Source organism: Vipera berus (assembly GCF_964194415.1).
Source record: "Vipera berus genome assembly, chromosome: Z".
In the NCBI taxonomy this organism is placed as follows: domain Eukaryota; kingdom Metazoa; phylum Chordata; class Lepidosauria; order Squamata; family Viperidae; genus Vipera; species Vipera berus.
Genome location: NC_138205.1, coordinates 46584076 through 46710991, shown reverse-complemented (window position 1 = coordinate 46710991; position 126916 = coordinate 46584076). Strand labels below are relative to the sequence as shown.

At 40.8% G+C, this 126916-nt stretch overlaps 2 protein-coding genes across 2 annotated transcripts; both read right to left on the bottom strand.

Annotated features, from left to right (window-relative positions):
* Positions 1-6622: 6622 nt before the first annotated feature.
* KIF18B (kinesin family member 18B) lies at positions 6623-36571 on the bottom strand (the record flags this gene model as incomplete). Its single annotated transcript, XM_081346199.1, has 13 exons — positions 6623-6725; positions 8072-8261; positions 8698-8906; positions 13051-13160; positions 15454-15565; positions 16652-16758; positions 20595-20669; positions 28902-29078; positions 29978-30175; positions 30925-31035; positions 31777-31881; positions 34548-34705; positions 36259-36571. The coding sequence occupies 13 exons, from the start codon at positions 36569-36571 to the stop codon at positions 6623-6625; spliced, it is 1968 nt and encodes a 655-aa protein (XP_081202325.1).
* A 22628-nt stretch (positions 36572-59199) lies between these two features.
* On the bottom strand, positions 59200-123507 carry C1QL1 (complement C1q like 1; the record flags this gene model as incomplete). The annotated part of the gene is made up of 2 exons (XM_081343357.1): positions 122797-123507; positions 59200-59379 (listed from the first exon to the last, which is right to left on the bottom strand). The coding sequence occupies exons 1-2, from the start codon at positions 123400-123402 to the stop codon at positions 59200-59202; spliced, it is 786 nt and encodes a 261-aa protein (XP_081199483.1). The 5' UTR covers positions 123403-123507.
* Positions 123508-126916: the final 3409 nt, after the last annotated feature.

The window sequence follows — 126916 nt, the reverse complement described above, 5'->3', positions numbered from 1 at the left end:
ATGCCAAGTGGGCATGGCCCGCTAGAGGAAAATTCCACTTAGGGTTAGGTCACCATGAACTCATACACCAAAATGGACATCGCCATTTTTTTTTTTTTACACACAGTGGTGGAGGCCTAAGGCGAAAAGGTTTTATAAAACCCAGCTGAAGGCCTAGGATTGGGGCAACAACGTGCGTGCCAACAGAAAAGGCACTGTGTGCCACCTGCGGCACGCGTGCCATAGGTTTCCCACCACGGCCCTCGGATATTCATATAGACACAGTCAAATTTTACATTCTCCATAATGAAAGCAGAGCATTTTATTGTCAGCAAATTTATAATCCACTATGAGTTTTTTAAAATAGCAAAAAAATAATTTACATTTTGTACATTAAATACACCTTTAATAATCTTCTAGCAGGTTGAATTTTCTTGGTATTGAAATATGAAATTTTGCTACATTAATTATTTTCCAATTTTGACAATAAATAGCAATTGCCCATGTCCTTGTTTTTTGGATGGCAAGCTAAATATGGCAATGTCTTACATTTTGTGTGTGTGTGTGTGTGTGTGTGTAGGTAAGATTACTTAGCCATTCACCTCTTCATTTCCTTTTTCTCAAGGAAATACTATAGTTGCTACACCCCCATGGTCTAAGCATGATGGGGAGGAATGGGGCAAACAGGTCTGTTTCATGAGAAAGGGATTAAATTGCCTTGCAGATTTATCTTTTCTTGTAAGATGTAGAAAGTAACTGGATCAGCCGCAATCATAGCTGCCTTTGTTTCTGAGCTCAGAAATTTGCCACATGGTGCTTGATACAAATTGCTGATCATTGCTTGTACCCTATCCCTTATATATAGTCTCATCATAAAGGACTCTGCTTTATTCAACTATACATTGCTGACTATTGTATCTTTTTTTAAACTGTTGCTTTTGAAAATAGTAATATCCAGATATACTTTTTGTTATTGATATTCTAATCGCCAACAAGGCAGTAAACTGATAGATCAATTCGATTTAAAGCAATTGTTCTATCTACCCAATTACCCAAATGTACCCAATTTGAAAGATGCCTTCCACTAAAAATTAGTTATGGGCTACTTAGCTTTTTTGTAAATCTTTTGTATAAGATTAATGAGGCAAGTTTTACTTTTTTCCACAAATAGATTGGACTATTTTTTTCCAGTTGCAATACTCCCCAAGAAAAAAATACTCAGAAAGATGTCAGATGTTTGAAAAGCAGACAATTTAGAAGCTCCTTCCTGTTCTTCAGGTTTCAATTGCACATATTTTACTGCTAAATGGAATGCAAAACACGTTGGTTGCTTTGAATCTCATTTCAATTTGCAGATAATATCCAAAAACTCATCATTCTGAATAAAAATTTATCAGAAGATAAAACATGGTATCTTACTAGCATCAATATGTACTCTTTTCAACTTTCTGTTTGAGTTAATTACTTCCAAGTTCCCATAGTTTCCACTACAAGATATGTTACCTGAAACATGTTGGGCCCCCAATCTTCTGTTGTATTACAATATGTGCAATGAGACCTACTTTGGATTCAGAATAGATTTCTCTGGCTTGTAAAATCTTGCTTCTGTCATGAGTACCTGAAAACACCTTGTTCTAAAAGCTTGCTGACAAAAGGCATGAACACTAGCCAAAGTCTTTTCAATACTTCTGGACTTGACTAAGCTTCAAGTGTCAAGTTTAATTTGAGAGCACATTCAAATGCTTGCAAAATACCGGGAAGATTCTGTGAGTGGATGGGTAATATTGACCCATGTTGATTAGTATGTCTGAACTGTATTTTTTCTGTTCTATTCCTTCATCTCAGAGAACTAGTCCATAAAAACAAAAAAAGTTGCTGTCCATAAACAAAATATAGTTGAAAATTTTAATATAGGTTGGTGCAGTATTAATACTTACAAGATGTAGAGAATCAGAAGCACAAGTAGGATAAGTTGATATTTGAACACTTTTTATTTTCTGACAGATTAAAGCCGTTATCAAAACTTTGTTCTTTGCAATCAAGAGGAATGTTATTTTTTTCAAGCTAGTAATTTGCATTTCAGCTATCTGCTCTTCAGTGTTTACATCAAAGCTGATAAACTCAATAAAGCTTTGTTTAATGTTAAATGTACCAGAATTCTTGTTGTGAACTACAAATTGGAATATCAATATATGTTGTTCTTGATGGAGAATATCAGGAGTTATACCACAGATAGAATAATAAATGGCCTTCTCTCTCTGCTAGGATGGTTTTCTATAGCATATTTAGTGCATAGTACAATAAACTCATTCTGACTCTTCATGGAATAATGAACTTATCCTTGCCTTGGTTTTCCCTGTTTGAGTTTGGCCAATTGGTCACAAGCAATATTGTCACAGTAAGCTATTAAGAGCTTCAAACAAAATAAAACAGTTATCAAGTTGGCCAACTCATACTACACGTCATGCTAAATCTCCTGGAGCAAGATGTAAAATATTTATTTATTTATTTATTTTATTTTATTCCATTTATATCCCGCCCTTCTCCGAAGACTCAGGGCGGCTTACAAGCTTAGCAGTAGCCTTCATTCTATGTATATGCCTGCTTATTAGGGCTTTCACACACACACCCCAAGCGGCATTATTACAAAGTCAGCTTAATTGCCCCCAACAATCTGGGTCCTCATTTTACCTACCTCGGAAGGATGGAAGGCTGAGTCAACCTTGAGCCTGGTGGGATGCGAACCTGCACTAATTGCAGGCAGCTGGTGTTACTTAAGGAGGCATTAGCCCACTGCTCCACCAAGCCGGAGTGTTCTTTGCTCGCCCCTTCTTCTCACTTTTTTTCCAATATTTCTCACCATTTTGTGGCTTCTGTCAATATGTTTTTGATCCATACTGTTTCCCTAATAATGAACAGTGCAGTTCCTACTATAATCTATGCTGTTTTAATTTTGTTACATAAAGTTTACCAAGTTTTGTTTCCCTTCATTAAATAACCAACATGACTAGCCTTGACTGATACAAACTCTTGGTAAAAATCCTGCACTGAAATTCAAGAAATGTTATGAACTGTTTTTGGTAAATCTTCTGACAGATTGATAATAGTAATATTATCTGTCTATAATCATGTTTAAAAAACATTTAATTGAGCCACATGCAGTACCTACTGTAGTACTCTTTCAAATTATCTTAATCGATTTTCTTTGCTGTAGAGATAATCTTTCCATCTGCCTTCCTTCATCTGCCTTTGCTTCCTATTGCCTGGGACAGTTAGCAAAAAAGTATGATCTGATTATAAAATGGGAACATTTATTATTGCCCTTTAACTTCTTTCATTTTATCTCTTACAACCTTAGCTGCTTGATTTGTATTTAATTAAAAGTGAGAATGAGAAAAATTCTGTGAGGCGTGCTGTCACTATCCCAGAGCACTATCCCTTGCAATATTACCTTTGTAAAATATTTCATGTTCTTTTCTTTTCTCCATGCACGCAAGGGGCTTAGGGAAGCATAGTGTTGTTCTCAATTAGCCCAAATCCTAACTCTAAAATAACAGCACTGACACATCCATGTAAAAAAGGGGCCTGACTGGCCAGCTAATTCATGATTCACAGCATCACTTGTGCTTTTTATTGACTCTAGCAAATTTTATGCTGAAAGCTTCGTGGATAGGAAATATTCATATTTATTTTAAAGCGTAACTGTACATTATCTGTTTTCTCTCCTGAATATAGGGGTTGTCGTGTAATAGCATCCAAGTGCTATTAAAGAGTATCTTTTTTACTACCTGCCCTTCCATACTTGGATTCTGGTGCAAAATGAAGACAAATAGCAAAGTTAATAGAGTGGGTTTTTAAAATATTTTTTTTATTTTGTATGGCATACAATGTTAGGGATATCCACACTACAATGTTACAGACTGTCTTGGCAGCTTAGTTTGTTCAGTTCACACTTTTACGCGCTTATCCTCAGTGTGCCAAGGGAGAGGTACTATCTTTTATTATTATTATTAATAAAAACTAGCCAAAGAAGCTGACTAAATAAAAATTCATTCACTTTGGTACAAAATCACTAATTTTGGTCCGGAATGAGGTAGTTTTGAAAACGTTTTACCCAACAGATACATGCTGAGCACCATATTATAATTACAATATTATAATTACAATGGAAGCTTTTGTATAGTATTGAACCAAACTTTACAGTTTCGGTTGCTGTTGTTTCCTAATAATTTATGGTTACTGAGCTGTCATCTGTTAATTCAATGCACCCTGCTATTAAAAAGGTAGATATGGATATATAGATATAGTTATATAAGAATAGAGGAAGCTGAAGACATAGGTTGTCAGAACGTTAAAATGTTCAAGCAGAAGCTATAAAGAAGTTTCATGGAATGAGCCTACAATAGAATGCTGATTCCTAGGAATGAACAGATCTCTAGCGCCATTTCCATGCAGGGATGCCAGATGGACGTCCTGGGCAGAGGGGGAAAAAATATTAAGATGTAAGTTCATGGGTAAAACTGTAAATGATAATAACCAGGGATTATTCTGTTCCAGCAATAACAACCCCTACTATTTTAAAGCACTTACTCCTTTAACAAATAAGAAAAGAACTCCAGATAAAACTAGAATGAGAAGGGGCCAACTAACAAGTACCCAAAACAGCATACACATAAACATTCAATTCATAGAACAGTATTGGCGCTATTATTGAAATTCCTGTATGTGCTTAAAAACTGACATAAGTGCCAAGTACTAGACTAAAAATGTCTACAGCCTGAAGAGGATTGAAGCTAAAAGAAGAAAAAAAATATGCTTGGCTTGAGAAACTATGAGAAATTGCAGAAACAGTATGTTACACCCATGCTGTGGGTTTTATGATAATCTTAGTTTGCAGTTTCCATGCTTTTGCAAATATGAATGTACATATTTTGCAAATATAAATATGAATGAACAGAAAACATAAATCAGCGCTAGTGCTTCCACAACACTCGTTTGAGAATGGAACAGTGGCCCTTTAAAATAAGAAACTTTTTCATTAATTATATTTCCTCTTATTTTCCACTACCAACTGAAACTCCATCCCAAAACAACTGAAATTACAATATGGGAGAATTTGCCCATTGACTTTCTAAAGCAAACTTACCTGGTGCATTCACAATCTGTGAAGACTTTACAGAACAACCCTGGAGCCTACCAATGCGGCTGCTTGTCAAGTGAGAAGTAGAACTGGAAAGAGAGAGAATACAGTTTTATTGTAACCATATTTGGAAGCCAGGGATCATGGGAGTTGAGGTTCAACATAACTGAGAGCACCATATTCAGAAAACTATTCTACAACTTCCCTAGCTGTTTGACAAAGTTCCCAATCAAACAACCAAATAATTTGCCTATTCTTAAACATTCAGAATATATGTAATCAATTTTTGTACAGCTTCCCATACCAAAAATCTATTAGCATGGAATATACATTCCATCTAGGTAAAGGTTCCCCCACACATGCATGTTAGTCGCTTCCAACTCTAGGGGCCAGTGCTCATCTCCGTTTCAAAGCCGAAGAGCCAGCGCTTGTCCGAGGACGTCTCTGTGGTCATGTAGCCGGCATGACTAGACGCCAAAGGCACACGGAACGCTGTTACCTTCCCACTGTAGTGGTTCCTATTTTTCTACTTGCATTTTTATGTCCTTTCGAACTGCTAGGTTGGCAGAAGCTGGGACGAGTAACAGGCACTCACTCTGTTACACGGCACTCGGGATACAGGTAGTACTCAACTTATGACCACAACTGAGCCCAAAATTTCCACTGCTAAGCAAGACAGTGGTTAGGTTTTGCCCTATTTTATGACCTTTCTTGCCACAGCTGTTAAGTGAATCACTGCAATTGTTAGGCTAGTGACATGATTATTAAGTGAATCTGGCTTCCTCATTGATTTTCCTTGTCAGGTCAAAAAAGGGATCTTGTGACAATGCAACCATCATAAATATGAGCCAATTGCCAAGTGTCGGAATTTTGATCATGTGACCACGTGGATGCTGCAACTCATAAGTATGAAAAATGGTCATAAGTCCCTTTTTTCAGTACCATTGCAATTTCAAACAGTCACTAAATGTACGGTTGTAAATTGAGGACTACCTGTAAACAGATTTTATGTTGTGCCCCCAGAGACAAGGTTTTATATGGGTTTTTTAACCATAACAAGAATACAAAGAACAAAGTGGTAGACTGAAATGAAGAATATCACTTCAGACTGGTGCAAGAAGTGATGTCATTTCTGGTACCCATGAAAAACTGATCTTACAAAAAAACAGCTGCTATCTTCCCAATAACAAACAAGGAATCACCTGCCACCAAGTCTGTAATCATTCTGCTCTTCGTAAACATTAACCTAGAGAGCAAGTTTGTTGTAATAGTTAAAGCATCTAAAACTAATTCTGCCTTAGGCACATAATCAACTGAGTGACCTTGGACTAGTCTGTTTCTCTGTAAGATGTGGGAAGCTGTCAATGGCAAACCACTTCTGAAAAATCTGAAAACTGCAGGCACTAGTCAGCACTGACTCAAAGGCACCCACGCCCTGCCACCAAAAGTTACTTAGGCATAATTTCTACATTAACCAAACTTATCTCAAAGCTGAGAATGACTTTACATTGTGTTGTGTCTCCTCTTCTGTAAGGATGCCTTGGAAGCCAAAGATGTTGCTCTTGGGATAGAGGAACCTTTCATAGTAAACACAGGCATGGGGGCCCTGAAATAGATCCACGAGACGAGGTAAATCATGCAGGTGGATTTGGTCGCTCTCTATTAAAGAAATCCGTTTTCTAGACAGCATAGCATAACAATAAGATTAAATCAGAAATAACCTGTGTTGAAACCAAGAGGAACCCATGTGGCTCATGTAGAAGTTAAAGCACCTCACAAACTTACTGATCTCTATATCAAATTATACTCCTTAAACCCTAAGAAACTATTGAATGTTGTTGGGACCAAGTTTGCTGAAAGTGTCAGTGTTATCCATAACCTTTTATCTTTCAACAGCTTTAGGTGAGGTAAGATCACCATCTACAAAGGGAAGGTGCAACTACTGTGTTTCCCCAAAAGTAAGGCCTACCCTGAAAATAAGCCCTAGTTTGATTTTTTGGGGTGGGCTTAATATAAGCCCTTCCCCCCAAATAAGCCCTAGTTTGGGGGCGAGGCACAAACCTAAAAATCAAGCTGAAGTGAGGGGTGGAACTGTCCTATGCACCCACTTACCTGGCAGCCAGGCCTCTCCTCACCGGCCCACTTCTTCTGTGGTGTCTTCTGCAGCCAGGCCTGCAAGACCTCTGGAGCCGAGAACCAAGCTGTGGACTGGGCTACTTGGCTGGGTCTTCTGGAAAGGCCTGACTGCAAAATGCTGGCCGGAATGCAACTGCAGAATGCAGCTGCTCCTTTGGCCACAGAAGTGGACTGGCTGGGCGGGGCTGTTGGTGCCAGAGGGGAGTATAAAAGACCCCCCCCCCAAAATAAAACCTGGTGTTTCTTTTGGAGACAAAAAAAAGACTGGTCTTATTTTTGGGGAAACACGGTATGTTAGTTTGGGGTGGGTCTAGAACAGTAGACCCTTTGGGTTCTAGCCATACTAATTGCCTATTAATTCCTAAACCAGTTTATCACTGCAAAACAAAATGAAGAGAAACCCACAAATCTTGCCTCTTCTTTATCTGGACACCAGAGAAGGAAAATATTATTTGTAGATTTCATATAATGTACTGTAGAGATCCCTTTACTCAGATTGTTTCAACAGAGCCTAAGAAGACAGTGTGGATTAGGAAATGACTAATATACTAGCCTGCCATCTGGATATTTCTCAGAATATCGCACATGTCATCTGAGCTTTTGGTCAATGTACCACCACAAATTTAGCAGATGGTGCTGAAAAACAATTATAACTTCTTGGTGGAGTGCTCTGAACTCCACAAAAGCCATTTGTTTGAGACCACAATTGGACAATAGACTGCCCACCCTATTAGAAGCCATTGGAATCCAAGGACTACTGGGTTGAATCTCTGCAAATAAGATAATTGAAAACAATTGCCTTTCTGAAGGTCCTACCTGGGTATAAAAGGGGCACCCTGATAGTTGGAGACATGCTGGATACTTTCCCAAGCAGGGCATTCCACAGTATTGACCTTCAAGGCTGGGGGGCAGGATTCCTCAAAGAGGTCAAAAGTTATGTTCAGGTTTTGTGGAGGAGAGCAATTCTGAATGATTGGGGAAGCTAGGGGCATGCGACTCTTAGTAACTGTTGATGGGCAATATAATGGAGTATGATGATCAACTGGTCTGAGAGATTTTGCTTTCACTCCAAGAGGGGTGCTGGTAGAGTCTACTGGGGCAAAATCAGACCATTCCTTCAGAGAATCCACTTTCTGGGATGAGAGGCAAGCCTTCCGACAGCGCTTTGCACACTCCCTTTGGTCAGATGAAATGCTTCTTTTAGATGCCTTCCTCTTCTTTGTTGAGTGGTGGGGGGTCTTAAAGACAACATGTGGAAACAGCTCAGCTTCTGGTTCAGTAGGTTGTATTCCAGGATTGACTTTAAGACTGGCATGCTTGGTTGCAGTAAGAGAGGCAGGGAGGACAGCTATGATAAAGAAACAAACAGTAACAAACATTGTTGGCATTCACTACACCTGAATTGGTCCACATTTCAACATTTACCCTTCTCTGAACTTTACCCAAAGAATCATTGCGATTTATAAATTGTTCCACATCTGGTTCTTCATCGTGTCCATCCAAAACTGAAATGTTCAGGGCTCCTTGGGACTCTTGATGAAGTATGGAAGTCAGCTCTTCAAATTGTGCTATCATTTCAGGAGTAAGTAGGTTGGTGACTTTCAACCAACTGTACTGTCTTTTGGCTACCAGCAGAGCAGCTTTTACAAGCCTGAAATAAAACAGATCTATGAGATTTGCAACAGGAGAGCTAATTAAAATTTTACAATTTTATTTATTTATTTTGTAAAAGTTTTATTGGTATTTTACAATATCAGCCTTAGTGCCTGGTGTACAGCGTGTTGTCTTGGTTCATAATTTTTTTAGAAAAGAATATACAATTAATAATAGTTAATAATCAAAAATAATTTTTGTATTTCCATAATTAGTATATCAATTTATATTTCATTGATCTTCTCTTCATCTAGTATTCTCCTTTTACAACATTCAACAAATATAATTTCTAATATTTGATATTTTCCATATTTAATGATTAAATAAAAATATTTTCTTCTATAATTATACCTAGTAGCGTCCATATGTAGCATTTTTTTTCTTATCAGCTTATGTTTTCGTAAGTCATCTTATTGATTCACCATGTATCTTATTTTCATAAATCTTAAGATCAATTTCTCCATAATATTCAAACAATTCTTGTCAATCATATTTTTCCCAGTATTTAACATCTAAATATCCAGATTTTCCATTTAAATATATCATCCCAGTATTTTCATCTTTCATATATTATAGAAATACTATACTATTTATCTATCATAACATCTATTCATAGCATCTTTCTAGTCAATATTTCACTTCTATTTGTAAAAATTAGTTAAATCACTATATATCCTTTTTTTCAGTTCTTATTAAGCCTAATTTCCCCTCAATATTTCAATCATTTCTTAATCCTAAGTCTTTTCAAACTTAATTTTTCTTTAAAATTCAAACTTTTCCTTCACTTACAACATCCTAATATTTTTACATTTTGCATCTTATCAAAAAATACTATATTCTTATATCCCTTATCCCACTTATTCTAAAATCCCTTTATGGCCAGTTATTTGTTTAGTCATATTCAAACAAGTGTTTACTCATATAATATTCCATCTGGTAGGGCGAATCCATTCTCTTCAGCCCGTCTCTAATCTTCTTCCTTTGCCAATTTTTTTTCCAAATTAATATTTTCAACTTGTCAAACAGTTCTTGTAATTTTGTAGTTATTGTTAGGAGTAGAGGATACATAGTAGATAGGTTGTATGCTTTTTATCTCCAAACAATGATTCTCCTTAGTAGCGTCCATTTTGCTAAGTCTTCTTTCTTCTCAGGTTTATTTTGATGTTCTAATACAGTGGTGGCAAACCTTTTTGAGACCAAGTGCCCAAACTGCAATCTGAAACCCACTTATGCATCGCTGGGTGCTGGGGGCGTGGCCACCGAGTGGGCGATGCTCCAACGACCAGATACGAGCATCGGAGGCCTGCAAAATCACCTGGGGGGGCAGCGAAATCACTCTGCAGCCCTAGATCTGGGCATCAGAAGAATTTTGCAGGCCTCCGGTGTTTGGATCGGGCCTCTGGAGCATCGTAAAATGGTCGGCCGGGTGGGGGTGCGAAATCATTCCAGAGGCTTACCTGGACTCATGCTGCAGCTGCCTCCACCATCCAGTCCGGATCTGCCCAGCTGTTGCAGCTGCTCTGACTCTCAGTGCAGAGAGAAAGAGAGCAAGAGCGCAGGAACATGTGGAGAGGGGGCGGAGCAGCCTGGCCCCGCCTCCCTCCTGGTTGATGGCACGCGTGCCCACAGATGGCTCCTCGTGCCGCCTGTGTCACGTGTGCCATAGGTTCGCCACGCCTGTTCTAATACATAAGGTATCTTTCCCATATTTATTGTTGTATCCAAGTCTTGTAAGTTTTTGTTCTGTACCAGCCTGCTACTGGCCCTGCAGAAAAGGCAACCCCTTTATAAACGGCAAGAGGCTGGAATTACGTCTGCCAAATTTATTACTACAAAAAACAAACAAGACACGAACGAAGATACAGGAGCTTTGAAACACTATCTGAGCGGTTGCTTTCAGCAAACCAGCCCTCCCCACACATTCCCTTTATAAAGAGTTCAGGGCGTGGCCTCTCTCTGCCTCCTTCCAAGAAGCCCCACAGCCTTCCTCTGTTTACTCCTACTTGACTGCCTCCTGCGTCGGGCGTCCTTGAACAGGGCCAGCTGTGGGTCATCTTCATCCACACTGTCAGGCTCACACAGCTGGGTCTCCATGGTGACCAAGTGGGAGGGGCCTGCCTGAGGGCTATCATCAACAAGATCTTCAACCCCCTCAGCAAGGTCTTCAACACCCCCCTCCTCCTCTGAGTCGTCCGACCCAACAGCCGAACCCACAGGCTGACCCTGAATCACAACAGTTTTTTTCTTGTTTGTATTAAGGTATAATTCCCTTCATTTGTAACTTCACCAGTTGAACCATTTTTTTCTAGTTCACATTCTGTTGTCTGGATTGTTTGTCCATTATTTACCATCATTCTTTGGATGTTTTTTAATTGTAGATTTAAGTTAGAAGTATATTCACTTATAGTATCAAAGTTATGTTTAATCTCCTTGTGGTTTAAGTCTATTGTAGTTTGTCTCGGTGATAGCATTGCATAAATTTTGTCTTAGAAAGTATTTGTCTTGTCTTGAAGTGTTTCTAAAGGTCTTTGATCTTTCAGGCTAAATCTTTTAGGAATAAACATTAAGTGTGGTTTTCTATAATTTTTGATCAGTATGTCACATCCATGTTGTCTCCCCCTTTCGAGTAGTCCATCATAAATGCCATAGTCTCTGTAATTAGCCTTGTCAAGCTAACCAAAACTCAAAATCCATACAGTCCAATTTGTATAATTCTTGTTTTTATATATAATTTTTGTAATCCACTGTAATTTTCAGTTGTCAAAATTTTTAAATAGTTCATAAATTTAAACCACAAAGTATTTCTTTTCCTTCAAATACTTTCAAATCTTATAGCCAGTCCAGTATGCAATCTCTTCTCTATTCCTTAGCAACTATTTTGTTAAAAGTCATTACTGTTTATGGGAACAGATTTTTTCCTTTGTTTCTGAGCATTGTCTTTAATGTGCTATATTCTCATTGTCCACTAAAAAAAGGTAAAGGTAAAGGTTCCCCCGCACATGTGTGCTAGTCGTTTCCAACTCTAGGGGCCAGTGCTCATCTCCGTTTCAAAGCTGAAAAGCCAGCGCTTGTCTGAGGACGTCTCCATGGTCATGTGGCCGGTGTGACTAGACGCCAAAGGCGCACGGAACTCTGTTACCTTCCCACCGTAGTGGTCCTATTTTTCTACTTGCATTTTTACGTGCTTTCGAACTGCTAGGTTGGCAGAAGCTGGGACAAGTAACAGGCTCTCACTGTTACGCGGAACTCGGGATTTGACCCGCCAAACTGCCGATCTTCTGATCGACAAGCTCAGCGTCCTAACCCACTGAACCACCACGTCCCTTCATTGTCCACTAGATGTCAGCAAATATTTGTTTTCCAGCTCTTTCAGACAAAAAGTTATTTTTTTTTTTTATGTAATTCAATCAAAATCCTTTAGAATATAATCTTAGCAGTTTGTTTTAGTTTCTACGTTTGATCAGATTGTAGTATTTTTAATTTAATTTCAATAAGGTCCTTTCCTCCTTAAAGGTTAATTCGCCGCTTCCATCTATGGGGAAATGGGAATGTAGTCCCCTCCCCTCACTTTCGGAGGTTGTTTGCTTTAGGGATCTTTCCCAGGGAATGGTTGTAAAATGTGGGAGAGAAGATCAAATACTCTCACCAGTTCCAAGCATGCTGTTCACTGTTGTTCTTGGTAGTGCTCTTGGACTTTGGCTGCAGTAGCTTGTGGCTAGCCTTTCTCCTGTTGGTTTTGGAGGGCTTTCCCCAGATCAAATGAAGCGATTGGCATCACTTTGTGATCAATGGGACGCTTCCCCTTCCGTGTCACCTCTCTGGGGCAACTTTAGACCCATCTAGGGTCCCCCTTGGCATGGCAAAATTAGCCGTAGGGAGTGGAGGTCCGCTCTCCTGTGGCCATGCACTATGAGCACAAACCAGAAGTCCATAAAAGTTTAAATAAATGTATGCAGTGGAATGGACTGGGCTGTTCTCTTGTTTCCTTTCAATCCCTGGAAAAAGGTAGGGTATGGGAAATTAAAAAAACAAACATCTGCAATGTTTCTTTGTGTCCAATATATCTGTTATATATGTACAAAAGTGGCAGGTTAAAAAAATGTTGCTCATCCTTCATTTTGAACTGAAATATACCAACTCACCTCTTCAACTGTTCCTTGTCCATGCCCTGCAACTGAGTTTCCACTTTTTCCTGATGTTTAATTGGATTTGAAAACTTTGGGCAGCAGCACTCAAATTTTCTTCCTGAATCCTGAATTTATCCAAGAAAAAAATGGTACAAGATTGCAGGATCTATACTATAATTATAAATTACAAAACTATAATTGTTATTTTCAAGTTCTCAGACATCAGTTGGCTGAGCTGGTATCATGTCAGAGTATCCATTAAATTCTGAAGAGAAAGAAAAGCTCACTAGATGCCGATCAGACATCCACAAACCAATTTGCCATTTTAAAAGTGAATGTTCATAGCTCTCTGGCAAAAAAAGTAAGAAAAAAGGGAAAAATAATCAAGTAGCATACTTTAGAAAAAATTGCAAATCATATAAAAAATGCTGCAAACCTTTTTTAAATCTTCTTCAAAGCACATCTCACATTAAGAATCACAATCTTCTTTTACGATCTCTAATGGGCACAGAGAATTTTTAAAAAGAAGGCTGATTTCATTTGCACTCATGAAGAAGGCAAGAAATCTTTGCCAATTTTATCTTTCCTTCATGTTAACATGCCTTTGATACCAAAGAGGTTTGCCTGATGGAAGCATACATAGAAATGGACTTGGAATATTTGTGGATCAATGGTGCTGGCATTATAATATCAGTTTTATGAAGAAAATAAGTCAGCTTGGCTGGGAACAGGTACATCTTTATGACAGAGAAGAAAAGAACTAGTGTTGGCAAGGAAATGCCTGTTTTGCTGCCACTGTGGTTATATCATGGGAGATGTTAAAAGTAGGAGTCAGAAAGCCAAGAAAAAAACTTAATTCAAATAATGGACCACAAAATGGGCCGAATGTTCTTTAATAGAATACCACTGCTTTATTAATATCATGTGCTATATACAAATAAATCATAATGGTCTAACATACAAGGTTGACTCAGCCTTCCATCCTTCCGAGGTAGGTAAAATGAGGACCCAGATTGTTGGGGGCAATAAGCTGACTTTGTAACAATGCCGCTGGGGGGGGGGCGAAAGCCCTAATAAACAGACATATACACAGAATGAAGGTTATTGCTAAGCACATTGATTTGTGCTTTAAATTGTAAGCCGCCCTGAGTCTTCGGAGAAGGGCGGGATATAAATGGGATTAAAATAAATAAAATAAATAAATAATAGCTAGGTTCATTCAACAGCTAAGATGGTGGTTGGGTTTTTCCATGACACTAAATACAAAACCAAAGGGTTATTTAGTCTAGTGTATCTTGAAGGGAAGTAGAGGTTTTTTGTTGTTCTTGAGAATACATTATTTTGTATATGACAGCAAAACAAGATCAAAATTAGAAGTGGAAACAGCCAGCCTTTTCTTTCTTTTGGCCTTACCTCTCTCACACACAATGTAAGAAACTGGGGAAAAAAATAAGCCGGGGAACATAAGCTGAAGGAGACCAAACTGACGAATCCTACTTCTTTCCACTAAACAAAATGGTCACATTCTACCTAGAGGTGTATTATTTGTAATTGTAATGTAGTAATTTTATTTCATCCCTTGAATACTCTGTATTACAATCTATATTCAGAGGCAGGTTTGTGAATCAAGGACTTTAGCGACTGCATTCAACTGAAACAACTGATAGCCCAATTTAACCAGAAAAAAAATTCACTATGATGCTATATTATATATCCAATTAATGCCTTCTCATCGACACTCCGTTTCTTCTTTTTTGAGAAATGCAGAAAATTAATCAAACTCAGCATTTCATATTTTCCTTCCATGTGAATTAACTTGAGTTCTCACCTCTTCAGGGTGAGGAAGGAAGGAGCAATTACTGCCGGGTGTTAGTTTAGAAATGTTCATAGGATTCATTTACACACTAGGCACACAGAATCCTGCTTGAATGAAAGAACAAATTAATGCTAAGTAATTCTTGCAAAGGGACGCGGTGGCTCAGTGGGTTAGGACGCTGAGCTTGTCAATCAGAAGGTCGGCAGTTTGGCGGGTCGAATCCCGAGTGCCGCGTAACAGAGTGAGCGCCTGTTACTCGTCCCAGCTTCTGCCAACCTAGCAGTTCGAAAGCACGTAAAAATGCAAGTAGAAAAATAGGGACCACTACGGTGGGAAGGTAACAGCGTTCCGTGCGCCTTTGGCGTCTAGTCATGCCGGCCACATGACCACGGAGACGTCCTCGGACAAGCGCTGGCTCTTCGGCTATGAAACGGAGATGAGCACCGGCCCCTAGAGTTGGAAACGACTAGCACGCATGTGCGGGGGAACCTTTACCTTTACCTTTACCTTTTTAATTCTTGCAAAAACCTTGAGAGAAATTATCTACAGTATGTGCTGGACAACTTTGACTTATACTCCTTTCATAATTCTTGTGCTCTTACCTCCTTCGTGTGGCTTTTTCTTGAACAACTTTGTTTCGAAAGTTGGGAGGGTCTCATTTCTGTGGAATCATACTTTTGCAACACTCCATTATCCAAAGCAATCTCTTCTGACCTACGTCCAAAGCAAGGATGAAAATTTATTTAACAACAACTTGAACAAATCAAAAACATTCCAGTCCAATTTGTCCATTCCCTTCTTCAAGGCACAAATTTGTTCAGTTTGAAGGTTAGCTAATGAAATTCAGGCCCAAATATATTAACAAAGTGTGAGATATCACATATATTTTAATTGGTGGGGGGAGGTAATCCCTCAATCTATTAAATAAGGTTCCTATTCAGTACTATCCTGTTATAATAGTCTATTGCTTAATATTTCTACAGCAATACCGTTTTCAAAGCACTTCCAATCTTCACAAAGCACTGAAAACATCTGTGTAGATCGTCAAAATTATCAACCCCTTATTGCAAAAGGGGGAGAATATAAGAGGCAGTGGCCTGCCAAAAGCATCTTGAACATAAAATGCTAGAAAAAAAATTGCATAGTAGAAAAAGAAATTCCTTCAAAGTTTCAATTTCTTAAGATATACTACTACTTCACTATCTCCTTCTATCCCCACCTTGGACAATATTAAGTAGTTATTTATACTTCTCTCTTTATGCCAAAGAATCAAGAACTACTGAATGTATGAACAATATCACTCTCAAAATAGATTTCACAATACTTAGAACCATAGAGAATATATATTTTTTAAAATAGCTTTCATTGCTATAAGTGAAATATAAGAATTTGTCCCTGAATAGGAATAAAATATTTTTTTCTTTCGTGAAGTAAAAAGAAGAGATAAAGAGTTTGGCATGTGAGTTTGGCACCCAGAAGATAAAAATAAAAGGTATTCACTCATGCAGAAGAGATCATATTTATTGACACATTGCCCATTTGCTACCTTTTCTCCCCTTAGAGCAGAGATCCCCAACCCCTGGGCTGCGGTCCACTACCAGACCTTGAGCCTTTCAGAACCAGGCTGCAGAAGTGGCAGGCAAGCACGTGTGCATGCGCACATCCCTACTTGCACAAGCAGCGGGTAAGCCTGTGCACAGGCGCAATTGCCCACTGCTCACATAAAACCATCCCCTTTTCCCCTGCCAGTCTGTAAAGCCATAAAGGTTGGGTAACTCTGCCTTAGAGGTAATGGACTACCTGAAAACCTCCATCTGCTCAGAAGTAGAAGGAGCCAAAGCAGGGAAGAACTTAAGCTGTGGCATTTTTTCTTCATAAGCTCGGAGCCTCCCTCTTAAGTCTGCCACCTGAAAGGGACAAAATGGTATGCTTATTTTGGGTAAATATAAAGTTACCTACCCCTTCATGGATTACTGCCTTGTCGTGGCGAAGGGGCTTGCATAATTCAATGAAGCTATGAGCTATGCCGTGCAGGGCCACCCAAGACGGACAGGTCATAGCAGAGAGTTCTGACAAAAAGTGATCCACTGGAGAAGGAAATGGCAACTCACTCCAGTATCTTGCCATGAAAACCCCATGGACAGTACCAAAAGACAAAATGATATGACGCTGGTAGATGAGCCCCTCAGGTCAGAAGGTGTCCAATATGCTACTGGGGAAGAGCAGAGGGCTAGTACTAGTAGCACCAGAAAGAATGAAGCGACTGGGCCAAAGCCGAAAGGACGCTCAGCTGTGGATGTATCTGGTGGTGAAAGGAAAGTCCGATGCTGTAAAGATTTTTTTCTCCATAGGAACCTGGAATGTAAGATCCATGAATCAAGGCAAGCTGGACATGGTCAAACAAGAAATGACAAGACTGAACATCGACATCTTAGGAATCAGCGAACTAAAATGGACAGGAATAGGTGAATTTAATTCAGATGACCATCAGGTATACTACTGCGGGCAAGAATCCCTCAGAAGAAATGGAGTAGCCTTCATAGTCAATAAAAGAGTAGGAAAAGCAATACTGGGATACAATCCTCAAAATGACAGAATGATCTCAATTCGAATCCAAGGCAAACCATTCAATATCACAGTAGTCCAAGTCTATGCCCCAACCACCAGTGCTGAAGAGGATGAAATTGACCGGTTCTATGAAGCCCTACAGCACCTTATAGAACTAACACCAAAAAATGATGTCATCATGGGGGATTGGAATGCTAAAGTAGGAAGCCAAAAGATAACCGGAATAACAGGCAAGCTTGGCCTTGGAGTACAAAATGAAGCAGGGCACAGGCTGATAGAATTTTGTCAAGAGAATACGATGGTCATAGCAAACACTCTTTTCCAACAACCCAAGAGACGGCTTTACACATGGACATCACCAGACGGTCAACACAGAAATCAGATTGACTATGTGCTCTGCAGCCAAAGATGGAGAAGCTCTATACAGTCAGTAAACACAAGACCAGGAGCTGACTGTGGCTCAGACCATGAGCTTCTCGTTGTAAAGTTTAGGCTTAAACTGAAGAAAGTAGGGAAAAGCACTAGGCCACTCAGGTATGAATTAAATCATATCCCTGTTGAATATACAGTAGAGGTGACAAATAGATTTAAGGAATTAGATCTGATAGACAGAGTGACTGAAGAACTATGGATGGAGGTCCACAACATTGTACAAGAGGTAGCAACTAAAACCATCCCAAAGAAAAAGAAATGCAAGAATGAAAAATGGCTGTCTGAGGAAGCTTTGCAAATAGCTGAGGAAAGGAGGGAAGCGAAAGGCAAGGGAGAAAAAGAAAGATCCGCCCAATTGAATGCAGAATTCCAGAGAATAGCTAGAAGAGATAAGAATGCCTACTTAAATGAACAGTGCAATGAAATATAAGAAAACAATAGAATAGCGAGGACTAGAGATCTCTTCAAGAAAATTGGAGAGATGAAGGGAATGCTTCATGCAAAAATGGGCATGCTAGTGGACCAAAATGGCAGGGACCTAACAGAGGCAGAAGAGATTAAGAAGAGATGGCAAAATTACACAGAAGAACTATACAAGAATGAGCTTAATGTCCCTGATAACCACGATGAGGTGATCACTGACCTCAAGCTAGACATCCTAGAATGTGAAGTGAAATGGGCTTTAGGAAAGCTGAGCAACAACAAAGCTAGTGGAGGTGACAGTATTCCAGCTGAGCTATTCAAAATCTTCAAAGACGATGCAGTAAAAGTGCTACACTCAATTTGCCAGAAAATTTGGAAAACTCAACAATGGCCACAGGATTGGAAAAGATCAGTTTACAATCCAATTCCAAAGAAAGGCAGTGCCAAAGAATGTTCAAACTATCGCACCATTGCACTCATTTCACATGCTAGTAAAGTTATGCTTAAAATCCTACAAGCTAGACACCAGCAGTATGTGGATCGAGAACTACCAGAAGTACAGGCAGGATTTCGAAGAGGCAGAGGAACTAGAGATCAAATTGCCAAAATATGCTGGATCATGGAGAAAGCTAGGGAGTTCCCGAAAAACATCTACTTCTGCTTCATTGACTGTGCTAAAGCCTTTGATTGTGTGGATCACAACAAACTGTGGCATGTTCTTAAAGAGATGGGGGTACCAGACCATCTTGTCTCTTGAGAAACCTATATGCGAGTCAAGAAGCAACAGTGAGAACTGGACACGGAACCACTGACTGGTTCAAAATTGGGAAAGGAGTCTGGCAAGGCTGTATACTGTCATCCTGCCTATTTAACATATGCAGAGCACATCATGAGAAAGGCAGGGCTAGATGAATCAAAAATTGGAATTAAGAATACCGGGAGAAATATCAACAACCTAAGATATGCAGATGATACCACTCTAATGGCAGAAAGTGAAGAAGAACTAAAGAGCCTCTTGTTGCTGGTGAAGAAGGAGAGTGCAAAAGTTGGGTTGAAACTTAACATTAAGAAAACCAAGATCATGGCATCCGGCCCTCTCAATTCCTGGCAAATAGATGGGGAAGAAATGGAGGTAGTGACAGATTTTATTTTCCTGGGCTCCAAGATCACTGCAGATGGGAACTGTAGCCAAGAAATTAAAAGATGCTTGCTCCTAGGGAGGAAAGCCATGGCAAATCTAGACAGCACACTAAAAAGCAGAGACATCACCCTGTCAACAAAAGTGCATATAGTCCAGGCTATGGTCTTCCCAGTTGCAATGTATGGCAGTGAAAGTTGGACCATAAGAAAGGCTGAGCGCCAAAGAATTGAGGCCTTTGAACTATGGTGCTGGAGAAGACTCCTGCGAGTCCCTTGGACTGCAAGGTGATCAAACCAGTCAGTCCTAGAGGAGATCAACCCTGACTCCTCTTTAGAAGGCCGGATCCTGAAGTTGAAACTCAAATACTTTGGCCACCTAATGAGAAGGAAGGACTCACTGGAGAAGAGCCTAATGCTGGGAAAGACTGAGGGCAATAGAAGAAGGGGACAGAGAATGAGGTGGCTGAATGGAGTCACTGAAGCAGTAGGCGTGAGCCTAGATGGACTCCAGAAGATGGTAGAGGACAGGAAGAACTGGAGGAACGTTGTCCATGGGGTCGCGATGGGTCGGACACAACTTCACAGCTAACAACAACAAAGTTACCTAAGACAAATTAGAGTATCCACATTACAAACATGTTGCCCTGACTGAAATAACCCTCTGTAATAAAGATTAGTGAATAAAATTTGTTCCCATTCCCCCTTAGGCAAGAATCATCAAATACTCTACCAAACCAGACAGCCTTGTACTGATATTTACTACAGCACACTTAGAATACTACATTAACAGAAAGATTGCATCTTTACCTTGCATTGCCAACATGCCTCACAATGAGCAGAATCCTCTACCCTGAAAAGCTTCTTCAAAAGTATAGGGCTTACTTATTATAGTGTGCGCTATGCTGCTATTCTCCAAAGGATTTGCAGATAAAGAATCTTTTTCAGTCTTGTCTAGAGATGCTAAGTATGGATTACCAAGTGACATTTTCCTAAACAGTCAACATACTCAGAATTTCTGATAGATATATCAACAAGTAAGATTGCCTTAATTGTGCATTGGGTCAGACAAATCAAACAAAATACTGTATCTTATTCTATTGTATGGAATTCTTGCCTTTCGTTGACTTCTCACCCCAATAAAAATATTTTGGGCTTGAGACATAATGTCAGAACCCCTTACCTCTATCTTTAGTTGCTCACAAATAGCTGCATATTTGCTGCTAGAGTGGTTTAGTCTCACCACATTAGGTTTTATCTGTATACCAGGGCAAAGAATAGAAAGCAAAACATGTTTATCATAAGGACTGCAAGAATGCTTAGACACAGTGATTAATACTGAATCACAAACTGGAACCCCCAGCCTACATTTTCAATAAAGTAGAAAATGTTGTAGAATAGCAGAGATCCATAAATATATCAGCAAGCCAAAATATGCCAGGCTTAAGTCCCCCCATTGCCTATGTTGCCAGAGTTGATCTAATGACTTTCAGCATTTTGGAAAAAGAAACAGCATCTATTAAATAAATTTGGATAGAATTTGTCAAAAATACATCCAAGAAAATGGAAGATTGCCAAAAGCCAGTGGAATAGAACTTGTCTCATTTTTGGTACAAAAAGAGTGTCAAATATTTACACAATTATTAGTTCAAATACAAAATTAGAGATTCTAAAATCTGAAACAATATAAATTTCTGACAATTTCTCACAATATATATATATATATATTGTAAACATGATGTACAATACTGAAAAGACTGTTGTAACAGGTGGCCCCTTGACTTCATCCAGTAATTTTCCTTGGGAGAAGATAAGATGTGACTTAGAACCATCAAATACTGTACAATTACAGAAAATTATAGGGGAAAAACTAGGCTCCAAATGCCATTAGTTTCATATCTATAAACACAGATTTCTAGCCTGAATGGAATACAAATAACTATAACACCAACAGAAAAAAAATACAATAGTGTTTATATGGTGAGAATAGAAAAGGTTAAAAGAAAAGAAAAAAAGGGAAAAAGTAGTTAAAAGATCCATGTAATATCCATATAATTAATTCAGTATTTAAGGTTAAAATCTCTAGACCATACCTGAAACATATTATTTCATCTTCTTAGGTTTGGAACATAAAGATTTTTCAAAAATGAGTAACAAAGATAATATCCAGAATCCATTCCTTGATGTCAGAGGGATGTTACAGGTAACTTATCAGAAAAAAAAATCTTAAAATATTTAAAATAGCCATTAGGAATCAACTGATTTAAGGAATGTGTTGTTGTTTGGCCCAGGCATTCCAACAAAACATCTTCCATGCTATTTTCAGATTTCATTCTTCCAAATGTTTTTTTCCCCCCATATGATTTTGGATCAAAACTTCCTTACTTATTAAGAACTAAATAGGTTGAGCAGTATTCAGGGTGGGAAAGGAAATCTGTTTAACATAGTTGGACCCTAAAATTTGCCAAGATTTCAGAGAAATTACAAACATGGTCTCTCAATAAGCCCTAAAATGATAATACCCAGAAAAGTTCTCACCCAGAATATAGATATCAACTGCCCAATGGTACAATTGGAAATTTTATAGGTTAAAAGTTAAACAGCAAGTTCAATTTGCCCAGTATATTTGAATGATTTTCATCTACCATATTTTTTTCATTCTTTTGTCTTATCTATGTAAAATACCTGATAGGAATGAACACTAGAATTCCTCTTAAAAATATACATTAATCCTAATTTTAATTTAATTTAATTTAAAATTACATTGCATTAAATTACATTAATTTTACTCTAACAACTTACTGGAAATTTTGCCATCAGGCTACATTTAATGAAATTGCCTCTATATACCGTATATACTTGAGTATAAGCCGAATTTTTCAGCCCACTTTTTTGGGCTGAAAACTCCACTTCGGCTTATACTCCAGTCAACAAAAAAAAGAACTGTCCCTTCGTTCGGAACAGGCTGCTGAGAGAAGGGAGGGCTGGGCTCCGCACGGGCCGCGGGTCCGGCGTTCGCCCGCCGAACAGCTGATTGGCACGGGCGTGGCCGGGCTGTCTCCGGAGCCGGGCGCCTTCCACCGGCGTTCGGCGTTTGCCCGCCGAACAGCTGATTGGCGCGGGCGTGGCCGGGCTGTCTCCGGAGCCGGGCGCCTTCCACAGGCGTTCGGCGTTTGCCCGCCGAACAGCTGATGGGCGCGGGCGTGGCCGAGCTGTCTCCGGAGCCGGGCGGGTTCCACTGGCGTTCAGCGTTCGCCCGCCAAACAGCTGATGGGCGCAGGCGTGGCCGGGCTGTCTCCGGAGCCGGGCGGGTTCCACCGGCTGGGCTTCCCACGGCTGCCTTAGCAGTTGGCGCGGCCGCCGGCATTTGCCCGCCAAACAGCTGATGGGCGCGGGCGTGGCCGGGCTGTCCCCAGAGCCGGGCGCCTTCCACCGGCGTTCGCCCGCCGAACAGCTGATGGGCGCGGGCGTGGCCGGGCTGTCTCCGGAGCTGGGGGGGTTCCACCGGCTGGGCTTCCCACGGCTGCCTCAGCAGTTGGCGCGGCCGCCGGCGTTTGCCCGCCAAACAGCTGATGGGCGCGGGCGTGGCCGGGCTGTCTCCGGAGCCGGGCGGGTTCCACCGGCGTTGTTCGCCCGCCGAACAGCTGACGGGCGCGGGCGTGGCCGGGCTGTCCCCAGAGCCGGGCGGGATCCACCGGCGTTGGGCGTTCGCCCGCCGAACAGCTGATGGGCGCGGGCGTGGCCGGGCTGTCTCCGGAGCCGGGCGGGTTCCACCGGCGTTGTTCGCCCGCCGAACAGCTGACGGGCGTGGGCGTGGCCGGGCTGTCCCCACCGGCGTTGGGCGTTCGCCCGCTGAACAGCTGATGGGCGCGGGCGTGGCCGGGCTGTCTCCGGAGCCGGGCGGGTTCCACCGGCTGGGCTTCCCACGGCTGCCTCAGCAGTTGGCGCGGCCGCCGGCGTTTGCCCGCCAAACAGCTGATGGGCGCGGGCGTGGCCGGGCTGTCCCCAGAGGTAAACTTCGTGACCCACCCAGCCCATGCATAAAACAGAAATGAAAAGTCTTAAAAAAGTTTTGCGCGGTTAAATAAACAGCATTTGCATATTGTTTCTCCACGGAGCACCGACAAAATTCGCTCGAATTAAGGAACGTGGGGAGCTAAAGAATCGGGCTATAGGGAATGTCTGGCATGACGGGCAACCCTGGGAAACACGAGGACTGTAGTGCAGTGGCGTAGCATGGGGGGTGCAGGGGGGGCCGGCCGCACCGGCCGCAACATCTGGGGGGGCGCGACCGGCGGGCTAGGGCAAGGCTGCTCGCGAGCGAGGGGTATCTGTGCCTGCGCCGACACAGAAACGCTTCTCTCTCCGGGTGGGGGAAGGCTCAGCGGCTCCCTGGGTCTATATACGCCTCTGTATGCGCACGCCGCCTCGCGCTCCCGCAAACGAGAAAGAAAGAACGGCAGCGTCTGCGAGCCTCGCCAGCGGCGGCGTTCCTCGGTGTGGGCGTGCCTGCGTCTTTGGGTGTGAGGCTTTCGGAGAGGCTGCCTTTGGCTCCTGGTACTTGCAGCCGGTGTAAAAGAAATGAATTCTCGCCCGCTTTCACAGACTTGTTCTTTTACACCGGCTGCAAGTACCAGGAGCCAAAGGCAGCCTCTCCGAAAGCCTCACACCCAAAGACGCAGGCACGCCCACACCGAGGAACGCCGCCGCTGGCGAGGCTCGCAGACGCTGCCGTTCTTTCTTTCTCGTTTGCGGGAGCGCGAGGCGGCGTGCGCATACAGAGGCGTATATAGACCCAGGGAGCCGCTGAGCCTTCCCCCACCCGGAGAGAGAAGCGTTTCTGTGTCGGCGCAGGCACAGATACCCCTCGCTCGCGAGCAGCCTTGCCCTAGCCCGCCGGTCGCGCCCCCCCAGATGTTGCGGCCGGTGCGGCCGGCCCCCCCTGCACCCCCCACGCTACGCCACTGCACTACAGTCCTCGTGTTTCCCAGGGTTGCCCGTCATGCCAGACATTCCCTATAGCCCGATTCTTTAGCTCCCCACGTTCCTTAATTCGAGCGAATTTTGTCGGTGCTCCGTGGAGAAACAATATGCAAATGCTGTTTATTTAACCGCGCAAAACTTTTTAAAGACTTTTCATTTCTGTTTTATGCATGGGCTGGGTGGGTCACGAAGTTTACCTCTGGGGACAGCCCGGCCACGCCCGCGCCCATCAGCTGTTCGGCGGGCGAACGCCGGTGGATCCCGCCCGGCTCTGGGGACAGCCCGGCCACGCCCGCGCCCATCAGCTGTTCGGCGGCGAACGCCGGACCCGCGGCCGCACTTACAGCTGATCGGCGGCCGGAGGAGATTGCGAGCGGCTGCGGAGGTTCCGCGCCGGCACAAACAGCTAAGGGGCAGCCGGGGACGTCTACCGGTGGTCACGCAGCGCGATCAACTGAGCGGCAGCTAGAAACAGCCGCCGACGGTCGCACGGGCCTCACGGGACTTTTCGGGTCCGATGGCGGCTTGGAGAGTGTGGGTGGCTGCTTCGCAGACCTGGAAGCAGCCACCCACACTCTCCAAGCCGCCATCGGACCCGAAAAGTCCCGTGAGACCGTTGGCGGCTGTTTCTAGCTGCCGCTCAGTTGATCACGCTGTGTGACCACCGGTAGATGTCCCCGGCTGCCCCTTAGCTGTTTGTGCCGGCGCGGAACCTCCGCAGCCGCTCGCAGTCTCCTTCAGCCGCCGGTCAGCTGTCTGTGCTGACGTGGACCCTCTGTGCCCGTCCACAATCTCCTCCGGCCGCCGATCAGCTGTTGATGCGGCCGCGGAACCTCTGCAGCCGCTCGCAGTCTCCTTCAGCCACCGATTAGCTGTTTGTGCCGGCGCGGAACCTCCGCAGCCGCTCGCAATCTCCTCCGGCCGCCGATCAGCTGTAAGTGCGGCAGCGGGTCTGGCGTTCGCCCGCCGAACAGTTGGGGGGTGCGGGTGCCAATGGGCCTTCGGTGCTGCGCGGGCATTGTTGGAAGTGCTCCCCTGGTCCCCGTAGGGCTTGACACCCCCATTTCGGCTGCTTCGCAAACTGCTTCCTCCACCCCACCCCACCTCACCCCTCCCCGCAAAAGATGCCGGGGTCGACAGCGTTTTTTCTACCCGGAACAAGCAAACACGCAGGCAACCCTGCACTATTCAGCTCAGTGAAGTCACGCTTGAAACGGCTTGAAACGCCCGATCAGCTGATTTTCGGGGCGGAAAGCGTGCGGTGTTGTGTTTTTTTTCCTCCCCCCGAAAGTGAACGGCAGCTTTACGTACTAGTGTATTTGTACTGCCGCGAGTGACAACTGACAAAGCTTGCCGGTGTGATCTTGATTTTGGAACTGATGAAGTCTGTTAACTAATTGATTGGCACTCCGGTTGCTCATCACCGTGAAACTAGACCTTGTTTTGGGGTTTTTTTTTGTACTTTGGGCTGATCAAATGGAATAAATGGAATAAATAAAAACACTGGCATGTCAAGACACCAGCACAAAGACCAAGGTACAAGCAGCTCTCCTTCAGTCATTATTGAAACATTTGATCAGCCCAACTTCTTCTTCTTCTTATTATTATTATTAAATCTGTTTTTTAACCAAGCGTGACTTCACTGAGCTGAATAGTGCAGGGTTGCCTGCGTGTTTGCTTGTTCCGGGTAGAAAAAACGCTGTCGACCCCGGCATCTTTTGCGGGGAGGGGTGAGGTGGGGTGGGGTGGAGGAAGCAGTTTGCGAAGCAGCCGAAATGGGGGTATATAGAGGATGGGAGGTTCCCACCGAGAGAGCCAGCAGAGTTGTTGTCGAAGCGCGTCACACGCCTTTCCAACCACCAGAGAAGGGAGGAATAAGAAAGAAACACACACACACACACACACACCAGGAAATCGAGGAAGCTTGCGTAAGATCTGAAGGAGACACGATCGTGGGAAAGGCACCGAGCGTGCCGTGGAAAAAAAAGAAAGGGTGGACTTGGGCTCGGCTGGTTTCGCAACGGGAAATGGGAAATCCCCGCAAAAGATGCCGGGGTCGACAGCGTTTTTTCTACCCGGAACAAGCAAATGCTGCCCCAAAACTGGGGCATTTCAAGCCATGGCTCCTCCGGCAACAGTCGCTTAAGCTGCAGTTCATCCGGTTCCCCCAGCCTTTCCAAATATTCCAGGCTGGAGCATTCACTCCCTCCGCAGTTCCTCCAGCCATTACGAGCCGTTTCTGGTTAAGTTCAAACAAATACAAGCAGATTCAAGCCGTGGCTCTTTCCGCCCCGAAAATCAGCTGATCGGGCGTTTCAAGCCGCGGCATTTCAAAACGGCCACAATCTCCCGGCAAGACCTCCTCTGCAGTTCCTCCAGCCATTACAAAGCAACTCTGGTCAAATTCAGGCCGTTTCGGTCTAATTCAGGCAGATGCAAACAGATTCAAGCCGCGGCTCTTCCACCCGAAAATCAGCTGATCGGGCGTTTCAAGACGTGGCGTTTCAAAACGGCTACAATCTCCCGGCCAGACCTCCAGCTGCCTCACCTGACAATCGGGGAGGGGAGGGGAGGGGGGGAGGAAGGAGGAAGAAACCAGCGCACCCTTCGCCCTTTTATTGTTGCAATCGAAGAGGCAGGAGAATGCGGGGTGGGGAGGGGAGAAAGAGAGAGAGAGAGAGTAGAAATCCCTATTTTCGGAGCCGAGAAGAGAAGCGCGGCTACAGCAGTCGCTAGAGTTCCCCCCAAGGGGGCGGAGAAAGAAGAACTCTCGGAGCGTTTCTTTCGTAAATACACGCGCAGGCACACACTCGCCCAGCCGCGCGCTTCGCCCAGCTTCTCGCGGGGAGTTTGCAAGCCCTTCGTTTCTCTTCAGGGCCGTCAGAAGGTCGAGCAAGTCTCTGCCCTGCCCTGCCCTGCCGTGGGGGTGGGGAGCCAAGCGCGCTTGACGTTCCTGGAAATGAGAAGGGCCTGCGGAGACTGACACCAACCCGAGTGCCCAAGCGGGTCTTCTCAGCGTCAGGCAAAGTAGCTCACATGCAAAACAAGCCCGGCAGAGGAGCCGGAGCAGCTCCGCTGCTGGGGGCGTGTCTGGGCCGGGCCTTGCAGGATCTGGGCCGGGCGCCTCTGCTCGCCGCTCCGGCTCCTCTGCCGGGCTTGTTTCGCGTGCGAGCTACTTTGCCGCCCGCTGCTGAGGGAAGATCTCTGGAGAGGAGCATAAGGTGAGCTGCTGCATTTCCCAGCCTCGGCTTATACTCAAGTCACCAACTTTTCCCATTTTTGGGGGGGTAAAATTAGGGGTCTCGGCTTATATTCGAGTCGGCTTATATTCAAGTATATACGGGTACTTATTAATGTATTCTGATAAATTTCTAGTAAAATATAAATTCAAGTATTTTATGCCACCTGCATAGATTCTAAATTCTAAGCTCTTATAGTAGAGGTCTCTAGCCCTCATGCTTTAGAAAAAAGCTTTAAAATGTATAGGAAATCCCCAGTGGAATTTCTGATTTCTCAAACAGAATAACAGGAAGTCCTTGACTTATAGCCACAACTGAGCCCAAAATTTCTATTGTTAAGTGAGACATTTATGTGAGTTTTGCCCCATTTTACAACCTTTCTTGTCAGTTGTTGAATAAATCACTGCAGTTGATAATTTAGTAACCTGGTTGTTAAGTGAATTTGGCTTCCCCATTGACTTTGCTTGTAAAAAGGTTGCAAAAGGTAATCACATGATTTTGGGATACAACAATGGTCATAAGTATGAACCGGTTGCCAAGAATTTGAATTTTGATCACATGATCATGAGGATGCTACTAAGGTTGTAACTGAAAAATAGTCAAGTCACTTTTTTCAGTGCTGTTGTAACTTTGAATGGTCACTAAATGAACTGTCATAAGTCGAGGACTCCCAGTGCGGGGGGCTACAGAGAGGAAATGCTTTAGACACATTCCTAAGGATTTTTTTAACCTAGAATTGTAGAATTATGGGAAATATTAACTAATATTTCCTGAGGTCAATAAGTTGAAGATTTACATTATTCTGAGGTTTTCAAGAACTCAAAGTAGATATACCTTTAGGGCACAGGTCTGCAACCAGCGGCTCCGGAGCCGCATGCGGCTCTTTCAGCCATCTCCTGCGGCTCCCAGTCCTCTGCCATGTGCAGTCCCCCCCCAAAAAAAAGTGGGACTAAAAAATTTCAACCAATCAGTTCAAATATGCAGGGTAGGTGCATATCTCGCCTTGGCTCCACTCTTCAGTCAAACCCTGTTCTGTGCATGTGCGCATGTACACGCATGCACACACATTTTTTGCGGCTCCCAGTTTTTCCTTTTGTGAGGGAACTGGTTCCGAGTGGCTCTTTCACTGTTTCAGGTTGCTGACCACTGCTTTAGGGCATAATAACATGCCTACGAGATTTATCCAGAGGCAAAAGTAAAAAAATAATAATTTTCAAGCAAATTATTAATTACAATTATTAATTACAAATGCAATTTTTGGTACCTACTAAAAGTTTGATTTCTTTAGCCCGGTTTGCATACTTGAGTGTGTTGTATGTGTCCTCATAGGAAAGTATGGAAGGGCTAATAGCTGCAATCATGACTGTCCAACAGTTTCCACCAATAGAATCTTTTAGGAGGTGCGTTAGCTTGCTGTCCCGGTATGGAATGTGGGCTTTTTTACTCTACGGTTCAACAAAATTAATGGAGAATTTAGATTCTATAAGGAAACAACTCTTTCATATAATTCTTCTGCCATTACAACTACTATTCCTATTGTGTCTAAGGCCAATGAATATAATGAATTGTATATCTGAAATATGCACAGTGCTGTTTATTTTAGAACCCTATTTATTTATTGGATTTAATCCTGCCTTTATTATTGGTGGCAAACAAACAATACTTCTTTTTTGTATTTTCCTCACAACAATCCTGAGTTTTGGGCTGAGAAAGAGTAATAGGCCAGGAGTCAGCCACCCAGCTTTCATGTTTAAGCCACAATTAGAAGTCTGGTTTTTAGGGGAGCATCTTAACCACTACATCAAACTGGCTCTTCCATGCCATTATAGGATTACAGTATCATCTGTCATTCTGGAAAAGAAAAATCCTTCCCAGAGTTGAAGCTTAAGATTCTTGCCCTATCTTTATTGATTTATAGGACAAGAAACTATCAAGGATTACAGATGTTAGTTTATAGTAACATTATTTCATAAAGGTGGATCATATGCATTCCTTAAAGAATATAGCTGTTGCACATTTATAATGTAATAATAGAAACATTGGAAGGATATCTATATGGAGGAAATATGGCAAATAGAGATGCTTTTTCAATGTATCTCGCTGTCAGATGTGATTCCAGGGCATGGTTAAGTTAAAATGCCTGTAATGTGATCAGAGCTCCACTATTTCATTATCCCATTCTTTTCCATCTTATAGCTGGCTTTAAGGCCATAAAGGTTTGATCTGATTTGACAGAGAATAATTAGGTGTAAATTTAGAATTAAAAATACAGAGCAAAGGAATCCCTATACTCTAAATGTAGTCAGACAAAACAGCAGTAGTTGAGGAGTAAGAGATAAATCACCTTGACATCTGCCAGGCCATTAATAACATTGATGAGAGCCAGTAGGGATCGGTTGATGTTGGCACCCTCACGGAGTCGTTCTCCTTTGGTATTGGCAGCAGAGGCACGTTCAGAGCCAGCCAAATCAACCAGGTTCATCTTTGCCACTAGCTGATCCTGATCCATGCCTGCCAGAAGATTTTGCTGCTTCACACAGATCTGCAAAAAATTGCAGTTTGGTAGAGATACCAGATGCTAGGTTGTCTAAAGAGCAGACAAGTCTCAAGAAAATTGGACTGAATCATTAATCAAAGATGCTATAATATCTTTCCTCATTTTTGTTCTGATTTGTCCTTCCTCTTTCCTTCTATGAATGTGAGAGTGATCTGGCAGTGACATCTGTCACCCCATAGGCTGGCTAGGCAGAATTTTTGTTCTGATTTGTCTTTCCTCTTTCCTTCACTCTTATATACTTTGTACTATTTATTTCTGCAAAACTTGAAAAATTATTCTCTATGTAACGGATATGTTCATTGCTAGCAATAAAGATATTGCCTGACTGTGGATTTTGTGGTTTGTTTCATTTTCAAGCACAACCAATCAATATAATTACCTTTGTCATTAGCTGAAAGGAAAATAGATATTCACTTTCCTACCTTTGGCTAAGCAGACACTGAGTCCCATAAAATAAATAAAGGGTATACATAAAAAAAAATCTCCTCCCTTTCAATAGAAAAAGAAGGGAGTAGAACTACACGTTTAAGAAATTATCTCATCCAGCACTCTACTTCCAATAATATCTAGTTTGAAGCGTCCAAGAATTCACATGCTCGGAGATCTTATCTAATGATGTTCTTGAAGGAGAAAATGTGATTGATGGATTAATGATACTAATGAAGATTTTTTCCCTAATTACAATGTCTCATACAAAGCTATTAAGCATTTCTGATGCACCCTACTGTATTTACCTGAAAGACTGCATGAGATCGTGAAGAAGTGGCATTCATGTCTGTGGGGTGCTGCGTACGGTTCAGATTTCCTTGCTTTAGCATCTCTAGAACCTGCATATCAGATTTTGGCTAAAGGGATGAAGGGGAAGAAAGATTTGTAAGACACTCTTTGCAGCTACAACCTCTACAAAAAGGCTTCCTAAATATTTACCTCCACAAAAGGATAGTAGCCCATAGACTTCCTTACATGACCAATACGTGACAAGTGTTCAGAATAGTTCTGATTCCATTTTGCTGTATGTAATAAGCAAGCTGTATATTGCTGCAACTTGTCATTTGGAAAGATAAAGTCTAAGGAGCATCAAAATCTTATTCAAAGGAAGACCTAATAGCTTAGCCAATGATAACTGGAAAAAACATCTGCAGCAACTGGACTATTGGCTTTATTATCTAGCACCAAATTCCACATGCAAGAGGCACAGTAAAAAAATTATAGCAACACTTTCTGGCTGACTCTCTCTGGTCAGCCATGTGGACATTAACATTAGGTACACCCTGACTCCTTATTTTTTTCTCTGTCCATCCTTATTCACAAACTTCTTCAAACTTTTGCTTATTTCCCTCCTCGTTTCAGCTTTGCATATCTACTTCTTTACTTCCATCTGATTTTGTCTGGGCCTTTTTTCATGACCTTCCTTAACCACAATGTGGAATAAAGCTTTCTGAGGAAGCATCAAATCACTGTGGTCTGTATAGCAATTTATATAGGGCTGAAGCTACATCAGCATTATATGAATAATTGAAGATAACTATTCACTCATGAAATGCATGTTATCCTTGAAGTTCATAAAGTGTAAATATCACACTTACCTTGTGAACTGAAAGACCTTGCACTAAGATACCTTTCTCTGGATCTTCCCGGATAGCTAGTGGACCCTTTGGTTCCAAAAGGTCATAAATCTGCTCATTATATACCTAGAAGCAAAAGTCATGAATCAATCTGTTTTTTAAGACAAAAACTGATTGCTTTGGATGTCTCAAAGTTCAGATTTTCATCAGAAGCCAAGGGCACAATCTTTTCTAAATCCAAAGAACCAGAAACTTGTCAATTACCGTATTTTTCGGACCATAAGACGCACCTGACCATAAGACACACCCAGTTTTTAGAGCAGGAAAACAAGAAAAAAAATATTCTGAACCAAATAGTACCGGTATACTAAAACAGGGCTTTTCAACCTTTTCATCCATTATACCACTTTTAGGACAAGGCAATGTCCGAGTACCACCAGTCACCCAGCAAGATGTCAAAAACTTGACCCCCCAAAAAATAAAAAAAAATGATAAAGTACAGGTAGTCCTCGACTTACAATTCACTTAATGACTGTTCAAAGTTATGACGGCACTGAAAAAAGTGACTTATGACCATTTTTCACACTTATGATCGTTGCAGCATCCCCAGGGTCATGTGATTTACATTCAGATGCTTGGCAATCGATTCATATTTATGATGGTCACATTGTTCCAGGGTCATGTGATCGCCTTTTGCAACCTTCTGACAAGCAGTTAGTGGGGAAACCAGATTCACATAACAATCATGTTACTAATTTAATTTCTCTCTCTCCTTCTCTTTCTCTCCCTCTCTCCCCCTCCCTCTTTCTTTCTCTCTCCCTCTTTCTCTCCCTATTTTTCTCTTTCCCTCTTTCTCTCTCTCCCTCTATTTCCCTCCCTTTCTCCTTCTCTCTCCCTCTTTCTCTCCCTCTCTATTTTTCTCTTTCCCTCTATTTCTTCCTCTCTCTCTCTCCCCCTCTATTTCCCTCCCTCTTTTTCTCCTTCTCTCTCTCTCTCTCCCTCTATTTCTCTCCCTCCCTATTTTTCTCCTTCTCTCTCTCTCTCTCTCTCCCTCCCTCCCTATTTTTTTCTCCTTCTCTCTCCCTCTCCCTCCCTCTCCCATTGTCCCTTCCTTCTTTCCTTCCCTCCCTCTTTGTCCTTCCCTCTCTGCGTTAGAGCAGTACCCCCGGAGGTGGCCCTGCGGCCCGGCTTTCTCTTGCAGAAAGCAAGCTGAAACAGAGCGAGGGAGATTGCAGGAGCGCGAGATCGGTGTTTCTCAACACATGCCGATTCGTGTTCCTGGCAATCTCCCTTGCTTTCCACTTGTGGAGGTTGGGGCTGGCCATACGGATCACCTTCGGACCATAAGATGCACCCACGTCCCCCCCCCACTTTTTTTGGGGGGGGTAAAGTGCGTCTTATGGTCCGAAAAATACAGTACTCTGCTTCTTAAACCCATGAAAAATAAAATAGGTAATTAGTGTTTGGGGAAACTACATAGTTGAGCACTGAGGAAAATGCAGCATCTTTAGGTGCAGGCAGGCAGCTAAAAATCTAAAGCTGATTATTTATTGAGGAAAAAGTATAACATCCCCAAATAACTATATTCTAACAAATTTCTTTTTATATATTGACACTGCAAACCCAGAACTGAGTATTTTCAATGGGCATCCTATATAATGGAATTATATTAACGTGGCAGCCAAATTTATTTTTAGTTTTTCAACCTTTTCCTTAAATAGGCGATGAACCATAATAGGGTTTAACTGAAAATGACTGCTTCCAATTTTAGCATGTGTATAAAATGCAGTCTTTCAATTCGATTTACTCATGGATTTGCTTAGGATTGTAGCTATAACTGTGCAGAGAGGTGCAAAACTGTGTGTGTGTGTGTGTGTGTGTGTGTGTGTGTGTGTGTGTGTGTGTAAAAACTGATGTACTTAGAAAAAAATCAATTCACAAACCTCTTCTTAAAAAAAGGGCTACCCTTTGTATTGGTAGAAGGATTTCTATGATGGCTCCTAGTTTCCATCAATTACTCCTATGTATTGTGGCTTTTTGTACTGTATGCCTTATTATTCAAAATGGTCCCTCAGCTCTGACTTTTGTTGGGCAAGGTGGAGTAAATCATTCTGCATAAACAGAAGATCTTTTTACATTATCCAGCGATAGATTTATACCATAAAAAGTATGTGGTTTATCTTCATAAAAATGGTTTGTAGGTATATAAAAAATTAAATAAAAGTTTTTATCATCCCAAATATATACAGTTAAATAATTTTAAATGAATGATTCTGGTAACTCTCCTAAAGACATGTTAAAATGTGGCAGAAATGGCAAGTGAAGTATTTTCACGGTCCTGACATCATGCACATTATTATATTGCATGAACTCAGAAGGAAAAAAATGATTCTGCAAATTGGCAGCATCTTCAGGAAATATATAAAGGCCAGCATGCTATTGTAATACTCTACCCTCCAGTTTTTGTATAAAAATAAAATTGTGCATTCTTGACATTTCCAATACTGTCACTATTTCCATCAGCATCTCAGATACAACACTGTATCTGATAGTGCAGTATTTATCTACCCATTTCCTCATCTACCATTTCCTTAATAAAAGCAACACCTTTAAATAAAACCTGCGTTGAATCAATAGTTATGTGCACATATATGCCACTGGAGTATATGTAGACTTGCTAAACTAGAATACCACTTTATAGAAGGAATGAACACTGCCATTTTACTAAGACAGAAAATGTAACAAAATGGAATGACATTTCTCTGGAAGAAATTCCTGGAGATGAACAATACCTCTTGATAGGACATGAACACTTCACAGAGTTTCTCTTTCTTTTTAACCTCTATTTTCTTATACAGCTCCTTCATGGTGAGGTACATGATACCAGGTTCCTTCTCTGATCCCAGCATGGTATATGTTTTACCAGCTCCTGTTGCACCATATGCAAATACTGGAAAAGAAGGAAGACAATTATTCAGAGACATTTCCCAGATATAAATATTATCCTAAGATGTCTCAGAATCAAGAGAGGCTAAAACCACTCAGGTTTTGAGACCAAAATACCTGAAAGAGGATACATACATCCTTCTTTCTTCCCTTCAATCTACTTTCAGCAAACTTTATTTTTCACCCAGCTGTAGGCTTCTTCTACAGACTGAAATTCCAAAAATCTGGATTTCAGATTCTGGTTGTGATTATGTGCCATCAAGTAGTTTTCAACCCCTAGCATCACTGAAGTTTTGACAATATTGCTAAACAAACTTTCAAGAGCAGAAGTACTCAACTTTAAAAATCCGAAACAAGATACATGAGTTATGGCACCTAAAATTAATTATTCTTACATAAATGTGCAGTGGATTATAACTGTTTTTTTTAAAAAAAATTCAACAATTGTGTCTTATTCCTAAAGAAACATTTGCTGTGTTATGTAGCAAATGTACACATTCTCGGCATCTACTTGGAGATGGAAGAAATAAAGCATGTTTATGCCTATGACCTCTTGACTAGCACCTTTTCCAGGGAAGTATAAGGAGCCCTCCTGAGTAAACCCAAAGATCCAGAAGGAAAAACCCAGGAGTCATTTATAATCTAGTGTAAGGACTGTAACAGCCACTATGTAGAACCAATAGGCAGAAGATTAGCAGAGCACATCTATGAACACCAACTAGCAGATGTCATTATGAAAACTCCTTAATATCACAACACATGAACAGACTCAACCATAGTCTCATCTGAGAAATTGAGTATCCTAGATCAAGCCAAGTTTAAAAATGCCAAATAATTCCTCAAGACTTGGCACCTGGACAAATCAATCACCCACACAGGCACATAGAGATAATAAACAACTCAAAAGTGACAATCAAAACCCCCAAAATAAAAAGCCCCAAATACCTCCTCACCAGCAATCAATACCCATATGAGCAGAGATTAACACCCAAATTAATACCAAACAATCAAGTAAATAACCTAATCAAGGAACTATTAACACAAAAAAGCTAACAATAATAGCCTAATCAAGGAATCACCAAGAACACTCCCTCTAACACTGACAGGGCAAACCACTAAAATAAGAGCAAACCCACTACCTTCTAGCATTGATGTTATCTAGTTATCTGCAAGAAAACCATTAAGCTCAGAGAACACAAGGACCCAAAGTTCAACAGAGCTACAAATATCCTCTTCTAAAGTGCAAGGAGTTAATTACAAATATTACAAAAATTACCTTTGCCTGATTTTTTCAATATTAAATTGAAACCAACTGACACTGCATTTTTACTAGATTTATATATTGCCTATGTTAGATTAAAATCCCCATCATTTACAGACAGCAAGGCCAAAGAACCAGACTGACACAATCTGATATGATTAATGGAAGCTTAAAATTTAGTTCAATGACTGTTAGTGGAAAGTTATTCTTTTCCTTATATTTTTTAATGTTAGGCAACATGCTGTTTTTTGCAATGCTGCTGTCATACTGTCAGATCAGGAAAATAGATTCCTTACCAGAGCAATTGTGGCCACTCAGCACACCATTCAGGATCTCTTTAGTTGTATTCTCAAAGACTTCTGCTTGGGTAGCCATTTCTCCAAAAACCCGGTCAAAAATAAACTTCATATTCTTCCCTTTCTTCTGGGGGACAGACTCATGAATTTGGAAGCCCAGCAGGCTTGATTGTTCAGGGTCAAACAACAGCATGTTGTCACTGAGCACCTGCACTGTTCTTTGGCGGTTTCCTTCTTGCTCCCGTGGAATCTGTGGCCGCACTCGGACCACAACTGTCACATTGCCTTCTTCAGCTGGTGGTATGAGCACCATTATTAGAGAATGCTGTGTCAAGGACAAGATGGGAACATGTTGAAACATGCAGTATCAGATTCATATCTTTCTTAAACCTGAGAAACTGAAGAGCTCTTGAAAGGTCTCTCCAGCTGGGCACAGAATATATCTGAATATTGAAATCCTAGTACAGTTCAGCACAAATCAATAGATAGATAGATAGATGCTTGCCTGCCATCTATTTATTCAGGAATGAATACAATTCAAATACAGAAAGAATAAATAATATCCAGCCATGTAGCTTTTCTCAGAATTTTTTTCCAAAGTCTCAACAATCTTCTTGAAGTCCAATGCCCAAGAGAAAGGACAATAAATTTGCTTGCTTTAATGCTGCTAAGGGAACAAATTTACAACTCAGCTCAGCCAGAAGGAATTAAGGGCAAAAGACATTCACTGATTGATTGTACTGGCTAATCAATGCATTCATTTGTTGCAAGATTATAAATGTGGGTTTTAATAAGAGCTGTCTTTTCTGAAAAGAGCAATCACTTCTGATGACTTTGTAGTAAGGAGTTTCTTCGCATTCATCTTAAAGATTCAGGCCATTTACATCAAGCTATTTCCTAGTGGTCCTAATTCCCATCACCTTACCAATTTTAACTTAAGGGACAGACTGAAATTAGAACAAAAACAAAAGCTTAGTAAAATAGCGTTATGCAATGCAAAATTATAATTGCAACACTTTTTAAAAAAGCTATGTAAGAAAAAAAATGTAGAGATGCCATATTTCTTTTCCATCCTAATGTGTTACACTCTTTGCTATTGTGAGAAATAGCAGCCTCAGCATCAAGAAAGTGATACAAATACAAAAAAAAGTATGTTGCTGCCCCAAAATAATTTCCTAACTTGCTTTGTAACATTTTTTTAAAGAGACCCAGAAAAAAGCAAAATGAAAAATGAGTTTACAGTAATCATATTCTATCTCTCTTTATAACACTTTTTAGTAAGAGTGGAGAGTTAGGAATGTAAAGAAACCGCCTGTCCCAACATTTTGCCCTTCAGATTGTTGGCCTAATTGCATTACGACAGAACTGAAGGGCAGCCAGGCATGGAAGTCTATCTTAGTAGGCACCAACACCCTTTTTCAAATTAACTTTGAACTTGTGGGCAACCCGACCAAGAATAAATAGCATTTGATTATATGCGATCAAAGTCGTTTTCGACCTACTAGCGATCCCAGGGACAGGTCGTCTATGGCAATCCGTAACCTTTAAGGTCTAGTAAAAAGCATACATACACTCCCTTTATTTCATAGGTAGATCTGACAGATTTTGAACACTTGAAACATGATAGTAATTAATTATAATATTAATATTAAATATTAAGCACGCCTACTCCCAAGTTATTTCTTCAAGTTTGTTCCGAACCGCCACCCGCTTTCCCCAAACGACAACAGCTAGTTTCGGTACCGAGTCGGGCCCTCAACAAGAACTAAGTACTTGTAAGCGTAAGGCAGTCCGTGAACTGTTTCGGCGGCCGACGAGATCTGGAAATGGCAACCGAAATCTAGACGGTCACTAAACTTCACCGGATCTTGCCATCTTCGACCTCACGGCTGTTGGATAGTGAAGGATCCAGAAAGGATTAACCACAAGGTATAACGATCTCTGAGAACAGCGTGTCCCACTATGTAACTAGTCCACTTATAAAGGGGAGCAGACCCACAGGACGCTCAATCGCCCCCTTGCCGAACAAATCAGCCACCCCACTTTCAGGGAAATCCGCTTGGTCCTCTCTCCCCGCCCCCAACCGCTTACTGACACACACTTCGACTTTCTCCCACCTCCAGTTCAAATCGCCTGTCACCGCCTACTTATTCCCTTCCGATTGGTCGGCTCGGCTTTCAAGTTTCTTCTAATTGGTCACTCATCTTCATCTGAATTGCGCTGTGCATTCTGGGTAGGAATGGAGACAAAGCTAGTCTGTTGTGAAAATTAGCCATTTCTCTGCAGCACAAATGTATAAAAAGTAGGGCTGTAAATGTTGAACTTCCGAGTTGATTCTCTTAACTAAGAGGAGCTGAGATTCTGTCTCTTCCTCAAAGGCACAGAATTGAGAATAGACGAAATTAACGCTTTCTATACTTTTGCCTTCGTTTGCTTTCTGTACCATTTCTTTTTACAGTTAGAACCGTTTTCGCAGTTGCTGTACGTACGTTGGAGATCCTAAGATGCGTTACAAGAATAATTATTTCTATCGTATGCTCCTACGCCATGAACCTTGCAACCATACGTGCCAGATTCTAAGACCGAAATATTAAGTTTTAATATCGCTTTATTCTATTCCTTGCAGTCTGTAATTTAGCAATTTACCTGTCACTTAGCAATATTCAAGTACTCAGCATTTGTAAAAGTATAATGAAAAGTTTTTTCCTTGAGCACTTTTGTATTATCAACCACTTTGCTAATAAAGGAGAATATTTGTAGCTCAGGGTCCTTGGTGCTCTTTGAGTTTGGTTGTTTTCTTGTAGATGTTTCATTACACAAACTAGGCAAAATCATTGGTGCTATCAGTACTAATTTTGCATCTTTTTTCCTCAGAGAGATGGGATTTAAGTAGAAATGATATTGATACTAAAAGTTGCATCTCACATAGAGTGTGTACCTTTTGAGGATAAAGAGAAATGGATTTTGGCTGAAAGAGAAATTTCAGAACTGGGTCCAAGCATTCTCCCTACCTTCAGAACTAGACATTAAATTATGAATTAATATTTAAATAAACTTCTGCATTAATTGAGTAGCATAGAAATCAGTTAAGAATGAGTTTCTCCAAGATCAGCAAAAGGATAATGTTAAGCAATTCAGACATTACTAGATAAAATTATGTTTCTACAGTGTGTACCACAGTTCAATTGGATAGATCAGTTATGAGCTTATTACAAATTCGTACAGCAAATTAATTATCCTATGATACAGAAAGCATAGAAAGATACAGGAAGTTATTGCTGATTCAGATCTTCCTTGGATTATAAGGTTGCTGTAAAAATTGTGAAGAATAAGGATTCTGAAGATAGAATTCATTACATACATGCTATAATAATATAATTATTACTGATTTACATAAACATAAGAAGCTCAAGATAATGTATCTCCAGAGTTCTCCAGAGCAGAAACAACTAAGGCAATCAAAGGAATAACATATAGTCACTGCAAGGCTGCTGAAAGCTGCTTAACAGAAATGCCTCCATCTAAGAGCTGTAAATAATAAGCTCAATGGCACTTATGCCCTTTGAACGCAACAAAGAACAAGGAGTTATCAATGTCTGATGTTTTTCTGCTATTCCATTCAGAAATAAAGAGTTCCCATTAGTAGAAAAATTCCTGTGCAAAGATGAGTTTGGTCAGGTGTCCTCCTTTTGCTCTTCCACAGACTAGCCTCTAGTCATCCATTCTCTGTGTCCAGAGAATTGTTTGGTTAAAAAAACCCAGCCTATCAAATCTTGTTAAATATCAACAATCTTGCAAAACAGAAAGAAATCAGACACTTTTTGTGACCTGGATTATAAATTCCATTACTGCTCATAAATGACAAAGATTGAGTAATAGAGAAATGAATGAGAAAATTAAGAGAAAGCCAGGGAGAGATTTCATTCAAATATAGCACAGTGACAGAGAAAAGGAAAAGCAGAAGCAACAGCAAGTTTTGCAGGCCAAATCAAAGGCTATATTTTTCTCCATCAATATCTCTTAGTAGTTATTCCTAGCCCACATCTCCCACAGAACCATGTGTGGTGTCAAAACATCTTGTTCTCTGCTTCCCTCAGATTGAAGGAATGGAAGAGGAAGTGACTGACCTCTGTCAACTATTCTGTGAAAGTGCTATACCTTTTTTGCATCAGAAAGTTTGGTGTTTGAACCATGCAGAATAAATTCATCATGAAGAATGAAGATTTATGCTCTGCAATTACACCAAAGCCAATTGTTATCCCTGCTTTTGGACTGGCCCTACAACTTCAAGCATCTGTTAAAACCAAGCTCCTACATAACACCATATATTATACTCAGGAACTCTGGTAGCTTTCTGACAATTGTAGGTAAAAATATCAGTGACATGACAAAGATTTGAGAACTATGTTTTTCTACTGATGTTTTTTTACAATAGAAAAGGGATTTCTAAAATGAAGATTAGGAAAAAGATTATAAAACCTAATTCATGTCGGCAGTGTAATATTTTTCCTGTTTCTCTTACATATTTGATACAGAATTGTCAAGCAAATTTTGGGCTTCTGTCTATAATTGAAGCAGTTCAGCTAATGTCAGCGAAGTATCTCATACATTTTTCTATCAATTTCTGTGATATAAAGCAGTTCAGCCAGACATAGTTAGCTTAATTGGCTTCACGAACACAAACAGATTCCTTACTTTAATGTGTCCACACTAATAGATATCAGGACTGAGAATATATATTCATTTAATTGACTTATATAGCCACCCATGGTAACCCTGACCATTTCTGAGAACAACAATAAAAATATAAAGAACATGGCAGGATACTTTTGTAGCTGTAGATATTTCCTTATTTTGTAGTTCTAGTTAAGTGTGCAATGGCTTGAAAAAAGGTACTAAATATTCAAGTGTGGTGTCCTAAATTGCTTCCTCCATAGAATGTTATATTGTGAAAATGAAAAAAACAGAGTAATCATCTATACCTATATGTTTTCCCTTATTGGGCCAGAGATGCTCTGAATAGAAGCAGTTGAGATCAGGAGAATGATGTGGAGAAGATTAAAAATATATTTCCTCATTGCTGTAACTGCCATCTGAACTGAGGTTGTCTCATAGCTGCATTTACCATTAGGAAGAACAGGGAAAGAAAATTCAGTGTCCCTTTTTCAGGATCGTATTGCATCACACATTCTTTTCTCCTTGAGTCAAACTAAACCTGTGATAGGAGAAGGATGAGGAACCTCTGGCCTTCTAAATTTTAGAATTCCATTCTACTGACCAAACTAGCTTGTGCATACCGAGTAATGAAAACTCCTCAGATTAGCAACTTTGAACAATTGCCTTGAAGACCACAAAGATCATTGCTTTGATGAGCACCATTTCACCAAACTTAAGCTTCCTCAAGTCTACATTTCATTCTCCCCACCTCAATGAAGAAAACGAGAAAGTGCAAGTGTCACTTGATCTGGACTAATTGGAGACCTAACAGAAGCTGACTAAGATCTAGTCTACAGCAGAACAAGGGTCTGAATTGTGACAGAACAGGGATGGATACTCCCATGCTGCTTCCAAAACTGACTTAACAAATTCCAACTGAATTGCAGTGATTTCACAATAGAGTTAGGTTGGTGCTTAGTCAGGACTGATTATTTGTTTGTTTGTTTGTTACATTTCTTAACTGTCTTATCTAACTTGGAAATTAATTATGGCCAATATAGGGTCTAACTGGTCATTTGCTAAGCACATTGGTTTGTGCTTAAATTGTAAGCCGCCCTGAGTCTTCGGAGAAGGGCGGGATATAAATGGGATTAAAATAAAAATAAAAATAAATAAATTTCCCTGTAGCTAGACTATTTCCTCCATGTGGGGATGTCATACTTTACTGGCGGGTCCTTGTGTAGGCAGGTAATATACTTGTCACTGCCTGCTTTCTCTCTTAGGGATTGTTCCCTCCTCAGTAGTTCCATTTGATTTTCCATATATTTGCACATATGGATTCCTTCACCACCCGTCCTTCCCACATTCTTTTTCTGTGACTCTAGCACATACTTTTTCCTCTTTCTCTTATGGTATCATTATTGCTTCAGTGATCAAAGCAAAAGGAACAGATTGTTCCATTCTGGATCAATAGATACTGTGGCAATGATGGTTCAGCTTTGAGAAGCAAAAAACTAGCATTTGTTGAAATTTTGTAGCTATGTTCCAAACTGCCTATATTGCCACTTAAGGATCTTTTTTTCCTTTTTCTTTCTTATAAGCCTTGAAGTAGTACAGTGGCACAGAATAGGACAGAAAGGGAAATATGTTTCACCTAGCCTGGGCAGAAAGAGAGATATCAGAGTAGAATAGATACCGGTATGTACTGGCAGAATAAGTGGGAAAATAATAGTGGCCACAAGACTATCAAACTCCAAAGTCTTTATGGACCATCACTGGATGAACTGGAAGGTGAAAACTGGAAAGCTGCTGACTGCTAAGAAAATAACATTTTTGTAGACCACTTTGAAATCACTGTAGGTTATAATGAACAGACACTGGGGCAGGATCCCAGTTGTTGTAGCCAGTCAGAATTGGAATATTACTATATTTGAATGAAATGTAATGGATCAAGCTTATGGAAGGACTTAAAATGGCTCAGGATGAAAAAAAACAAGCTTCTAAACACAGGCATGACTGCATTTGCTGTGAGCTTAGAATAAGTTGAGGACCATATTGACTGTTCCTGCATTTAAGATAGGGTGGTGAGGTGGTGGTGGTCTGTGCTGTTGATAAACAAACAATGTGAATCTGAGCTAAGAATGCTGCTAAAGCCATGAGATCCCCCCCTTTTTTTTGCTTTGTCCATACTTCTGTACTGTTGCAAAACGTAAAAAGCCAGTGGCCCTTTCAGGAGCCACAAAGGCATGGGTGTGTCATTTTCTGAGTATGAGCTATCATTTTAATGGCAGGACTACTCACTCAAGCTGGAAAATAAGGGGGTGCTGAAGGGTTGACTTGGGGTGATTCAGTCTTCTTCAGGGTTTAGCTGTGCTTTTGACATTGCGGATGTGACAGTGCCTGTTACAAAACAGTTGCAGGAGACTTATTAAAAGGCTTGTTAAAAAGTATTTTCCTTCTTTCCCTGAAGGTTTTTCTTATTTCATAGCTGAATTTCAATTGCTAAACTTCGGTGGCAGGGTTTCCTACTTCTTAAAAGCAGGAAAATGAAAACATTTGTACAAGCCAGAAATATCATACCAACACATTCAAAAAGAAAAAAAAAGTATTTCCCAAGCCAGGAAAAGGAAAGGAAAGGAGAATCCCAATCATACATAACATTCCATGTCTCCCAAAATATATTAAATCTGTGCTCTGTCACTAAAAGTTTGCCCAATATTCTGAATAGAGATTGGATTAGATTAGATCTCTCTCTCTCTCTCTCTCTCTCTCTCTCTCTGTGTGTGTGTGTGTGTGTGTGTGCGTGTGCGTGAGACAGAGACACAGAGAGAGAGAGAGAGACAGAGAGACTTTTCTGGGTGGGTTGTCAGTGTATCTCACTGTGCCAAGGCTGTCTTCCATTTGAAATGTATAAAGCCCAAGAACTAAAAGCCAGGAAAGCATAAACTTTGAAGTGATGCATCAAATATTAGAATCTGGAGAGAACATATAGCTCAATTGTGGCATATTGTACTGGTATAATTGTTCTGCTGCTCATGTGACTTAGCCATTGGATTGATTTTGAAGGACAGGTATGCTGTCACAAAGTCAGATGAATTGTCCTGACTGCTAGCCAGGTCAGTTTTGGGAAGAAGGAAACCTGACTAGTATGGTTTTATATATAGCTGTTGAAAGTATCTGCTGCAAATAATGTCACTATATATAGTAAAATGTATATATAGTAAATCTTGACTATCTTGATTTTCTGTGTCAATTGCCACCGTCGTAAATCAATATACAGGCATTCCTTGACTTACAACAGTTTAGGAAGTGACCATTCGAAGTTACAATGGCACTGACTTATGGCCATTTTTCACACTTATGACTGTTGCAACATCCCCATGGTCATGTGATTTATATTTGGATGCTTGACAACTGACTAACATTTATGATGATTGCAGTATCCTTTTGGAACCTTCTGACAAACAAAATCAGTGGGGAATCCAGATTCACTTAAAAACCGTATTACTAATTTAACAACTGCAGTGATTCACTTAACAAATGAGGCAGGAAAAGTCATAAACTGGGGCAAAACTCACTTAACATATTTCACTTAGAAACATAAAGTTTGGTTGTAAGTTGAGGACTATCTGTACCTCTAATTTTTTTAAAAAAAGAATCTTCTTCACGGTGCAATAATGTGATTGAGGCAGTTCCAGAGAACTTCTGCACCTATCCTTTTTTTGGGAGGACAACTCTATGTATGCTTTGCAAATGAAATGTAGATATAATGACCATGTGACACTGGAATTACAAATTAAATTTTAAATTATATTGACTATTGTATCAATAGCTCTGACCAACGTCATTCCTCAGGACACAGTGCTTGGAAGAAAAAGGCATATTCTGGGAGGGGAAAAACCAAAGTCCTTTAACCACTGATCTGAAGCACAGAATGGAGATTGCAGTCTGCTTCCCCAACTGCATAGCCAGCATGGTTCCTGGAAGCTACTGGGGGAAAGTGAATAGTAATAAAAGGACAGAGCTTGCCGTGACACACAGTGTGTTCTTTACTTCTTTAACTTGCATACTGTTAACAGCCTGTAAATAAAATTCATTTGTAAATCCAGTCAGCTTCTCTCTATAAAATAGAATGGGTACCGGTAGGTTTCCTCTAAGGTATGCAGTGCTTCTATTTGGCTCTAAAAAAGATGCTTTAGATGACACGTGGATGGAAAAGTAGACCAGTCTACAACTTTTTCAAGCAGTTTTACCTTTTCCTGGGATTGTGTGGTGGTGCATCCTTAGTATTTTCTTCTCCTTTTTTCAGATTGCAAAATATCCTTAGCAAGCCTTTGTTTGCTCATTCATTACTTGTTTCTCTTCCTCATTCTATATTTTTCCTATTCCCAATTTGTAGACTGCAAGTTCCTTGAATCAGTAGAGCAGTCTTTCCCCCCCCTTGTCATGAAGCCAAATGTGGCACTGATGCTAAGAAGAGCTGCACAAATAGGTTAAATGAACAGATGAATAGATTTTGATGACTTGGTTTATTGAAACAGCAGAAAAATGGCATTAACTTGGCAAACTGACAGGGAAAGTACATATTTATTTAGTCTGAAGAACAAAAAAAGAGTTGATTAGTTGTCTAACCTACCAGAAATAAATAGCATTTAAACTTGAAAATGCCCCATAGTGTTTTACAACAGTCTCCGGGCAGTTTACAATGTAAGCATTATTTGCATGTTGCCCCAACAATCCTGGATACCCGATGCCCATACCATTGACCTAAGGCTTATTACTATGATCCTGTTGGAATTTAAAAGGCCTCTGATTCCCCCCCCTCCCATCTTTAGCACATCACTGGCTCCATCAGGGAGGCAGGAATCTCTTCAGAGTAATGGAAGATGCAAGATTCCATAATAACAATAATAATCCACACCTAGGGGTGATCTTCCTTTACAGATTTCACACACATCTCAGGATCAAAACCCAGGGCAGCAGCACCTCAATCTGCACATCAAAACAGGAAGGACAATTACCTTTTGACAGAATAATACACTACAACTAGCACCTACACAAACCATGCTTCCCCAGGCTTACACCAAGGACCAATCCCCCCCTAAAAAACAAATTTTCCGGATCCAATTTTCTCTGTAGCCTACCCCCAAGAACAAACCTCTTTGTTTTGTGGAATAAATGAATCTCCTCTCCTACTATGTCTGAATTTCATTTTGATTGTGTAACCACAGCTTGAACTGGAACCTCAAATTATTCTTCTAACAATTCCAATGCTTTAAGTTTGTGTGTGTGTGTGTGTGTGTGTGTGTGTGTTTGAACTCTATCTTTGGTCCCCTCTTCCTTTGCTAATCAGGCCTTCTGCTATCCAAGGCAAAATCAGATGTTCATAGATAGCTTCTCCTGACAGAAGGAGGCAAGTGTGGGATAGGCGAGAAGGAAAAACTGTGCTGACTCTTGAAAACAGTTTTACTATGGCCAAGCAGCATCAGTTTGACAAGCCCCTGCAACACTACTAACTGTGGTGACAGCAAAGGGCTTAACACAAGATGAACTGCCCAACAGTTAAATGCAGGAGGTATGCATAAGTAAGAAAAGGAAGGAGAGAATTGTTCCTCATCATCAAGATTTAAATAAATTCATTTACAACAAGGACAATTCATAGTGTTCATTTCTACTGAAAAGCCGAATTTGTTATTTAGAAAAAGACAACCCTGAATATATGTTGTGCATTAACTCTCTATCAATTCCTACTTTTATTTTCCTGATAGCCTTCCCAGGAGCTTTTGAACATTAAGTACTGAACTGCTTGAGCAAAGTCTCAGTGACAAAGTAAGAGTTACGATAGCTACCTAACTCCACCAGCTTCTTAGGTCTCTGACTCCTGATTCTTCTGCAGTTCTCATGCCCTCAGTTTTCAAAGTGTTTTGTTTTGTTTTGTTTGCATGCAAATACGTAGCTGTATTTTCTTGAGGTCCCGGTTAAGGGGTTTCTCTCATCCAAGCTAATATTTCACGTACACTACAGCAGCTATAAAATTCATCAACCTTATACTGCTGACATCCCTCTCCTCAGTATTGGAGGTCTGTGGAGATTCTGTGGCCTCAGAGCTGTTAAAAATATGTTTAAACCAAGAGATGACAATGATAGTATAATCACTTCTTTCCTAAAAACCTATAGGGCAGGGAGCGGGAGAAATATTGATTCTTTCCCTTTTAATCTACCTGAGTAAGGATATGTTTTCTTCTCTACGGCACTCCACCCCCTCCCCCAATTAAGCTAAAAATTGCCCTCTGATCTAGCTTAGTCCAAAGGTTAACATTGCAGAAGATTTGGCTGGAGGAAATCCAGGAATTAACTGTCAAGTTTTCATCACGTTTTGCAGCTAATGCCACAATTCCTGTTAGGGCACTTGAGCTCTCCCAACTCAAGTCAGGAAGTTTCATTTTGAGGATGTGCTTCTTCTTTTTTTTTTACTTTTTCTCTCCCATGTTCTTAAAAAAAGAAAGCTAATTAAAGCATACACTTCAAAAATGGATATTTTCTGCTAAGCGATTAACCGTCTGAAACAATTATTCAAACAGTAATAAAGTATAGGATGGAAAGGACAGAACAGACATTCCCAAACAGGAGGTTCAAAGAAAGGTTGGCTTGTACTCCAGGCCTAATCTGATCCTGTTTTCATTAGCAGTGCTTGCAGTAAGCCTAAAGCAGTCAGGCCAGGAACTTTTAGAAGTCATTGACTTGAAATTCATTGAGGCAAATAGCACAGCCAGCTCTTGAAACTGAAACAATTCTATTCTCTGTGCAAAGTTTAAAAGCACAGTCTCTAGCATATTTAGCCAAGGAACCAGGTAGCATAGCAATTTAAATATAGTGAAATTCTTGCTTTAATGGACTAATATTGGGAGGGACATGATCTCTGTTAAAGTAGTATATCCCTTTAATCCCAATGGACTTTATGCACATGTAAAATAGTAAATGGGATATTAGGCATGCATCTATTATACATTTTGTTTTTATATAAATGGTATATTTTATATAAACATTTTACATGTGTATAAAGTGATGAATAGGATGTGAAGGATAGAAGCAGGATTTAACACACACAGCAGGAGCAGAGAATGTATGGACAAGACATGCTATGAGATTTATTACCCGAGTCTGCTAAATTGAGGTGTATTACATCAGTGGTTTACTAGATTATCTGACAGCCAAGCATAGATTTGGGACAGGCCTAATGACCTGAGTGCCTTGATACCCAAGTATGTACAACCATAGTAGAGCTTAAGATACGGCTATTATTTTCATAACTCCCCTATTCACCCTAAAACTTAAGCTGCTTCCAGATCTGCAATGGCAACTGTTTGCTGCAGTCATTCCATGGGGCATTCAGATGACCTCATCCTTGAACTGTGAGATGGGCAGCAAATAATTTTGATAAATAATTAAAGTTACCTGACCATGTTTTATGTTCAATTCATACTTTTCCCCCACTGTCTAAATGAGCTGCTATGTAGGCCAGGAGGCACTGTGGTTTCAAGGTTTTGTTACTGTTTTTTATGAGCCTCTTAAGCTTTCGTCCCCTTATTTCCCTTGTCAGTGAAGCTGAGGAAGTCAAACTGTTTGGTTTTAACAATGGAATATAGTTGTGTTAATGCCTGCTTAAGGCTGTCTTGACTTATTCTTGACTATCAACACAGCATGTAGGCATTCAATTTAGCCAGAAAAATCTAAAAAAAAATTATACAGAAATGAATGTTCCATAGCAGTTTTTGTTTTCCTAAGATTTTGGGTGAAAATTCTGACATGCCTGTCCTTGCATCCTTCTGCTATTGTCTTAGTCACTCTCCTGAGCATTCTAGTTATTGTGATGATGCATGCAGGTGTATTATTCACAGAAATGCATGGCTATTTTTATCGTAACATTTTTGTACCTAAAATCCAAATTGCTCTCCTCTCCTCACTTTCCTGTTCAGAATAAATGGCAAATGTTAGTATAAGTATAGGGTTATCAGCTGTGGCCAATCTGCTCCAAATATCCTTCCTTCCTTATAAAATTTTGCAAGCCACAGATATCTGACATTTGGTATTTAATGAAAAGAAGCCTGGCTTGTACAACAATGTAGACTCTGTGAAGGGGAAAAGAAGTGCATAGAACAATCATCAACCTTCTAGAAAATAGCCTCTGAAGCTTTGTTGGGCGAAGACAATTCCTTTCCACATTGATCTGCTTTAGCTGATCTCTTAAATCCTGTGATTAAAGTTGATATTGCAACTTATTTCCATTAACATCCATTCTACCCTTTAGGATTAAGAAGGGAATGAACAGCTGGGGAAAGGATGCAGTCATTCAATTTTTGGTACTCATAAGGTGCTGTAGCAGCCTAGTTAAGGAGGGATACATTACTCATGGCATTCTACCCATTATGGGTAATATAATAATTAGAGGTATGCTACATGGGACACCATCACATCTGTTTCTGCCAGCTAAGAAAAGCAGTTTGAGCAAGTGTGAGGAAGATTTCTGGAATCCCTAGAGATAGAAAATTTGTGGCACTTGAGTGAATTTTTGTTGTTCATAGTCTCTAATAGAATCCCATCAAGTTCTCATGGAATTTAACTTGAAAAACCCTGCCATAAGCCAAAGGAAGATAAGAAATGAACAGGGCAAGGGACAAAAAAGCAGTTCAAAAGATCCATCTGAAGAAATAGGAAAGCCATATTCATGCTGGTGAGACAGAAAGGAAAAGTGATAAGAGGTAAGTTACCTGGTATAGAAGTATATGTGGAAAGATGATGTCTACATATAGATATGGGAAAATAAATTCTGAACACTTAGCTCTACAGTCTGTGAAACCCATATGCTATTTCAGCAGAAAACTGTGCTCAAAGCAACTCTTTAGGTTTTGAAACTCAGATTCCAGCTCTGAATGGTATCAGTGCAAAAGCTTTACTGTCTGCTTTGTGTGCAAAGTCAGTCCTTGCATACTGCTTCTCTCTCCCAGAAGTGTGCAAAATCCTTGACTTTTGGTCCTTCTTCCTTCATCCCTGTGGAGCAGTTCTTGAAGCCTTGTGTTCAAGCACAAGTGGAGACTGCCGGGCAGTTGTGAACGGGGCCTGACAGATGTCAAAAGGCAGCCTGTCCAGTTATGTTATCATTGGACATTTGCTATTGTCAGATAAATTGCTGTTCCTTTCCTCAGCCATGTCAACCAGTATCATTTCAACAAAAGAGATTGTGCAAATAATCTCCCTCACTTGCATTTTTGTAGATTTGCAGAGGTCTATCTGTTGGAGCAATTTTAAATAGAAATATATTAATGAGCTGCAGCTTTCCTTTTTGATTGATATATTATTATTTTTATGGTAAGTTCTTTAATCACGTGTCAGTAATCTATGGCCCTCTGGGCTGTGGGTCAATTATTTTCACTTATAGCAAGCCATGGAGATAGCCTTGAGGGAAACTATTCAGAAGCTGTTACAAAAATAAAATGACAGAAGTATTCATTGAATCTTTCGAAAGATACTTCTTCCTGACTTCTTAGGTTATAAGAAGGATCAGACTTGCAAGATTCTGTTAATGTTCCCTATTTCAATAAAGCTTAATTCTAGTCTTGCATGGGGTCTGTTTCCTGATCTGGACAATCTCAAAGAGCTGATATCAAGTTGGTTAGGCTGTTATGCTCTTCTTCAACAAATCTCAAAAGTACCCTGTTGGGGAAGGACAGATTGTTCTACACATGTACAAGAAGAGGACATTCACCTGCTGTTATGGTTCTGATTTACAGTTTTGATTTTCAGACACTCAAGGAACAGAAGATTCAAATTTTGCTGTTTTCACAATTTTCATTATGTAAACTCGACAACCCATGACCTGTTGGTTCATTGTTTCACAGAAATTTCCCTACCTGAAACTCATGCAGCCCGCGTGCACCTCACTCATTATCTTTCAAATCTCCATGCATCATTCCTGATCCATGGAGTACCTCTTGCACATGCCTGTGCACTTTTCCAAATGTGCACAGTGCATCTCATATATCCCCAGCCTCCCCTCCACATCCCTGACCCATGTGTCAGCTTTCACACCAACCCTTACCCTTTTTTGCATCCTTCCCAACCTACTGTGTGCACCTCTCATGCATCCTCCCTGACCGTGTGACACCTCCAGCACACCCTTACTCTTTCCTCCATCTGGCAGCAGCCACTCACTTGCCTGCCAGTCTGGGATTTCTGACTTCCTTATAGGAAGTTGATAGAGAGCATTGGAAATGACAATCACATGACCATGGCAGTGCAAGAGTGTGGCAATGCTGAAGCAGTCACAACTTTGCCAAATTTCAATCTCACAGGAGTGATGGGTCTCAAATTTTGGATGGATTTTATAAGTTATCCCACTTGAGGTACATTGGTTCAAAAATTGTTGTCCTACTATGCACTGTTTTGCCCAATTTATGATCAGAAACAGGCAAACAGACATAAGAGTTTTAGTTTAGTGGTGTATAGATGAAAGATTTTTTTTCTCTTAGTCAAGTTGGAGTTTGAAATCTTACTGGGACAATATGGATTTCAATTATTGAGTAGTAAGTGCACCCTGAAATAGCATTTTCACCCTTTCCTATTCCAACAAGTCTTTTATACCTTTATTCTCAAGCACAGAGGAAGGATTTCCCATTGGTGCATCAAGCTTATTGACTGAAACTCTTCTCTCAGTTTTCATCAAATCCTTTAAAAGTCATTCAGAACTCCCTGTAGCAATAAACTTAATTATATGCTATGGAAGAAGAAATGGTTTTGATCCTTATTTTTTATCTATTAGTGTTAGTGACTGGTGATGAGTTTCTTTTCCTCAAAGAGAATAGAATGCACTTTTTTTCCCTAAGTCATTCTGTCCTCATTATTTGCTATTTTATCTCAAAGATGTGGGGATGTCTCTTTTCTTCCATTTTTGATTGATATATTATTATTTTTAGAAAGATTAACACTGATTCTTCCTTCTCAGCATTTAGCCTGGAGCTGCCTTCTCCAGGCTTTTCCCTACATGCATTTAATTACAGTATAAATATGCACTGGCAGCCCTTTTTCCCCCCTCCTTCCTAGTATATCTGCATTGTGTTGAATCTCCAATCCAAGAGTGTAACTGTTTTAAATCAAGTTTAGTGGTAGCTGGTATTTTCTCCTTGTACTTTTAACACCATCCAAGGGCAACATTTAGGTGACTAAACTCTGGTGGACTTTGCCCTTCCTTAGTCAGGTGACTTCGCTGACTGTGAAGAAAGCAACAGAGGCAGGATAGGATCAGTAACGGGAAATAGCGCATTTTACACATACTCTTCTCATCACGGTAGTTGCATATGCATGACAATATTAACATATGTTAACTCAATCATGATTTTTTTATTCAACCCAGTTTTCAGAGATCCTATGATATATTGAACTATAAATGAGCTACTAAGCATGAGTTTGAGTACTTCAGTAGGACTTGCAAACATATTTATTTTTAATTTTAAAAATAACATTCTGTTGCACTTTAAAGCTAATTGGGTTGTCCTCCAAGCTGTTTCCAAACCCATTTGGGGTAATCTCACTTAAAACACAGCTAGAGAACATGTGCAAACAGAAAAGTATAACAGAGAAATTTAAGGTGTGTTTTGTTTTAATTAGAGATGTTCTCTGTTTTCTCTGCTTATTGTACAGTTAAATTAAGTAAAGACAAGGGACCTGTCCATGTGGTTCATTTAGCAAAAACTCCATTATTAATAAAATATTTCTTGGTGATGCTACAAGCTTTGTGTTCTCCATCCAAAATTAAATGGGCTCTCATTACTTATTTCCCCTCATTTTTTCAAATAGCAAAATAGCACTAAGAGAGAAACAACATTTAAAAATATTATGAGAAGAATGCAGTAATTTAAATTCACTTGCTGTAGAATAGAAACTGCCCAATTACAGAGCAAGAAAGAGTGATTCATCAGTAATAGATTATGTTCAAGAAGCAAGTTCTAATATATGCTACAAGGAAACTTTACTGATTAGAATTTGCTACAGAGTAAACAATTTTCAAGTATCTTCAGGTAGGATTGGCCAATCCTACAGCACATTAATAAGTGTCTTTTGAAGCCACAGCTTTGATTTTACATTTAGCTAATTATTAAAAATCAACTATCTCAGCAATGCCAAATGCCCTTAATGTAGCAGAAACTGCTATTTATAGGCTATTTGATAGCATAGCAGTTTTTCATGGTGAATATTTCACACAGGTCCTGTTCATATGACATACTTAATTAGGTTGGGGGAGGGGGGAGGGGGGAGGCAGATGAATGTGGTGCCAATAGGAAAATGAACCCAGTTAATTAATGTGATGGGACAGAGTGGGGTTGATTAAGCCCTAAAAGGCCTCAGGTTTGTTTGGATTGAGGCTAAAATAATTCTTCTGGGCACAATGAAAATAACCTATGAAGGATTAACTGCCCTCCCTATAGAATTACAAAAATGGGACATCTCTAGACATTCTGATATATAGCCATTTTGGTTGTCATCTCCCCATGGTAGGGGAAGCAGAAATTAAAAGGGACAGGCATGCCCCCCCATTCATGGTGTTACCAATCCTGATCCATTATAGTAACAATTCCCTCTCCCTCTACTTCTCCCTCTCTTTATCTCTGAAAATCTCCCAGCTGGCTCAGAGTATTAGAAAATAGCCAAGGGACAATTAGTCCAGTTATTCTAGCCTGTCAACATATAGAAATTTGTGATTGGTCAGGAGATTGGATGGCTGGATTAGCTTTACTTTGTAAACACTGTATGGTTATCAAAATTGTTATATAAGACCATGGAATCTGGTTTATCAGATTAATTATACAATTATAATTCAAACATGAACTTTATAAATTTTGTGCAACTTATTTTTTATATCCCAGAATCTGGACAAGAGAAAACATTTTATTCTTGGATTTTCTCTTTTTCATGCTATAAATTTCCAGGTTTGCTACTCACATGCATTATACTGCCCTAGAATTTATACTAGTGAATTTGTATGATTTGGCCAGTGCCCATCTAGTAATTTGCCTGGTTTCGCTAGTCCAACAACCAAGAAAGATCCAGCAATATTAGGTCAAACATTTTGATGGATTTGATGAGACAGACAACCAGGAAGTGACAGTGGTGTGTTGGATATATAACACATTTCTCTTCTGTCGGGTGCTCTGTGCAACGGAGAAGTCAGTAGTTCAGTCAAATAATTTTAAAAGACTGATCTTAATAGAATTAACCTATTTTTCACAAGACAGCTAATGCGCCATCTAAGTTGGTGACCCAAATCAAATATCCTTATTATGATTGTGGCTTTTTGTGATCAAAGAATAAATTTGAAGAATACAGGTCTCCATTTCCATTTCTCCAGAAGGGCCCTGGCACCCCATTAGCTCTTTTTCCTGGCCAGTACCCACAAGCCTTCAGAATATCTCTGGCCCCTTATCCATCAGAGGGACAGGCAGAAGTAATTATGGCTTGGATATTGTAGATAATCAGGATTTTGAAAATGTAGTTGGTATTGCCCCACTGTGATATAATAGTGAATTCTGTACTGGAGCTTATTTTTTCAGCAATTGACAAGGATGGGGTTAATTTAACTCTATGCACAACTGGGCTTATTGTGAATTATGGTCAATTCTCCCACAATTATTTCCTGGCATTTGGCCTAGTGGTTAATTCACCAGGCTAGAAACCACCCATGTTTTCCCAAAAATAAGCCCCACCCCAAAAATAAGCTCCAGAAGATCATCAGTCAGATGGATGCATTTGGTACTGTATTTCCCTGAAAATAACACCTAACTGGAAAATAAACCTTAATGCGTCTTTTGTAGCAAAAATGAATATAAGACTGAGTCTTATTTTTGGAGAAACACTGGTAGGAGATTGTGAGTTCTAGTTCTGGCTTAGGCATGAAAGCCAGATGGGTGACTTTGGAAATGAGGAAAGCCAATTTTGCAAACAGAAGGTCTTTCTGTAGCAAATGATCTTTTTTTTTCTATTTCCAAATGGCAAGACAAACACACACACACAACATGAACTGAAAGCATGAGGAAGGAGGACCAACTGTTTATTTTATGTTCCTGTTGCATGGAGTGGTTTTTGAGTTCTCTGGGACTGGTAGCAGCTCTGCTAAAGAGCAGGAGGGGTGGTGGATGCCACCGATGGAAGGAAATGGATAATTATCATCTCACTTGACATTGCCCTTAGATACTTAGATGGCTGACCTGCATAATTTGTGGCCTACAGAACCAGATGAGGTTCGTCAATCATATTATACGGCCAAACAGATGGTAAGCAACTTCCATTTTTGCCACCTCAGCAGCAAAACCAGGAAGTGTATCTTGGCTCTCAGTGACGTTTTGGTTTATTTAAAATACATTTTCTCCTATTGTTTAGAATATAGATAGTTCTAAGGCATCTTACAAGAAAAATCCAAATCACAAGAAAACAGTGCTTAAAAGTAGAAAAAAATATATTTCCCCCCCAAAGCAGTGGAGTGGTTTCGATCCTATGTGTGAGTAGAAATAGCAGAGGAGAGGACTGAAGAACAGGCTCACAAATTCTTTTTCACGAACTTCCCTTTCTTTATCACTACTTAAACATATGAAGTATTAAGAATATATAATCTTTACATTAAAAAAATCAGGGATGAAGCAATATTTTTTGTAGGTTTTTTTTCAGCAACCAAGGGCCACAGTGGCCCAGTCTAAAATTCTGGGGAAATGTTTTGTACATCATGGGAACAGGTGCAAGGATTCTTTTTCAAATTATCAATTTAAATGACTGAAGACCAGGCAATTCTTTATGCATCATATTTCTCTTTTTTTCCAGTAGAAAACTGGCAGGAAATTATATGTCCAGTGTTGCTCAATTTACTGCCCAATTGCAGCGGTATGATCTGAGGATTGTCAGGGGCCCATAAAAAGTACTTTAAAAAGTGAATGAAAAATTGATATACTAACAAATAGGACTGACTTTCTGGCCAAAAATGGATGGAGGAAAATTTACTATGAAGATATTTTTTTATCACCTCATCTTGTGAAAAAAAATAAACCATTTGAAATGTCTTTTAATTTACCAAATTTGTCAGGGCCAATAATTGAGAATTAAAAAAAAACCTAAACAGTCCCATATCTTTTATTCTAAGTTTGCTCTGTGTATGTTGACTTCATTTGATAAAGATTTTTAGGAAAAAGAATGATGTCTCACATCACAACACACACTAGTAATCTCTCTGCGCACACTGCCATTAAACTAGTAAAGCCTTTTAGATTTTCAGGTTAAACACAGTCTTATGGAAATGCAATTTCTGAATTTTGATGCAGACAGTATTTTCAATGAATGAGGACAATTCAAAGTGAAAACTGTGCTGGCTTTCTGTTAGTGTTTAATTATTGTGTAGGGAGATGCAGGATTGTGGATATTTCAACGTTTTCATTTTCAATATATTTATGTATTTCACTATTTCATTCTTATTAATTTGATCATTATGTATTGTGTTATATTTACCCTATCTATTTCTATATATAGTACACTTTTTACCTAGCAGTAAATTCCAATAAACTCAGTGGTGAAAGCATAGTACATTGTATAAGACTGCACTTTTTATTTTTGCTTAATGTCTCAGTTCATTAATTTTTTGTTTATTTTTCTGGGTAACAATTTCTTGGAATAAAGTAGCTTGTGCACAGTTGAAATAGTTCTGTCTTCTTCATCTTGTTCCTCTCCATGTTGGACTGTTCTAGTCATGTTAGATAGAAAACAATGGAAGTTATAATCCGAAACATCTCTAAAGATTAGGCTCTGAAAAACTAACTAAAGTGATGCAAGCATTTCTGGGGGGAGGGGAAATTGCAATAAAACATGTTATGTAATTTGGTATTTTTTCTGCTTAATTTCATTTGTACTATAATAAACCTTTATATTAAGATAGTCTAGACTCAAACAACTGAAAACAGTACTCTTTGAACTAGAATTCTTGCCTCCTATTTCCTGATGTAAGACAATTCTTTTTATATACTCTTTAGTACTAAGAAATACACTTCTCGTGTACTCAGAAGTATTTCTATCTGTTTTATGACTTAAGATCAGCATAAGCAGTGCTGTACCTGACTTGTACTTGCAACAGCCAATTGTTAATTTTTTCTGGAATTTTGCAAGCCAGATGAGAGAAGAGAAGACCTGAGCCATCACACCTAGTGCACCGCTCAGCTGTCTAGTGGCTAGCAGCATCACACAGTGGCAGCAATGAACACCACTGAGCATAGGAACCAACTGGAGTTGAGTCAATGGACCCAGCTTGTTAAATTTTAGACTACAAAACCTGTGAAACTCAATGTCCACACTTTCTGCTGAAGTTCCTTTGCCCATGTGGTAAACAATGCAGGATCACATTACCAAGACTTTTTTATATATATAACAACCATCCTGTATACATCATTAGTCTGTGCAGACAATAGGGTGGGCATAATGAGTTTTTAGTGTGTGTGAGAGAAAGTAAAACTGTACTTCAGGCCTACACTAACCATCCAATCTCAATATACAAGCTGCATTGGGAGTGGGGGAAGGTCTGATAAGCTTTACTTTGTTAATCTTTTTTTCATATTTTAAATAAGAAATAAGTTGCGGTCAGAAAGATTAGCAAGGGGCAACATGACAAATTATATATAAAAGAGAAATATGTCTGAGTCTGAAAATTACACATACAACCCTGCATCATTCTTCTGATCTTTCCAATTTTAATGGCCAGAGACTTGATGGGAAGCCCAAAAGGGCCCTGTTCTCCCTAGACCCTTCCAGTCTGAAAAGAAAGAAACCACAGTCAACTGGGAAGTAACCCAGTGAAGAAGAGACAGAGACTCCAAAGGAAGGGCTCAGCTTGAATTAAGCTGATAAGAGTTTTTCTTTTTTTCTTCCTTTGGTAAGAAAAATCAACTTTCCCATCTTACCTTCCAAAAACTCAACAAAATAAGATTATATTAAAAGACTCAATTACAATTGGCAAAGAAAGAATTGAGGTTATACCTCAATCTAAGAACACTCACAAGCTGAGGTGAGGGACAATACAGTTATATACTATTCCTATAGTAGACCTGCTTGGATAATATGCACATATACTGTATGTGCAAATGTGCACCTGCACACATATAGAAATGCATGTGCATGAAATCCTGGATACTTAATAGGATTATTGACTTAACCTGATTGAAACTGGGTTTTTTGGGAGTGTGTGTGTGGGGGGGAAGGATTAGCTTACTCCAGTCCAGGGTTCTCCATTTGTATTAGACAACTTGAATAATTTCCCCACCAGCTCAGGGATTGGATTGGGAAAGACAAGATTATGACTGTCCACTGACTCAATTATACATGACCAATAACTACATGAACAATAACAAGTAGGATCACATGGGACTACCCTCATGGAGGTTAATATTTGTATATGCTTTTTAAACTTGGCAAAGTAATACTTTAATGCACAATATTTTTAAATTTCAGTAATCTCCTCTTCTAATAAAGATATGAGAGCATTCATACAATATGCTAAACAACTTTAAAAGGTTTCCAGGACCATGTATGCCACTATTTTATCCCAGTGCCACAAGATTCTTTAACTATGTTGAATGGATTAATTTAGCAACTCATCCAAATTCAGAACAATCACCATTTCTGATTGGTTTCACATTCTGGTTTATGCTATCCGGAAATGGTAGTTGCTTTAGGTTCAGATAAGATGTTTAGCCTTAAGGATGCCCTGGACATGGTTAAAAAGGTACATATATCTTGGGAGGGTCAGATGGCAATACACACTGATTAGGTTAAGCCTCCATAGCCTCTTACTTACATATAGAATCTACTCCCAATAAATAGCATGCAGCATGTCTCAACAAGTCCTATAAGATGGAAATGAAAATGCCCTCAAGGGCAATGGGATGATCAATTCTCCAGACTACATCTCAAGATTCACCCTGGCTCCTTGGCTATCTTTCTCTTCATCCTCCATATTAACACTGTTGAAAGGCTTAGTGGTTCACGATACAATGGAAAGTAAAAGAAATGGGGATGGTGATTGAATCATCAGTTGGGTCATCCCAGTGCCCACTAGAGGATAAAACAAAGTGACCCAACTCTGCTTTGATATGACCCAGGGAGGGAGACTGGCTGTATGCAAAGACATTAGTATCAATGGATTCAGCAGCCAAATTTGCCACATGGAGAAATCCAGGGGGCTGGGAGTCAGTAAGCTTCTTTCCAGCCTCAGTCTGAGTAGATTATGAAACCTGAAAAGGTACTGTATTTGTTGTTGTTTCCTCCGTGGGCTTTGCCTCCATCAAGCTTGATGAAAACTTCATCCCCAGCATCCAGGTGCAGGATAACACTGTTGCTAGCATAGTCGTAGTTTTGATCAGCATCCTGTGCAATGGCACTGGCCCGCACCTAAGAGTCCATAGGGAGGTTGGAGGGAAAGCAGAGGAAGAGAGGGAGGGAGGGGGGAGGGAGAGAGAGAGAGAGAGAGAGAGGAAGCAAAAGGTGAAATGGTAGCAGCAGTGAAAGTTCTCAAAGCCAATATGCAAGAAAGGGTCTGGTTGTAGAAATACTGCACCTCTGTTGCATCTTTTCTATTTAATTTTTGGCTTCCAAAGCAGCTCACTTTAATTCCCTTTAATAAGGGGAAAATAGAAAGAGAGTAACCCTTCACTGCAAATGGCCAGCTTGATGTCTGATTTGGAGATACAAAAGGGCTAAATTTCACCAAGATAGAAACTTATGTAGCAATCACTAAATGTAAATAAATAACAATTTTGGTTGCTATTTAGGATGCTCCAAAATTAGTATTTGGAGGCTTCTAGGCAAATGAATAATATGGATGAGACCTGTACTAGGGCTGGTATCTGTGAAAGAGGGTCCCCTCTCCCAACTAGGCTCTAGAGAACCTCTTTGCTCTGCTTTGCTCCAGTCATCCTCCAGTTTGGGAGTACAGTACAAACAGCAAGTGTGCAGTTGCTTGTCTTCCAGAACTGTGGGCTGGGGTGGGGTACCAGAATGGCAGGGATGCAGGGGTATTGCTGCTATTATTACCACAACTTGCCAGGGGTGTCAAACTCAATTTCATTGAGGGCCGCATCAGCATTGCAGTTGCCCTCAGGGGGCCGGGTGGGTATGGCCAGGGTGGGCGTGGCCTACTGGGTGGGCGTGGCTAGAGTGTGTATGGCCTACTGGGTGGGTGTGGCCAGCTCTACATCGTTGGCATCACGGGTGCCTATGGGGGCCTGGGCAGGAGTGGGACAGATCTGAGGGTCTCTGGCAGAAGGAGGGTCTCTGGGCCAGGGCCAAGGGAGTGGGGGCCATTCCCTCACTGTTTCCAGGATGGCTTCGCGGGCCGCATGAAACTACTTTGCGGGCCGGATCTGGCCCCCGGGCCTTGTGTTTGACATGTCTGCCTTAGATGAAAAAGTCTGCAGAAAGAAGATTACATTAATTTTAGACATTAAATTTCTTGATCCCGAAGAACCCCAAACCCTTGGCAACATCTCTTCATTGGCTGTATACAGGGAAGAGCTGGTTCAGCTTAAGCAGGGGGCTGGACTAGAAGACCTCCAAGGTTCCTTCCAGCTCTATTCTATTCTATTCTATTCTATTCTATTCTATTCTATTCTATTCTATTCTATTCTATTCTATTCTATTCTATTCTATTCTATTCTATTCTATTCTATTCTATTCTATTCTATTCTATTCTTTGCAAGGGCTTCCATTAAGCTTTATGGGAAAAATAGATAATTGCATATGTTTGGAACCACTATTCCAATCAGGAAACTGGGGTAATCAGAAGTGAGATTCAGGTCTTGAAGGCATCCTTTTGCATTTACATATTTTAAAAGCCACCTAATTCCATAAAAGAAACAAGTAAAAGTAGACTTTTATTCCAACAATGATCAATTTAGTCTTGAGTGGTAGAGAATTTAATGCACCAGTTTATTTAGCAATCTGGTTCTACCTCAAAACTGGATGGTCTGATCTTCATCTAGAGGCAATTTAAGTAGATATTTGTAGACAAGCACATGTATGTATATGCAAATACACAAATATGCAAATATATGTATCATAATATATGAGTATGAGCCATCCTTAAAATATACAACCCTCCTCCCTCAACACCTCCTTTATTAGTCTACCGGGGAGGGGAGAGGGGTTATGAAATAAATATATAACAAATATATGTTGGTTCAAACTGTTGTATGGGATCAAAAAAAAATAGGTGAAATTGTGTAAATGGGTTGTTTTGTGAGACCATAGCCTGTATATTATTTGCATGGGGTTTCTTTTTTTGGTTCATATTTTTCTTCCTCATGTCCCCCCAAAGTAAGACAGAGCAGGAATAACAGATGAAACAAATATATTTCTGAGTTGTTATATCATGCTTCTAAATATTTCCTAGAGGCTCCTTGAGATATTTAGAACGGGCACTCCCCACCTCCTCAGAAAAGACCCAAAAGTAATTATTTTATTTTCACAAGCAAATGGGGAATTGCCTTTTACTGCCCTAATCATCTTGTTAGTCAGGCACAGATCAAGCTCTCTAGGCTGACCACATTGGTTCTCATCCCTAGCTTGTAACCAAGAAAGACAGGATTCAAAACACACACACACACACACACACACAGAGAGAGAGAGAGAGAGACATAGACACAGACACAGACACAGACACACACACACACACACAAAGCCGCCTATGACCAAATACAAAGAAGCAGTTGTAAAAAGGCATTCATTTTCCACAGGTTTTACTGTAATTACAATTGAATATAGATCTGTTTTATGGAGGAAGTGGGAATATTTTCCATTTTTAATGCAATTTAATACAATATGTTTTTAATTACAACCAGAAACATGAAGGAACTAGACAATTTACTATGCATTCCTTACAAAATTACAATTTTGGATATGATATATCTGGAAATATATGTAGGATCCCTTTAATATCCATTGTGCCGGCAGACTTATTAGCCACAGGAAGTAAGGGGATAAGATCACAGAGGTTAAAAATACTGTAACAACAGAACATCCATTGCTGACATTTGTAGTTTCTGTGAAACCATTAAAATATTATTTCTTTCTTCTGCCTCCAAGAGAGAAGATAATTATGTCAGTGATTGTACTGCAGGCTGTGGAACATGCTCAGAATTATAGTCTCTCCAATTTTCAAAGCTTAACATTTTAGCTTTTTTCTAACTAACTAAATTGTAGTCCTGTGAACAGAGGAACAAACTTTAAAATTGTTTTGTTTTTAGAAACAGAAAACAAACTTTCATAGATGGGTTTCAAATTTTCAGTATGGCCATATGAGCCAATTATTTTTTTTTATAATTTCCTTATCTTCTGAATATTTTCCATCATGAAGATGTGATTGTAGAAAAATCAGAGTCACACAAAACTTTTACGAGATATCTATATTAGGACCAAAAAATTACCTTTCACTTTGGTAAATAAATTTACCAATTTGGTACGGTATATAAATTTAATAAAATAAATAAATAAATGAAATTAAACTCCATTTTTTAAAATTGATTTTTTTCTGGTCCAAAAGTATAAATCTTAGCTGAGGGGAATTCTACAATAATGCAAAACCAGAGCATTCAAGTATCTATAATGATAGTGTTTACAATGCTGTTGTGATGGATGACGTATACTAAGCATTATTATGTGGGAAAAATACAATAGTTAACCCTGTGACTTCTCTTGCACAGCCTGTAGGGTTTCAGTGGAGCAGAAAAGTAAAGATGTTATAATCAGTGCTTTTTTGTAAAAGAAAAAGGTACCGGAACTCACACATGTCATACAACCTGCCTTGCCTACCCTACAAGGTTCCATCCAAAAAAGGTGCCGGAACTCCGTTTTGGGCGTTCTATGAGAAAAAAAGCCCTGGTTATAATAGATAGGAAAATTCTCTGAAGGTCCACCACTGATTACATTCAACATGCAACAGTGCCAACAGCAGCATGTTTATGAATATTTGTTGAGATAATTTGTATCATATTGATACTGTGCCATAATGGGGTAGTGATCAAGAAGTAGAAAGATCCAGGCTCAGATAAATCTATCTTTAGCTGCTGATTCTCACTAGCTGATATTGGAACAGTCACTCCATCTCAGTCTAATTTAACTTTCCAAGTTGATGTGTGGAGAAAAATGGAAGTAAGGAACACTTATTGCAAAGTCGCGTGGTCGCACAGAGAGACGGACACTTGAGCTGGGTAGTATTTCTTTTATTCGGATCAGGAATGAATCTGGGGCAAAGGGGTTTACCTGGTGTTTCTTATACCTGCCCAGGTGACTGATGGCCAATAGAATTGAACCTGGGCTTCCCGCCAGTGCATGTGGCCAATAGGTTTAAACCCTGGCTTCCCGCCAGAGCTGACCATGCCGGGGCTGTCAAACTTGCTCCGTCCGGCTTTTCCCGCCTCAGCGGTTATCGCCTGGAGCTGACCACCCCCCTGCTGCGCTGGCATTTCCTGTGTATGCTAGCAGCATACACTACACTTATGCACTCTGCTTTATACTTACAACAGGAAAGAAGACCCATATCTAGCAAATAAATAAATGGAATGAGCCAGGGTGGCACAAATGGTAAGAATGCAGTATTACAGGCCAACTCACTGCTCACTGCCAGGAGTTCAATCCTGACTGGCTCAAGTCTTCCATTTTTCTAAGATTGGTAAAATGGGGACTCAGATTGTTGGGGGCAATATGCTGAACCATAAACCACTGAGAGAGGGCTGTAAAGCACTATGAAGTGGCATAGGTAGGGGCTGCGTGCTTAGCCCCTACCTGTACTCACTGTACACATACGATTGTGTATCATCTGACCCATCCACTATGATAATTAAGTTCACAGATGATACCACCGTAGTGCATCTTATTACAGGTGGAGATGACAACTTGCACCTGAACATCAGCAAGACAAAAGAGATGGTCCTAGACTTTTGGAGGAAAAGAGAGGAACCTGCCCCACTTTACATCGGGGGGGGGGCTGTGTGGAGAGAGACTCCTCCAAATTCCTGGGAGTCTACCTCTGTGAGGATCTTACCTGGAAAGTTAATACAACCCAGGTGGCCAGCAAGGCCCAACAAAGACTCCACTTCCTCAGGTCTTGAGGAAGAACAGGGTAGAACAATGACTAATGACCTTCTTTTACCAGTCTACTATAGAGAGCGTCCTCTCATACTGTATTGTGCTTTGGTATGCTGGCCTGACAGCTGTGGATAGGAAGATATTACAGAAGGTGGTGAGCACAGCACAAAACATCGTGGGCTGTCCCCTGACACCACTGGATGACATCGCCAGGGCTTGCTGCCTTGGAAGAGTGAGGAAAATTCTCAGGGATGACTCACACCCTGGCCAGTACCTGTTTAGTCTCCTACCATCGGGTAGGAGATACAGAAGTATAGCCAGCCGTACCAACAGGCTGAAGAACAGCTTCCATCCATGGGCTGTCAGGCTCCTGAACAGGAAATAACTTTATGTATGATTGACTTGTGAGGCTGGTGTGTTGTGCAATTAGCTCACAAGATGGTGGGTTTGTTGTCACTGTGAGTTGTGGGGGGGGGCACGAAGAGAGGCTCAGCCAATCTCACCGTACACATGTTGTACTTTGATTATAAAGGTTCATTCATTCATATAAGTCTAAGTGCTATTACTATTGCTAATCTAACATTACCAAAACAGTTCATTTAAACCCATTTACTGTGCATGGATGCTATGGATGACCACATCATTATTCATCATGTATCATATAGTAGTTGAAATGAAGAAAATGGGTATGAACTGTTTAGACTTTGCTATGAAAAGCAAGGAAAGTACTTATGTGATATGAATTTGATTCCAGGGCCTGATAGGGAAAGAAATAAGGATGCTTTGGTACAAAGAAGGAAGATGGGGGCTTCTTACCAAACAAAGTGAAACCTGAAAGGACATCATGGAATTAGAATACTTCTAAAATGAAGGAGAGGCTATTATATGGGTTAGAAAGGAACAAAACTGCGCTTGAGAAAAATGAATAAAAGTTATGAGTGCAAAGTGACAGGTTCTCCACCACACAGAGACTCACTTTATGACTAGAGAAAAGTAAGAAAGCAAGTAAGACAGAGAAGCAGGAGATAACTCTGATTTGTTAGGGAAAATCAAGACCAAAGGGATGAGAAGCACCAGGGGTGAGTCAAATAGGAATGGACTATGTCTAGCTGAGCTGCAGGTGAGCTGACTGGATCTGAGAAACCTAGCAAAGAGGAAGTGCAAGAGGAATCAAACATACACAAGGCCAAGAGAAGGGGAGGGAGAAACTGCTCTGTGAGATGTCATGCAAAGCAACTACAAGTGGTCCTCGACTTACAATTATAATTGAGGCCCAAACTTCTACCGTAGATTGTGATGGTTGTAAGTCAAGGCACCCATGTAACCAGCCCAATTTTCTGACCCTTTTTTGGCAGTTTTTAAGTAAACAACACAGTTATTAAGCAAGTCAATGCATTCCTAATATCAGGACAGAGAGTAGATTATAGACCAGAATTTTTCCTACTTGGCATAACAAAAGAGAAATATACCAAAGAAGAGTTATATATAATGATACACATCATCACAGCAGCGAGAATGACGTTCGCCCAGAAATGGAAAAATAGTGAAATACCTGACAAGAGTGAAGTGATAAATAAAATTTGGACGTGCGCAGAAATGGACAAGTTAACTTTGGAAATAAAAAATAAAGATCAGTCAGATTATTAAAAAATTTGGAATAAGTTTTACCTATGGTGGGAACAGAAAGGAAGGTCTCAATAGAGATATACAGGATGCTGATTTCACATATTACTAGAATAAGGTGGTTGATAAGATTGAATATTGTATAACTGTATATAAATGATATGTACATAAAATGTATATATGTGTATGTATATTGTTGTTGTTAGTTGCGAAGTCGTGTCCGACCCATCGTGACCCTATGGACAATGTTCCTCCAGGCCTTCCTGTCCTCTACCTTCTGGAGTCCATCTAGGCTCATGACTACTGCTTCAGTGACTCCATCCAGCCACCTCATTCTCTGTCGTCCCCTTCTTCTATTGCCCTCAATCTTTCCCAGCATTAGGCTCTTCTCCAGTGAGTCCTTCCTTCTCATTAGGTGGCCAAAGTATTTGAGTTTTAGCTTCAGGATCTGGCCTTCTAAAGAGCAGTCAGGGTTGATTTCCTCTAGGATTGACCGGTTTGATCGCCTTGCAGTCCAAGGAACTCGCAGGAGTCTTCTCCAGCACCATAGTTCAAAGGCTTCAATTCTTGGCGCTCAGCCTTTCTTATGGTCCAGCTTTCACTGCCATACATTGCAACTGGGAAGACCATAGCCTTGACTATACGCACTTTTGTTGACAGGGTGATGTCTCTGCTTTTTAGTGTGCTGTCTAGATTTGCCATGGCTTTCCTCCCAAGGAGCAAGCGTCTTTTAATTTCTTGGCTACAGTCCCCATCTGCAGTGATCTTGGAGCCCAGGAAAATAAAATCTTTCACTACCTCCATTTCTTCCCCATCTATTTGCCAGGAATTGAGAGGGCCGGATGCCATGATCTTGGTTTTCTTAATGTTTAGTTTCAACCCAACTTTTGCACTCTCCTTCTTCACCCGCAACAAGAGGCTCTTTAGTTCTTCTTCACTTTCTGCCATTAGAGTGGTATCATCTGCATATCTTAGGTTGTTGATGTTTCTTCCGGCAATCATAATTCCAACTTTTGATTCATCTAGCCCTGCCTTTCTCATGATGTGCTCTGCATATAAGTTAAATAGGCAAGGCGACAGTATACAGCCTTGCCGGACTCCTTTCCCAATTTTGAACCAATTAGTGGTTCCGTGTCCAGTTCTCACTGTTGCTTCTTGGCCCGCATATAGATTTCTCAAGAGACAAATAAGATGGTCTGGTATACAGGGCTTTTTTTGTCATAGAACGCTCAGAAGGAATGTCAGACCGTTAACACCTTGTCCAAAGTTTTAAATAATAAAATTTGCAATAATTCTTTTTTAAAAAGTAATTTCCCTCTATACGGTTTTTAATTGTTGTTCTGTTTCCCCCACCCTGCCCTAAAGTCTAGCTAAGCTATGTTGCAATTTACATTTAAAATGAAATTACAGGTTTAAAATGCAATTACAAAATTAACTTCTCTTAAATGGACTAGCAAAACAGCTACTAAGAGGGTTAAGGTTGCTGGGTCTTTAATAAGATCTGCAGCTTTTATCTCTGCTGATATTGCTTCAAACCAGAACATTAATTAATAGTCTCATAATTTCATCTTCATTGTTCAATTCCTGTTGCCTGTGAAGATCACTTTATTTTCTATTTTCTCTTCACTATTTTTCCTTGTGATTTTGAAAAGCTGCAATAATTTCATCATTAAAAGTGAGTAAAAAAGTGAACCCATAATTAAGCCCCCTTCTGGAAGGAAGAAGAAATTATTACTTAAAAATGAAGTTCGGAGACAATTAATCAGCAATTCTGCTGCTTAGGTGAAATATTTATTCCAAACTTTTTAATGCAGTGCCTATAATCAAACAATCTCTTACATGCTATATGTTGGTATTTATATAGAACAAAAAATATAGATGTAAGGCTTCTGCTGTATTGAAATAACATCACCATAATAGATCCAATCTGAAATCCAAGTTAAAACACTAGTTTAGTGGCCTATATTAAGATTTGTTACTGCTTGTCAACCTCGTTCTTTTATACCTTGCAGGACCCTAAATTTAATCCTTGGTATTTTATTTGACCAACAAAAACTACTTATTTGTCTCTGCCATTTGTTTTTTTATTTTCTTATTGGAACTATTTGAAATAGAAAGTTAATTCTTGATAAAATATCTAGTTTTACTGCTGATACACTTCTTCATGAGGACAATTTATTTTTCTCCATCTAAAAATATCCACCATTTTATTTTCTAAATTTGTGCATACTTATTCTTAATAAATCTTTATTTTAGCTTGAAAAAATTCTCAAGTCCTTAATTACTTTCAGAATGATACTAAAGCCTGCTTGCTTCATATATTGCTTTTTTTCTTCAGATAAATATTATGTAATCACATCTGTCTACTTAATCAAATATCCAGATACTAAACCATATTGTCATCCATCCATCCATCCATCCATCCAATTTCTATAGCCACCCATCTCAATCATTTTGGGTAGCTTACAATTCATGCTCCATTATTGATCCAAGTACCCATCCTTTGAATAGGCAAGCATAAGAAAAAGAAAAATGGCATATAATTTTAATGTAAGTTCTTGGTTTGCCAATTTAATTCTTGAAATTTTATTTTGCAGTATCTTCATTACCAATGGTTCTAATACAAAAAACAAGATAAGACAAGAACAAGAGTAACCTTGTGTTGTCCCTTTCATTATTCTACAGATTTGTGGTAAAAATTCATTTTCAATTAACTTGGCTTCTTCATTATAAATGTTTTGTATCTATATGAATATGAAGGCCCATTCCACTCTAACAGACATTTTCTCCCTATCAATAAAAATAATAGCCATTTTCTTGTTTTTCTGATTTATTGATAGCTTTCAAAATATATCTGATATTGTCTCTCATATAACTCATTGGAACAAATCTTGTCTGATCAGGATATATTAGATCAGTTAAAAAGCCATTCAACCTTTTTGCAAGCATAGCTATAAAAAGATTGTAATCTATATTCAATAAAGTGCTAGTCTGTATGACTGGATAAATTGGATAATTCCCCTCTTTGTAGATCAAAGAGGTAAAAGCCTGTTGCTACAAGAAGGAAGTACTTGAAGCTATATTCCATTCATTACCAGGGTTAATAGTTTCATCTAGATTTCTTTAAAAGTCTTATAATATACAGTATTGCACAAAAGCCATCCTGCCCTAGAAATTTATTCAACTTCAAATTTATTCAACTTCAAATACCTATACTTTATAATATTTTTTTCCTTTTTTTGGGTCATCAAATTTTTGACACCTTGCTAAATGACTGGTGGTACTCGGATATTGCCTTATCCTAAAAGTGGTACAATGGATGAAAAGGTTGAAAAGTCCTGCAATAGGCCACCCAACCAAATAGAGGAAATAGATGGGACATTTTGCTAGTCAGTTAACTAAGCTATGTAGGAAATACATCACAATAGTAATGGGGGACTATAATTACCCTGACATCAACTGGGAGACAAACTCTGCACCAAGTGGAAGATCAAACAGATTCCTGACAAACCTAGCAGAGAACTTTGTCTCCCAAAAAGTAGAGAAGGGAACTAGGGGATTAGCCATATTGGATCTAATCCTCACTAACAGAGATGAAATGATAGAAGGTGTTGAAGCCACAGGAACATTATGAAAGCACAAGCAATAGAAGACAGTCAAACTAGAGTCTTGGACTAAGAGAGCTAATTTTAATAAACTTAAGAGAGAGCTTGGGAAGGATTCCATGGATGAGAATCCTCAAGGGGAAAACAACCCAAGAAGCTTGGGAAATTTGAAAACTGAGATAATAAAAGCCCAGTCTAGCACAATACCAACAAAGAAGAAAAATAACAGCTCTCAAAAGAAACCAGCATGGCTGCATAAAGAACTGTCTGATAAATTGAAAGATAAAAAGGACAAGTATAAAAAGTGGAAAGAGGGGTACATAACTAAAGCAGAATATCAGCAAATAGTCCAAGCCTGCAAAGATGAAGTGAGGAAAGCTAAAGCTCAAAATGAAATAAGGCTTGCAACCAAAGTCAAAAATAACAACATGAAAAAAACAAGAAAAAAGTTAAGGAAATGATTGGTCCCTTACTGGGGGAAAGTGGCAAGAAGGTGACAAGCAACAGGGAGAAAACAGAACTATTTAACTCATTTTTTGCATCTGTCTTTACACAAAGGGAAAAAACAGTCCAACCTATCAAAAACAGTACCATAAAAATAGAATAGAAACACAAGTTAAGACAGGAAAGAAAATGGTGAGCACCTGTCCAGCCTAGACGAGTTCAAATCACCAGGACCAGATGGATTACACTCCAAGGTTCTCAAGGAACTGGCAGATGTGATCTCAGAACCACTGAAATATATTTTTGAACGATCCTGGAGCACTGAGGAACTACCAGAGGACTGGAAAAGAGCTCATGTAGTTCCCATCTTCAAAAAAGGGAAAAAATAGATCCAGGAAACTACAGACCTATCAGCCTGACCTCAATATGTGGGAAGATCTTGGAAAAGATAATCAAGCAACAAATCAGTGAACACCTAGAGGCAAACAAAGTCATTACTAAAAGCCAACATGGGTTTGTCAAAAACAGATCATGCCAGACAAATCTTATTGTATTCTTTGACCAGGTGACAGAATTAGTGGACAAGAGGAATGTTGTGGATATAATTTACTTGGACTTCAGTAAGGCATTTGATAAAGTAGACCACAGATCACCACCAGATGACAGCATCACCACCAGATGGATTTGTAGCTGGCTGACCAGCTGTACTCAGCGTGTGGTCCTCAATGGAACTGCATTTACCTGGAGGGATGTGTGTAGTGGGGTGCCCCAGGGCTCTGTTCTGGGCCCAGTGCTCTTCCACATCTTCGTAATTTTTTCCAGTTCTTTTTCTTTGACTCTGGCATCACCTGGTACAGCGATATCAATCAACTGTATGCTTCGGTTCTCTATGACTGCGATATCTGGCATGTTGTCTTCCAAATGGCGATCTGTCTGTATTTGGAAGTCCCACAAGATCTTCACCCTCTCATTCTTGACAACTTTTTCCACCCTATGTTCCCACGACTTTTCAGACACAGGCAAGTCGTATTTTTTACACAATGCCCAGTGGATTAGTTTAGCAACTCGGTCATGTCTAGCTTTGTCATCAATTTGCGCGATTTTGCTGCACTCACATATTAAATGTGAAACAGTTTCAACTTTGTCGTTCCAAAATTGGCAATTTGGATTGTCAGTAGATTTTTGTATCTTCACTGTCATGGCATTAGTTTGTATTGCTTATTCTTGAGCAGCCAGTATTAAGCCTTCTGCTTCTTTCTTGATGGTTCCCATCTTAAGCCATGCCCATGTCAAGTTGGTATCACATTTTCCTTCAATGTTTTTCAAATGCTGTCCATGCAAAGCTTTGGTTTTCCATCTATTTAATCTGTCATCCAGCCATTTTTCCTTATATTCTGCATTTGTTTCTGTTATTTTTATAATGCTCTCTGTTTTCACAGTCTGTATTATTATTATTATTATTATTATTATTATTATTATTATTAATTTATATTGCTTATTTTATCTTCTTTTTGTTGACATATAAATTACATGACTGTGTTATATTTAAGTAGTCCTCAATTTTCTCCAGATTTGGTACCTTTTTGTATAATAGAGAATAAGTAACAAATTAGTTCATCATCTCTGGAGATGAGACATACTTTCTTCCAATCCAAATCAAAGTAACATTTTTTTCCTCTGCAGCTAATATGCCAAAATTTATCTGTTTCATTACTTTTTTTCAAAATATTTCTATTTGGCAACCTTTATCTCCTTATGAATTTTCCATTTGACTGTGAAACACTTTAATATTTTGTTCTAAATCCAATTTCAGGTTCTGCCTGGGTCCTAATTCTACTTGTTTCAATTTATTCATCAATGTATCTTTTTGTTTTGTTTTATGTTTTGTTTGATACTAGAAAAACTAACCTTCTCATAAACATTTTACTAGACTCTGGATAAAGATACATCATTCATTAATTTGGAAGAGGCTCTGAATATGAATTAAAGAGATTTTTCACATCTATGCAATATCTTTTTGTACTAATAATAAATTACAATATCTTAGCTATAATGAAATTATAGTGATAAACTTCAAGCCAAATGTAATCTCACAGCCATCATGTTTTGATCTGTTTAAATAAGAGATGCAACCCTTATGGCTATATATTGAACTGACAATGAACTAGCCATTGAACAAATGAAGATTTCTGAGAAAGTTCTGTGAACAGAAGAATAAGCATATTCTTTTTCTAAAGGATACTCATGTTTCCAGTCAGATGAAAAAGAAAGTTATGTTATACAGGTAGTCCTCGATTTAAGATCACATCTGAGTCCAAAATTTCTATTGCTAAGCAAGACAGTTGCTAAATGAGTTTAGCATTACAACCTTGCCACAATTGTTAAGTGAAACATTGAAGTTGTCAAATTAGTAACATGGTTGTTAAGTGAATCTGAATTTTGATCATGTGACCATGAGGAATGCTACAATGGTCGTAAATGTGAAAAACATTCCTAAGTCACTTTTTTCAGTACCACTGTCACTAAACACTTGGTTGTAAGTTGAGAACTGTCTGTATTGTGCCCTTTGTCTTACAGTATGAAAATATGATGAATACATATTATAGTAAATTTCTTCTATGTGCTGTGCATGAATGTATTCTCTTTTTTGGCCAACTGCTTGCTGATCTATCAACCTGAACTGAGACCTGGATCCAGACAGATGTAGCCATGTATGGGGAGGTGGGGTGTTGCTGGTATTGCAGAAGCATCCTCACAGATATGCCTCCCTCTGTGGATTTCTACTCTTGACAGAGATTTTTTTTTGTGAGAAATGGCTGAGAGGAGGACCATGGTAATGGTAAGGATAATGTGGTTTGAGCTAGTGACGGGACAGTCCGCTTGGTGATTATCACATTTTGAGGGCTCCAGGGATCTTTGACGCCAGAGCTGTTGATACTTCAATGTGCAGGCTCTCTGTGCTTTTTGCGGGTTTTGCATCAAGGACTTTCCAAATCTCCAATATTTGTGTGTGACTGTGGCTAAATGAAGGTGATATTAGCAGCTGACTGGTATTTCTGCTGGCTGTGGGTCCCTTCTCTGTAAAAGCTTTCTTGCCTTTTCTGCTGGTTTTAAAACGTCAATTGTGGTTACACACTAACTGTTGTATGGATTGTACCAATTCCTTCCCTGGGTGAGAACTGGAGGTGGAGAATGGTAAATGTGTGTGTAATGTGAGAAGGTAGGTCCCATTGGTGGGACTGGATACAAGTGTTTTGTTAAGAGAGTGAGGAAGTGGTTATAGATACCATCTTTTGATGGCACTGAGAACTAATGCTGAAGAACTTCTGGGAACTTCCCAGAAGGGATGACACTGAGATCAGGAACAGATCCCCAGTCTTGGGAAGTGAGTTAGTTGAGAGTAGATGATGTTGGGCCTCAGGAGTGTCAGAAGAGTAAATAAACAAAACTCTATCAGAGGGCGATGAACCATGGTTCATTTGATGCATGATAAACAACAGGTAAAAGAAAGAAAACCCGAAGCATATATTCTACCATAAACCTTTTACTTACAAAGAAACTTGTAAAAACACAGAAAGACTCATGACTACATGTCTATCACACCAGAGAGCACAAAGGAAAGGAAAGAGAAAGAAACTTTTGTTTTGGACATGCGCACACAGTAATAAATATAAAACCAAACAAAATACATGGCTGAACATGTGACACTCACCATGGTTGCAATGATAAGATAACAATTCAACTTGCAAAGAAACAGACTGCAACGAGCTTACTGACAAAAACTAAAAAAACACAGTGACATCCCCTTCTTTTGTCAGTTAGGCAGAATTCAAATAAGACACATTTTCTTACACAGATTCTCGTGCTGGGCTGCAGGAAGTGGCTTGTTCAGCATATCAGCAATCTGATCATGTGTAGGCACATACTGTAATTTTACAAAACTTTGTTTAACTACTTGTCTTATATTTTGATAACGGATGTCAATGTGTCTAGACCTAGAACCTGTAAAGCGTGTTTCAGATATGCAAACCACAGATTCGTTATCTTCCATCACAGTGATCGGTCGAATCGGCTGTGTCCAGATATCTGTGACTAAAGCATCAAACCACGTTAGAGAATTACATGCATCTGAAACACAAGCATATTCAGCTTCAGTAGATGAACAAGAAACAAAATTCTGTTTGCGCACATGCCAGTACACAGGACATCCATTGAAGAATATCATATAACCTGAAGTACTCTTACGTGATTTCTTATCGCTCGCCCAATCAGAATCTGCATAACAACATAACTCTGCATAGTCAGTATGTGTTGGTTCTAATAATAACTTCATGTTTTTAGTGTGCTTTAAGTATCTCAATAATTTTTTAACACATGTCCAATGAAACTGTTTTGCCTTGCCTACGTGTCGTGATAGGAGATTAACACCAAGTGAAATGTTGGGTCTAGTCCAACTACTAATATACAGCAGCGACCCAATGACTGAGCAATAAAGTGTTTGATCTTCAAACTCAGGACTTGGTTCATGTGCCAAGTTGTGAAAATCGGTTTGCATGGGTATACTCACTGTTTTAGCATCCTCCATGTTGCAGTGATGCAAAAGTTGTTCAATTTTATTTTCTTGTGTGAGATTGAACCCCTTCTGAGTTTTGACAACTTGAACACCCAAATAAGTGTTAATATATCCTAAAGACTTCAATGTGAAATACTTTTGTAAAGCTTTAGCAAAATTCTCACTCATCTGCATATTTGGACCAATATAAACAATATCATCAACATAAACAAGAACTATCTCATACCTATTATCAGATCTTTTAGTAAACACGCATTTGTCTGTTTCGGACTTAATAAAGCCCATTGAATTTAGTTTATCAGAAAGACATAAGTACCACATTAAACCAGACTGTTTCAGACCATAAAGACTTTTGTGTAGAAACCAAGTATCCCCTTCCTTTTGTTGGAAACCTGGAGGACCTTTCACATAAATTTCTTCATCTAGATCAGCGTGTAGATAAGCCGTTTCAACATCAAACTGGAAAACCTCTAAACCAAGGATAGTTGCAGTGGCTAAGGCGATTTTCACGCTCTCAGTCCGCACTGTGGGTGAATAAGTATTTGTGTAGTCCTCAGGATAACGTTAAGAAAAACCCTGGGCTACAAGTCTAGCCTTATACAACGACTCACCATTTGGCTTCTTTTTAATTATGTAGACCCATCGAGTGCCAATAACTTTCTTTGCTGGAGGGCTTGCAGGCGTAAACACTTGAAGTTTCTTTAGACTGTCCATTTCAGCCTGCATTGCCTCATACCATTTATCTTGCTCTGATTCAGGAAGATGTTTGATTTGTGTGAACATATCAGGAGGAAGTGTAACATTACAAATCAAAGGTAAAGGTGTTTTCGTTACTTGCCACGAATACCGTTTTGGAGGGATTCCCTTTGTGGTCCTCTTGGAACGTCTCGGAACAACCGTCCATTCTTCTTCTATTTCATCATCGTCTTCATCATCGTCGCCAGCGGCAGCATCAGTGACTTGCAAAGACGGAACAGTAGGTTGAAAAGAACTTGTGGAAGGAACATTCGCCTGTGAATCTTGATCATCAGGCTGTGTGGCATTAGCAGCATCATCTCTAGGAAAATAAACTCCAGGATCGTTAGAATGAATCCTGGACCAGTCAGCATCTTCCTCAAAAGTAGAGGATTGTGAAATCACTATTACATGAAAAGAGTCGATGTATTTGCTCCATTTTGAATTATCATCAATACCCATAAATCTCATTCTTTTTGCTGCAGGACCCCCTTTCTTTCTTTGAGCTAAAGGAATATTCACCATAGCGTATGAACCAAAAATATGGAGATGCATGAGATCAGGCTTGTGTCCATATAACATGAAATAAGGGGTCTGATTTATTACACTACTCCAAGTACGGTTGATGATATGATTAGCATATTTAATAGCCTCACCCTAGTATGGGAGACGGCAACACATCATTGTTTGCAGAACCTCGTTTCTGCGTTCTGCCACTCCATTCTCAGCCGGAGTGTAAGGAGCTGAGGTCTGGTGTAGTATGCCATTTTTACGCATCCAGTCCTGAAAATGCTGAGACATGAATTCAGCACTGTGATCACTCTGAATTCTGGTGATGCTGACTTCGTGTTGGGTATATACAAGAGCGGCAAAGTCTTTAAAGATCTGAAAAGTCTCAGATTTTTCTTTCATAGGAAATACATATCCATATCTAGAGTAATTATCAACAATTGTCAAGAAATATCTTTTACAACCAATTGGTGTAAAAGGACCCACTATGTCAGTGTGTACCAAATCAAAAATGCGTGTTGACAGGCGTGTAGCGCACTTTGGAATTGCTGCTGCTTTGGATTTGGATTTTTTGCAGACAGCACAATCCATGAACACCTTACACCCCTTTAGATCCAAACCTCTTGCGAACTCTGGCATCTTCTTCAGAACACGGAAACTGGCATGACCCAATCTTCTATGCCACTTATGAATACACCTGTAATGCAAAGGTTTACCAGTTAGTGAATTCTCAACATTAACATGTTTATTAGGAACCTCAGGCTTGCCGTGAGCAACCTGTATCTTATTTGTCTTCCTGTTAGCTTTAGGAGCCTTTGAAATAGTAACAGGATCTCTCTCTGGGACATCTCTCCCTGGGCCTGCACTCCCCCTTTTTGGATCTTGTATACTTGCCTGTTCTTGCTGCTTAGACTTTGGCTTTAAGTAATAAACACCACCAATCAACATGGTTTCAGCAACAATATCTCCATCTTTAACTCCATAACTTGCCTTTTTAAGAAGATGAACCTGGAATTTTGATACCCTAGAGAAGTGGCTCTGACTAAGCAAATTACTATTAGCTGATGGTACATAATAAACATCAGGAATAAATGCATCAAGCTCTTCAAGATAAACAGTTCCTTTTCCCATAACCTGAACAGAATGATTTGAAAAAGAGTAAAGCTCATGAAGTTCAGGTTCAGGCTCGTGCATCTCTGTATAAAGCTCTTTTCTATAGGTAACATGTAATACTGCTCCACTGTCCAAAGTCCAAAGAAGTCGTCTGTCGTACTCTGGTTGAGGTTGTGGATCGTTGGTTAAAACCAATGTGGCAAGTGGAGCTTGGGGATCATGCCTGGGATCACGACCACAACCTTGTCATCTGCTTCTACCTCTGCCTCCTCTGGAATCTGTTCCTCTGGGCTGGTACGTGGCGGGCGCTGGAAATTGTTGGGGACAATCCCGGGTGGCATGTCCCACATGATTGCAGATGTAACATCTTGGCATCCTTGGAACATAGGCTCTTTCACGGAAGGAATGCCTTGCTGGAGCTCTTGATGCAGGTGGTCCTCTCAAATGTGGCACGGCTTGCATAAGTGCCTCTTATTCGGTTAAAATTCTGCATACATGATCCACTGTGTGTTGAGCAATGGGCACTTGATTAATCTTGGTAATAGCATCTTTCCATTCATAGTTCAATGAGTTAATAATAATGCTGATCATTTGAAAGTCATCAATAGGATAGCCTTTTTCACCCAGTTCTCTTCTTATTCCTTTCATTGTAGTTAAGTGTTCTCATATATGTTCACCAGGTTTTAATCTAGAGCCATGGAACTCAGACAAAAGCAAACATGTAGACTCAATTGATGTAGGCCGATAACATGCTTCTAATTGAGTCCAAATTTGTTGAGCAGTTGCATCTTGTGAAAACGTAAGCTGCAATTCAGTGTCCATTGACATCAATAATGTTGTACATGCTTTATTATTCAAGTCCCATATATCAGGAGTCCATGGCTGGTTAGGAGGATTAAATACCATGCAATGGGTACCCATAAGTCCAACTTCACTGACCCATGCTCTGTAATTTTGTCCTGATTGCTTCAATTTCGAGTCACCAACCAGTGGTACAATAGAAGATGCCTGTTGAGGAACATGCATTTGAGGTACTGGCTGTGCAGGTTGTGCAATCCGGACTTGACCTGCAGGGGGCGCCTGTGCCTGTGCCTGGACTTGCGGCAGTTGAATTGGAGCTGCCGCAGGTACTGGTGCTGGGTGTGGCTGTGCTTGAGCTGCAATTCCACCCTGGCCAGCAGGAGGCGCTGGCACTTGAGCTGCTACATTAAGTTGGCCTGCAGTTAGCACTGGCCTTTGTATCTGAGAACCCAGTGGAGGCTGCACTTGGGCTGAAGGCTGCTGTGCTCCATCTGGGACAGGAACCTGGATAGTAGCGGTATTAATAGGGATTCTAGCACCATCAGCTTAGAGCAATGATTGATGAATAGACATCTGTGAAAACATGTATTGCATTCTTTGTATTTGCTCCTGTATTCCATATAGTAATTCATTTCTATCTTGTAAAACAGATTCACCAGCAGATGGTGTTATAACATTAAATTCAGGCATCACTGTAGCATTGTGTGCCATTTGATCCTGCACTACATCATGATGCAGTGACACAGGTGCTTTCTGTTCCCCTTCGTCTAACATAACACCCACTGGTGGGAGTGGCTTTGGCTTGGAAGAAGAAGGCAATATGGCCAAATCTAGGCTTTGAATAACAGCAGAGTCCCTCTCATGCTGCTTAATCATTGATGCATATGCTCTTGCCTGTTGCAGCCTTTGTTCAAATGCCTCAATTTGTTCACAATAACATTGAACAGCCTTCTCATGCAGAGTTTGTTCAGGGCTACCAGGAGAATAATAAATTACATCCTTCCCAAGTTTCACTGGTCTGGCACCGAGCCACTCATATTCAGCATGAGCTCCTTGAGTGTGAACTCTTTCTGAGACAGCTGCATAAGAACTAGTAAAATCAGAAGACGGTGTAACTGACCTTAAATCTTCTTCTCCAAGATGCGTGGCAGAAGCAAGTAAAGTCTGTTCTTCATCAGACTCCTTTCTGTCTTTCTTTTTTTCGGCATTTTCAGTAAATTGAGCACAGCGTTCCTCAGTCGCTGAACTAATAGCCTAAACGCTTATCAGTATATAAAAAAAACCAAACCAAACTCTGCTACCATGTCAGAAGAGTAAATAAACAAAACTCTATCAGAGGGCGATGAACCGTAGTTCATTTGATGCATGATAAACAACAGGTAAAAGAAAGAAAACCTGAAGCATATATTCTACCATAAACCTTTTACTTACAAAGAAACTTGTAAAAACACAGAAAGACTCATAACTACATGTCTATCTCACCAGAGAGCACAAAGGAAAGGAAAGAGAAAGTAACTTTTGTTTTGGACATGCACATACAGTAGTAAATATAAAGCCAAACAAAATACATGGCTGAACATGTGACACTCACCTTGGTTGCAATGATAAGATAACAATTCAACTTGCAAAGAAACAGACTGCAATGAGCTTACTGACAAAAACTAAAAAAATGCAGTGACAAGGAGGAGCTGAGACAGGTCCTTGTTTATCTTAAACCTTTAAATTCTGTGTTTTGAGAATAACTCATGCATATCTGTGATTTATTTATTAAGCTTAGTCATCAATTCATTATATTTTTCATTGAAATTAATCTTTACAGAATCAGTTTAGCTTCTAGGTCTTGCTGCTTTTTTATCAGTTTAATTAATTATGTTTTAATTTTTAACTCACATTTTTGTCAAAATGCACTCAGTTGACATATAACTGTAGTGACCATATATGCTTTATTATAAAGACAGTCCTTTACTGTATTCAGAAAACTGTCATTACATGCGTAACATAGGCCACATTAACATATATTTCTACCACCCTTCAGACAACAGAACCACATGTCAGCTTAAATTGCAATGCTGGAATTGAGTTTTATTGGGCTTCAACAGTGAGGGAGAAAAGTGATGCTATCTTTACAGATATAATGCAAGACAGTTTCTGAGCAGTGATTGGTAGATTCCCCAGCTTCCATTCCTTTCCTACCCAGTGTTACTTGCTGGTGGTGGAAAAAAAAACTACCAATCATTGCTTTAGATTAGGGTATGTTGTAGAAAGATTGGGGGACTTGGAATGCTCCTTTTTGCATTACTCCTTACTCCCTCCTTCACTTAGCCACTCCATAAGTGGGGAACAAAAACTTACCTTCTCTTTTCCTTTACTTCAGTTGTAATTTTCAAATTACTTCTGTTTCTTCTTTTGTGCAGAGAACAAAAGCCTTAGAGAGTGTTTCAAAGATTGCTGAATCTCTCTCTAAGATATGAGTCTCTATAAGCTATTCATACATTTCCACAGCAAACTAGTCTACCTGGCATTTACTTCCTAATCCATTACCTTTCTCTTCTTCTGCATATTTACTCAGAAATAAGTCTCATTAATGCAGTGAAGCTTACTCATGCAAAGAGTAAGCACTTACAAAACCAACCTAAATCAATAAAAAGCTTTCTATAGGACAGGCATGTCAAACTTGTGACGTCTTTTTCCCCATTGCCAGCAATGGGGTGGGAGCGGTTTCCTTGTGATGCATCCGGCCTGCGGGCTGACAGTTGGACACCCCTGCTCTAGGAAGTCCATTTATATGAAGCATATATCTCATACTCCTATAGATTTGCAAAGAAAATTATTTATCAATATTTTAAAGCATCCATACTATTTTGGTATTAAATTTGAAGCACCGCATGTTCCTATACATTGCTGTGCTAAGTGACTAGTAAGTTTGTTAGATTTAATTCCTTTGCCAGCTCAAAGTGGAGTACTGTTAGTAACCAGAATTGATGAGTGGATCATAATTATAACAGTACTTGGCAATTATCCAATGCAGTCTGAAACAGAAGTCATTGGCCTAAATGAGCAAAGTAATTTGGACAAAGCCAGTTGTCTGGCTTTTGGCTGAGCAAGGGGGAGGACTAAATAGAAAGCCAAAGAGCAATAGCTTTAGTATAAAAATAAACAATCTGCAAAAGAAGGAATAAAAGTGGATGTTTCTTCCTTAAATTGTTTTCATTTGCCAACATGGGACAAGTTTGTGTGACTGCCTTTGCTAGTCCTAATACTAGTTATTAATACTTACAGTGTCAGCCTCAGCTTTCTTCTACATCCTAATTTACTGTTTCTGCTGAAGATCATTTTGATAGATATCTGACCTGTATCTTTCTCCTTCCCAGAAATTGTTTGTGTATGTAGTATCCATGGTATCTGCCAACTTTTAAATTATTCTGTTTTCTAGGGCTCTAATAGCACTTTCATCTGCAAACAAGTCAGGTGATCATATTTCTACAAATGTAAGAGAAGACAATGTTGTGATATTGACTTGTACTCCACTTTGATGGAAACAATGGGGCTTCATAGTTTAAATTGCTATTGACTAGAATGTTTTTGGTTTTGAAACTACTTTTTAAAATTAGCTTTTGTTTCAAAATGAAGATAGATTGCGCTTTCATCAATCCCCCTCATTTGGCTATATATACATGATAACAGCTAAACAGGATTAGGCCACATAAGGACTGTAAACTAGATGGAATTAAAGACAACAACAGATTAAAACAACTTCAAACCACCTTATTAACCAACTTTACCTTTTCTGAGATTGTGCAGCTTCCTCTTCAGCTGTTGGGCATCAGTTGCACAGTTGTGACTGCCATCTTGACTTTTTTTTTTACTCTCCCCTGGATGCTGTGTATATATGTCTCTCTCTGTGTGTGTGTTTGTGTGTTTAGATGTAGATGAGGAGAAATGACTATGGAAAAAGAATGGATGATAGAATCTTAAGCACTTCTCAGTAGCTACTATTTCCCTGCAAATATGCTTTATTTTTTTATTTTTTTTATTTTAATTCCATTTATATCCCGCCCTTCTCCGAAGACTCAGGGCGGCTTACAAGCTTAGCAGTAGCCTTCATTCTATGTATATGCCTGCTTATTAGGGCTTTCACACACACCCCAAGCGGCATTATTACAAAGTCAGCTTAATTGCCCCCAACAATCTGGGTCCTCATTTTACCTACCTTGGAAGGATGGAAGGCTGACTCAACCTTGAGCCTGGCGGGACTCGAACCTGCACTAATTGCAGGCAGCTGGTGTTACTTAAGGAGGCATTAGCCCACTGCTCCACCAAGGGTCTTCTTTATAAGGAATGACTGGAAATTTTGTATTAGTCTTTACTCATATATTATCACAGAATAGGTGTAACCTATAGGTGTAATCCTCTTCATGGATTACTGCCTTGTCGTGGCGAAGGGGCTTGCGTAATTCAATGAAGCTATGAGCTATGATGTGCAGGGCCACCCAAGATGGACAGGTCACAGCAGAAAGTTCTGACAAAACGTGATCCACTGGAGAAAGAAATGGCAACCCACTCCAGTATCTTTGGCATGAAAGCCCTATGGACAGTACCAAAAGGCAAAACAATATGACACTGGAAGATGAGCCCCTCAGGTTGGAAGGTGTCCAATATGCTACTGGGGAAGAGCAGAGGGCTAGTACTAGTAGCGCTAGAAAGAATGAAGCGACTGGGCCAAAGCTGAAAGGACGCTCAGCTGTGGATGTATCTGGTGGTGAAAGGAAAGTCCGATGCTGTAAAGTATTTTTCTCCATAGGAACCTGGAATGTAAGATCCATGAATCAAGGAAAGCTGGACGTGGTCAAACAAGAGATGACAAGACTGAACATCGACATCTTAGGAATCAGCGAACTAAAATGGACAGGAATGGGTGAATTTAATTCAGATGACCATCAGGTATACTACTGCGGGCAAGAATCCCTCAGAGGAAATGGAGTAGCCTTCATAGTCAATAAAAGAGTAGGAAAAGCAATAATGGGATACAATCCCCAAAACAACGGAATAATCTCAGTTCGAATCCAAGGCAAACCATTCAATATCACAGTCGTCCAAGTCTATGCCCCAACCACCAGTGCTGAAGAGGATGAAATTGACTGGTTCTATGAAGCCCTACAGCACCTTATACAACTAAAACAAAAAAATGATGTCCTTATCATCATGGGGGATTGGAATGCTAAAGTAGGAAGCCAAAAGATAACCAGAATAACAGGCACGTTTGGCCTTGGAGCACAAAATGAAGCAGGGCACAGGCTGATAGAATTTTGTCAAGAGAATACGATGGTCATAGCAAACACTCTTTTCCAACAACCCAAGAGACGGCTCTACACATGGACATCACCAGACGGTCAACACAGAAATCAGATTGACTATGTGCTCTGCAGCCAAAGATGGAGAAGCTCTATACAGTCAGTAAAAACAAGACCAGGAGCTGAGTGTGGCTCAGACCACAAGTTTAGGCTTAAAAAGCTCCTATTTTTTGCTGGGGATCCACTATCCTATTTTCTCTCTAAGCTGTGAATTAAGGAAAAAAATTGGACTAATGTTACAAAAGCTCTATATTAATTTGGAAAAAAGAAAGAAACTTTTACATTGCATTTCATATGTTATTGATGATATCTTGTGGCGAAACTTGATACAGCAACTAAATTTCTTTTTTCTGTTGTGAGAGCTGACTGAATAACAAAGCTGTCCTTGACATCAGGGCTTTTTTTCTCATAGAACGCTCAGAACGGAGTTCCGGCACCTTTTTTGGATGGAACCTTGTAGGATAAACAAGGCAGGTTGTATGACGTGTGAGTTCCGGCACCTTTTTCTTTTACAAAAAAAGCACTGCTTGTCATTATTCTTAAAGATAAGTGTGGGAACACCTGGCACTGAAAACAACTCTTTTGGAGGTGGATAATCCTTGATTCTTATTAAAATAGTCTCCATGGAAGATTTAGCTGCAAACAATAACGAAATGGATGAATATATCCCACCACTTGACTATAAACTGATACTGGACACGATTTTAGCAATGACAGAGCAAATTAAAGCCAAACTGCAAGAAAAATCTGACAACTCAAAGCCACCAAATCAAATTCTGACTTTAAATGAGGAAAAGATAACCAAAAACCAAATAGCAGAAGTGGAAACTAACATTAAAATAGGAGATTTTAAACAACAACAAAAGCAACCTACAGAAAACCTTAAAGTCCAAACTTTAATGGCTACTACAAAACTTACAACTCAAAAAGCAACAGCACCTGAAGAAAGCAATACTAAGAGTGAAGACACTAAAGGCCTTCAAATACACTATATTGAGAATTCAACTAATTCAAATGACAACCATAACACCAGCTACTACTTTCTACCTAACCCAGATAGAATTGGAAGAACAAAAAGACTTGACTGATCTAATGACAACTATATTGCATCAATCATCAAAAACTGAACTATCAAAGCAAAACTACAATGGCTACAAAGGGGACATTTTCCTTGCAAAATTGTCATTTGGATACGTTCCCTGGATTCAAATAAGGGCTATAGGAAGAAAGAAAGATACATTTGAGAATTTAAAGATGCCAAGAGGGAAGCCTGATTGGCACAAAAGGAAGGCAAGAGTTAGATTTAAAAAACTGAACTTGTTTCTTTTTTGGGATTCCTAAAGATAGAGTATAAAAATACCTTTCAATGGATTAAGGGGAATCTCTAAAAAATATAACTGATTCTACATTTAGCTTTTAGAACTGTAAGGGAAAACAAAAGTAAGCCCTTAGAATATAGTTCTGAACTATACTATAGAATTTGGAATGATATATTAAAAGATAGTATTTTAACAATTGAAGTATGGTTAAGATGATTTATAGAATATATTGTTACAATTGAACTATATTATAGAATCTAGAATTTTATATATAAAAGATAGTATTTTAATAATTGTTGAACGGTTAAGATAAAAATATACTTCTAATAATTGGTGATTTGTTAAGATGAAAACTAGACTTTAATGGTAAAACATAAGAATGTTTTGTAACGAACAATGTAAGTTTTGTAGATAAGAGAATTATTCTTTATTGAAATAGAAAATTGTGGGCTACCCCAAAATTAAACTTTCTTTTGTATACTATAGGCTATTCTAGAATGTTTTATTGCAATTAGATAAAATTTAACAACAGGATATTGATATGTATTAGTGAAAATATATTGAAAATTTTATTAATTGACTAGGTACAACTAGAAGTGTATTGACTATTTTGACTATGTGATAACTAAGGGAATCAGAAAGGGAATCCCTGTTGATGTAACCTGAACTATTTACAACTTGTTATTTGTTATTTTGAGTACCCAACCACCATATTGCTTCACAAATACATGTATATGTAAATATTAAAAAAATCAATATAACTTGTTTTTAAAAAAGAATGCAATAAGATTTCTCTGGCATGATTTGTTTTTGACAAACCCATGTTGGCTTTTAGTAATGACTTTGTTTGCCTCTAGGTGTTTACTGATTCATTGTTTGATTATCTTTTCCAGAATCTTCCCAGGTATTGAGGTCAGGTTGATAGGTCTGTAGTTTCCTGGATCTATTTTTTTCCCTTTTTTGAAGATGGGAACTACATGAGCTCTTTTCCAGTCCTTTGGTAGTTCCCCAGTGCTCCAGGATCATTGAAAAATATATTTCAGTGGTTCTGAGATCACGTCTGCCAGTTCCTTGAGAACCTTGGAGTGTAATCTATCTGGTCCTGGTGATTTGAACTCGTCTAGGCTGGACAGGTGCTCACTTACCATTTTCTTGCCTGTCTTAACTTGTGTTTCTAATCTATTTTTATGGTACTGTTTTTGATAGGTTGGACTGTTTTTCCCCTGTTTTCTCCCTGTTGCTTGTCACCTTCTTGCCACTTTCCCCCACTAAGGGATCAATCATTTCCTTAAATATTTTCTTATTTTTTACATGTTGAAAGAAGCTTTTGACTTTGGTTGCAAGCCTTAGTTCATTTTGAGCCTTAGCTTTCCTCACTTCATCTTTGCAGGCTTGGACTATTTGCTGATATTCTGCTTTAGTTATGTGCCCCTCTTTCCACTTTTTATACTTGTCCTTTTTATCTTTCAATTTATCAGACAGTTCTTTATGCAGCCATGCTGGTTTCTTTTGAGAGCTGTTATTTTTCTTCTTTGTTGGTATTGTGCTAGACTGGGCTTTTATTATCTCACTTTTCAAAATTTCCCAAGCTTCTTGAGTTATTTTCTCCTTGAGGATTCTCATCCACGGAATCCTTCCCAAGCTCTCTCTTAAGTTTATTAAAATTAGCTCTCTTAGTCCAAGACTCTAGTTTGACTGTCTTCTATTGCTTGTGCTTTCATAATGTTCCTGTGGCTTCAACACCTTCTATCATTTCATCTCTGTTAGTGAGGATTAGATCCAATATGGCTAATCCCCTAGTTCCCTTCTCTACTTTTTGGGAGACAAAGTTCTATGCTAGGTTTGTCAGGAATCTGTTTGATCTTCCACTTGGTTCAGAGTTTGTCTCCCAGTTGATGTCAGGGTAATTAAAGTCCCCCATTACTATTGTGATGTGTTTCCTACATAGCTTAGTTAACTGACTAGCAAAATGTCCCATCTATTTCCTCTATTTGGTTGGGTGGCCTATTGCAGGGCTTTTAAACCGTTTCATCCATTGTACCACTTTTAGGATAAGGCAATATCAGAGTACCACCAGTCAATTAGCAAGGTGTCAAAAACCTGATGACCCAAAAAAGGGGAAAAAAAATATAAAGTATAGGTAATCCTCGATTTACAACAATTTGGTTAGTGACTGTTTGAAGTTACGACGGCACTGAAAAAAGTCTTATGACCATTTTACATACTTATGACTGTTGCAGCATACCTAGGGTGATGTGATTTACATTCGGATGTTTGGCAACTGATTCATACTTATGATGGTCAGTGTCCCAGGGTCATGTGATCACCTTTTGCAACTTTTTGACAAGTGAAGTCAATGGCTGGGGGGGGCATGGCCAGATCATCACTCAGATTGCGGGATGCCTGGGGGGGGGCAGGCGGGGATGTGGGGGGGATCCATGGGTCTCTGGTGGAGAGGGGTGGGACTGGCATGGGTGCCTTCCTTCCCTCCCTCTCTCCCATTGTCCCTTCCTTCCTTCCCTCCCTCCCTCTTTGTCCCTTCCTTCCTACCCTTCCTCCCATTGTCCCTTCTTTCTTTCCTTCCTTTCTTCCTTCCTCCCCTCCCTCTTTGTCCCTTCCTCCTTCCCTCCCTCCCTCTCATTGCCCTTCCTTCCTTCCTTCCTTCCTTTCCTTCCTTCATTCCACAAGCAGGTTCAGCATGTCGCCGGTTCGCCTCACCTGGCCACCCTGCACAGTGAAGAGTTATTTCTTACATGTAAAGCAACTCTAATTCCTCTTTTATTTGGTCTGTTTCTTTTAAATAATTTAAATCCCTCTAGCAGTGTGTTCCATTTGTGGGTTTCATCCCATCATGTTTCCATAATGGCAACAAAATCACATCTGCCCTCATTTACCTGAGTTTCTAGTTCACCCAGTTTACTATTCATACTCTGTGCATTGGTATAATAGTCTTAGGAGTATCTTAAACTTCAAAATCCTTTTTAATTAAAAAAAACATCACCATACACCTGCAGGAGCTTTGGAGCTTTTTCACCACTAGCATTTTTCAAAATAGCTAATTGGGTAATGATCTGGAAAAAAAATGGAAGATGGAGTTTGTATTAAGTTGAACAGTCCTATTTAGGCATCTCCAACATCAGGGACCTCCCCTTCCCAACAAGGCAGATTTTTTGCTAAAGTTTTACCACTTGCAAAAAAACAAAAAAGATTTGTCTTTTGCAGAATCTTATGAATGAAAAAAGCAGGTTTCAGTCTAGTGTTGGGATTCAAATATGTAATCAATTGGTTCTCTATGTGGATGCCACTTCCGGAAGTCCATTCTGGGCCTGGGCAACAAAAAATTAGCTACCGGTTCTACCAAAGTGGTGCGAACCAGCTAAATCCCACCACTGATTCAGCCCTATATTATTTAGTAAATTTTTATTGACAGATATGTGAAAAGGAATTCTTGTTGGATTTTCTGCTTCCATGCAAAACATCTTCAGAAAGCTTTAGATTAGTGGTTTTCAACCTTGGCAACTTCAAAATGTCTGAACTACCAGAATTTCTTAGCCAGTTGAAGTTCAAACATATTAAAGATGCCAAGTTTGAGAGACACTTTTAGATATTATGCAACTTGCTGTGAAAGGATGGGGATTCTCTTTGCTGTCCTGTCCCACAAAAATATTTGGGGCAGCAGTGTGTGTGTGTGTGTGTGTGTGTGTTAATCTGTCTTCTCTCATGTGTTTGCATTTCACTGGATGACAATTTCAGGGGAAAGGAGTCGTTTTTGTCTTTTCTTAGCAAGTGTGAGAAAAGACACAGCTGGATTTGATCCTGCTACTTCTTCTAAATCTGCATATTACACATTCTCTGTTACTGCCCTCCTCCAAGCCTTCTGAGTGTAACTCTAGAGCACAGCTGCTTCTGAGTCAAAGATAGTGTGCTTCTCTTGCAGACTTAACTTCAGCTTTAGCCTCCTGGTGGGTGTTAGACAGCAAGAAAAGTGTCTTCATCACTCAGGAGCTGAGCCTCTTCTGATCAATTTATATCTCAAGAGCTCACTTAATTAGGGCTTTGCGTTTCTGGTTGAGGCTGACTTATTCGATAGAAATAAGCAGCCCTAATGCAAGGAAAGTTCATTATCTGTTCCAATTGGCAACACATGCCCTCAGTTGGTACAGTCACTCCTCTTGCCCTCAAACTTACTCTCACTGTATGTGGGATAGAAGGATACTGGCCTGATTTGCTGTTACTATGTATGGTCCCTCATACTATTCTCCATTCATGAGGGAGCTGCAGTGGTCGAGTTGAATACAGAAATGTTGCATATGGAAATTCCTAATCTCCATTTGAAGTAGGTTTCCTCAATTTGATGTTTTTCTAAGGCATTGATAGCCAAAATATGGGTGTTTTTAGGCTCGTGCCTTGGCATGCATATTTTCCAATGAGACAAAATGAGACAGGAAGATCATTTTATTACAGTTTATCAGAATATTCAGACAAAAGGATTTCCTCTCGTTCAAAGAGGGAAACCTGAACTTTAGCTTACAACACCTTTTATAGTTAGCCTAACAAAGAAAAATCAAAGAGGAAAGTTGATTGGATAGGATAAAACTAACTTTCCCTTTGCATAGAAAATCAGTTACATGTGGTCAAGCATGTTACACATTTGCATCCCATAATATCACACATTTATTAAAATGAGGTTTGACTTCAGAAGAGGCGTAAATTGTAAGGAAAAGGGTTTTTTAGAGTTCACTAAAGAGATAAACCAGACCCCAATTTGTACTAACAACCTTTTTCTTATCTTCAGATAATATTCAGCCAATTTATCTATTCAATTTAGGAATGTTAAAAGCTATTCCTAAATTCCTGTCTGTATTGTACCTGAATAGAGAAAATAATCAATCTGAAGTGTTAGGTTCTGACAGACGAGGACTCAGAGTGGTTTAACAACAAACGAGTTTATTGAATACACAAGGTCAACTGTCAACTGTCAATTGTTGCAATCTTTTATAGGGATAGTGTTAGAACTGTAACCAATCAATGGAGCTTATTTTCCCGCTCCTAGGTTATTGCAACCAATGATTGCACCTGGATCTCCCGCTCAAAACCCTGCTATTCTGCAATCAGCTAATTCCTTATTAATAACTATTTACATACACAACACCCCTTACCCCCCAGTTGTTGTTATTTCTTTACAAAGTCCTTCAAATATTTTGGTGGCCTATGTATTCTAGAAGGGTATCTATTACTCTGGCAGCTAGGGCCCCCTTTTCCTGATTGACGGCTTGGCTGCTTGTCTGTGTTGGACCCCGGCTCTGGGTTACTAGACTCTGAATTTTCCCTGTTGCTATTTTGTGCATTGGTTTGAGTTTGACACTCAGTGCTCGCTGGCCTACCTCGCAGGGGTACCTCCCAGTCTATTTGACTAAATTGTTGTTGTTGTTGTGGGGTACCAGGGGAAGAGATGTTTTGCCATCCCTCTACCCCGCTCTCTGGTATGTTGTCATTACTGACCCTGGATGTACTGTTTCCCCCAAATATGCTTTGGCCCCCCTCTACTGGCAAGCACCCACTAGATCTCTTCCTCAGCTGATCTGTGTGTCTTTTACAGATCCTATTCCCTTCCCCCTCAATAGTGTACGACAGGGGCCCTAAAATTTCAGTCACCACCCCAGGAATCCATTTGTCCCCTTGAGCGTAATTCCTGGCCCAAATCAAATCCCCCACTTTGAATGTTCTGTCAGGAATGTCCAATTCAGCACTTGAAAGAAGTCTGTCAGGGTGTAATCTGTCCAATTTGGTGGTTAGTCTCCTACCCCACCTCATTTCAGCTGGACTTTTCCCTGTAGCAGAACATGGGGTCGTATGTTGGGCCAACAAGAACTCGGCCAGTCTCTGATGCCAGTCGCCTCGAATGATTCTTTTTAAGGCGTCCTTCGTGGTCTTCACATTCCGTTCAGCCAAGCCGTTGGTAGATGGGTGGAAGGGTGCTGAAGTCCTGTGCTTAATCGAGTTGGCCTTGAGGAAATCCTGGAATTCAATAGATGTGAATTGTGGCCCATTATCAGACACAATTAAATCCGGCAACCCATGAGTGGCAAAGAGGCCCCTTAATGCCTGTATGGTTCTACCTGAGGTTGCTGAACTGACTGGTACTACCTCTAGCCATCTAGAGAAACTGTCAACCACTACCAGAAATGTTAACCCTTGGAAAGGTCCAGCAAAGTCAATATGAATCCTGGACCAAGGATTTCTAGCTAACTCCCACTTATGCGTACGTATGTGTTGTTGTTCAGGCCTAGAACGTTGGCACAGATGGCAATTGGCAACACATTCCTCAATGTCCCTGTCCAGACCTGGCCACCACAAGTGACTTCTAGCCAACGCCTTCATCCGCACAATTCCAGGGTGTCCTTCATGTAATTCTGGTAAAATGGCTGATTTGTAGATTCCTGGAATGACCACACGATTTCCCCAGAGTAAACATCCCAGATGAACTGACAGTTCATCTTTCCTTCTAAAATAGGGAATGTATTTTTCATCCGGGTTGGCGTTTGGCCACCCACTCAAGACCCAGGCCATTACTCTCTTTAAAATGTGGTCCTTATTTGTTGCCTCAGCTATGTCTTTAGCAGTTAAGGGCCAATCCGGAATATCCTGTAGGGACATTATTTGTCCCACAGGTGCAGGGTCTTCCTCTGTTATGTTTAGGGGCAATCTGCTAAGGGCGTCAGCATGTCCCATGTCCTTGCCCGGTCTGTATTGGAGGGAGAATGAGTATGCTGAGAGGAAAATGGACCACCTCAGCATTCTAGGCGACATTATTTGGGGAGTCTGTTTATCCGTGGTAAACAGTCCCAACAGGGGCTTGTGGTCGGTCAGTATAATAAAGTTCCTACCGTAAAGGTAGTCATGGAACTTTTTTACTCCTGCCACTATTGCTAATGCCTCCCTGTCTATCTGAGCGTAATTCCGCTCTGCTTTGGTTAGTGTGCGTGAATAATATGCAATTGGTCTTTGTATACCTTGTTTGTCTAAGTGGCTGATTACAGCCCCTACACCGTAAGGCGAAGCGTCACATGCCAGGTAGATAGGTTTGTTTTCTATAAAGTGTGTTACAGTTGATTTACTGGACAGAATGTCCTTTAGAGTTTGGAAACTTACTCTGTGTTTGTGCAGCCATTGCCAAGGGGTCTTCTTGTCTAAGAGCCTATGGAGGGGTTCAGCAATGGCAGCTTTGTGAGGCACAAACGTGTGGTAAAAGTTTACCAGGCCAAGGAAGGCCTGCAGTTCCGCCTTATTCCTTGGTTCTGGGGCCCATTTAATTGCTTTAATTTTGTCAGGGGTAGGGTGGATTCCATTTTTGTCAATCCTAAACCCCAAAAAATCAGTGGATTTAACCCCTATGCTACATTTTTCCCTTTTTAGTTTCAGTCCAGCCCTCCTAAATCTACCCAGTACCTGTTCCAGCCGCTCTACTAACATTTCCTCATCTTTTCCAGCTATCAGGACATCATCAAAGTAAGGGCATACTCCTGGTATGCCCTTTAAGGTCCTCTCCATCACTTCTTGGAAGATGCCTGGAGCTGCTGCAATACCAAATTGCAGTCTGTGGACCCGGAACGCCCCCTTGTGGGTAACAATTGTCTGTGCCTCTGCAGCCTCTTCAGAAACAGTCAACTGTAAGTACGCATGCGCCAAGTCTAACTTGGCAAACATGGCGCCGTCCTGGATCGTGGCGAGGACCTGCTTCACCGTCGGGACCGGGTAAGCATGCTTTTTCATTCCAATGTTCAGGGTGGCCTTATAGTCAGCGCAGATTCTCACATCCCCATTGGGTTTGAGGGGTGTGACAATCGGCGTTTCCCATAGGCCACCCTCAACAGGTTCTAATACCCCTTGGCCTACAAGCCTGTCGAGCTCGGCCTCGATTTTTCCCTTTAGGGCGAAAGGTACCCTTCGGGCCTTAAGCCTGATTGGTTTTACAGAGGGGTCTAGGTTAAATTTAATTGGGGGTCCTTTGTACCTACCCAGAGATCCGTCGAATACGTCTGCAAATTCATTGCAGACTGATTCGAGGGTCTTATTTTTAATTACTGAATTTATCCCCCCAATCCAAATGCCCAGGGCAGGGAACCAGTTAACCCCAATTAAGCTAGTCCTATGTCCCTCCGTAACTATTAGTTCTAAGACCCCCTTAAATCCCTTAAATTTAACGCTAAGGCTGATCTTTCCTTTTATTTTTATGGGGCTTTTTTGGAAATCCGTTAATTGGATATTTGTTGAATTAAGTGGAATTTTCCTTCCACTTATTTGTTCGATCCTCTCAAGGGTTTCAGTGGAAATTATCGACACTGAAGCCCCTGAGTCTATTTCCATTCTGCAAGGGACCCCTTGCAGATGGACTGTGATTTTTAATTTTCCTCCAGGAAAATTGTAACCTTTTCCTTGTCTCCTCCGGCTGACACGCGCCACCTCCCCTAGATGTGGAATTTTAACCCAGGGTTTAGGGGTCTCCTTGCCACTGGAACAAGGGGCTACCTTACCCTCGGCCCACGCATCGACTTCTTGAACGCGGTTGTCGCGAACACGGCTCCTGCAGATGGCCTGGATGTGGCCGGTCTTGCCGCATGCCCTGCACTTTGCGGTACGGAATCGACACGAGGCGCGGGGATGGTTGCCTCCGCAGCTGCCGCACCGGTTCTGGTTGTCCGCGTCGCGTGGTCTGGTTGCGACCTGCCATGGTCGTTGTGTCCCCGTCGCCTGTCTTTGCGAAGTTGCGGGTTGTTGCCGGCGAGCAGGGTCAAGCCCCTCACTTCTGGGTTGTCTTGGCGCCAATTTTCCAAATCGCCTGGAGACTTCAGCGATATCTTCTTCCCACTGCTGGTCCACCTCCCCGCAGTCCACATAGCCCTCTTGGTTGATCTCGGACGCCGTTGCCATGCTGTTGCGGGGGGGGTCGCGATACCCAGTGGACTCGTAAGTTAAAAGTTCGTCAATAACTTCCTGTAGATCGCCAGTGGGTTTGGCGATTATTCTGTTCTGTAGCTGCTCGTCACGCAAGCCCAGTACTACTCGGTCCCTAATTCTTATTTCTAAATTATCGTATTTGCAACGTACTGCGGCTTCCCTGACAGCAGCGACAAACTTCTGTATTGACTCTCCCGGCCTCTGGTTCCTCTTCTCGAAGATGCGCCTCCAGAAGAGTTCAGATCTTCTAGGTGTAAAGTGGACCTTAAGTTTGGCTAGAAGGTCGGCGTAAGGCACGCTTGAGACCGGTTGCGGTTGACACAGTCCGACAGCGATTCGGTAGACCGGCGTGCCGCAAATCGTCAATAATGCAGCCGCTTTTTTACGGTCGTCTGTGATCCCGTTCACTAACAGGAACCCTTCGACTTGTCCGATGTATTCTTCCCAATCCTCGGGGAAGTTTGGGTCGAATTCCTTCAATGACCCGATTTGCGCCATTCGGAGAATTTATTTTTTTATTCTGCTGCGGCCGCTCGGTTGACTATTACTCGTTCTGAATTTGCCGCCTTTCCGCGACGATTCCGCCTAATCTCTGGTCTTCTGTCTATCCCACCTTCGTCGCCAATTGTTAGGTTCTGACAGACGAGGACTCAGAGTGGTTTAACAACAAACGAGTTTATTGAATACACAAGGTCAACTGTCAACTGTCAATTGTTGCAATCTTTTATAGGGATAGTGTTAGAACTGTAACCAATCAATGGAGCTTATTTTCCCGCTCCTAGGTTATTGCAACCAATGATTGCACCTGGATCTCCCGCTCAAAACCCTGCTATTCTGCAATCAGCTAATTCCTTATTAATAACTATTTACATACACAACATGAAGATTTATCTTTTCAGTTTAGGAACGTTAAATGCTATTCCTAAATTTCTTGAACATCTTAACTATGTTAAGATATAAAGTTAATATCAAATATCTATGTTAACAATTACAAAACTCATCTCTATCATTTGTCCCTCAGCATTGAATAACTTCTCATCACCTACAATCAATGTGCCCAAATTCCATGACCTCTGAGAGTTTTGGGACTTTCACTCTTAACATCTGAATGTTAGCTCAATGTGATGCAGTCAAATCAGGTGTAATTGCCAGTGTCATAAGTTAACATATATAAAGTATAGACATGCTGTAATCAAGCATTTGCTAACTCCACTAATGTGATTTTCTTGACAATATTATGGAAGGGATTTTTCACTGGTTTTTCAATTTCTTACCTTAGCCATTAGTTCTGATATTCTCACTTGGTCTTTGATTAATATATTAATTAGAGGTAACTCTGCTTAACTTCCAAGGGTAATTAAGGCAAGCATTTATAGATGATAACACAAATAATTCTTCTTTCTCTCCACCATCATCTTCTATGTGCACTTTCTATTTCAGACTTCAGCCAACACACATAGATTCATGCCACAAAATCATTACAGCTCCCTGATAATTTTAGAGAAACTTGCACAAGTACTTCCCACTTTTACAGCAGTAGCCTTTGGATGAATATATCCAACTTCCATTTTTATGGCCACCAATTTCATATTATCATCCAGAGGAATCTTTCTACCCTGGCTGTCAACACACATTTTACAACTTTTCCAAACTACAATATTATCTGGTGAAAATTGGTCTAATACAGTATTTCATAATCTTGGCAACTTCATGTCTGGACTTCAACTCCCAGAATGCCTTAGGTATTATTGGGATGGGAATCTCTAACAAGCTGTCTGGAAAATTCTGGGAGTTAAGTTCACTCCTGAAGTTGCCAAAGTTGAGAAATAGTAGTCTAGTGCAGTGATAACAGAGTAAAATGTTCCGGATCATTCAAATCACTGAGTGAAGTGACATACTGTATACTGCATATCAATAAATAAATATGGAGAGGATTAGGAAAAATAAATCAAACAAATCACACTCAGGCTTTGAAAAATACATATGCAAAGATATTCATCCTTGAAATTCTGAGCATGACCAAATTTCCCAATATACCAAAACAAATCCAGCGCTTTGCCTCTATCTCTCCCAATTTTCAGTACCCCAAATAGTAGGGAAATCAACTTCAGCAGAACATAGGAAAAGGCTGAACCTGAACAGGAACACACAGTTGACCTGGGTTGTACTTTTCATCTTTATTTTGATTTTATGCTCTAACCCAAGCCTTGGCTCTTTCTTGTATGCTGATGGGGGGCCTCAGAGATAGAAATGAGGGAAACGTTCTCACAGCATAAACAAATGGACCTGAAAGAGTGCAGTGAATCAGGAGCCAGGAAGGGAGAAAAACCACAACTAGAAGTCTGAAGTGCAGGGCAACTGTTGTATAGCGAAATGAAGTTGCATACTGATTTAAAGGTTAGAGCTATCCTAATTAAAACTAAACAAGGCTTCTGTTGAATAAGATTGTCCTTGAATACTGACAGAGAACTTAAGCAAAGGGGTACCAGACAGCCATTGCAGTTTCTTTATTTTCCACCCTAGTCATGCATCTCTCCTGCACTGCTTGTCTTTCTACAATGTACTCGTTTGTTAAACACCAATGGCAGCAAAAGCCGTTTTGGCATTGTCACTAGGGCCATTTATCTCCACTCGTTGAGGAGCTGCCTTGTCACAGTACATGAGCCTATTATGACATTATCTGTTAACTAGTGAAGATAAATTGTCGTTCCAGGAACAGCCTTCTGATGCTGGTTTCTCTTTCAAGCAAGGTATATATGTCTGGGGAATGGGGCTGCCAGTAGGAATGTGGAACCCAAGGCAAAGTAGACTCTGGAGCCAAATCTGCCTGCTGACCCAGGAACAGATGGTCCATTCATTCTATGCCACAAGCTAGCCAGCCACATTTTAACCTAGCATGTTGTGTGAAACCAGCCCCTGTGATGGTTTTTCAGTATATTGTGCAAACAGAGAATGAAGTATAGTGTGCTTTTAATTTCCTGAAGCCACGTAGACACTTCCGCCCCCCCCCCCAGGAATTGGGCAACTTAGAAATTGGATAAATAAACCATGGTTCACTTAATCATGCTTAAGCATATCATAAGAAGACAGCTAAAGCCTCCAAATCCTATGAGAGGTTTTCAGAACAGAATTGAAATTTCAGTGCAGATTAAAATCAGGTTGTATTTAGATTCCACAGAATTGAGAAGTTCTTTTTTTCTGCAAGTTGTTATAAGGATGTCTGACAAATTCAATTTCTACAAATGCTCATACCAAATCATGTTTTTCAAAATGTGAATCTTGAAATGTGCCAAATTTCATAATTCCCTGGCTACTGTTCCTGCGAATCTACTGTAAATACATTTACCTTTTGAAGTACATTTTTGAATGTATTAAAAAAAACCTTACTGATTATGCAGAAATGGGCAAGATAGAATTTTGATAAAAAGATTGAGGACTAAAAGGAAGCATCTTCTCTTTCCTCTCAATCCATTCCTCACTCATTCTCTAAAATAACCAAATCTCTACAATGTACTCCTGTTGCACTGTACTGATCACTCATTTTTCCATTCAATCTGCATTCATTCAGCACCCAGCTTGAATTTATTTATTTATTTATTTATTTATTTATTTTATTACATTTATATACCGCCCTTTCCCGAAGGACTCAGGGCGGTTTACAGGGTGATTAAAAAACCAAGATACAAAAGTTAAAAACAAATTTAAAAAAAGAATTTAAAAGAGAATTTATCTCTTCTTCAATTTATCTCTTCTTCAATCACAAATACTTCTTAAATAACCATTCTTGCTGCCTTCAACTTCTGTGCTTCTTTTGACATACCAACTCTCATTTTGCTGTAAGAACAAGGGCAAACGCTCTTTTACATTGCTATTTTTGCAACAGTCCACACATTACACATTTCTGCTAAGATTTGTGCATTTTAAAATATCTATCCATTTTCTCATTTTAGCAAATGGCACAGTAATCTATATTATACATTTTAATATTTTCTATAAATCATAGGCTTCAGTCACCAACAAATGTATACCCACATTCACATCCTATTTTTAACATTACCAGTAAAGTGATAACAAATTCAGTAAATCATCAATGGGCTATCATACATACTTGTCTTATTTCCTGCTTATTGCTGATCCATTCACCAAGCATTCAGCTTATTTTCATATATGCTTTACTCTAGTATACCCCACTCATACTACATTCAGCAAGCAATCTTTTAACTTCATGTTCATTCAAAAATTTCATAATAATTCAGGCCTATTATATATCATATGCTTTCCCTAAAGCAACATACACATTGTAAACTTTCTTATGTGAATACATTTCTCAATGACCTGCTAAATAGCAAAAATCTGGTTTGCCCATTGCTGCCTAGCATAAAGTCATAAAGCATCCCCCAAATCTTGCTCATTGTCATATATTCTGTTCTTTCAGTCAGAATTTTTGCAAAGAGTTCCTGAGGCACATTTACATTAATACCCCAATATTTTGGGTATACTGACTCCCTGTTTCCTTAAATCCCAAGTTAGCAAGCATCTCAACCATAAATTACCTATCATTAGGCAGGATGCCTATTAATCCTCAGAATAATGATATACATCACACACAGACTAAAAAGAAGATGCATTATTGTACACATATAAATAATTATGATAATTAAAAGAGCATCTTTGAAAGGCTAGAAAATGGTACAGGTTAACCAAGTATTCATTCCATCTAATATCAAATGCTAATAGTTAATTTCATACTCCTTGCTGTCGCTTCCCAGAGTTCGTATTTTTTTAAAACTGGACTTGAATCTGTGAATCTTTCCATTTCATGGCATCTTAAAATAGAGATTTGTCTTCTTTAAAATCCTCACATTTCATCTTAGCAGCTAGCAGAGGAATAGATTTCTCACAATGGAGCTAATGAAATTTGGGGGCAAATAACTGTTCCCCCCCTCCTTTATTTACTGCAATAATTGCTGTAGTGAAAATGATCTATACCGACTCTGGGAAGTTTAACATATATTTTGAGAGAAGCCCAAATATTAAATATTGGTGATATATCATCCCCTCAATCTCACCCTCTGTATAGTCTTCAGAGATTATATTTATGTATATTATAATAGAGAGAAGCTACAAGACAAAATAAGTATCCAGCTTACAATGTAATACACTTGTTTTTCACATGCGTATGTGTTTTATCTATTGAGAGGCTGCAAAAATGTGCACAACTAATAAATGTCTATGAAGACATAGAAAAAAAATTTGTGCTTATAATCATCCAGATTTATACAGCCCACATAGGGTAGTTCTTCTTTCAAAGCAAGTTTTTGTAAACAAAAAGTGGCTATGTCACAGTCTTCGCAAATGACAGCTCCTATGTGTGCAATAAACAGGCAATGATTTGTTATTTATTTGAAAAGACTCCTCCTATTTCTAATCCCAACACATTCTAGCATATGAAACTGCACTGTCCCTTAATGTATGGTTACACTTGAGATTATAATACTTGCTGGCTGTGTTCACCCAAATGCTTAGTGAAGTCAACAACAGATCTAATGATTCCTTTTGTACAATGTGCTAAGCATGATTACTGTTAATTTGGATTTTCTGGATGGGGGGGGGTTGGTTCAACTTATAGGTTCAATTTGGTACCATAGCTTTCCTTCAAAAGGAATTACTTTACAATAGTTAAAGTGGCAGTCTTTCACACACCTTTTATTAATCTGGCAAGAGACTATGTTACTTTCTGATTCTTCTCATAAAACTGAATAGGCTCCATCTAACAAGTCCTCTCCTCAAAATATCTGTGAGTAATGCACAATCCACAATGAGTAATTCAGAAATATGCCTGAGAGGCAGATTGCTTCAGAAAACTTAACCAAACAAATCAAGCTAAATGCCTTTTAAGGAAAGCATTATCTGCTTATAAGGCTTCCAGCCAAAAACTTTCCATCAAGGATTTCTTTTAATTAGGTATAAATTGGTACAACTGCACATCCTCTGCTGTTTTTTTTTCAAATGACACAACATTACACTGGTAATCCACATCACACATTTTTATTGATTTAATATTATCCTTCCAGGCCCCAATATTTTCATCTCCCATTCCTCCTGTAGAACTATAGAATTATTCTTCCAATAATTAATAATTATTGTAGCAAGATTGATAGGGAATCTACAGTATTTGCAGATTTATTCTGACATTAAAACACTATGGTCATAGTCATGTCTATAGACCTGCATATAGAAAACCTTTAGCCAATCAATGCTCACTCCTTTTCCCTTGAAGCTGGTCAATCAACAAATCAACATTTGTTCATTTTCCTTTCAAAATAATCAGTAACTGGATGTGTCATTTTGCTATTGAGGTTTTACCAAGTCTATTCCATGACCAAATCTGCTTCCTGCCTTTACCAAAAATAAAAAAATAAATTCTCCATCCCTGTGTTTCATTTATTTTCTCTGCACAGATTTGTGTGGAAAAAAAATCCTTCCCAGAGACATTTATGATTGTAAAGCTATGTGCAAACCAATACCTTGAATATCCTCAAAAGCTTCCCAGTTGTGATGGCACCAGGCCGCCATTGTTTCCAAACCTCTGCAATTTCTGATGTTGGCATGCCAGCAGTCTTATAACTGGGTATCTTTCTGAGCAGTTATGACTAGGACAGCATGTTGAAATGCTAGATGATATGAAGAGAAGGAAGGAAAGATCCCTGCATATACTTGGGAAACTCCACTGGCTGCTGAACCCTGAATTCCTAGGGTGGAAGGAGAGGTCTTCACGCCACTCTCTTTGCAAACTGCCCTTTGAATGCTGCTGTTATTTCTATACATCATTCAGGTGGTATAAGAATAATTCAGATTCAGGTCTCACAATCACACACACACTGTCTGCTTTTCTCTGTGCAGTATGTAACTTATTCCCTGAAGGAGGCTTCCTGGTGCTTGTAGCTCTCACCCTTTGGTGTAATGGATGAGAAGGATAACAGTGGTTGAGAGGTGAGTTATTTTTCTCCAGAGACCAGAATAGCTCTGATCACTGGTAGAGATTGCAATTACATGGGACGCTGGAGCTCCTGAACTGCCACAGCTGATTTATGATCCTAACGATCTAGCATCTTTTATCTATAGTGAGCAAGGGCAGCGGACCCACTGATTATGAAAAATGAGAGCGTGGTCTTCTGAGACCCCCTGTGAATGACAGTTTGAGGGGATGCTACAACCCACCAAATCCCTTGCCCTCCCTTGGGGATTCATTCTCATCCTAATTTAGCCTATCTTGCTTTCCAATAATTCCTTGGTGGAGCAGCCTTGGTGGAGCAGTGGGCTAATGCCTCCTTAAGTAACACCAGCTGCCTGCAATTAGTGCAGGTTCGAGTCCCACCAGGCTCAAGGTTGACTCAGCCTTCCATCCTTCCGAGGTAGGTAAAATGAGGACCCAGATTGTTGGGGGCAATTAAGCTGACTTTGTAATAATGCCGCTTGGGGTGTGTGTGAAAGCCCTAACAAGCAGGCATATACATAGAATGAAGGCTACTGCTAAGCTTGTAAGCCGCCCTGAGTCTTCGGAGAAGGGTGGGATATAAATGGAATTAAAATAAATAAATAAAATAAGGAAACCTAGAAAGGTGAAGTGCTTTCCTCCAAGTTCTCAGAGTATTGTCCAGACAAGCCATTTTCAACCTGATGCTTTCCAGGCACATTGACTACAACATTTTTCATCTCCAGCTAGCAAAATTCTGGAAGGTTGACCTAGATCAGGGCTTTTCAACCTTTTCACAGATTGTACCACTTTTAGGACATAACAATATTTGAGTACCACCAGTGCTTAGCAAGGGGTCAAAAACTTGTTGACTAAAAAAAAGGGGGGGGGATTTTGGGTTTTACTGATTAGATTCATTTGTTGTTATAGAAATGGCTAGTATTATGGGAAAGTTAAAAATAAAAGGTTGAGGTTCAATCTTAATGCTTCCTTCTACTGCAACAGAGAAACTCTGTTCTTTTTCCCTTCTCCCCATCACTTCCCCCCCCTTTTTCCTCCCCACTGTGTTCTACTATTTGCTTTTGTATTTTTGTATTTTATTCTATAATCCAATAAACTGTAGGGAGGAAAAAGAAAAAAAAGCATCAGTTTTAATTTCTTTAATGGCTGTTCCTTTGCTGAATCACTTTCCCTTTGCATTGACAAATGTATGATGAATTTATCCATGTTTATTAATATGCACCACTACCAGCTAGTTCAGGAGTCTTCAAACTTGGCACTTTTAAGACTTGTGGACTTCAACTCCCAGAATTCCTCAGCTCTCATGGCTGGTTGAGGAATTCTGGGAGTTGAAGTCCACAAGTCTTAAAGTTTCTAAGTTTGTAGATTCCTGAGCTAGCTGGTTGGCTTTTCTGAGCTCTTCTACAGTGTAGTAAGAATGCGTGCGCGCACACTCACACCCACACCCACACCCACATCCCTTCCCTATATACTTAAAGACACAGTAATCAAATACAAATCAAGAAAATAAAGAAACACAAACTCAGTTTTTTTCTCTTTCAAGCTGCCTCAGGCTGTCACGTGTCACATTGTTGCAATCCAAGGCAGAAAGGCTCCAGCAATTGCGAAAAGCTTTAGCTTTAAATTAAGCCAGTTTACCTTCAAAGAAAACTTTCTAAAAGCCACAGACGGACTCAATTAAAGGGCGTAAAACTAATTAAACCTTTCCTGTTGTCTTTTTTCTCCTTCCCCCACCCAAATCACGTTATTTTATAGCCTCTCCTCTCTTGCCCCCCCCCCTTTTTTCTTCAGTTCACCTCCAGCTCTGAGCTGCTTCTGGAAGCGCCAATCAGCTGGAGCCCTGCCGGCTCTTGGGGCTTCTGCGGAGCTCAGAGAGTCCTCTCTCCCTCAGGCTTGGCTCACTTAGGCTCATTCTCCTCCCCTGCTACACTTGGCTAGCAATCAGTACCACCTGACATGTGGCAAACTACCACAAGTGGTGCTGGTACCACCAGTTGAAAAGCCCTGACCTAGATAATTGTTGCAACAGTTGTGAAAAGTAAAAAACCATATATGAAGATCTTCTAAAGGAAAGAGGTCAAGCATCAAATGCATTGGTAAAATGAGCACAACTGTCCTTTCAGACATATTTTTAATTGATTATAGTACTATCCAATGCTTTTTTTTCTCATTTCCTATGGCACTCTTGGCAAAACCTGCAATGTGTTATTGTAAATTTCATTTTTCTATCTATGCCCAAAGGATTATGACAGTTAAAAAATGTATGTATTATGTTAAAAAAAGAGAAAAACTGAATACATTTATGAAGAATGGTTTGCATTTTGAATTTGATTGATGGCTCACTCTAATCAGAAGATCCTCCCCTGACAATCTTGGACTTCCTTAATCTCTTTGACATTGGTCATCAATACAGATCTGAGAGCTAGGCTGAAAAGGCTAATTTAGGTAAGCAAGGTAATCTATGAGGATCTGGCATTATTTGATTACAGTATTGCTTGCTTAGGGTGCAAAGGATAGGATACTCCCTGAATTTCTCTAAACTACAGCTCCAGCATGCTTTCTATAAAAGCAGTCACTCAGGAGTGACTCTTCCACCATTCCAGAGGCCACTCTAATCTTCTGCAAGCAACTAATCAGATGATATCCTGCTGTTTTTTACAAGCCAAAAGCAGCAACAGTAAAGGAAGGACAGGAAGGAATAATTGCCCACAAATCAGCATCTGAATGGAGAGAATGTGTAGTGGTTTCACCCCAGTGTTTGGAAGGCTTGACTTTCAAATATTTCTGGATTTGGAAGACACAGCCTGGCTTTGTCAAATTGGGAAATGCTGAGCTCCAATCTCAAGTGAACTAGTTTTGCCTTTGCTTTCGGTACCTTTAAATAACAAGAGAATTTCTTTGGCAACCTTGATTTAGCTTGGAGTGTGAGGTAGAGACCCCACTGAGTGTGTTAGAGGGAACAGGGGGAAGAAGGCATCTTTCAAGAAGTATAAATACATTCCTAAAATTGAGAAATATTCATTAACTAGCTCATTCCTTTTCAAGAATGAAAGGTTTAGGTTCGTATTGTGGGAAGTCAGCCCCCCCCAAGGAAATATTAAAAGGTCAGGAAAATATATTTCCTCAAAGGATCTTAAAGAGTCAGAAAAGCATGCCCAGTTTTCTTAATAGCCCCAAGTCTCCCTACCCCAAGCAGAAACCAGCTCTATAGAAATGCAGATGTAAATAATCCAAGAAAGTTGAAGCTAGAAGATTAAGAAGACAAAGACACCTAAAATCTACATACCCCACCCAAAGTCTAAGACAGGACATAATAGGATTAACCCACAGATGCCATAGGGCACACGCAGACTCAGGTCAAAATACATGACCCAGGAAATACAATGCCTCAAACAGGAACAGGAAACAACTATTTTAAAAAAGGCTCCAGAGGGTATAAAACCCACTCCCTACATGTGCTCTCTCTTCTTTCTTCCAGAGCCATATTTCTGTCTGGCTCTCCTCTTCAATAAACTGCAACCTTCTTTCTAAAGCAGTCACCATGTTGTTTATCCCCGGCTTGGACTGAACCATGATGAAGACTTTTCCTTCAACAATTTAGCACCCCAGAATGGAACTCCAAGCTAACCTCTCCAATGGACTGAGATCGTAAGCCCCATCTTGCCGGTAGCAGACCCCTTGTGTCTGGGGATGGTTTCCCAAGCCCTGCCCATGTGGAGCCAGGGTAGTAAAGGGAGTTTTGGGTTTGAGCTCAAGGACTGCTTTGGAAAGAAGGCAAAGATGAATACCTCTAAATTTTAACTTTAAAACCCAGGGGAACAAAGGAAATGTGTGTATGTCCGTGTGTGAGAAGACCCCTTTTCCCAATCACAGTTCAATTTTGCTCCCTCTTGCCTTTCCTAACCGCAGAAAGTATCTGTTCAAGTGGCAGACCCTGGAAAGCATGGGGGTTTAGCCAGAGCGCAGGACTTTTGTTAGGGAAAAGGGAGAGGCTGTGTGCAAATGGAATGGAATGAGTGAATGAGATTATTGGATTTAGGCAACCAGCTGGTAAGGCCCTGTAAGCAAAGCCAAGTTCAGAAGGTGCCACATACTCATTGCGTAGGGGACAGCAGGTCCTTCCAGATCCGCAAGGGGTCTGAAAACCAGTAGCAAGAAAGGAGGTGCCAGTACTCACTGCTTTTCAGGAAAGTGGCAGGTCCTCCCGGACTCATAAGGGGTTTGAAAGGTAGTTCCCAGGAAAGACAGGTAGTTCCCAGGAAAGGAAGTTCTCGTACTTTGTCAGGGAACTGAAGTCCTCCCAGATGTTTTTTTGTCCGAAAACCACAAGGTGGAGATTTTTCCCCCTTTTTATACCTGACTGAGTCAAAGTGAGCCCCACATCTGAGAGGGAACATAGGAAGTGGCAGTTCGAAGGTGATAGTTAGGACTCCCCTAGGAGATTTGCTCAAGGCATGGGACGAGAGGCAAGTGCCCATCCTAGATGGTATGAAAAAGGAAGCAAGCGACAGAAATTTGTGAAGAATGGGCTTTGCTTAGGCTTTTGTTCGGAAACCAATTTGGCTAAATAAAGGTACTTAGGGGGAAAATAAGAAATAGTGATTCTCTCTCTCTCTCTCTCTCTCTCTCTCTCTCTCTCTTTCTCTCTCTCTCCAATCACATGGTATGTTTAAGATTTGTGCCTTCCCTAATTTGAGTTAACTGAGATTTATGGTGGGAATGACTAAGATGTGTAAAACTAAGACTTCTGTTTCCTTTTCTGTTCTCTTGTCTTTGTGTATATATGTGTGTCAAAGACTTTGTGTGTGAGGTAATTGTGACTGTTAACTGTCTCTAATCCAAAGAGAAAAGAATTTTAAAATTCTACTTAAATTAAGGCACTAAAAGTAAAATATCCTCACTCTGTTTGGCCAACAAAAAGAGTGAAGAAAAATTTGTGTTTTGTTTTTGTTTGTTTGTTTCTTCTTCTTTTCTCTCTCTGTACTCTTAAGCCCAAAGTTATCAGGAGGGAATGTTTTAAGTTCATCTGCTGGAAAAGTTTCACTCTTGCATTTACTTATGTGTTGTAAATGGGTTTTATCTGTCTATCCTTTTCCTGAAACATGATCAGCATTTTTCAAACTGCAAGTCATTAAGTTCTAACATGTTGCAAATGTTCAAGTTCAGAAGTGAAACTTTTCATGTATGTTCTCTTACCAGAATCCAGCCTTTGTTTTGTCCTCATCTGGGATGTCCTCATTGTGTCTGCCTATCTGTTTCTTTAACAACTGCAGTATTAACGCCTTTTCAAACTCTGCCTGCAAGCTACCCCCCCCCCCCAATGCTACTTCTCCTTTTCTTATTCTCTGTTCACCATGCCTTTGTCTGCCTCTCCTGGGAGAGTCCACCCAGAAAGTGGGGAGGAAATCTTGTTCTCATGTCTTTCAGCCCTACACAGATGACACCCCCACACACAACTTTTGGAAGCAGAGCACACTGACCCAGATGCTGCCTCCATCCATTTGAGCCATGGAATTGGGTTTTGAATCCAGCCCTCCACTAAAAAGCCACCATGCAACCAGAGTGGAACAGATCTTCCCAAGTCCTACCATCCCCCCAGATGCCTGTGAAAGCTGCAGAGAAAGGAAGGAGTCCTGGAGCCATTGGCTCAGAAGACAACTGGGAAAGACTATGGGAGAAGGGCATCTTTCTGTCTGGCTCTCCCCTTCAATAAACTGCAACCTTCTTTCTAAAGCAGTTGCCATGTTGTTTATCCCCGGCTTGGACTGAACCATGATGAAGACTTTTCCTTCAACAGTATTTTAAAAAAGTAAGTAGAGCTATTTAATTTGAGGTTCAGAGAACAAGCTCATGCTTCTATTATTCAGGCAAGGATCTGATTTCTGATGTAGCAATCAAAGCAGGGTTGTAGTTGTTGCCATTCTCTGCCCCATTAGGACCTTTCTTTAATTATAATCTTGGGCAGAAATGTAAGATCTTCATTGCATTTCCATTGTTAAGGAGGGCTATAGTGGTTGATATGCTGCCCTGTATCACTGGTTACAAGGTGGGATGGGAAATATGGTGGAACAATACCAAGCTGAAAGAATTGAAAAAGCCAGAGTCTGACTATCATGACTAACTCAGACCAATCATTCTCAGAAGAAGAGATGGAAGCGATAGAGAAAGAATCCATTGAGCTTAAGAAAGATTACTCTCAGGCCTCAGAATCAGGCTTGGGACAACAAATTTATTTATTTGTATCCTGCCTTTATTATTTTTACAAATAACTCAAGGTGGTGAGCCTATCCAACACACTTTCCTCCTCCTATTGTCTTCACAACAACAATCCTGTAAGGTGGGTTAAGAAAGAGTGATTGGTCCAAGGTCATCCAACTGGCTTTCATGACTAAGGTAGGACTCGTGGTCTCCCACTTTCTAGCCTGGTGCCTTAACCACTTAGACCAGGGGTGTCAAACTCAATTTCATTGATGGCCGCATCAGCATTGCGGTGCCCTCAGGAGGCCAGGTGGGTGTGGCCTGGGTGGGCGTGGCCTACTGGGTGGGCATGGCTAAAGTGCGTATGGCCTACTGGGTGGACGTGGCCAGCTCTACATCGTTGGCATCCAGGGTGCCTATGGGGGCCTGGGCAGGAGTGGGACAAATCTGAGGGTCTCTGGCAGAAGGAGGGTCTCTGGGCCAGGGCCAAGGCAATGGGGGCCGTTCCCTCACTGTTTCCAGGATGGCTTCGTGGGCCACATGAAACCACTTCGTGGGCCGGATGTGGCCCCCGGGCCTTGTGTTTGACATGTCTGACTTAGACCATGTACTGTAAGCCCAAATTCTTGTTCCTGAAGATACGCTGCAATCCCTAAGTAGTAGAATAACACAACTAAAACAAAGAACCAAGCAAAAGGAGAAGACTGAGTGACTTGAGGATAAAATAGGGAGGAGGAAGGAATATCAGGAATTTCTCCCGAGTAGCCCTTGCTCCTGAAGAGCTATTGAACACTGAGTGAGTTTGAGAGAATTATTTGCTGTTTTTGCATAAAAACTTTGGGCAAAAGGCTAGAGACAATCTCAGTGTCTTCTTTGATTCCTGCATGCCCAGCCTTTGATCAAGCTTTCCTAATAGTGTGACTTCGTTTTATATTTGCTTTCCTAATTGTATCGTTTAGCCTTTATTATTTCTGAAATTTCTGCTGATTATTTTGGCTACTTTTCTCTGCTACAGATGCTCCTTGTCCTGATCTTGGCTGGTAGATCATGTTTCTTGTGCATGTTCCTTTTGGACAGGAGGAATTGACAGAGAGAGATCAATAGGTGAGGGTTGTCAGTTGAAGAAAAGTTAACTGAGTTGCATTGCTCTCAGACTTTTATCAGTAGGGTCAGCTGGAGAATAAGCTGGAGTTATTTTCACTAACAATAAAAATGCTACATAAAACAAAATGAAGGGTATATTGCTCAATAAATACTGTAAGGAAGGAATTAGTGTGAGCGGAAACCAAAAGATCTTTTAACAAAAACAAAAAACCCTATATGCAATGTGAGAACTCTCATTAGCCAGTACCTGCACTAGATTGTTACCTATTGCAAAAAAAAAAAAAAACTCCAGTGCAATTAATTAAACAAATAAAGACATGCCTGTCTTACAAGGGCCCTTCAATTCTTCAGATCTAGCCTGCTGGTCAGTTCCAAGAGGAGTATCAAATGGGCGGGTGGGTAATTTCTCAGGATTTTCACCAAGAGCAGCCTGTCTAAAAATTATCCTTTGGAGGCACAGCTCCTTGAGAGGCCAGAATCCTGTAGTACAGGTGGTCCTTAAGTTTGAACAGTTCATTTAGTGACTGTTCAGTTACAATGACACTGAAAAAAGTGACTTATGACCGTTATTCACGCTTATGACCATTGCAACATCCCTATGGTCATGTGATAAAAATTGAGATGCTTGGCAACTGATTCATATTTGTAACAGTTGTAGTGTCCTGAGGTCACATGATCACCTTTTACGACCTGCTGACAAGCAAACTCAATGGGGAAACCAAATTCACTTAACAACCGTGTAATTAACAACTGTAGTGATTCACTTAAAAAAAATGTTGTAAAATGTTGTGATTCCCTGCCAGCCTGTGATCCCGGCAGCTGAGTCCGCGGAATCTGAGGAGGCGGAGGAGGGGCTGGGGAGCCATCGCAGTTGGAGGAAGGCTCTGATGAGCTCCAAGACCTACAGTCCAGTGAGGAGCCTGGTCCTTCCACTCGTGCTCAGGATGAGACGTAGCTGTGTGGGGAGGCTGGGTTGGACTCGGAAGATGCACAGCTGGAGGACATGAGAGATGCCTGCAAATGAGGACAGGCCTGGAGAGTAGCCCAGAGAGAGGCAATGTTTTTGGACCATTTGGCAGGTTTGTTACCAATATTAAAAGGGGTTTGTTTTCTTCTGAGTCTCCAGCCTACTTGTCAAAAGGGGTTTTGTCCATGTGCATTTAACAAGGATGTACATAGGCTAGGACAGAACAGTTTGCCTTGAGCCTAACCCCCTACTATTATGGAGCAGTTACGTGTGGAGAATGCTCAGCTCTCTCAGCAGCTGGCTTTGTTATCAGCTCAAGTGACTCAGCTGCAAGCACACATCCCTGCTGCTCCACCACCCAGGAGAAAATGCCAGCTTACGATGCCGGCATTTGATGGCAATCCGGATATGTTTCCTGCTTTTCTGAGACAATGCCAGCTATTTATCAGCCTAAGAGCAGCTGATTTCCCCACTAACCAGGATAAAGTAAGGTTTACGATAAGCCTTCTCTCTGGTGCTGCAGCACACTCTTGCTAACCCAACCTAGTCCATTGTTGGACAATTTTGTGAGGTTTTGTGATTACATGCATCTGATGTACGAGGACTCCATTAAGATGCAGACGGTTACCGAATGCCTGAAAGCTCTGAAGCAGGGCCGATGCCCCCTATAGGGCTATATCAGCGATTTTCGGCTGCTTAGCCAGGATTCAGCCTGGAATGAGGCTGCGCTCGTGGACGCTTTCCAGGATAGATTGTTGGAGGAGATGTTGGATGAGCTGGCCTGTGTTGATGTTCCCCCAGACCTCAATGGGCTGATCCATCTCTGTCTGCAGATCGACGCTTGGTTGCAGCAGCAAAGAAGTCTCCATGCCACACCAGAGACCCATGCGGCCCCCATTGTGCGTGAGACCCCGGTCCAGAGGGAGGAGCCAATGGAGTTAGGAGCTGCCAGACCTTGCCTATCAGTGGCCGAAATGAACAGATGATGTTCAGGGGGGGTTGTCTGGTGATGACCTATAAAGCCCTAAATGGCTTGGGTCCAGGTTATCTGAGGGAACACCTCCTGCCGGCATCAAGCTCCCTTCGTCCCGTGCACTTCCACAGGGAGGGCCTTCTCAGGATACCACCGGTTAAGGAATGCTGGCGGGTTATTCCCAGGGGAAGAGCATTCTCTGTGGGCGCGCCGGCCCTATGGAATCAACTCCCCATGGAACTTAGGACTGCCCCCGACCTTCGCTCATTCCACAGGGACCTGAAAACTTGGCTCTTTGAGCTGTCTGGCCCAGGCTGAGGGGTTTTCATTTTTATTGGGTTTTAGTTTTAAATTTCGGGGATCTCATTTAATTAATTGTTTTAATCTGATTTTAATTTTTGTATGTTTGTTTTAATCCTCCCTGTACACTGCCCTGAGTCCTCCGGGAATAGGGTGGTATATAAATTTAATAAAATAAAAAAATAAATTATTGGCGGGACCTTGGGCATTTGGCTGCTTTCTGCCCCAAGAAGCGACGAAGGGCATCTGTGACTGAGCCTGCCCCGAGAAAGCCACCTGCTCTTCTGTCAGGAAATGGCCCAAGCCCAACCTGAAGGGCGTTTTGGGTCAGGCATCCCACAACACCAAGCGACACCCTTCAGATGCTGCCCACAGACCTCCATGGCATCTGATACTGGAGGCGTGTCTGATTCTCCCTGGGTTGCCCAAGGGGATTCCTGTCCATGCATTGATTGACTCTGGGGCCACCACAAAGTTTATGGATGCAGCATTTGTGGCCAAATGGGCGGTTTCCCAGTGCCCAGTGGAACCACCAATGTTAGTGGAGACCATTGATGGTTGAGTACTTATGTCTGGGCCAATTAAGGCTGTCATGCAACTGTTATGTATGGCCATCAGTTCACATGAGAAAGCCATCCAGTTCTATATCACCTCAGACCTGCATTTCCCCATGGTCCTGGGACTGGCATGGCTCCGGACGCATGACCCACAGATTTATTGGTCACAGAACTTGGTCACCTTCCCAAACTTACAGTGCATGAACAACACCCACCAAATCTGTGCCGGCCAGATGGAGGGTCCCTCAGGGGTCTCCTTGTCCTCCAAACTGGCAAATTATGCTAATGTGTTCAGTGAGACTGAGGTGGATCAATTGCCCCTGCACAGGCCCTATGACTGCCCCATCGATTTAGTCCCTGACATGCCTCACCCAGTAGGGCATTTATATTCCATGTCGGACCCTGAGTTGGCCGTGTTGCGGGACTTTCTGGACAAGAATTTGACTCAGGGTTTCATTCAGCCCTTGTCTTTGCCAGTGTCTGCACCTGTACGTTTTGTCAAAAAGAAGTCCGCCGAATTGAGACTGTGCTGTGATTACAGGAAATTAAATGCCATCATGGTGCACAATTGATACCTGCTGCCCCTCATCCCTGAACTCCTGGATTGGCTCTGAGAGGCAAAGATCTTTACAAACTTAGACTTGAGAGGAGCCTACAACCTCGTCAGGGTGTGTTGGGTGATGAGTGGAAGAAGGTGTTTGGTACTCGGTACAGGCACTTCAAGTACACAGTGATGCTGTTTGGCCTGACCAACACCCCCGCAGTGTTTCAGCATTTTATCAATGACATTTTCTGGGACTTGTTAGATCAGTTTGTTGTGATCTAATTGGACGACATCCTGATCTACTCCCCGTCGCAAGAGGTGCACCATCAGTATCTCCGTCAGGTCCTGCAGTGGCTCTGCGAACATCAGCTGTATGCCAAACTCAAGAAGTGCCAGTTCTACCAGATGACCATTGATTTCCTGGGTCATTGCATTTCTCTTGAGGGCATCATCATGGAGCCGAGTAAGGTCAAGTCTCTGCAGAGTTGGCAACCGCCACGTCATGTGAAGGGTGTCCAGCGACTTCTTGGGTTCACCAAGTACTATCAGGCTTTCATACCCAGGTTTGCTACCATGACAGCCCCCCTCACTTGGCTCCTGCAGAAAAAGACTTGGTTTCAGTGGTACACTCCAGAACAACAGGCTTTCCAGACTTTGAAGGAAGCCTTCATGAAGGAGCTCATCTTGAAGCATCCTGACCCGCAATGGCCGTTTGTTGTGGAGGGGGATGCCTCCGATATTGCCATTGGGGTGGTGTTACTCCAGGCAATGATGCCAGGCAGTGCCTTCTTCCCTTGTGCATACTACTCACGGAAACTATATCCAATGGAGTGCCATCAAAGTGGCATTCAGGGCTTGGAGGCATCATCTGGAAGGGCCATGGCATCAAATCGAGGTCTGGATGGACCATAAAAAATTGGAAAGCCTGCAGACCACTTGGAAATTGAACCAACGCCAAATTCAGTAGTCTCTTTTTTTTCAAGGTTCAATTTCCGTGTAATGTACATACCCTGCAGTCACAACCAAAGAGTGGATGCTCTGTCCCGGAAGCCCGAATATTCCCGAGCAGAAGACAAGCTTCTGCCCAGGACAGTGCTCTGCATTGAGTCTTTTGCTGTGGTGAGGAAGCTGATAGATGTACAGGCTTGGATTCGGGAGGCTCAGCAGCAGGATGTGTGGTGGCTCAGCGAAAGGAGGAGGTGGGGCCCAATTCCCCATTGGCAGTCACAGATGGATTCCTCCTCTATCATGACCGGCTCTATGTTCCAGGAGGGCCACTCAGGGGACTCATCCTCTGCCAGTGTCATGATAATATGGCGGCAGGGCATTTTGGACCCTGAACTTGAGTCTCCCGTACCTTCTGGTGGCCCCGAGTCCGACATGACATCCAGGCCTATGTCACGTCCTGTACCCAATGTAGGCAGGCCAAGTCAGCGACAGGGGCCCTGCCTGGATTATTGCAACTCTGGCCGATGCCCAAAAGACCATGGGGGGCTGTGTACATGGACTTCCTGACAGACTTACCCCCGTCCTCTGGATTCAAAACAGTGTTTGTGGTGGTGGATATGCTGACCAAGATGGCGCATTTCATCCCGTGCCGTGGCTTGCCATCAGCCCGTGTCACCTCTTGTATGTTCATCCCGCAGGTGTTTCGGCTGCATGGCCTCCCTGATAGGGTCATGTCAGATAGAGGGGCTCAATTTACAGCACATTTCTGGCAGGGGTTGATTGATGCATTGGATGTCAAGATCTTCCTCTCATCTGCGCATCATCCCCAAACTGACAGCAGTACCGAGAAAGTCATCGGAATCCTCGAACAATATCTGTGTTGCTATGTAAATCAGCAGCAAAACAATTGGGTGGACTATCTGGCAGTAGCTGAGTTTGCGTTCAACAACTCGCAGCACACCTCCACACAGATGACACCGTTCTTGGCCAATGTGGGGTATCACCCCTGGTTTTTCCCTCTTTCCCCGCTAGACCCACCAGTGCCAGCAGCAAATGACTACATGGCAGAGTTACAGGCGATCCATTAATTGGTGCAGCGACAGTTAGAGAAGGCCAAGGCCGACTACAAAAGGTTTTCTGATCATCGAGGCAGGATACGCCTCCACTAACGGTGGGAGATCGGTTATGGCTGTCCACCAGAAACCTTCCGTCAACCCAACCAGCCAAGAAATTAGACCATTGATATCTAGGACCATTCCCAATCGAGGCTGTCATCAATCCGGTTGCCTATCACTTAACTCTGCCACATTCCCTATGGGTACATACGGTCTTTCACCAGTCTCTCTTGTTCCCTGAGCAACTGGCGTGTCTACTCCACCGAGCCGAACCTCCCCCATCAGAACAACGTGATGGAGACAGTGCTTCTGAGTACGAGGTTGTCAGCATTCGGGACTCCCGTTGGCTGAAAGATCGCTTTCAGTACCTGATCGAGTGGAAAGGCTATGGACCAGAGGAGTTTTCACCTGGGAGGATTTTACCACCGTTCGTGCTCCTGCCTTGGTGACCGCCTTCCATGAACAATTCTCATCCTGACTGCATCTGGACTGGCAGACCTGGGGGAAGGGTCTTGCAGTGCAGGATAGTGTTGTGATTCCGTGCCAGCCTGTGATCCCGGCAGCTGAGTCCGGGGAATCTGAGGAGGGGCCTGGGGAGCCATCAGAGTTGGAGGAAGGCTCTGATGAGCTCCAAGACTTACATTCCAGTGAGGAGCCTGGCCCTTCCGCTCATGCTCAGGATGAGACGCAGCTGTGTGGGGACGCTGGGTCAGACTCGGAGGACGCACAGCTGGAGGACATGAGAGATGCCCACAAATGAAGACAGGCCAGGAGAGTAGCCCAGAGGGAGGCAATTGAGCGACTCCAGGAGAGGGGGAGAAGGCATTGAGAAACCACACCTTGAGGACTGAATTAAAAATAGGGAATGTATGGGCGATGCTGGTTGCTGAAGGCAACCATTGCAAAGTACTTCATGGGATCACGTTCTGTTGGTATTGCTGGTGAATAATTCTCTGTTTTGCATTGCATTTCGTGTGGACAATTTTCTCCATATGGATTGTGTTTTGTTGCCTTTGTTTTTGGACCATTTGGCAGGTTTGTTACCAATATTAAAAGGGGTTTGTTTTCTTCTGAGTCTCCAGCCTACTTGTCAAAAGGGGTTTTGTCCTTGTGCATTTAACAAGGACCTGCATAGGCTGGGACAGAACATAAAATGAGGTAAAAGTTACTGCCTCACTTAGCAACAGAAATGTTGGGGTTAGTTGTGGTGATAAGTTAATTGCACTAACTGATACAGAACATGCTTTTTAAACACTGAGCTGAACATGCTAGGCTTCACTTTCTGTCTCCTGCATCGTACAGTATTATTTTGAAATAACTAATTTTCAAGACATAGAACTCCTTGACTTTGCTAGGAAAACACTCCCTGTGAAATATAATAGGTATTATGCAGTATAGTCCTTCTAAAACTTGATATCATCTTGAGGTTCTTCGGATAGAGACATTCTGCACGTACTCAAAAGCACTTAGTCCAAGAATTAAAAGAGATCAAGTCTCTTCTGGAGAAAATGGAAAAAAATAATGTTGAAGGAGCTGTGTGTGTCTATGTGTCTTTGTGTGCGCACGCATGCACGCATGTGTGTGTGTGTGTGTGTGCACGTGCACACACACAAACACACTCACACAGCAAATGAGAGTAGTGCCATGTCATTAGAAAACAGGCTTCAGGAAGGAAATCTTTTTCTTTAACCAATAACAATTTGTACCTTAATTTTGGATTCTGCAATGCAACATTCTTGGAAGTCTTGCTGAAAAAAATGGAATGGAGAAAGAACCAAAGAGCTCTTCCCATTCAAATAGGATAAACATAGCACTCTCCTCCCCATTTGCTGTGGGCCTATATTAAATTCAGCCCTGCCTATCCTGTTAATGGTTGTGCAGAAGTGGGGATTTTAGCACCTCTGGCTTATGGCTGAGAATCATTCCAGGCAGCTTTAATTGGCTACATTTGATAACATGAGACTTCAGGTTTTCACTCTAATTGACCACAAAATTGTAGGTCCAAAATTACCAAGTAAACCTGCCTTGCTTGTGCCAGCTTCCTCCTGCACCCCAATTATCCAGGATGTTTTTGTTTGATTTTTGGTTTGCACAATTTGGCTGGGGTGGGGAGTAGAGGAAGGAAGAAGGAGAGAATTTAAGCCAGTGGTTTTTCTGTAATTTTCACTTAATTCTAAGATCTATAAGAGGTGGAGATTAACCCCCGGGACCTTTCATATGCAAAACACATGTTTTGAAGGGGTGGGGCTTTGAGATGAAACAGTTATATTAAGTTCTGTGCAGTTTTTGACTCCTATATGATAAAAAATGCACAGTAGAAATTCTAATTTTTCCATAAGAGCTTATCTCTCTGCTCCACTCCTGCCCCAGTTTTAGTCACTTACTTTTGTTATTTGCATCTCCTGACCTCTCTTTGAATGGTATTTTTACCTATTTCTCTACTCTCAGCAACCGTCCCTAATTCACAGGTAATATTTATGGATCGAGAAGGAAGGTTTTTCCCTCGTATTGTCCCTGACATACTGATTATTTTTTAAATGAAGGAAAGTGGCAGGATTAGGTGAACATTCAAAAAGCAAAAGAATGAGGTATTTTAATATTAAGGCTGTACTTGTTGCCACAATACAATAAACCTGGGTATTTATATTCAATATAGCTATAGCTGTAACAAAAATCTAACATATGATACCATAGTTTTTTTAATCCTGCCCTAATGGATAAATTACAATTATCTGAATTCACATGCAGTAACATTTGAAACTGTAATCCATAATTTACTAATAATATGGTCTAGCTTCCCTCAACACATTAACCACAAGCAAGAACACTATATTGTGATTTAATTCTGCCTCAGTTAACAAATATAAGATTCATGCACCATGCTAAATCTTAATGTGGTTTGTTTTAGTTTAGCATGACCTATGTACCTCGTTATTATGGATTATTTTATAAAACAAATCTGATTTGACCAGATGCATTGAATTATGCCATCATTTATTTTATTGTAGTTTGCTGAATATCACAGTGGTGTGGCTTATATATAAGAATCCTTCATAAACATGCTTCAAAAAACAAAGCTGGATCCATGCAACATGCTAAATCAAAGCAAATCAGAAATATGATAGGCAATGCATATTGTGGGTTAAAGGCAGATTATATCCTCATGTAGAAGAATAAAGTTTGGAATAAGGCCATTAATTGACCAAAAATATGATGTTCTACCTTACATTTTGCAACACAAGAGTTAGATATAATCTCGTATAAAGAACAGTTCAGAAAGTGATAAAACATGGAGGCAGCATAAGCTCCAAAGTGTCCTTCCCAAACTGATGTTTTCAAGGAGTCTTAAGCTGCGGTGAATGTGTCATTTCTCAAATATGGAGATAGGCATTGTTATCTGCTAATATCAACAGAGCAAGCTGCTTTTAAAGGAAACTCTGGAGAGCTGTGTTCAAAAGCTGAGAACCCTGCTTGATAACTCTGTGAGCATTTATACCTAGACATGACAGAACTGGGTCTTGAGGCTATAAAGTACTTAACATAGTAATCAGTGTCTCTCCTCTCCTTCCCACCATCAAACCTTGACACCTTCTGTGAAGTCAGCTAATATTGTTATCCTCACATTTTGGCTTGATGAGAAAGAGGCATGATTTGCCCATGGCCATTTTGGTTTGTATCTAATATATCACACTCAGAGCAGTTAACAAAGGGCCATTAGCTATTCTTGGTGGAGAATTGAGAGAAAGTCATGATTTAAATGGCAAAAGGTCCCATTCTGTACACAACAATGATTCACTTTTTGTCTTCTGGGGTACATTCCTGAGTTGAGCTTTGCAAAAAAATACAAAAAGACAAGGGAAGACCAGGAGAAAAAGGAAGAGGAAAAATATATTTTCTGATTGGAAAGTTCTTAAATATTTAAAGTCACAGTGCCTCCTGGCCTTTTAGACTTTTCAGACCTACAAAATGAATCGGAGAAACTTATTTTCTTACTTAATGACTCTGCTTTTTCTCTCTTCCTCACTCCATCTTATCTATGAGACTGAAGAAAATTCAGGTTGACATTCAAGGTGTGACAAGTGCATCCCCATTAAAAACTGATAATCAAAACTTTAAAAATCACATGTAATTTCTTTTCTGAAGCGTGCGGGGTGGTCTTAGGAATCCAGATGTAGCAAATATGGAGACTAGTCTTTGAACAATGTTTCTTGCAATGTAATACAGATACTCAGAGTATTATTGCAATATTTCTCAGAAGCAAAATATGATTAAAATCTAGGAATAGTGACCAAAGAATCTACTTCCAGAAAACTTCTTGTTTTATCTTTCTATTCTTATTTTTCATAATTTTGCTGACCTTCACTCATCTAGTGCTAGAGATTCAGGATGTATGGACATAAATCATCTGATAAAAGTAATGAATAAAAGCACTATTTGGACATGGGGGGGCAGGCAGGTGTATTTTTTTATATGAACTAAAAACAAAAGTCCTCCTAGAGCCACTTGCTCTATTCATTATATTTGAAATTTCTTTCCAGAACATCTACTTCAATCCCTAGATCAGTGATGGCGAACCTTTTAGAGACCAAGTGCCCAAACTACAACCCAAAACCCAGTTATGTATCGTTGGGTGCCAGGTGGGCATGGCCCCTTGGATGGGTGTGGCCAATTGTGTGGATGTGGCCAATTGGGTGGGCGTGGTTACGGTGGTAACAGCAGACTGGGTGGGACTAAAAAGTTCAATCAATCAATTCCACCTTTGCGAGATCTTTTTTTCCCCCACGAGAAGTTGAAATTGATTGATTGAACCTTTTTTTTTTGCACACGGTGCAGAGGCCTAAAGCGAAAAGATTTTATAAAACCCAGCTGAAGTCCTGAGACTGGGGTGATGGTTTGCGTGCCCACAGAGAGGGCTCTGCGTGCCACCTGTGGCACATGTGCCATAGGTTTGCCACCACGGCCCTAGATCATTGTTTCTCAAACGTGGCAAACTTAAATTATGTGGACTTCAACTCCCCAAATTCTGAGTATTTGTCATAAAAGCTGTGATGATTGGGAGCTGAAATCTAGAAAATGATATAGACCAGGGCATTGTTTCTCTACAACTAAACTATATAATTATTACATTTCTGTAAATAAGCCAGACTGGGAAAAGCTAACCCAACAAACAAGGAGAAATTTGATAAAGTTGTTTATCTATTTCACTAGTTATTAATTATTTTTCTGCAGAATCTTCAGGATTCCCTTGGAAACATGTCAGAGTACTTCAAAAAGAAGAACACTAATTGGCAGACAAACTTCCATATAAAGAGTTCCATGCTCTCTTTTTTCTTTTCAGCAACAGATAGGAAAATAATTGGCTATAATTGCAGGATGTAGAAGGATGAAGCAGAAAGATTTTGAAAATGTTGGTTGCTGAAAACTTTTTCGTTCAGTTGTGGGTATCTTCTATAGCCAACATCCATCTCTTCCTACTGTTATTTTTTTTATGCCAGCTGAGCAATTCCTAAAGCTTTCCCATCTCAAGTACACAAAACAGAAGGCTTTACTTGCACATAAAATTAAATAATACTTGCAATATTTTGCTAACGTCTTAATACTGAGGCCATCTCTTTTAAAAACTAGGGGAATCTTTTCTTGAAATTCCTAAATAATAAGACCTCAAGACTTCTCTTCTGCAAAAGAAATATATCATTTCAAATATGATATACCTTATTCCATCAGAAGAAGCCACTTACTGAAAATTTGATTCAATTCTACAGAGAAAACATTATCAGCAGCTACCTTTTTGTTTTAAAAAATCAATCCATAAACATACTGAAAAGAATAGATTATTATTCAGAAATTTCTAATGAGTCTAAAGGATGTTAGAAGAAGCCACCTGGAAATCATAAGTAATAATAACGGTCTATCTATCTTATTTAAATGTTGACAAGTACATATGTGACAAGCAGAAGTAACTAGCTAACTAAAACCGCAAGTAGAGGAAAAACAACACCTGTATGTAAAGTTTAGAGCTCAATGCCTAACCGCATACAGATAAACAGCAAGTTTCTTTGATAGAATAATAGATAGTGATAGATAGGATGTGCACAAAGGGGGCTTCTTGAAACACAGGGAGGGGAGGGGGCAGTGGTTTTAGGCAGTCTGGTGCAGTTTTCGGATGATTGGGGAAGGGGTGTTGAGTGCGATAAGGGAGGGGGGAATCTGCGTTGGGAGCAGGATATAAAAATGTGTCAAACAGCTGTTTAAGGTGTGGCTGAACTCCTGTGTGTGTTTCAGCTTACCAAGCCTTTGCAAACACTTCTTTTGAAATAAAACTTTGTTGCTGGAATTCCAAGTGAGTTTGTTTTGGGATCTTGAGCCACGTTCCGGACAATACCAAACACAAAAATACCTTTTATCTATTAGTCTGAAAATTGACAGACTTCATCCTGTCATAAAAATTCATCAATTTTGAAGAAGTTATCCATTTGTTGATTTCAAACCTATCAAACCCAGATATTTTGATTTCTTCACTGAAGTTTGGATTTACTGTAGGTCTTACTGTAGGTCCTACTGATAATCTTCTAATCAGTTCAGGGTAAATTGTTTCCCAAATTGAGATCTGAATTGAATCTTGTGGTTGATGGACACTTCCAATCACTAGAATTTGTACAGTAGGCTATTGTAAGATTGCCCAAAATGGGATTTACATGGCATAAGATAAATCAAGAAGACAATTATAATTTGTATTGTGTACACAAAAGTAAAAGCAGTCACCCAAATCCTTTCACTTCTATGTCTATTGGAGGAACTGACTCCTGATGTGCATAAGAAGCAGAAATTCAGCAGATACCTTTTTGTTCTATCACTACACGTCCATATCAGATAAGGTGGCACCTGTCAAATTTCTGCTTCTCATGCAACTGTTCAGGGCAGAGACGTTCTTCACTGAACTGGTGACAATTCTAGGCAATCTAAGAAATCAGGAAACCTGCCAGGAGAGTAAACACTTGCCCAACAAATATAGTGCTACATACACTAGTATGCCCAGAGAAGCCATTTATTACCAAGACTCTTATAGGAGTCTATGCAGGTCTGGAAAGTCTAAAAGACCTGCTCTAACATTAGACAGAGTGAGCCAGTTGCTTCAGGAAAATGATATTGAGAGATGGTATTGAAATATTTAAGAACTAAATCAAATATATTAGATGATTTCTTCTGCACCATCCAAATTAATGGGGATCACATTTTCCTATCTTAAATTATGCAGCTAAATTCAACTGTAACAGGAGTCAACCTTTATACATGATATGGGAACCCATCCTTGCCTTTCACCTCAAGTCTAATATTTTGAGCTACTGTTGATTTAAGACAGTAACTCCAGAACAACAACAAGGAGAAACAGGCTACCATAGTTAATATTGTAAAGATAGGGATGCTGACTCGCGTCAAACAAAACACTGAGAAAGCTTTGTGGCATTTTCTTCAAATTAGAAGATATTAAGCACTTTAACCAGAAGCTCTTTTTAACCAGAGAATGAGCTGGTCAGAGAACTCATAAACCATCAAAGCTGAGGTGAGGGAGCTATACTGGAAGCTCCCTCTAGCTTTACTTGAAAATATAAAAAATCATTGGAGTTGGGTTGCTATAAGTAATTTAAATAAATCAACAAAAGGAAAAAGCAAAAGCACCCACAGTTAGAAGAAAAGGATGAGGAAATCAAGCCATGGGTCTAAGGGGAAACCCAAACAACTGAAGACTCCCCCCCCCACTGCCTTTCAAAATTTAATTTTTTATTAATCAAAATTAGAAGCTGCCCATCTCACTCACTGCATGACTCTGGATAGTGTACAGTTAAAAACATAAAAACTATATAAATATAATAACCCACTAGCAGGCAGTTAAAACAAGAACAAAGCAATAAATAAAAAGCTGAAAGGCTTGAGTAGCAAGCATTGCCTACTGGCAGGAGACATGTGCAGTGATTTTAAAGGGAAGATCCTCCCCCGCACTGAATATTACACCTTGGGGCTCTACCTTCAGAAAATTATCTTTCAAAATATGAACATGTCTGGGAATAATAACATTTATAGTCTTCAGTCTTAGATTTCTTCCCATAGACATATGAGAATTAATGAGTTTGCAGCGAAGTTTTTAAAGACAGCCATACAAGGGAGTATATATGTGTGTTTTGTTCCATATTCAAGTTTATGCTAACTGCTTAGCTATTGATTAAAGATTGGATTTCTTTTTAAGACTTGGTATCAGAGCAGTTAAAACTGGATTTAATCACCTTTTCAACAAATATTTATGAGTGAGCAGGAGATTGAAGTCATGTCAACAGACTTCTAGTACCCTAAAGACTAACAAATACATTGTGTTGCTTGCTTTTCTTCATGTTAGATGCAGGATTTATTCGTCTCTCTCATGCCATAAGATTTTTACACCTTTGGATTGAAACACTCTGGAAATTGAAACTCAAGTTTGTGATTGTGAGGTTAGCATTATAGCTGTGGAGATTTCTATTCAATTAATTAATGAAAACTACACAGGTGAGATCTTTGCAAGCGGTAGTATCCTAGTATCCATGTAAACACATGTCAAGCAATGCTGAAGGATTGCCAAGGAGAGGAGGAATGTTAAAAAAGAAAGAGAAAGATGTTAGTTGGATGCAACATGAAAAGCTGTTTTGCAGAGGCTGGACTTAATTATGAAATTCAATTAGAAAGCATCAAGAACTCATTGTTAGTCTCCCTCTGGCACTGGCAATATTACCTTGTATTATCACAAAGGGATGATTTAGTGAGAAAAAAGATTTTTGAGATGTTGGACAGGGTGATTGAAGAAGCAGTTAATTTAGTTCTTTGAAAGGCTATTTCCCACCATTCTGGACTTATTTTAAAGAAAACCAACATAGATATGTATATGTGTGTTCGCATATGCATTAAAACTGAAATGCAACACATTTGGAGAATCAGAAAAGGAGAAATTTAAATGAACAAATTAAAGAGATTTCAATCTCGATGCATTTGACTAGTGCTGAAGCCCAGTGTTCCTTTACTCCAAGGGTGTTAGGGAGAAATCTCCATTGAATTCAATAAGGCTTGCTACAAAATATGAATGAATCAACTGATGCAGTAAGAATAATGTTAGGTTGCTTACTAGAGAAGTGTGGGTAAGAGCTAGGGAAGGGGGGCATTAGAATGGGGGCAGTGTGTTGGTTACCACTGATAATTTTTTCCTCACCCCAATGTGCAGAATAAAGAGCAGGAATGTAAATGATAGGAGACATTACTTTATTGGATTTTAATGTTGTTTTGATGCATTAAAAAGGAAATGCTAAATTTGTGTGTCTGTGTGGGATGCTGAGATATAAAAGATGGTTGAAGAGTTTTGCACCTAAGTTTCTATTAAGAAAGTTACAAGCTTCTATCCTTTGGCATAAGTGAAGTATTTTGTGGTTTGGTTATTAGCTTCCTATAATTTCCAGAGGGAGGGGGAAATGCATGGCATATCAGCCACTGATACTCCCCATCACAACCTCTTGGACAACTAAGCTATTACAGAAAAAGGGATTCTCCTCACAGATTTGCAATTACCCAGCCAGGTGCGTCTCTAGGTCTTTTACAAATTATCTCCCGCAAAATTCAATACGGCATATACTTGCACAGAAGTAGCCTCTCTCCGTTCGGTAGGGTTTAGTACCGAGAGAGTATCGCAGTCCCACTTTCGCGGGACAAGGCAACATCTTCGCCAATTGCACACACGCGGACTAAAGTTACTGTGCACTTTGGGGAGGCAGCATCCCAGTATCCCCAAATGGTTCCGGGAAGACCTCCTTACCTCCAGTATATAGGAATGCTCGCCAGCTCTTCTAAAAACACCTCTCGGCGGAAGGTCCCCTCTCCCTCCTTTCCCCGTCCCGGGGGACCGACAACTGAGCCGAGGAAGCCAAGGCTCCCCCAACGGCCGGCCAGGAGAGCCAAGCGGAGGCGCCCGCCTACCTGCCCGTTCTTGCACAGGTCTGCCCACATGCTGGTCCCGTCGCCGCCGCGCATCAGGACGTGGTAGGTGAAGAAATAGGTGCCCGGGATGTTGCAGGTGAACTTGCCCGTGGCAGCATCATAGTTGTTTCCTAAGTTGGTTACGACGTCGTCGAACTTGAGTATCTCGTAGCCCTCGTGCGGGTTCTTCAGGCCGGCGTAAAAGGCCACGCGGGGCACCATGGTGTAGGTGGCTGCGCTGATGGCCCCTGTGCTCAGTCCCGAACCGGGCAGACCAGGCGGACCGGTTTTCCCAGGATCTCCTCTCTCTCCCGGGGGACCCCGGGGGCCCGGGGGGCCCGGCTGTCCCGGCGGACCCGGCTTGCCCGGCCGCCCCGGCTTGCCTTGGGGCCCCTGGACGAGGGTGGATGGCGGGGGCAGTCCGCTGTGATCGCTACTGAGGCTTTCAGCGCCCTCGCTCCGGATGCTGCTGGCGCTGGTGGTGGTGGTGGTCTTGCCCAGGTAGGGGTCGCAGACCATGCGGCAGGTGCCCAGCATCTCGTAGTGTCCGTCGATGCCCACGGAACTCACCAGCACCGGAATGAGGATCACCAGGATCAAGATCATCACCACGCCGATGGCCCCGGCGACCAAAGTTTTCCGGCCAATGCTCAGCCGCTGAAGGGGCTGGGCGCGTTGCCTCCCCGTGGTGGAAATGGTGACGGATGGTCCGGGCAAGCTGGCAGGAGAAGAAAAGCGGCGGGTGGGGAGGGCAGAGAAGGGTAAACTTCAGGAAAGATCCCTCGGTTGGGGAAGAGGAGGTGGAGGGGTGTTCTTGTGCCGCGAGTGTGCGTTTGTGTGTGTCCGTTAAAAAAAAAACCACGACGCCGTCCCCTCGTTGGCTGGAGTAACGCCTTTAAGACTGCTGCTCTTTGACGGCCTTTTTATAGCAGCTGCAAGTATGATCCCATGTTTGATATGGAAATGTGGGCTGGGTGCGGGTGAGAATAAAAGAAAAAATTAAAGAAAAGAGGAAAGACAAACCGAGTGAACCAAGAGCAAGGCAGAGAAGTGAGAGGAGAGAGAGCCAGCGCGTACTGGATACATCTTAGTAAGATGCTTTCATTGATTTGTTTTCCCCTTTCCTTTTCCCCTCCTCACTCAATTTTCTTCCACCCCCTTTGGGAGAGGGAGGAGAACAATCTAGGATCGCAAGGCAGAAGTAACCTGGTGCTTGTGGCAAAGAAGAAGAATTTGAATGGAGCCACGGAAGTCCGCCCCCTCCCCTCTTTATCCAGATAGCTAAGCCAGCCCTCGCCCAAAAGGACTAAAATATTGTTTTAAATGTTATTACTAAGTTTGGTCTTGAAAGGATCTTGTGAACAACTTCAGGGAATTCATTTTGTCCTTGTTCCCATTTGCACTTGTCCTGATAATACCAGTTCCCTCCTCTACTCATGAAGTTGCCCTGAGCCCATGAGGGAGACCCTTTAAATGAAGTATACCAACAAGTATTGCCCTACAAGACATGTATACAGTAAATTCTATATTTTACCAGCTTTTATTCTGGAGGTGAACTTAGGAGACCAATAGCAGGTGGAATCAGAAGTCTGTCTTGAGAGCCATGGGTTTCCCTTCCACTTTGGTCAACACGCTGCCTCCACCCCAGCCATTTCGTTCCCACCCTTTAATTTAATTTAATTTAATTTATTATCATTTCTATACCGCCCTTCTCCCGAAGGACTCAGGGCGGTGTACAGGGCAAGAATAAAACACAGAAATTTACAAAAATTAAAAGATAATTAAATGCATGCCCGATTAAAATACAATTGATACACAGTAAAAACCCCAATAAGAATGATAAAAAACCCCACCAATCCCCCCTCAGGCCAGGCCGGCTTGCTCGAACAAGTATGTTTTCAGATCGCGGCGAAAGGAGCGCAGATCGGGCGCCGTCCGGAGCTCAACCGGTAACTGGTTCCATAGCTCCGGGGCGCCCACAGAGAAGGATCTCCCCCTGGGGGCCACCAGACGGCATTCTCTGACCGGTGGCACCCTGAGGAGGCCCTCTCTGTGGGAACGCACAGGGCGCAGGGAGCTTGATGCCGGCAGCAGATGTTCCCTGAGGTACTCCGGCCCCATGCCATGGAGGGCTTTGAACACCATTACTAGCACCTTGAATCTCACCCGGAAGACAACTGGCAACCAATGCAGCTCACGGAGCAGAGGTGTCACGTGGGAGTATCGGGAAACTCCCAACACAACTCTCGCGGCTGCATTCTGTACCAGTTGGAGCCTCCGGGTGGTCCTCAAGGGAAGCCCCATGTAGAGAGCGTTGCAGTAGTCTAGACGAGAGGTCACGAGCACGTGAGTGACCGTGCATAAATCATCCCGGCTTAGATAGGGCCGCAACTGGCGCACCAGGCGAACCTGGGCGAAAGCCCCCCTAGTCACGGCCACCATGTGATCTTCCAAGGTAAGCCGCGAATCTAGGAGGACTCCCAAGTTGCGAGCCCTATCTACGGGGGGTAATAATTCACCCCCCATAGAAAGAGATGGAATATCCGAATAGACCCGGGATGAAGGTATGCAAAGCCACTCGGTCTTGTCGGGGTTGAGTTGAAGTCTGTTCCTCCCCATCCAGACCCGAACCGCCTCCAGGCAACGGGACATCACGTTGAGGGCATCACTGGGGTGGTTTGGGGTAGAAAGAAAAAGCTGGGTATCATCAGCGTACTGATGATACCCAACTCCAAAGCCACGAATGATCTCACCCAGGGGTTTCATATAGATGTTGAACAGGAGAGGCGAGAGGACCGACCCCTGAGGAACTCCACAAACGAGAGACCTCGCGGTCGACCTCTGCCCTCCTGTCAACACCGACTGCGAGCGTCCCTGGAGATAGGAGGAGAACCACTGTAAAACCGTGCCTCCCACTCCCAATCCCCTGAGACGCCGCAGCAGGATACCATGGTCGATGGTATCGAAAGCCGCTGAGAGGTCTAATAGGACTAGAACAGAGGAATGACCCCTGTCCCGAGCCCTCCAGAGGCTTTACCCTCCCTGTTAGCAGTAAGTTACCTGAATTCCTTTCAAATCTCTCACATTTATGTTTTTTATGCTAAATTTTGTTCAGGCTTCCAACAAGAGGTAAGAAAGGCAGAATTGCACTACTTCACGTGGGCAAGAAGAGGGCATGGCTTATTTGCCACTTGGCTTGAATCCTTTTCTAACAATCTCACTCCTGCTTCCCCTAAAGTAAAAGAAGTAGTTGCTGGCAGCTAATGTGTCTCAGACTGTCTATAGCAGGGCTTTTCAACCGGTGGTATGTGTACCACTGGTGGTACTTTAGCACCTGGCAGGTGGTATGCAACCCCTAGCCAAGTGTAGCAGGGGTGGGAACCAGCTAAAGTGGCGCTGCACAGATCTGGAGGAGACCAGTTGGAGCTGCAGGGCTCAGCTGAAACCCCAGGATCTGCGGGCGTGGCTCATGCTGATTGGAGCTTCTGGCACACCCGAAGAGAACAGGAGGAAGAGGAAGTGTAGAGAGGAGAAGCTATTAAAGGAGCAGGTTTTGGTGGGAGAGGAAAAAAAACACACAGAGAAAGAGAGAGAAGAGGCTTTTGTTAGCGAAGCAGTAAGGAGAGAGTGAGCGAGCGGCCTTCACGAGCGAAAAGTGAGTGAAAGAGCGAGTGAGGGGCTTGTGTGACAAAGAAGTTTTTGTGAGCAATGTGTGAGTAAATGAGAGCGAGAGAAGCTTTTGCGAGCAGCGTGTGAGTGAAGGAGAGCAAGCGAGAGGTTTTTGCTAGAAAAGGATGAGGGGGGGTTGTAAGCAAAGGGTGAGAGAAAAAAGGAAAAGTGAGGGGGAGAAAGGAAAAAGAAAAGAAAAGGCATTGATTTCTGAGTTCTACTGTTACAGTAGGAAGAAAGCATTAACATTGAACCTCAACTTTTTACTTTTCCATAATATTATAAACTAGCCATTTCTATAACAACAAATGAATCTAACCAGTAATGCCCAAAATCCTCCCTCCCCTCTTTTTTTAGTCATCTAGTTTTTGACACCTTGCTAAGCACTGGTGGTACTTGAATATTGTTGTTGTGTTGTGGGTTCTGGAGAACAGGAAGGACGCCGAGACGA